Below are 121,896 nucleotides of genomic sequence, written 5' to 3'. Positions count from 1 at the left end.
AAGAGAAAAGTATATCTGCAGGTACTTTCTTGTTTTACTACCTTTCCGGTTTCACTGCTTTTCCGGTTTCACTGCTTTTATTTTTTTCTTTGATTCCTAATCCAACTTTAAAATTCCTTCTTCTTGTAACTAGTTTTAACCACTAATACTGTAAACCAAAACTGACAATCTTCTATGCATGAATAAACAAGTATAGATCTACTTTACATTGCAATCAATCCACTAGCTATAACAGTAGCCATATGTGTCATGCGCTTGTACAAGCACAAATCTCTCTTACAAGATTGACAAAGACTTGGTGATTAAAGTAGCTGACTTTGGACTTGCTAGGGACATTTATGCTGATGACTATTACAGAATGGAGCATAAAACTAGATTACCAATTAAATGGATGCCACCAGAGAGTATCCTTGACAAATACTATGACCAGAGGACTGATGTGGTGTGTAACGTAAAATACATGATGAATCAAGATGCATGGTAGTGTGTTGTGTGACCAGCATGTGTGTATCATGCATGTATAGCTCCATGGCCCCTTCTCCAAAGCAGTATAGCTAGGGTAGGCCATACAGCAACTTCTCTCCAGCCATTCGCAAAATATGGGTGGCCAATTTTTCATTTTTTTTCTTTAACAGTTTATGGGACCAAGGTTTTTCTTCTTTTTGAACACTTTGTTATAGAATGCAAACACGTAGCTCAATTGCCTTGAAATTTGGTGTAAGGTTAATTAACATCATTACAGCCATTTCTTGGCCGCCACCTATATATCATTTTGCAACATTTTTCCACCCAGGCTTTTGTAGGTTGCACCTTTTGGCTGTTTCTGTGATCAAGACACATGGTAGTGTGTCATGCAGCCCAAGAAGCTAGCGCACCACACTGTGAGTATATTAACAGGAAGAAAGAAAATGCAATTTTCACACTTTTGTAGTTCCGTGATCCCCCATCCAATTAGAACCAGTTCTGCAGAGGTGCTTGCCAGGTAGGCTACCCCACATACTAAATTTGAAGGAAATTGCCCCAGCCGTTTCCGAGATATAAGTGGCCAAAATTTCATTTTTATTTCTTCATTTATTTTCTTTGTCTTTTCACACTTTGAAAAATTGCTATGAAACACAAATGTGTTAACTGATCGCCTTGAAACCTGGCACACTCAAAGGGAGTCTAAGGGTGAATCCTAGCACCAAATTGGTGCAAATTTGATTAACAGTTCATGAGTTATGATCGATTATTCGTGTAAAACAAGATAGATTTGTTGTCACACCTACAGAGTAAACCGAGCAGGGGAATAACTTGAAAAGTTGTGTGTACATAGGCTGATTATCATAGCAGTGCCTTTTGGTGGTTAGAACAGCTGCAGACTTACAGCTACAAAGTTAGAAAGCAAAACCAAACAAGTGTAAAATCGTGGGATTGAGATACTTTAATAGAGCAGTCACTGCAGGATAAAAAGGTGCATAAAAATGTCGAAAAAAATGAATAAAAAACTTACCAGAGTTCAAACCAAGGACCTCCATACCTAACACCTGCATCCTTAACCACTGAACCACTGCTATCTTGGCTGATTACTTCCCTTAATTTCTACTTTATAAATGAAAATTCTAGGTTAAATCTACTCAATAAGTAAAACTTAGATAAGTAAAACTTAGATCTACCAATAGAAAATCTAGATTGTTCTAGATGATTAGCAAAAATGTACGTTCTATTAGAGCATTAGCACCATACTATTGTTGTAACACTTTGAGGCTCAGTATAGTAGCTATTTCATCAAATCGGAGCCATTTTCGTATTGATCAGTGGTATATTGGTAGTATTAACTTAGTCTCGCCCCCAGGTGGTCTGTGAGCAGACTACTATGACCGACTCGTGCCAATCATCATCATAATAAGTGCTATGCTAGCAAAACTTGTGATACAACAGGCTGGAAATCATATCCCAGAAAAGGTGCAGGATTTGCTTTGTTTAAAGTTGAGCAACTTCATCTTTTCACATTTGCATGAAACATTGAGATACTTTAATAGAACAGTCACTGCTAAATAAAATATCCTACAATCACACATACCTTCACTTTCATATAAATCACTATAGTGGAAATAAATAAAAATTCTATTTAATATGGCCATCACACATGCATGAACAAACAAATAATGTTTGTGGTAGCTAGCATGTGTCCAAGGACACCCTTATCTAAATTTTTTTTTTTTCATCATCAATAATACTGATGGTTTTCTCTCTTTGTTGGTAGCTGTCAGGGATGAGTAGGTAATTTTCTCTATCACTTGTATGATCATCATTGTTCCTGTAGCAGTTATGATCTGTAGATAAGAAGAAATAATAAGCCTCAAAGCCTTGATTTTGAAAATACAGAAAAGAAGTGAAATCCATTCAAAAACAGCCAAGCTGTAAAAAAAGAGTGCAGCCTTAAAAATCCTGGGTAAAAAAAAGTTGTGAAATCAAAGGTGGCGGCCAAGAAATGGCTGCAATGATGTTAGTGCTACTAAATTTTAACAATGCTGACACAGACATTATTAAAATTTATTAGCATTAACATCATTGCAGCCATTTCTTGGCCACCTTTAATTTCACAACTTTTTTCATCCAGGCTTTTTAAGGCCGCACTCCTTTTTTACAGCTTGGCTGTTTTTGAGTGGATTATTTTTATCCAGACTAAATTACTGACTAACTGATACCACTTCCATAATAGAGTTGACACTGCTGCTTAAAATACTGAGAAAAAAAATATACCAATCCTGAATCCACTTTGGTTTCATGATGTGCAAAGAAAGGTTGGATTTTGGTGCCTAAAAACTGTACTGCAACTGCATTTAGCTAGCCATCATTTTAGTTAATGCCTGAAATTATTCCATTATAACTAACCTCTCTGTTTCTCTTCTGCTACTTGCATGTAGCAATACATTCAGTATGTTATAAAATACTAGGAAGGTGGGCTTTAATTATTTGACCAAAAGAAAGTATATAGTGTAAACACATATGAGAGCTATGATTAAAACAGTTTGGTAGTACTTAAATTTGATGAATCATCATTTCCAGCTATTCACTGAATAAAAACTTAATTACTTTACCATGCAGCTAATTTTGGTGGCAAACTATTTATAGTTCACACTATTTATAGTTCACCAACTTTAGTTCCACCGAATTTCATTCTTTTGTTTACATTAATGCTGTTACCCTGGATATCACTTTGAATGTGAACTGTTACCCAGTCTTACAATGTTTGCAGTACACATATATACTAATACCCAATAATTGTCTACTTGACACTTTCTACACATATGTTTCTTTCTAGTCGGCATTTGGAGTAGTGTGCTGGGAGGTATTCAGTCTGGGGAAAACACCATATACTTCAGTGGACGACCAAAATAAATTAGTGAAATGGCTATACCATGTAAGACCCCAAAGCAAACTTGATAAATGATACTTAAATATTGTTGTTTGAAAGTATATTCATTAAATTTTCCTTCCTGGCTACTTTGAAATTTTGTTAGTTACAAAAAGCATTATTTTACTACAAACCCCCCCCCCCTGCCAGGGTGGAAATCTTTGTAGTTAAAAAAAACTTTTCATTGCAGTTTTCCATTTCAAGCATGTAAGATAATTTAGTCACTATAATTATGTATTCTTTAGGTACCAGATTATGTTGAGTTGTTGGCAGTTGAAGAACAGTAATAGACCAATGTTTTCTACACTAGCAGAACAACTTGAACACCATTATTCTGATGTAATGGAATCTAACCCATTTGATCCCTCCTCACCTTGTCTCAGCCTATTTTAGAAAGTGCTATGTGAATAGTGAAAAGTTAAATAAATTTCATGTAATACACAATTTATTATTCATTCAGCTATGCATAATACTTTTGTTGTTCAAACCTTCAACTTTTGTTTTAAGTTTATGAATTACTATAACAAGCATATCTAATTTTAATGAGTTGTTGAGCCTTATAATTTATGTAACTAATTGATAATGTAATGTAATTTTTACATTTTTGGGTGATTAGCATTAGATGTTACAGTGTGAACTCCTAATGAACTTCAGTGTGCCAATATCAGCTTTGGTATACACGCTCTAAAGCCTATAGTGTATGCACCCAGTCATTAAATGTAATTTTTACCATTTTTACATACAACACTTTTTGTGTTGCTTTTCATTAGCAAATAAATAAATTTAGGCCGATTAGCTTAGATTATCACATATTTTAAATTAATTTTATCAACAATTACAGTAAAAATTATATTTCACGGCTGCAGAGATTGTGCAACATGTACTGAAGCAATTAAGTTATGCTAAAATGGCTCTATTACTTTTGTACAATTATACATTAAACATATTTTTTTCTGTTCAATGAAAAGAATTTGGTTCCTGCAAGTATGTAATACCAGTAACCCCTATAGTGTACAACTTTAAAAAACCCTAGACACATTGGTTTGGAAGTTTATGCATGGGTGCACTATATATATTATCCCAAATGCACACAATCTTATTGTGAAGTATCCGTGGTGCACGTTTTGTTTGTACACATACATATGCATGGTTAGTTAGGTCCATTGGATTCCTCAACAGTATAAAACTCATTGTAGTCCATATACAATTATCAGTGATGTTATCTTTGTAACCCAAAACAGCCAACCTGAAAACAAGGGTGTGCAAATTTAATGGTTGTTAAACAAAGTTAGATACTTTGTGTGTGCTTGTGTAGTAACTTAACATCACAGCTAGCAAGCATGAGAGTGTATTTAAAGGCTATGTATGTACCGTGTCTGTAGGACACCTGCATCACAGCACTAGTATGTATAGAACAGTAGGCATTATATTGTGAACACATGCACAGGAAAATACTGCATGAATGGGTTGTATGTGGTTGTGCCCAGTGTAATAAGTCAGTACCCTTCCAAAGCCCACCCCTGGGACTAAGAGACTACATTGAAAATGAGTATATACAAAGCAATTACACAATAAAAATGGAGATAAAAAACTTGAACAGCAAAAAAAAAACTTACTAATGGTATAGAATTATGGGGAGGAAATGTACAGACATTGAAAGGAGTCTTGTGTGGCAGACTTCCCCCATTCCAAGAGTAGCTCTTCCATCCCCAAGACTAGCTTGGAGTGTAATAGTTTAATTAGGAATGTTAAGATGGTTTTAGAAATCCTCTAATTGGCTTCAAAGTCAGGACCCCCAAAGTATTTCATCCCGAAAGTCTCATGCAATCGGGAGCTAAAAATATATTATATTGCTATGACTAATATGAAATTCATAAAATAAGTAAAAGTTAAAAGGTTCTCCTTATGGAAGTTTTACATCAAAAGAAATTGTATGTATATGTATAATACAGCTAACAAAATATTCTATTGATAATAAAAATTAATTCTATCACTTGTATTATTTATTACAACTACTACAAATCCAGCCACGTAATTACAATCACTCAAAAAAGAAACACTACCTGAAAAAATCTACTGTAGCACAGCATTAGGTAAATACTTCAACACACAACAAACAATATAAAATTATATGCATATGTAGGTATGCATGTATACAACTATACCCAAGTACGTAATTTACCCAAGTATACATAAGAGCCTTTATGTGCTTGTGGTTGTGTGTTCTTTGTACTTGATTATATGTTGTATGCTTCTTTTAGGCTTTCAGTAGCCTGAAACTTTGTAATTCTTTTCCAAATATCTGGAATATCTGTTTGTTCTGAGTTGCTCCAGCTAATAAGATTTTCATAAAACTGACATGTAAACCACATCCAATAAACTGGAGCCTCAACACCTTTAGCTTCTTCAATATTCCATGTGTCCAGAAGAGTGTGATATTCTTTATATGGTACCTGCTTGCGTACTTCATCTTTATCTTTATCCATTATATTCAAATAATAGTCACTTGCCACTAAAGAATTGCACACATCAAGTACAAGTTTGTTGGACTCATACCATGTAATCTTACATACACACTGAGGACGATGAAGAGTAGCTTTGTGTTGTGTTGGATGTTTACTGTTCAGTAAGTCACACTGTTCCTTACAGAAAGGACATTGGGCAGTACAGGTCTTCTCAATCACATTAGTATACAGCATGTTACTAGCATTAAAACAAATTTCATTATGCTTGGCTGATACTGAATTTAAAATCACTTTATGCTTAGCTTCAAGATTTCTAATAAAGTTTTTCTTGAAAGAATTCATACTATCTGGGTCGATATTGACACCCCTTACATCCATGGCCCAATCACTTTTTTTAATCTCAAGTTTTCCATTCAAAGCAGAACAAAATTCATCAAGCCACAATGTGCTATCGCAATTTTCTGATATATCAACTGCTTCTTTAATGTGAAACATCAATGTTTCAACTTCTTTGTTGATTAAACCTGTGAAACGTGACAATTTACTGCTGGGTTCGTAATGTTGTTTAACAAACTGTGGAATCCACCATTTGAAGAAGAGCGCAGTGTCAGATAAATACAACTGGTAAAAATCAAAACATTCCTTTTCTGCTAAATCAATCAAAACTTGAACCTTTATTCCTGTCTTAGTGTTAAAATAAGAGATATCATTTCTTAAATGATGGACAATTCTTATTGGCAATACCTTGACTGTTGCATTAGCTATTGCATCAGTCAATGAATTGGCAAGCATGTTTGCAGCTGCTAGCTCTGCAGCGACTTTGGTATACTTGTTTTCAAAAATTGAATAAAATCTAGACTCTTGGTTCCGCAATGCTATTGTTGGATTAGTGCTATCCTTTATATTGTTAGTCCACATTTTGAACATCTTTGCTGCATAGCTACACACAACAAGTGATATATCAACTTTGAATTCTGCAGTATATGTAAATCCAGACTTACGATCTTCATTGAAGTTATCTATTTGCTGAAGCAAATCTCTTAACAATCCATCAGTTAACGTACGGTGGAAAACCTTGAAAGTCTTTTCCATATTTTCTATCTTCTGCTCCATTTCCAACAAGTAGTTATTAGCCTGATAGTGTGCTTTGTCCACTGAATTGGTCTTCCATTGCCTAATATGTTTTTCCACATCAATCACCATATTGTGACTTAAAATATCATTCCCTCTATCAATCAAAGTACGCTCTTGTACTTTCACTTTAAGCAAACTGGAGTTAAAGTTAAGCTGATTTTCAAGGCTTTGAAAAACCAGTTCATCAATCTTCTCATCAGTATAGTAGTCTATCCAACAAACATTAGTGCTAAATTTCTTTAACCATTGTTCCCAATTTAATTTAAACAGTCTTTTAATTTCTTCAGTGTTTTTAATTTTCTGCAAATTTAACCCATCAATCAATTCTGAAATTTCATCATGTAGTTGCATTTCATAACTTGCAAGCATTTCTTCTTGTTTCCTGTCATGCTGCCTTTGCCGCTTGAGTATACTACAATGATGTTTAACACCATCAATGCACTCGGTGCACAATTCTTTTAGCTTCGTTTTCATATTAAACTGCCATTTTACAAGTATGTCTGAAAGATCATGCCCCTTAATAAACTCAGTCATGCATGCAATAAGTTTGTCTTTCTCTGTATGCAATCTTGCTTTTGAACATTCAATACAACTGGATTCAACTTCCAATATGTCTTCAAATTTACTACTATTGATTTTGTTTTCATTTTCACACTGCAGTTCAACCAACAACTTTTGTATACTCCAACTCCACTTGCCATACTGTGCATCAAACAAACTATATGCATTCACTTCCAAAGTATTTCTGAAATTAAACACAAAATCCTCTTTAAGGATAGCCTTCCATATATTGCTAACTCGTTGTTCAATACCACTAAATCCATAGTTCTTAAATTTTGCTCGTATGAGGTTCACTAGTGCTTTCTTCATATCTTGAGTACATTGACTATATCCCAAATTTATAGGAGCCATAGGAGGGTCACCCTTCCACAAGTTAGAGCAAAAGAAGATATCCGTTTCTTCATTGAACTGAATAACATCACTAAACTTGGAAAACTGATTTTCACACTGTTCTAACTTTGCAGCAGCTTCTGTTAATGTGTTAAGCCTATTATAAATAGTCTGTCGACCTAATTTGGTTGTCTCATTGGCAAACTGTTCAGCTACATTATGGTGTACAAAAAAGCATCCAGGGTGTTTATCTACATCTTTCATTCTAATCAAAGCATGAATAACTGTTTGTAATATATCACTAAGATCTGCTGGTGCCTCTCCATATATGTTGATAATAGTGAAATCAGCTATGCCAACAACAAATGTAGCTAATTCATTGTCACGGTGTTCGGATATGTCTGATTGTAACTCGGAAGCGCGCAATCCCTCTGCATCCACAATCAATAAGAAGTCACATTGTAGTTCATTTTTTAGGGTCTCATCAAGAGATATCAGCTGTGTGAAAACTCCTCTCGTACACCTTCCTGCTCCCACATCAAAGCAAACTCCAAACACTGCATTTAGAAGAGTAGACTTACCTGTGCTTTGAATGCCAATGATTGAAAATACAACAATTCTACTATCCTTAAAAACTTTTGCCAAGTATTTCAATATAGCTTGCAGCCATGTTAAGGGTACATGAGAAACCTCTCCATCCATCAATTCCAGCGCATGTCCCTCAATTAAAATTTCAGCAGCAATCTGTGGTAGACAACTGATGGCTTGTTTCAGTTCTCTTGGAACTGAGGAAAGCTTAGCCTCAATAACAGCTTCATATAATTGTCCAATCTCTCTGAACAAATGTTCTACACCAAAAAATGCATGAATCACCGAGTTTAGTCCATTTAATTTTTCACTGAATTTAGCTTTCTCACTATTGCTACTAAGTTTGGATAGTTCTACTGTAGTATTATGAAACTCCCTTTGCAATTTAGGTAATTCCTTTCTTGAATAATGTTCCAACAAAATCTTTTGCCAGTGAAGGAAAAAGTTTCTGATTCTTCCTTTATATTTCAATAAATTTAACAAGAACACTTGAACAAGTGGTGTTAAATTGCTATGAAGCTGGATTTCTCGAACTGTACTTTTTTCTTCTGTTATGAAACGACTATACTCACCAATTGCTAATTGGCATTGCTTTCTCTTGTAATGCCTGTGGAATTCTTTGTCATGAGCAGCCCATGCATGCCACATTGTGGGCCCTTGCAATGGCAACATTTTCCTCCTTACTTCATTAAGGGATATATCTGAAAACGTGTTCATTACATTACCTGCAAGTTCTCTACCTTTCAAACAATCCTTATCAGTTTCATCTACTTCAAAACCAATTTGACAAGCTGCACTGCTGTACTCAGAAAGACAGGCAAAATAGGTAGAAGATTTTAATTTCTCATTTATACATGATCTTATTTCATCCTGAATAGTTGCTGAATTCTTTCCTTTCAACAATAGTTTTGAAAATGATTTAGTTTGTAAAATAGATGCAAGTTTTTCAGTTTTAAATGCTTTACAATCATACAACACTATTGCTGTTCCTCCAGGTACTGTTGTAAGATTTTGCAGTATCAATTTAGCACTGTCATTATCTAGAGTTTTCTTGCTTAACAATACAAATGTCATAAAACTAATTTTTTTGATGAAGTCTATTTGTCTCGGAAAGTCTTGCGCATCACCACGCAGATTAGTGAATACTATGGCATCAGAAAAATGACTGTCACTCTGATTAGGAAAATAACATCCCAACTCAACAACACCATTTGTTATACATCTCTTAAAGTTCCCCCCATGACAATCACGATGAAAAAATATTACTTCTTTGCCTATAACTTCATTAAGTATTTGGGATTTTGACTTTTTAATATCACCAATTCTTAAAAATGAAATAACTGGGCAGGAATACTCCACAATGGAAACATCCTTTGAAAATGTCTTATTCCCGTCACAAGTACTCTTCCAGGATTTCTTAACCGATCGTAAAGCCCACAATAAGAAAGTTATTGAATTTTTTGAATAATCTGGAAGAAGTAAAGGAACGGCTATTTGACAGGCAAACAATTTCCTTATTAACTCTTGGCGGAGAAAATCATCAGAACAGTGCAGCAGGGCTAGAATGACATCTACAGGATACACTCCATCACTTTGACTGTCATTTTCAATGTTACCACCATTATCATTGTCGTCGTCATCAGTGTCATCGTCTTCATCAGAATCATTGTCTAAATTACTTGTACTACTAGATGCAAAACCAGTAAGGAGACATGACCTACATCTGTGATCACAAGCTAAAATTTTCTGCAAAACAATATAAGGTAGTAGGTGTACGTTTTCAGTGTTGTTTATTTGTCCTAATGTGTCATGACAAAGTTTTAAAGCATCTGATAAACAAAGCATTTTTGGATATTTAGAAAGAATACCTAATTTTTCAAAGAAATCTAGGAACTTGTCTGTACCTGTTGTTGCATTGTCACCTCCATGATGCTCATCATAGAAACTATTTCTTGCTTTTTTATAGTCATTCAGACGTAAAATCATGTTTACTCCTAAGTAATTGCACAAAACACTCTGTCCCTTCCACAAAACTGCTAAATAGTCGTACATCAATGCCCAATCGTACTCTTGCTTTGAGATGTGACAGACACTTATTATCTCTACAATTCTTTCATGTAATTCACCTTTTTCCGAAATTTTTTTCTTGAGGTACTTCACATGGTCTTGTACCACTTTACACATGCTGACAGGGTCACTAATATTTATGTCTTTGTTAGCAAAAGGTTCTATTGCTAAATAAAATATATATGCTTGAATTTTAAGTACATTGCTTTCATCTATTTCAAAAAACATAGAGGTGTGATTCTTAGCATACTCAAAAAAAGCATCTAAATTACAGGAAGACAGCGGGCATCTAAATGAATTTAGCTCAACATCATAGTTTAACGGCAACAACAGAGAATATAGAAAAAGCATATGATAAATTTGTTGAATGTTTTGTAAGTAACTGAAGTACAGATGAACATTTTGCTCAATAAATATAGTAGATTTCCTTTCTACCTCAGCTGAATTGTCTGATATAAAATCAGAACAAGCCTGCTGGATAATGCTTATTAAATTAATAAAACTAATGTCTACATTTGCTGTTTGGTGTAGATGTTGAGCAAAATATTTGACATTCGAGGACTTGACGCTTTCAGTGGAGAAGTCCACTGCATCAATAACACTGTGCAAAATTGGCAATAATTTTGAATCACGCACTTTGTCTGCAATGTGTAGGAAAAACTCTTGAAAATCTTTATGCAGTAAAAAACAATTTATCCATATTTGGGGTGGATGTCTCCTGTCACACAAATCTCGTTTTAGATTCATTAAAGACAGAAGAATTTCAATTAATTTCTGATCACAATCAACTCTTGAGACTTCTAAGGATACATCCGACATGAACTGTTGATAGATCTCTTGCACTTCCTTCTCTTTATATTGTGACACTCTGCATAAAAAAAACATCAGTATGTACAAATGCCTATATATTTGTAAGAAAGCACATCTTAAAGATTACACCACTATGCAACTGTGTATATACCATATATTTGAAGCAGAAAAGTTTCACTTATGTGAAAAAAACAAGCAATTTATGGTAAAACAAACTGCAAATTTTACAGAAACTATATCTAACTCCATTGTTACACCATTAATACAAGTAGAAGGAAAATTAGATATTTTAATTTGCATTAGGGATCAAAGAAAGATAAAGTAGTGAAACAAGGAAATAGCTAAAAAGTAGTGAAACAAGGAAGGCTATACCTGCAGATATACTAGTGGACATTTAATCCCTAAATTTCAGTCTTGGTTATAGATTGAAGTTTAGGGTTAATATTAAATGTCCACTAGTATATCTGCAGGTATATATCGGCAACCTTCCTTGTTTCACTACTTTTTAGCCTATTCCCTTGTTTCTTTTTCTTTCTCTGATCCCTAATCCAACTTAAACCTAATTTTCCTTCTACTTGTTTGTTTATATTTTTTTATCAAATGGTACAGTAGTACCGTTTAAGTTTCAAGTGCCACCCCAAAATTCTGCCTTTAAAAATCATCCTAGAAACATTTTAGATGACGAAAATCACCTTTACGGAATAGTACTAGTCCATACAATATCAAGACACACGGTAGTGTGTCATGCAGCCCAAGAAGCCGGCGCGCCACACCGTGAGTATATTTACAGGAAGAAAGTAAACACGATTTTCACACCTTTGTAGCTCCGTGATTCCTTATCCGATTGAAACCAAAGTTGCTACAGAAGTGCCAGCTAGGTAGGGGAGTCCACATTCCAAATTTGAAGAAAATCACTCCATCCATTTCCGAGATACGAGCGACCAAAGGTTGGGTTTTTTTCTTCGTATTTTTCTTCTACTTCTTTTTGCACACTTTGCAAAATCCGCCATAAAACACGAATGCGTGCTCCAATCGGGCTGACATTTGGCACACTTAAAGGGCTCATTAAGACGAATCTCAGTACCAAGTTTGGTAGGAATCCGATGAACATGCACGGAGTTATGACCAATTATTTGCATAAAATAAGGTCGAAGGTCTGTCATGCCCACAGGATAAACCGCTTGAAGGAATGAGATGAAAATTGCTATGTAGATGGAGTAACTATCGTAGGAGTGCCTTTTGGTGGTTTGAAAGGAATCCAGTTAAAGGCCATCGAGATATAACACAAAACCCAACCTGTGTCACAATTACGCGATCGATTTTTAAGAATAAAAAAACTATTAGTTTTCACGCCTACCAGGCAAATCGCTTAGAGCAGTGAGCTGAAAATCGGTGTGTAGCTGGAATAATTATCATAGAAAGTCCTTGCAGTAGTACAGAAGAATCGGATTACAAACCACTGAGTTATGATTCCAAAGCCAACTACGTGTAGCATATGCGAGATCGAGATACTCTAATAGAACAGTCACCCTAATAGAGCATTCAGCTACGTTTATAACTTACTCCATTATAGAATTACATTACATTGTAAGTTATTCTGTAGGGAGTTCAGCTACAAACAGTTAATCTTATAGACAATTCAGCTACAAGCAAGTCACCCAGTAGAGAATTCAGCTACAAATATGTTGCGGTAGAGATTCAGAACATTATAAGTCACACTGAAGAGAATTCAGCTATAAACAAGTCACCTTGTAGAGAGTTCAGCTACAACAAGTCACTCTGTAGAGAATTCAGCTACAAACAAGTCACTGTGTAAAGGGTTCAGCTACAAAAAAAGCTATCCAGTAGAGAGTTCATCTAGATCAGCTACAAACAAGTTACTTTAAATAATGTTCAGCTACAAGTAAGTCACTCTGTAGAGAGTTCAGCTACAAACAAGTCAATCTGTAGTACAAACAAGTCACTGTGTAGCTGGAGAGTTCAGCAACCAATCAAAAAAACCACTCTGTAAAGAGTTCAGCTATACAAACATGTTATAACTCTATAGAGAAAGTTATAACTCTATATTGATCCAGTAGAGAGATCAGCTACAAGACATCACCTTATAGAGAGTTTAGTTACAAAGAAACCACCATGTAGAGAGTTCAGCTGCAAATATATCACCCTGTAGAGAGTGCAGCTATGAACAGATCACCATGCAGAGAGTTCAGCTAGAAAAAGTCATCCTGTAGAGAGATCAGCTAGAAGGATCACCTTGTAGAGAGTTCAACTACAAACAAATCACCCTGCAGATAGTTCAGCTACAAACAAGAGAGATCAGCTAGAAGAAATTACCTTGTACATACAAAGAAACCATCATATAAAGAGTTCAGCTGCAAACAAATCACCCTGTAGAAAGTTCAGCTACGAAAAGATCACCCTGTAGAGAGATCAGCTAGAAAAAATCACAGAGTTCAGCTACAAAGAAACCACCATGTAGAGAGTTCAACTGCAAACAAATCATCTGTAGAGAGTTCAGCCAGTAACAAGTTCACCCTGTAGCAGTGGCGGATCTAGAATTTTTAAAAGGGGGTTTCTGAATGTTGGTAAAGTTGAATAAGGCATCTGCTGACATTTCTCCAGAAAATTTTGAGATGTTAGAAGATCTGAGATTGGATTTTAGGCTACTTTTAGCTAGCAATTACAATAAATCAATGCTATAAATTGTAAATACTATAGCTAACTATAGGGCAAAGATGGTGAATATAAGCTGTAGCTTTGATTGCTCTATTAGAGTAGTTACATGACTGCTCTATTAGAGTATCTCGATCGTTTTCAATGCAGTGGGAGATGAAAAGTGAAGTGTTGCTGAGTGTTTAATAGCTATAAATGGTGTTAGTTAAGTGCTTCTGCATACATGCTATTGAAATACAGTGGTATATAGTTGTTTAATATGACAAATTGTCAGTATAACAATGTTTATATGTTTAGACTTCCACTGAGCTAAATTTAAAAGGGGGTTTCTGTTGAAACCCCAGAAACCCATCTAGATCTGCCACTGTGTAGAGAGATCAGATAGAAACAAGTCACCCTGTAGAGAGAGCAGCTACAAAGAAACCATCCTGTAGAGAGTTCAATTACAAACAGATATCCCTATAGAGAGTTCAGCTAGAAACAAGTCACCATGTAGAGAGATCAGCTAGAAACAAGTCATCCAGAGATCAGCTAGAAACAAATCACCCTGTAGAGAGATCAGCTAGAAACAAGTCACCCTGTAGAGAGATCAGCTACAAAGAAACCATCCTGTAGAGAGTTCAATTGTAAACAGAAAACCCTATAGAGTGTGCAGCTAGAATCAAGTCACCGTGTAGAGAGATCAGCTAGAAACAAGTCATCCAGAGATCAGCTAGAAATAAGTCATCCTGTAGAGAGATCAGCTAGAAACAAGTCACCCTGTAGAGAGATCAGCTACAAAGAAATCATCTTGTAGAGAGTTCAATCGCAAACAGAAATCCCTATAGAGAAGAGTTCAGCTAGAAACAAGTCACCATGTAGAGAGATCAGCTAGAAACAAGTCATCCAGTGATCAGCTAGAAACAAGTCACCCTGTATAGAGATCAGCTGGAAACAAGTCACCCTGTGGAGAGATCAGCTACAAAGAAACCATCCTGTAGAGGGTTCAATTACAAACAGATAACCCTATAGAGAGTTCAACTAGAAACAAGTCACCGTGTAGAGAGATCAGCTAGAAACAAGTCATTCAGGAATCAGCTAGAAACAAGTCACCCTGTAGAGAGATCAGCTAGAAACAAGTCACCCTGTAGAGAGATCAGCTAGAAACAAGTCACCCTGTAGAGAGATCAGCTACAAAGAAACCATCTTGTAGAGGGTTCAATCGCTAACAGAAATCCCTATAGAGAGTTCAGCTAGAAACAAGTCACCGTGTAGAGAGATCAGCTAGAAACAAGTCATCCAGTGATCAGCTAGAAACAAGTCACCCTGTATAGAGATCAGCTGGAAACAAGTCACCCTGTGGAGAGATCAGCTACAAAGAAACCATCCTGTAGAGGGTTCAATTACAAACAGATAACCCTATAGAGAGTTCAACTAGAAACAAGTCACCGTGTAGATAGAGAGATCAGCTAGAAACAAGTCATTCAGGAATCAGCTAGAAACAAGTCACCCTGTAGAGAGATCAGCTAGAAACAAGTCACCCTGTAGAGAGATCAGCTAGAAACAAGTCACCCTGTAGAGAGATCAGCTACAAAGAAACCATCTTGTAGAGGGTTCAATCACTAACAGAAATCCCTATAGAGAGTTCAGCTAGAAACAAGTCACCGTGTAGAGAGATCAGCTAGAAACAAGTCATCCAGTGATCAGCTAGAAACAAGTCACCCTGTAGAGAGATCAGCTGGAAACAAGTCACCCTGTAGAGAGATCAGCTACAAAGAAACCATCTTGTAGAGGGTTCAATTACAAACAGATAACCCTATAGAGAGTTCAACTAGAAACAAGTCACCGACGTGTAGAGAGATCAGCTAGAAACAAGTCATCCAGGAATCAGCTAGAAACAAGTCACCCTGTAGAGAGATCAGCTGGAAACAAGTCACCCTGTAGAGAGATCAGCTAGAAACAAGTCACCCTATAGAGAGATCAGCTAGAAACAAGTCACCCTGTAGAGAGATCAGCTAGAAACAAGTCACCCTATAGAGAGATCAGCTAGAAACAAGTCACCCTGTAGAGAGATCAGCTAGAAACAAGTCACCCTGTAGAGAGATCAGCTACAAAGAAACCATCCTGTAGAGAGTTCAGCTACAAACAAGTTACCCTACAGTGAGATCAGTTTGAAACAAGAGATTTTAGCTACAACAAATAAACCTGTAAAGAGTTCAGCTATGAACAGATCACCCTGTAGAGAGTTCAGCTAGAAACAAGTTACCCTATAGAAAGATCAGCTAGAAACAAGTCACCCTGTAGAGATTTCAGCAACAAACAGATCATCCTGTAGATAGTTCAGCTAGATACAAGTCACCCTATAGAGAGATCAGCTAGAGGAAGTCACCTTGTAGAGAGATCAGCTAGAAAAAAGTTGCCTTGTAGAGAGTTCAGTAACAAAGAAACCATCCTGTAGAGAGTTTAGCTACAAACAAATCACCCTGTAGAGAGTTCAGCTACAAAAAAATCAACATGTAGAGAGATCAGTTCGAGGAAGTCACCTTGTAGGGAGATCAGCTAGAAACAAGTCACCTTGTAGAGAGTTCAGTGACAAAGAAACCATCCTGTAGAGAGATCAGCTAGAAACAAATCACCCTGTAGAGAGTTCAGCTACAAACAAATCACCCTGTAGATAGATCAGCTAGAAACTAGACACAATATAGGGAATTCAGTTACAAGCAAATCACCCTATAGAGAGTTCGGCTACAAATAAATCAACCTGTAGAGAGATCAGCTCAAGGAAGTCACCTTGTAGAGAGAGATCAGCTAGAAACAAGTCACCTTGCAGAGAGTTCAGTGACAAAGAAACCATCCTGTAGAGAGATCAGCTAGAAACAAATCACCCTGTAGAGAGATCAGCTAGAAACAAGTTGCCTTGTAGAGAGTTCATTGACAAAGAAACCATCCTGTAGAGAGATCAGCTAGAAACAAATCACCCTGTAGAGAGTTCAGCTACAAACAATCAACCTGTAGAGAGTTCAAATCACCCTGTAGATAGATCAGCTAGAAACTAGACACAATAGAGGGAATTCAGTTACAAGCAAATCACCCTGTAGAGAATTCGGCTACAAACAAATCAACCTGTAGAGAGATCATCTAGAGGAGGTAACCTTGTAGAGAGATCAGCTAGAAACAAGTCACTTTGTAGAGAGTTCAGTGACAAAGAAACCATCTTGTAGAGAGATCAGCTACAAACAAAACACCTTGTAGAGACTTCAGCTACAAACAAATCAACCTGTAGAGATTTCAGTTACAAACAAATCACCCATTGTAGAGAGATCAGCTACAACCAAGTCACCCTGTAGAGAGATCAGCTACAAACAAATCACCCTGTAGAGAGATCAGCTACAAATATATCACCTTGTAGAGATTTAAGCTATACAAACAAATCACCCATTGTAGAGAGATCAGCTACAACCAAATCACCCTGTAGAGAGATCAGCTACAACCAAATCACCCTGTAGAGAGATCAGCTAAAAACACATCACCCTGTAGAGAGTTCAGCTACAAATATATCACCTTGTAGAGAGTTAAGCTATACAAACAAATTACCCTGTAGAGAAATCAGCTACAAACAAATCACCTTGCAAAGAGTTCACTTATAAACAAATCTACCTGTAGAGATATCAGTTACAAACAAATCACCCCCTGTAGGGAGATCAGATTACCCTGTAGAGAGTTCAGCTACAAACAAATCACCCTGTGGAAAGTTCAGGTGTAAAAAAATCACCCTGTAGATAGCTTTGATACAAACAAATCACCCTGTAGAGAGTTCAGCAAGATAAAAGTCACCCTACAGAGAGATCAGGTCACCCTATAGAGAGGTCAGCTAGAAGAAGTCACCTTGTAGAGAGTTCAGCTACAAACAGATCATCCTGTAGATAGTTCAGCTATAGATACAAGTCACCCTGTAGTAGCAGAAGTCACCTTGTAGAGACCAGCTACAAAGAAACCATCCTGTAGAGAGTTCAGCTACAAACAAATCACCCTGTAGAGAGTTCATCTATGAACAGATCACCTGTAGATAGTTCAGCTATACAAGTCACCCTGTAGAGAGATCAGCTAGAAGAAGTCACCGTCTAGAGAGATCAGCTAGAAGCAAGTCACCTTGTAGAGAGTTCAGCTACAAAGAAACCATCCTGTAGAGAGTTCAGCTACAAACAAATCACCCTGTAGAGTGTTCAGCTAGATAAAAGTCACCGTACAGAGAGATCAGGTCACCCTATAGAGAGATCAGCCAGAAGAAGTCACCTTGTAGAGAGTTCAGCTACAAAGAACACACTCTGTAGAGAGTTCAGCCAGAAACATGTTACTCTATAGAGAGATCAGCTAGAAACAAGTCACCCTGTAGAGATTTCAGTTACAAAACAGATCATCCTGTAGATAGTTCAGCTAGATACAAGTTACATTGTAGAGAGATCAGCTAGAGGAAGTCATCTTGTAGAGAGATAAGCTAAAACAAGTCACCTTGTAGAGAGTTCAGCTCCAAAGAACCCACTCTGTTGGTTCAGCTACAAACAAGTTACCCTATAATTATAAAGATTAGCTAGAAAGAAGCCTGTAGAAAGCTCGGCTACAATCAAATTACCTTGCAGAGAGTTCAGCTACAAACAAACCACTTTATAGAGAGATGAACTAGAAATAAGTCACCTTGTAGAGAAGTCAGCTACAAAGAAACCATCCTGTAGTTCAGCTACATTTCAAGTCACCCAGTAGAGAGATCAGGTGCAAAGAAATTATCCTGTGGGGAATAATTGGCATTTAATAAATATATGTATATAATTTGTATAATTACTATATAGTAGAATCAAAAATAGTTGAAGTATTAAAAATCGTGTTTAAGTTCTTTTCTTCTTCCTGTGGTAAATAAAAAAAACAGATGTGTTAAAAAAGCCCCAAAGCCAGCTATAGGCCGGCTTTGCAATATACAAATACAAAAAGAAGTGATATCTAATCAAAAACAGCCAAGCTGTAAAAAAAGGTGCGGCCCCCAAAAAGGCCATGGTGAAAAAAGATGTGAAATCCAAGATGGCGGCCAAGAAATGGCTGTGATGGTAGGTTAATGGCAAAAATTTTAATTACGACAATTCAGGTGAATTTGTGTTGCCTCGGCACCAAATTCACCTGAATTGTCGTAATTAAAATTTTTGCCATTAACCTACCATCACAGCCATTTCTTGGCCGCCACCTTGGATTTCACATCTTTTTTCACCATGGCCTTTTTGGGGGCCGCACCTTTTTTTACAGCTTGGCTGTTTTTGATTAGATATAATATATAACAAAACACTTACAGGTGGCCGGATATAGTATTTTTAAAAATCACCCTGCATGCCTGACTGCCCAACCACAGTTGCGAGGCTAGAGGCCAAATGAAGCGGCGTACGGCCACCATTTTATGCCACAATAACAAACTCACCAGTGGGATGTGCTTTTTGGGGTTCTGACGACTCTGCACCTTGTCTTTTCTTTTATCTTCAATCAGGCTGCTTGTCTTCTTCTTCCTCCAACAAGTCCATATTGAAGTGTTAATTTTCCATATCAACAGTTTCTTTCAGCAGCATATTAAGATACCACAGAATTATTTCAGAGCTGCATTTCAGAAGCGCTTCAGTCCCAGCACTACTATAGAAGAGATATACTAGCTAGATATCTGCAATTTTGCAATTGGGATCCCATTCACGACAGGTTCGTGACCACGCCCATCAAATAAAGATGAGGTAGACTAATAGCGATAGAGTATAGAGACCACATGTACCTCTTAACAATCTAGCAGTAGCTAGCTGTGCTACAACAAAAAAACTAAACAAACTAAAAATTGTTAATTTAAAAATGAAGTAGGGATCTACACAATAAAAAGTAGTGAAACAAGAGATGAATGATGCATGCTATTACAGCATAGCTCAATGGGAAAGGCCCTACTTTGGCACATTAACAATTTTTAAAATACTACCCAACAATCAATTATGTTACAGAAAGGGAGGTGGCCATTACACTTTGTTTTCAGCTATGCTCCATCCATTACACAGCATTACAAACAAAGAGCAGTACAAGAAGTCTCTGCAATCAATCCAGTCACTATGAAAAATACGGGCGATTAGCCAACACAGCCACAGGGAAGCTCCATCATGCTATCACAAATCGACACCTTGTATTGACAGCGAAAAGAACTGGAACACAAAGGAGGGCAAAGGCAAGTCCATGATGCATGTATTGTATGTACTGCGGTTGGCGAAAAAACACATCTTGGGATGAAGCAACATCAAACAGTGAAGAAATCAAGCCCATAGCCTAATCCATTGTCGAGTTATGCTTGGCTGGAGGCATCAGTTAGTTAGAGAGTTAGTTAGTTAGTTAGTTAGTTAGTTAGTTAGTCAGTCAGTCAGTCAGTCAGTCAGTCAACATAAAACCCATTAAATAGAAAATTTTAAAATTCCATAAAAAATTTTTGGAAGGATTTGGGATAGGTCCAAAGACATTTTTGGGGCTTGGCTGGCTGTGCCTAACCAATGTTGCCAAGCTGTGATGAAGGGAAATTGTGTTTAGGGTGATATTCTTGGCTGGAAAGCCCAGTTCTTAGCACCGTACTGTATGATAATTGTACAAGCATAAACACTTAAGTAAAGTAACAATAACCAACATGGAGAGGGCTTTTCTACATTAAGTGTTTACACAACTTTGTAGGATTGCAAGGAACCTAAATGTCCTTACTTCTAGAAAATTAATGACTATGGAATGCTCAGAGTGATAGATCTACAAATCAATCGCACATAAACATCCAGGCGCTATTTCTGGATGCAGTTCACCTTTTAACTGGGTTGTTAGGTAATATAGTACCTATCAACAAGGATAATCGTCACTGAAGATATGGAGGGCTCCAATGGCCTTCATGGAAAACGCCTCATTCCAGTGTAACACTGAAACAAGAGCAATTATCCTGGAGGAGTATCATACAGTACTAGGCAAATAGCCTGTGGGCGATTAATCACCCAAGCCAATACAAGACCAACCACTAATTTATAATATATAGCAGCAACTAACATTGCGACTACGTTTGTTAACATGAATGGGCAAGTCCTACGGGTATCATGGAAAAGTTCAATTAAATGATTTTACAAGTATTTTTAAGCTGCTGCATTGCTTTACAGACTGTTTACGGCATTTACTAAACATCTGTAGGGATAATAGAGTGGTTATCCCGTGTTACTTGAAAAGTGGGCATGGTCCATATTGAAAATGCAGTGAACATTAGCGGTATTGCTCCCACATCAAGGCCACAGTATATTTACAATGTCCATTAAATGTATCATGGACAACCACCAGGGTTTATAAGATATGTACCCTGAAATTTGCCTTTAAAGTTAGGCGGAACAGGTTGGGGGGGGGGGGGGGGGGGGGTAGGGCATGTACCAAAAGGTAAGGGGGCAGTGCCCCCAAAATTGGCTTGAAACTTTGCAGCAGTTGCAGTTGCAGCATAAATGCACAACAATTAGGTATCAATACATAGGGAAGAGGAGGCGGTAAGGGGGCAGTGCCCCCAAAATTGGCTTGAAACTTTGCAGCAGTTGCAGTTGCAGCATAAATGCACAACAATTAGGTGTCAATACATAGGGAAGAGGAGGCTACTAATGTACTAGACATCTGACTGACTTACATATGCAGATGCACAACATATGGCTTTAGCGAATCATGTGATGCATCCAATGGAGCCCACAATTGATTGCTATACTTTGCGCACACAGTTTAAGCTCACATGAAGAATTGGTTAGCTTTTGGAAGATGTGACCAGTCAGTTGGGGTGTTGTTTCCAATGGATGATCACCAAGGTACCTGTACTGTGATTGATTCCATGGCTAAATCACAAGACCTACTGATATTTTCTGATTGCTTGACAGTAACTACAATGGATTCAGAAGTCATAGATGAAGTAAGCAGTGATGTGCTATGTACAGTATGTAGTCACATCTTTTTTCACCATAGCCTTTTTGAAGGCCGCACTCTATTTTATAGCTTGGCTGTTTTGGACTAGATTTCACTTCTTTTTTTATTATTATATTATATGTTATAATTATAGGACTCACATCAGTGAGTACGTTACAATAGAAAGGCAATTAAAAAAAACTACATACTACAAAATAAGCTACATAAATTTACAATGTTATTTGATGTAAGAGATCCTTAAAAGTGTCTACATTTTTACAAATTATAATTTCTTCAGGTAGAGTGTTCCACAATCGAATCATACTGGGGAAGAAACTGTACTTATAAGCGTCCACAGTTGAGCATATCTCAATGAATTTAAAATCTCTGCTCCGGGTATACCTTGATCTATATGTTACATAACTACTGTAGGTAGTGTGATGCCAACATGATTGTAAATAATTTTATGTAACATCTGTAATCTGAGGAATTTAAAGTTGGCTTCTATCATATTCCAGTTAGTTTTGTATTTGTATACCCCAAAGCAGCCTATAACCGGCTTTGGGGCTTTTTTTTAACCAATCTGTTTTTCTTTACCACAGGAAGAAGAAAAGATGAAGCATATTTTAAATACTTCAATTAATTCTGATTTTATCAGTAAATGTACAAGCTTGCACACAGTATGCAATAGCTAGCTAGGTATGCATACCATATCAGGCAAATCACTCAGGCCCATCATACAACTACTACCTAAAGGTAAATAATATAGCTGCAGCCATAGGTGACCTCCCTTGTTCACTACTTTTTATTTCTATAACCCTTAATCAAAATTAATGTTATATCTTGTTTACTTTTTGTAACATATTTCATGACTGGTGAACCCATGCATGCTGCATCAAAAGAGACAATATCATAAAATTAATCGTGCACCTCAATGTTTGCCTCAACTATCCAAGAGCAATGTGGTCACTTTGCTTCATTTTCAGCTATGCTTTGCCTGTTACAATACAAATCAATAGAAACAACTTTTTAATCAATCTGATTACTTAAAAAGTAGGGAGTGTGGCACAAAATCTACAGGCAATTCCTGTTACAAACATGACAACCAACACAAGAAGCCATTGTCACTATCAATAAATAGGACATAAAGGAGGATTAAGGTAAGTTCATGATGAATGTATTGTATACAGTTGCTGCTACAGTAAGCGAAAATGTACAGCTTGGGTTTAAGCACCGTCAAACAATAAAGAAATCAAACCCATAGTGCTAACCATATTCACATTGTTCTTCACTAAATACATAAAAACCTCTAAAAGATTGTTCTAGTCGCTGTGAACACACATTTTGGCTGTACTGCCAAGTCATTGTGAAGGAATGGTTTCATCAACTTTTTCTCCCAATCCCTCAACTGCCATACTGCATAACCACACACACACACGCACACGCACACCCACGCACACGCACACACACACACACACACACAAACACACACAATGTACCTGTCATCAAACTTGCTTTTGTATACAATTTCTTCCCAGTACAATAAGGGGTAAAACTGTAGAGGAGTTGCATCAGTAGCTGTATACATGAACATAGACACATACATAAAATGAGAGAAACAATAACACCATAGGAATTACATAAGTACTTAATTTGCTATGACTAGTAAAGTGCCTACTATCACCAAAATTATTACAGAAATAATTTGTAATATTACAGAAGAGTTTTAGCATTCCTAACATCAAATCTGTTGATAGTAACAAGAAACCCCTTACACAAGACTGAACTTTAAATTTCCAAATTCTAGTTTTGGCTTGCCTGCCTGCCCCACCCACCTTCCCTCCTATTTGCCTGGCGTGCCTGCCTGCCCATAGTCAAAAGCCAGAGACATTGTATAGCCACCTTTTTATGCCACAGTACCTAATTCATGCCTTTTGCAAGTCTTTTCCTTCTGTACCTTACCTTTCCTTTATCCTCAATCAGGGGCGGTGGAGCAGGCCAAAGAGTGAGAGGGCCAGGCCAGCTGTAAGTTGAAGACCCAAAAAAAGGTCACTCACTACCTGCTGACAATAGCTACTCTCCACCAATTATATCTCCTTATTTATAACTACAAATACGTAACTAAGTAGCTTGCTACACTGCTTCTCTGAATACTGTGATTGCTCTATTAGAGTATCCAGATCCTGACTGTCCTATTAGAGTATCTCAACCTTTTCTTGCAAACAGTGTCCCATAAAAGTGGGGGAGGGGGGGGGGGGCATGGCTCCCCTGCCCCCCATCTCCACCGCCTACGTCCTCAATCATGCTGGTTGTCATCTGAGTATAGTTAGATGCCACAAAAATTATTTGAAGTGCCTACGAGGCATTAGACAGACACCCAGTATATACCCACAACTAATTCACCACTTAAAACAGAACATCCTCTTATGTGATCTAGCTGCACTAATAGCAATTGAGCATGATATGATGGCCATACCCTCAAAATCTATTAATAATAGTGTGCAGTGGCCATGCCCCTTAATGATTCAGCTGCACTTATAAGCATTGCATTTATGATAAAAGCATGGTGTATAGTAACCACACCTCTTAACATAATACAAAGATCAGAAACTCACTTGAGATACTCTAATAAAACATTCACCCTAATACAACAGTCATGTTCGATACCATAATAGAATAGTCATACAAGTATATCATAGATATAATATATGCTATACGAGGAAACCCAAACCATTGATCTGTGATAGCATTCCAATGTAGGGATTTTCACACAGAGCTGTTTCACTGTTTTTATAGCTAGGATCACTACAGGTATTTCTTTTTTTGAATTAATATATATATAACTTGCTAATACACTAAGTAATGTAAGCAATGCAGCACAGTACAATTGCTAGAAGTACTTTATATGATTAAATCCATTTAAAAATGAAGTAGGTATCTATGCAACAAAAAAGTAGTGAAACAAGAGATGAACGATGGTTTTACAGCATAGCTCAGTGGGAAAGTCCTTACTTTGGCATTGAGCAAAATAATTGTTATAGATAATGTGATCCCTACTTATTTTCAGTGAAACTCCCAATTTGGCTATGAACAAGTTATAACTACATAGAGATTAACAATCATGTCCCATGTTTTACTACTTTTAAAAACCAAGTGTTCACCCACAGCCAGCTGGCATGGGCACATGCCTTGTTTTCTAAAATTACTTCCAAAAATTGGGGGTGTGTATATATGTATGCTTGTTTGTTTCTACGCCTGTCCACACCCGCAACTGTGCAGCAAAGAAGAAGCAACCTGTCTAAGTGTTCTATAGAACCTGTATTAAACTTACAGGTACATGTACTCCATGTATGTTTTCCACATGTGCCTTATACGTTCCGTCAGCTTTATAATCGACTTAAACAGTATCAGAGGAGGTTATCATGGTAGACAAACACTTATATATATATATATAGCAACCTGTTTAGCTACAAAATCTAAGCACTGTTACCACACCCCTTAGTAATTTATCATGTGGAATTACTTAATTCAAGACTTGTCAAATAGTAAAACCAAGATGCCTCACTAAAGCAGTCATCCAAGTACAACAATCACAAGGGCTAGTAGCCAGGATGTTTTGAAGGGGGTTCCAACATCAGTATTGAGTTATCAGAAGCAGGGGTCTGGGGACGTAGCCCCCGGCCGTTGAGAGACTTTCAGTATCAAAACTCAACAAATTGCTATATTTTATGCGAAAAATTACATTAATTATAATGCATATAAGTGCCCCTGGGATGAGGCTAGTACTAGACAAAGCTACCTAGTGGAAACAAACAGCTGCAGCATAACACAGAGACACATATGTACGTATAGGCATCTGTAAGAGTGATAGGTATCCCACTGGTATAGGAACCATGAAACCATTGATACAAATAACAATCATAACATTATAACTACAAATATGCATAGCATGGATTCATTTTGCATTCCCAAGTGATAAATTACTGGAGTTCTATATCTTTATACACTGCAAACCAAAGCCATAGCAGTATAAGGTCATGCTCAGTTTTAACATTAGAATGTCTGGAAAACTCCACTAATGAAGTTCCTTAACATATGGATATTTACAGGCATGTTCTATTGGAGTATAGATGACTGCTCTATTAGAGTATATACATGACTGCTGCTCTATTAGAGTATATCGATCTTTTTAACAAGTTTTCAAGAGGGCTTACGTTACCTCTGTAAATCCTTCCCTGAGAGATGAATGCAAGCTTTATCAATTGTTGTACTGTGCCATAAACTATTACTCACTCATTTTGTCCTGCCACACTAAATGGTGTGTTAGGGTCCTGCTGTAAACTCAGAAGTCTAAATTTTACAGGGGGGGTTCCTGAACCCCTGGGAACCCCCCTCCCTATGCCCCTGAATTAGGTAAATTGCTATGCATTTTGATAAAACAGTCACAACTCACAGCATATCATAGCATAACTCAAACAAACCACTTTAAACACAAACCACACTACAAAACTGTTTTTATACATGTAGTTTGTCTAAGGTGTTTTCAAAAAAAAGCTTGTGATGTCTTCTCTTCATTCCTGTACATGAAAGGGACAAGCCTCCTTCAACTTAAAGGGAAATGCAATTTCTTGTAGCTTACAAGACTTGTGCTGCTCACACACTACATACACACGTACCACACACACATACATGAATATACACCATACAAACCTTCCTGAAATCCCCAGTAGATCATTTCAACATTTGAATGTGCACCTGCACACCTTCTTCCTTTACCACAATTCTTTGTAACACATCTTTTCATGGCAAAGGATGTAGAATTGAGTAGTAACTGAACTTTAGGGAGTGGTCGAACCCGCCAGAGAGAACTGCTTTCACCTTCGGCACTGTAGTACACTGCAGCCACTTTACCAGCATTGACATGTTCATCTGGTTTACAACACTGTAACCACAGTAAACGATATGACCAATTGTAATCCACATAGCAAGCTGCACAAACGTGCCCAACTTGACTCAAGTAAGGACTGTTGACATCACAAACCTTATCTGATGATATAAATAACATTGCATAAAAATTACAATAGTAACGAAGCTGCTGTGCCATTAAGTACATAGGTAAACTTGAGTTATTATTGCTATGCCAGCATAATTTGTGGCATAATAAATAGATAGATAAAAGCACCAAGCATAATGCTAGCATTATATACTAGCATAATACTGCAATAACAGGTAGAATTTCAGGCATAATGGGTAATAGAATGTTGCAGAATCTCCACTACAATAAAGCATCACCTATATCAAGACACATTATAGCGTCGTGCAGCCAAGTACAGCCAGTTCAGGCACACGACAGACAAGTGTGTATTATACAGGAACCAAGCACCATACATACGCAAGGAAATTTTGATGTCAAAAAAAATGACAAATTTGACGAATCGGTTTAATTCGTCAAATTTAAATTCGTCAAATGCCTATAAGCGCCTTTAAAGGTACAGGTTTTGTCTAAGATTTTTTGATTTTTGTCAACATTATAATCTGCTAAAGTGTGAATTAGTCAAATTTTTCTTACTTCAAAATTTCCTTGCGTACGGTAAATGCTGTTTTCACGCATCCGTATCTCAATAGTGTTTAAACCAAAACTAACTATTTTTGCTGTACAGACTCCCTCAGGATAGGACACCACCCATTCCAATTTGAGTTAAATCTACCCAACCATCACTAAGATACGTGCTTTCATGTGAAAAAAGGATGCAGCTCCCCAAAAAAATAATCCAGGGTGAAAAAGCTGTGAAATCAAAGGTGGTGGCCCAGAAATGGTTGCAATGGTGTTAATATTTTTAACGGATTGGCTATTTGTATGACACGGTGCCGTATGATTTTTCTTTCTTTCTTCTTTTTTTTTTGCTTTTCATATGGTAATCATCCATCTTAACTCTAGAATCAATCTATAGAATCAAACACACTAGTTGTATGAAGGTAAGTTCTCAAGGCAAGCTAGGATTAGAAGGCAAGAAGCGTCTGTCCCAGCAAAGCTGGGTCAACCTTAGCTTGCCTCAAACTCAACAACAACTTACTTTCATACAGACAGTGAAAGACATCATTATGCTTGACAGGCAAATCAAACATTAACATTAGGATTGGGTTCAGCTCTGGGTGTATATAGCTAGCTAATACAAGTAGACAAAATTTTTGGAATTTTCAACTGGCCATAGCACATTGATAAAAAGTACTGAAACACGCTGGAGACATGCATGATATTAAATCACAGTAAAACAATAAGAAGTGTTATATCCCTACCGTGCATGTGTACTTGTTTGTTTGTTAACTTTTTTTGTAAAATAAAATGGTGGCTGGTGAATCCATGCATACCGCATCAAGAGAAAAAATGGAGCCGCACGCCCCAGCTATTAGAAAAGTAAAGTATCCATTACGCTTTGTTGTCAGCTATGTTCAACCCATTACACAGCATTATGAATCAAGAATTGTTCAAAAAGCACTTCTGCAATCAAAGTAGCCACTATGAAAAATACAGATGATTTCCGTTACGAAGGGAAGCCATCATGTGCTACCGCCAAATCGACACCTTTCGCTGTCAGCAAAGATGAATGGAGGACACTGGTAAGTCCATAAAGAATGCATTGCACGTACTGCAGTATGCCAAAAGGCACATAACCGGCTGAAGCAACATTGAACAGTGAAAAAAATCAAGCCCGTAGCCTTAGCCGTTCATAGCAACTTGTTGAAGGCGTTTTGGGTCGATCTGAAGGAGACTTGTTTAGGTTTAACCAATACTGCTTCATTGTTGTCAGGGAAAAGTGATGCTGGTTTTTGGGTGATGTTTTTTTCATGGGCCACACCTAAAGGCACCTTTGTGGTCCCTACTATACAGTACTATCATACTGTGTGATATATGGCTTTTCTGGCCAAAATTATCACCTTAAAATCAGCCTCACAATACTTCATGGCGCCTTGGCAGTATTTGTGAGGTATAACCAAGCCAAAAAGTGCCTTCAGTACGACCTGAAATGCTTCAAAAAAGTTGCTACAATTTTTTTTTTATATAGTAGAATTTTCTACTGACTGACTGACCAACTGCCTGACTGACCAACTGCCTGACTGACCGACTGTCTGACCAACTGTCTGATGCCTTCAGACAAGTGTAACTCTATAACCACTAAGGCTACAGGCTTGATTTTTCACTATTCAATGTCACTTCATTCCTACTGGTGCCTTTTCGCATACCGCAATATGTAGAATGTATACTTCATGGACTTACCCGTGTCCTCCTTTGTGTCCCAGATGGCGTAAGGTGTCAATTCGTGGTAGCACTGCATGACACTTTCCTATGTTTGATGGGAATTGTCCAAGTTTTCCATTGTGACTGGGTTGATTGCAGGGGTCCTTCTCCTAGAGTTCTTTGTTTGCAATGCTGTGTAATGGGCTGAACATAGCTGAAAACGAAGTATAATAGCCACTTCACTATTTCAGTGATTAATAGTTGGGGCATGCATCCAGATTCCTGGCACCTAATGCAGTATGCTTGGGTTCATCAGTTATAATAACGTTACAAAAAAGTGTTACAAATGAAGAATAGTATGAGAAGCATCTCTGCAATCAATCCAGTCACTATGGAAAATATGGGTGATAAATATAATAGCTACAGCCGCAAGGAAGCCAGCAGTATCGCACTATTGTGTTGTCAGCAAAAAGAACTGGGATACAAAGGCCATGATGAGTGTATTGTATGTACTGTAGTTGGCGAAAACACACATCTCAAGATGAAGTGACATCAAACAGTAAAGAAATCTTTATCTACTGTTAAGTTAAGCTTGCCTGGAGGCATCAGTTAGTCAATTAGTTGGTCACTCAGGCAGTAGAAAATTCAGCTGAATAAAAAATTTCATATAAACTTGTTGGAAGGGCTTGGGGTTGGTCTGAAGACATTTTTAGGCTTGGTTATGCCTAACCAATACTGCCAAGCTGTCATGAAGGCTGGTTTTTGGGTGATATTTTTAGGCAAGAAAGTCCAAATCTCCATGATCCCCAGTATACAGTACTACCATACTGTATGATATAGGTAACAGTATTCAAATTAGCTAAAGTTATATACCTTCCAGATCTGGAATTAAAAGAGGAGTACCATCCAGTAATAATTGAAAATCTTGCAGAAAACAAGTAAAATGAATCTTATCCTTGCAAATTTGATTAATTTCCTTTAAAAGTAAGCCACCTGAAGACTCGCTACTTTGAAGAATTGTCTCGACGTGGCCAAGCAAAAGTAAAGAAGTTTTCCAAATAATTTGGAGGCCATCTTGCTTCATCTCCCATTTAATGTACTGAAATTCTGATACTGATAGGTTTAAAAATCGTGATAGTGCATATTTCAATGTCATCATTACTTCAAAGCTTATGGAATTAATGCCTAAAAACAGTGTAACGACTACAGCTGCACACTCCACATTCAATGAAGGAAGACCTTCAGATTCTAAGCAGACTGGTTCATAGTCCTGGGTTGCTAACAACAGATCTTCTAACACTTTAGCAGAGGAGTTTTCAACATCTCTTCTCACATTATGTATGAAATGTTGAATGATAGAAATATCTAAAGAGTGAAGCTTATTCTCATTGACAAAACAGTCTATCATCTTTAGAAGGGATTTTTCTTTAAAGTTCTCTAAAACTATTGCATTGGATTGCAACAGAAAAGGCTCCACAAAACCGCTGCCAATGTTGATAATATTTAGTAGCAGAAATAAAAATCTCTCCTGGCAAGGTGATATTCTTTCTGCAATAAATGGCTTCTTTTGAGCAAATTGTAAAAGGAATGGATCTACAATTTCCATGACCACATGAATTTGATGTTGATCACACTGGCATTCTACTTGGGTGAGCAGAAAATGGCCCAGTTTGATTTTATTGTTATATGCATGTTTTAAGCTTTGTTGCACTTCTGCAAAGTATTGTTCTTGAAACTCCCAGTACAAAATAACAGAGCCATCATCTTTTCCACAAAAATTAAATTTGATTTCATCCAAAGCTTTTAAAAAGGAATCCTTAACACTCATTTTCAGCTGTGGACTACCACAACTGGCATTGGGTATTTTAACTATTACATAGCCCTTGTCAGATTCTGTTGAATTTATTGAAGGCACCATGTTCTCAATTGCTGCTTCCTCCTCATAGTGAAGCACTAGTTCTTTCAAAGTAGCCATAACGTTGGTAAACGCCATTTCCAGATCTAGCACACAGTTTATCTTGTGCAACAGTGAAACATCATTTGGTAAAATAAGTGGTGGATCAGATTTTACCAAGCAATTAAACAGTTGCAAAAATGTCAAAGTATCATTAAACAATAATTTATCCTTATTTTCTTGGGTAAGGAGAGAAGTACCATCACCATCATCTTTTAGTTTTGAATTACACAGATAAAATGCAACATGCTGTAATGCTAACTTAATGGCATTTTGATCAACAGCATTAATAATGGTTGTTTCAATCTTTATTAAAAGAATGTTCAGATCTTCACAATCCATGCTAATTTTTCTAGACACCTTGAGTGCAGGAATGTTGAACACATTTTCAAGAACATATCTATGACCTTCACTTCCGGGTTCATCAACACTTTTCTTTAAACCTTTAATAAAATACTCCAGACCTCTCTTTCCTTTGCTAGGTAAAATATCTGTAATTAAAGTACTAACACGATCTTTAGGATCAGTGGAGAGTAATGTCAAAGCATGCTTTTCATTGGAAGTAAGTGCATCTTGTTCAATCAAATATGGTAGTAACAGGGTAAGATCAATGTGTTGGCGTAAGAGGGTAATATGTTTCACAAGTTCATCTGCTGTTTTAGGTACTGCCAACTGTTCATCATCTAGTGGCAACTTGTCCTCTGCCATTGCTACATGAAAATACACAAAACTGACTATCTAGTGTAAAACCACAATGAAATACAATGTATGTAGTGAAGACATGAATATACTAAGATTAAATGTACGTAGTGGCTATTCATTTGGTTCTGGACGCCAATTTCACCAGGCTATTCGTCCGGTTCAGATCGAGTGCAACAGTGTCACCCATAACTCGAGTATCAAACACACTAGTTGTATGAAGGTAAGGTTTTGGGTGAGTTCGAGGCGAGCTAGGGTTGGAGCAAGCAAAGCAAACGTCCCGGCAAAGCCGGGCCAATCTTAGCTCGCCTCGAACTCACCCAAAAACTTACCTTCATACATACAGTGAAAGTCATCATTGTGCTTAACAGGCAAACGTCACGTTAGCATTAGGGTCGGGTTCAGCTTTGGTTTCTTCCTCACTGGGTATACTTCTGATATAGGTTTCTTCTTGAATAACGTATATAAGGTAGGAACTAAGGGAGGCGGGTATCTGGGAGCCACATAATACAGTAGTTACGATCCTTGTCTCACACACTGGAGGTGCCGGGTTAGATTCCTGGACAGGTCATGATTTTATTATTTTCGTTTGAGGACCCTATTTTGTCTAAGTTTTTATTCAAGTGAAACGGATCACGTGGACCGAGCCAGACGAATAGCTTGGTAAAATTGGCATCCGGAACCGGATAAATAGCCTCTACCTTAAATGTACTATGGTTCTTATCTGGAGCACATCGAATTCTATGGACAATGAAACATATAAACAACAAAATTCAAACATAGCTGCTATATGTAATAAGTAAGTAAATTTTAGCAATTCCTTACTGGGACATATAATATGGAGATGCTCACTTGCATGAGTAGATCAAGTGGCCAGCACCACAAGGTGAAGCCATGGATATGAAGTTGAATGGCATAATGGAAAATGGTATAGTAGCACAGGATAGGCTCTTTTCATTTGCTATAGTGAGATTTAGATTCTTATGATCCCTTTTTGACTCAACAGCCTTCCTATTAAAGCTGCTTTGCTGCCCCTACCCAAGACCATGATGGAATAGCAGCCCATTCTGTGTATTCTCATTGCACGCAAATGTACACAATGATATACATTATATGCCATGCCTTGAATATTGCTCGTAATGTCATTAGTGTATGGAGTTGCATGTTCCCTCGACTATAGGATCTGATGTGCTCTTATTTCCACTGAATTTGCTTATTTAAGTTTCCAAAAGAATTCACCGATGCTGAAACAGATACGTGAGAATCTTTAATCAGATCATATGATGAGCCTTAGAGTCCACTAAATAAACATTAAAGTTACAGTCAGTACACCAGAAACATTAAAACTCGTGCTCTAGAAATCTACATAGACCTACCTTTTACTTACTAAGTGGCTCAGATAAAAATGAAGCACTATTGTGCAAAACCCTTGGAGAACATTGAATAAACATATGGATGTACTATCTCCAGATCCGTAGTACCAGGTGACAACACCCATTTTCTACATAGCAGGACCACGATTACTATGATCACATCGATTAGCACACAACCAGGTATAAAAATACAATTTGTACCTAATGAACAACTTACAGTAGCGTTGGCTCCAATTTGCACAAAACAAGCAGCAGCATAACTTAGTCTTTCTGTGACAACATCTTAGTCCCGTTAGGCACCACTAGCCATTTTTACTCCCATATAGAGGTATTACCGATCACGTGATCCATGAAGGCTTGTTATTTTAAAGAGCCATGCAAGAAGCTTCCAGTCTAAATCCGAGGGACCCACAAAAAGCCTGGCCTGAAATGTTGTAGATCGCTGGACTATAGTTAACGACAATTAAGATCTTATGGAAATCTTGAAATGTCACTTGAAATTTAAAAAATTTTGAAATCTCGTCACTAGTTTTACCGAGTTTGTTGATCCTTCGTCTGAATCAGTGGAGTATTGCTAGATGTAATACACTACTATGGTTGATTAGAATTTATTGCTATCACTATTGTACATCGAGAGTTCATCAAGAAGCAAGGAAGGCCAAGACGAACAGCAGATAACACCATAACTTTTGAATACAGCACTTGCGGAACAATCCACACGTTTCATTTGTTAAACTCATCAAGAGAAGCCTAATAGCACCTTGTTTTAACCTATGAATAAAGTACACAGCAGTTAAAGTGGTAGCTAACAACAATCGCACAGCATCCGGTGCACAAGACAACTAGCTAGCTAGCTACAGTAACCCTCGGCGCCCCGAAGGTTAACAATAATAGCATCTATTTGTGGTCATAAACTCCAAAAATTTATTACTTGTAATTATAGCCATGGATTGCTCATGCTATCTATGCAAACAGAGTCAAATGATGTAGTAAAGCTGTACCATTACATACGTATAGGATTTGCCATTTTCAGATAGAGTTAAATGATGTAGTAAAGCTGTACCATTACATACGTATAGGATTTGCCATTTTCAGATAGAGTCAAATGATGTAGTAAAGCTGTACCATTACATATGTATAGGATTTGCCATTTTCAGATGGCCAAAACTTTTTTTTTTCCCTTTTGAAACCTCAGCTTGGTAAAATAGGCTGTTAAAAAAACCTTGTCATTCTTTGTCCAATGCAAAATACATGTATTTTACACTACATACAAAAACACTGATTTACAACCTTCAACTGGCAAAATCTCTACAGCACACCGTAGCTACAACAAAAGAAAGCCCTTGAATTGTTTAATACAATGTTAACCATAATAGCATGATAACGTTACCATAGTGGCAGCTATTCACATGCTGATGATATCATAATACACTCTCCATGCAACAACCTAGCTATTGGAAATTTTAATTACTTTGGTGAGAAAATCCCAAGTTTACAAGTTGCTACCCTTAGCCAATTCACTAAATTTGCAGGGGCGGATCCAGGCTTTTTAAAAGGGGAGTTCCACTCTGGAATTGCAACTTCAGCCTAGCTATAAGTCGAATACCAAAAAAAAAAGTCATCACCTGCTGACAATAGCTGCCCCTAACAATAGATACCCTCACCAACTATATTTCCTTATTTATAACTTCACACATAGCCTGCTACACTGCTCCTCTTAAGAATACTGTGACTGCTTTATTAGAGTACAGTGGTCCCTCGATTATCCGGCCATTGATTAACCGAACTTTCGGTTATCCGAACTGTAACGATGACTGCTCTATTAGAGTATTTTATATAAGGTGTGCGTTCTATTAGAGTAATTGAGCAAGGCTCTGTATATAAATGAATGGGCTTTGATTATCCGAACTTTTCGATTATCTGAACACACCCAGGGCCCAACGAGTTTGGATAATCGAGGGACCACTGTATCTCGATCTTGACTGCTCTATTAGAGTATCTTGAGTAAGAGAGGCTCTTTCAAAAGGGGGGTTTCATGGAACTCTTTGAACCCCCCTGGATCCACCCCAGATTTGGTATCATTCAAGATAAGACTCCAACTGTACTAATTGTTTTAATAACAGGTTAGTTTACGCCATGCAGAAAGCAACCATGTATCACAAAATGTACATGTAGAGAACACCCATAAAAACAAGTGTTCTTTGGCATGTTTTACAACTTACAAGTACACAAAAAATTTCAACTAGAGTAGGGACCATTGATAAAAAGTACTGAAACAAGCTGGAGTAGTGCACGATATTAAATCAAAGCCATGGAAACTATAAGAAGTGCTATATCCCTACTGTGCTCTTCCTTGGTAACTTTTGTAAAATATACAACTGGTGAACACACGCAATTATCGCATCTGAAAAGTGAAGTAACGCTTCGTTGTCAGTTATTAGGGTAGCTAGTTGATAATACTAAAATTTTTTAAATAGTTTTTAAGGTTATTTATGGCTATAGTACGTTCGCGTTGAGCTGAATCCTGAGTTGTTGATTAAGAAGCCATACAAGATCAAAGGCTTTAAACATAGTGTCCAGTGTACCGTCAGCGAGTGCGGAGCGAAACCCTTTTGGGAAGACATTAAACAGCCAAACGAAGTATCTACTTATGAAACTATGGGAGTACTTTAAGCAAGAAGCGAAGAAATGTAAAATTTCTATCAACATCACGGAGAGAATCTCGAAGGCCACCGGTATTGTATCATGCCTTCTTTGCTGGGTTTTGGCATACATTACGCCACGCAGGGATTTCAAGGACATCCATTAGAATGGAGCACCGCAAGAAAGGCGATTTATTTACGCCAAGAAAAAGGTACAAAATGCACTTTGCACAAGCCCGCTCAATTCTGTAATCGTCAGGTACAAATGTTCACGAGTCCTTGTTGATACAGACAGTTTTAACCCAGATACTATCAGACAAGATCCATTCATTGTACGGAAGGGAGGAAATCTATCGCTCTCAAAGATTTTGGTAAGTTAAATTTTGAAACCTGGAACTTTGTCACTTACTCCGTCTTAGGCCAAACTTAAGAATGATGGTGTTTTCTCTGGGGGTAGAACATTGCTTTAAAGAGTGTTGAGTGATATGGGATTTAAGTACAAGACGATTAATGACAAGAGGTTAGCATTGAAACTGTTTGTGCTTTAATTCCACTACACATATGTGCAGGGTATGCTATGAGCAGTCCTGCACAGTCCATCAGTATCATAAATATTAAAGACGAACGAGGTGCAACAGAACTGAAGGAAGACCAGTTGTGTATTTGGATGAGACTTGGGTAATGAAGAACTTCTAGAGCAATTCCTCATCCAAATCGGCAGTGATAGTGAAGATGGTGATGGTGGTATTAATGAATTGTCCACTAGCAGCAGCGGGTCCAAGTCTTCTTCTGGGCTTACTTCATCTGATGTACGATTGTTTGATATTTGCAGCATTGGTGTTATAACTTGATTTTGTTCCCCAGGAGTCATCAGGTAGCTGGGATTAAACTCTGTGAAGTACATAAAAATACAGATGAAGTACGTGTAAGTGTGTGCACTTTAATAAAAAAATATCATTGCTTTATTGTGCTATCCGAAGTTGAACATACCATCCCTTGTATAAATTATTTAATCAGTGCAGGAGTGTTTGGAAGTCACTACAGGTACTATCAGCCCAAATTCATACAAACAGTATTATTTCATTTGTTGAAACTTTTAGAGTTTTTTGGGAATGTAACTTCAAAAACAAAATGCTGGCTGGAAAAACTGTGTACATGTGTGGCGAAGTGATGAGAAAAGTATTAAAATGACAAATTGACTAAATGGGAACAGAAGACGATAGTCAGCTGTGGTGAATGTGAAGTAAAATACATGTTGTTTGGCTCACTTGCAGGAACACCAATGCTACATAATGGATTTTGAGCTGTTATAATTTGGTTATTTTCTCTTTTGAGGCTGAAGAAGTTTTTACCTGAATATAAGCAGGCCACTTATCTTCTAAATACAGTGCAACAGTGGCCCCAGCTCTTCTACTTATGCAACTCTGTTTTACACACACAAAATCTGTTTTATTTTTCTTGTAAAAGTGTATTACAACCTCTTACATAAGGGATGGTGAAATCATGCGTGTTTAGGGTGGGTATGTGACGTCTGGCTTCGCCACAAACATGTGTCAACATGACCATCAAAGGGCCGCGCTTTAGAGGCTTCCCCATTGAAAATGTATGGCGAAACTTTACAGTGCCATAACGGGAGTGTCTTACATTCGAATGAAGCGCTTTTAATATATTTTTAGCGGATTGAGAAGCGCTACGTATCGAGCTATACAGGAGCCCCATGCGATGTAGCAATCGTAAGTTATTAATCGTTTTTGAGGGTTCAGCTCAACGCGAACGTACTGATAGTGTATAGTGTATTACACTAGCCATAAATGTGACCAGATTTGCGAAAAGGGGTCTTCCACACACATCCAATTTATCAACTTCGACGATTCATAACTTAAGATTGCATGGAAACAGCTATTGCCTTGAAATTTGGTCAGTGGTAAGTACCAACTTAGCTTAATGAATGGAAAAAATTTCAAGTTAATAAGTTTCTTGAACATTAAGTTATGGTCTAAGTTCATAGAATTGGGTGTGTGTGGAAGACCCATTTTCACAAATCCGGTCACAAAAATGGATGGCTAGTGCATTACACTGTCCGCCATTTTTGTCTCAAGGCCACCCAGGGAGAAATCATGTGCAAGACTTGCAAGTCTTCCAGCAAGATTCTTGCACGAAAATGTCCCTTTTCTTGCAAGATATTCTTGCAAGGTTCTTGCAAGATTCTTACGTCTTGCATGATTCTTGCAAGAAACTTACAATGTCCCTTTTCTTGCAAGTTTCTTGTCACTTGTAGGTGGATCCAGAGGGGTTCAAAGAGTTCCATGGAACCCCCTTTGTGAAAGAGCCTCTCTTACTCGAGATACTCTAATAGAGCAGTCAAGATCGAGATAGCGAGCATCTTAAGAGCTTAAGAGGAGCTAGCAGTGTAGCAGGCCACCGGGCTACGTGTGGAGTTATAAATAAGTAAATATAGTTGGTGAGGGCATCTATGGTGAGGGGTAGCTATTGTCAGTAGGTGATGACCTTTTTTGTCTTCCACTTACAGCCAGGGCCGCCCAGAGAAATCAAGGGGCCCACGGCAAAGAGTTAAAGTGGGGCCCCAGGGGCAAGGAGGTTCCATTCTGAATCACAACTTCACCCAAGCTATAAGTTAAAGACCAAAAAAAAAAAAAAAGGTCATTACATGCTGACAATAGCTACCCCTCACCAACCATATCTCCTTATTTATAAGCTTGCTACACTACTCCTCTGAAGAATACTGTAACTGCTCTATTAGAGTATATCGATCTTTTAAACAGGTATACAAGGGGCCCTTCCTGGGGCCCCTTTCAGGCTGGGGCCCGGGGGGCAAAATGCCCCAGTCCCCCCCCCCCCCCCCCCCCTCCGGGCGGCCCTGTTTAGGCTGAAGCTACAATTCCAGAGTGGAACCTCCCTTTTAAAAAATCTGGATCCACCGCCTCTGAGTCTTGGAAGAATCTTACAACTCATTTCTCCCTGGGCAGCAACCACCATGCAATAACTGGCAATAAGCGCATCAATACATGCGACATGACCTACCCCCTGGTTTCGGGTTTCAAACACTGAATTTGTTAAAGATGGTTGTTTTGAAAGAAGCATTTGGAGAGAATATAATTGATCATTACTACACAAAGTGGTCGCAGAGTTCCGATTTTACATACATTCATCCAGGTATATCTAAAGTAGTGTGGATTATTACTAAATCTTTGTAGGGTCTAAGATTCTTAGAGGAAGCAGGGATGATAACCCTACTGCTGCTAGCAGCTTGGAATACGGCGAAGTTGAGAATGTTCGTGATATACCTGGGTCTGAATATCATTTTATTGGCTACAAATTATTCAGTACCGCTGAAATATCTGCCATAGTCAAGCAACTATTCAGTAACTTGAAGTCAAGAAGAGATTCGATTTGCAACCGAATGTACCCATATGTTCCAGTATACAAATGCCTATTAAACATATCCGTGTATTACAGCAAAAAAATGAGAGAGAAACCGTATGTTTGGTACAGTTACGTAGACCATCTGATAGCCATGCTGCGCGAGATGTATGGCTACAAGTTAGAGGTAGAAGAGATGCTGTATGAAGATGGTATGGTAGCAAAGAACGGCCCAGTAAAGTATGTCTATTGGACCTTAAAGTCCACTACTAGTCAAGACAGCAATGTAATGGTGCCTCCTCTTCAATGAATATGGTAGTATAGTTACAATAAGATTTTTCTTATCGATTTCCATATTTTGATGAGGTGTATGGTATCCAATCTGTGATGTTACCTGAATGTACATTTCATGGACTCCATGATCTCTTGTCTTCAGACTTCATCAAGTTATTTCTTTTACTTTGTGGTATGGATGTACCACTAGTGACATTGCCTAGTACAATTTTACCAGCCAATTTGAAGTTAGTTGCAGCGCCTGAGGTAAAGTGTGTGTATATCAGAATTGACGAGTTAACAGCAGACAAAGACAAAGAAATACAGGAGTTAAAACACAAGGTAGAACAGTTACAGACTTTGTTATTGCAAGAACAAAGCAAGTAAAAGAAATTTATTTGTACATGACATGTAACACAATAATCTAAAGCTGTGTACAAACAACTCTAGAGACAACTGCGCCAATCTTAATATGCACCCATGTGTATTTGATAGGATTTTGGGTATGTTTACTTGTGAATGTGTAAACTTTTCTCCAAAGACCAGTTTAGTAATTACCGTGTTTGGTGTTTGTTTCCTATAACAGGACACTCATGAACCAGCTGAAAAATCTTGTTGCTCCTTGTAGCAGCTGCTGTTGACACACTTGACAAGTTAGTTGTGGTAAGCCTTGTTCTACAAATTAATACAAGTTTAACCAAAGGTTAAACAGGGTTAACTTGGAAGTGTCTCTAGGGTGATGGTTGTTTACTGGGAACCACTGGTTGCTACGGATGCAAATGTGCATGCTATGCATAAGGCCCATAGGAAGGTGGAGACAAACAACAAATGGTTTTTCACTAAGTAGGTAAGCCTGGACATTAAACCAGTCAAGCTGGTCTCACAGGCACTCAGTTGCAGCATTTTGCACAGCAACAGTGAAAGTAGCCCCAATGTGTTTAGCTCCAGTGCTATCATTGTTGATAAACTAAACAGTATTCTGACACAGACTAAGCAACCCAACTTCAGGGAAAAACAACCAGTAGTAGCTCTCAGCCATGTTGACAACTTGAGTAGTGGATAAACCTCTAGTGGGCTGTACTGAGATGACTTCAGCAGAACTCAGTGTGCATGGTGGGCTCATACAGCTTCATCCAGAACCCTTTGCCAGCAGGATCAGCTAGTGTGTTAGCTCAAACTTGTCAGCAGCCACTATCTAGATTAGATAGCTAGCTATTAACAGGCACATTCATTAAAAGGGTAGGCCATGAGTGGTAGCGAGGTGTTCACATCTCTATCAACTGAAGTACTGAATCCAATGCTAGGGCGTAGCTTTTGGAGACTGTGCAAATTGGAATTGGCAGGCACCAGCTGTGAAAATGAAGGGGCTTGTGCTTAGAATGTGTGTGGGAAAATGTGCAACCTTTATATTTAAAACTGTTCATTAGCCAACAACGATTATTGATAAAACTCAGATTACAAACCCTCTCCTTTCCACAGTAGTCTCCGGAGTGCAAGCCCCTTTTTGAGGTGAGCTAATAGCTAGAGGCAGGGGGGTCAAAGGGGGCTCTTGACCCCCCCTCCAAAAATTTTTTGTATACCAAGGTCAAGATACTCTAATAGAGCAGTCATTCTAATAAAGCAGTCACAGTATTAGAGCAGTGTGTAGTGAGCTATGTAAGGATTCTTATGTACTTTATCAGCTACAAATGCATAGTTGGTGAGGTGGGCAGCTATTGTCAGCTGGTTATGACCTTTTTTTGGTCTTACCTTACCAAACCAGACAATGTAGTACCTCAGTTCATTTTGACCCCACCTTTCCATAAGCCTGGATCTGCCCCTGCTAATAGCAGCTACTATCTAGTACTCCTGTCTTTGGGAAACTTAGTTAATTAAATTAGCCAGTTTGTTTCCACAGAGTAAATTGAATGGTTAACTAAACATCATCCTATTGGTAAAAAAGGAGTGGAGAGAAGGTGTTAAATAGCTGCCACATAGAACTGGTGGTTTACTCTGCTGCAGTCTAATCTCAGGGACGTAGGGAGGGGGGGTTCAGGAACCGCTCTGTAAAATTTAGACTTTTGAGTTTACAGTGGGACCCTAACACACCATTTAGTGTGGCAGGACAAAATGAGTGAGTAATAGTGTATGGTGCAGCACAACAATTGATAAAGCCAAGAGTTCATAATATAAAAAGAGAGGAGAGTGTCCTAGCCTGTACAAACGCAAATCTCAAAGTTATGATGCAATACCTATAGTCACTTTCACTGTGTTAGTTGGTCAGGTCTCTACTCAGCATTAAGTTTCAATGACTGTTGTAGTTGTGGCTTCAATAAGCAACCTACTGATGACATTGTCAACATTCCTTAACACTTCATGTGTTGACATGATATCCTAAAGTAATCAAAGTTTTACTGTATTACTTTGAGATTCGCTTTTATACAGGCTACACTGAAGTGGGACACTCTCCTCTCTTTTTATATTATGAACTCTTGATAAAGCTTGCATTCATCTCTCGGAAGGATTTACAGCCCTCTTGAAAACTTGTTAAAAAGATGGATATACTATAATAGAGCAGTCACGTATACTCTAATAAAACATGCATGTAAATATATGTTAAGCCGGTTAAGGAACTTCTATAATTCATTAGTGAAGTTTTTCACACATTCTACATGTAACATTAAATGCAAAACTGAGCATGAATATAGCTTTGGTGCGCAGTGTTTAAAGATATAGAACTCCAGTAATTTATCACTTGGGCATGCAAGATGAATCCATGCTAGCTACATTTTGATTGTAAGTCATTCCATTTGTTATCAGTGGATTCATGGTTCCTATACCAGTAAGATAAATATCACTTACAAGTGTCTATGTGTTATGCTGTCTGTTTCCACTAAGTAGCTGTATAGCTTCATCCCAGGGGCACTTATATGTATTATACTTAATGTACTATTTTTTCCATAAAATTTAGCAATTTGCTGAGTTTTGATTCATTAAAATATTGAAAGTCTCTCAGTGGCTGGCTGGGGGCACAGCCCCCAGACCCCTGCTTCTGGTAACTTAGTACTGCTGTTGGAACCCCCCTTCAAAAAATCCTGGCTACGCCCCTGAATCTGGTGTAGCCAGACCCTCGCAGAGCTGCTGGCACTTGTGCAAATTGCAATAGATGCAATACCAATCAGATTGCAGCATTTTTCAAAATCAATAAGGCCTCTATCATATTCAAGGTGGCATCTTACCATTCTTGCTAACAACATTTAGTTTTATTTATGATCATGAGTGAGGTCAGGAACTGAACAGGATATGGCAATCATGAATACTGATAATTGGGGTGAGCCTGAACGAGCCCCACACTTCCAGGGCTTTCGTAGGATCGTTAATGTACAAAAAAGCTACAGCATAATTTACTGATCAGCTACGTACGTGCAGTGATAATGGTATGTAGTGTATTGATACACAAAGATCACCTGATATGATTTTGAGTGTATAGCAAATTAAATTGTAAATTGAACAGGTCAGTACCATTTAGTGGTTTTTCTTCATTAGCTATTGACAATCATGAAGAAAGACGAGCAGCTTAGAAGAAGAAATCAGCATGAGAGATCTAGAAGATAAGAGAAACAGCACAACAAAAGGAATTAGATTACATAAAAGAAGACAAAAGGACATAACTAAACGTGCTGCAGTGGCTAGCAAACAAATAGATGCTATATTTCAAGCAAGTAGAGAATTCTGATATTTCAAACAATCCAAATATTGAAGAATCAACACCATCACCCTGCCATCCCAATAATATTAAAGAATAATTAATTATTGACTTTATATCATTTAAAAGCAACATAACTATATATACTGACAATTTAAAACAAAATCATAAATCATAACCAATTCAACCCACTCAGGCTCACCCCACGATGTTATTAACATCTGTCTAGTACAAATTGCAGCTGCACAAGTGCTGGTCTTGATACAGCTGCAACCCCTGGTGCTGATAGAGTAATCTTAGCACACCAGGAAGAGACTTCTCTATGTCATGCAGGGGTCATCCTGCTTCATCGTGTAGGAGGAGAGAGCTAGCCCACACGGGAGGAGGTCTCGGTGAAGTGTAAATGTAGGGATGAATCCTACAGAGTGGTGTAGCACTCAGGGTTATCTGTCAATCCCTAGTGGTACACAGAGGTAATTTCTTCGGGAACAAACAAACAACAAAAAAATTGAAATGTCCCTGCAGAGGGTTCTTCCATATGGGAACAGTATGGTATGGTAGGAGTGTTTCCTACATAGTACAAGGGTGTTTGTGCTTTATTGTTGGAGAGGACTCCTCCGCAAGGTTGATGTAGGTGTATCCTATAGAGTGGTACAGAACTCATACAGTCAGGGCTATCTGTCAATCCCTAGTGGTGCAGGGAAATAATTTCTTTGTTTAATTTAAAAAAAAATTGTACTGTGTGTTTTGAACTTAAATCATTAAATCTGTCAAATGTCAATAAGCACCTCAAAAGCCAGTGATGTGGAGTCTATGCAATTGCTAGCTTTTTAACATTGAGACTGGTGAGTGTGAATTTGTCAAATTTTATTTACACCTGGTATATGGTAAATTTGATTTGCTGCTTTCAGTGTATTTATGTACAAGTTACATCATGAAATCCATGCAGCAGTACTATATTACTGCATGCAGTGTACACCAGCCATAAAAATTGTGTTGTCCATGTGCATGGACATGAAAAATTTTCAGAAACTAGGGGGGGGAATTGTAAATTTAAACAAGTAGAATAGGGAAGAGTAATTGCAAACATTAGAATAGCACATGCATTATAACTTTACAGAAATAAGTACTAAGTTCATTAAATTAAAGATTTATACAATTACTGGAAGGCAATACTGTTTTCTTACACAAATTCTATCCCCCAAAGCTTCAGAGCTGCCCTTAATTTTTGATCGCGGACACACACCCTTTTCGACAAAGGGTTATGCTATTTCTGATAGCTTACGAGGCTTGTTACGTCGATTCTTGACTGATAAATGGCTGTAGCAGCCCTTGGGAAAGTGCCCAGAATGCGGTTTCAGTGATGGGCTATGGGCCACACCCCCTTCACTGACACGAGTTGAAGAACTCTAAAACGTTCAGAAACAAATTTCAGTGAGCAGCATTTATGTTTAATGTTTACACTGTTGATATCTAGCCAGTCATTGCTATTTAAAAAAAAAAAACTTAGAGAAAATCGTGACACAAAAAGGTATAAGAAATGAAGAAAAAAAGTGTGATGTTACCAAGGCTTGAACCCACACATCCAAGATTGGAGTACCCACACTCTACCACTGTACCACCAGTGCTTGCTGGCTCATCCTTTGTTTTTGTACTATTTAAATGTTACAAATATAATACTATATAGTCTAACCCATACCAGTGAAGAAGAAACCAAAGCTGAACCCAACCCTAACCCTAACGCTAACCTGATGTTTGCCTGTTAAACATAACAATGACTTTCACTGTCTGTATGAAGGTAAGTTTTTGGGTGAGTTCGAGGCGAGCTAGGGTTGGCCCAGCTTTGCTGGGATGCTCGCTTTGCTCGAACTCATCCAAAAACTTACCTTCATACAACTAGTGTGTTTGATACTTGAGTTATAGGTGACACTTCCTAATGTTTATACAACCAACGACTGGCTAAATAAATATTTGCACCGTGACTGGTGACCAGCTAAATATACACTTTGTTAATCGCTTAATCTTTAGTTTAATACATCTTGATGCATTTTAGTCCCATGCATTGCTTCAAATGGCATTTTTAAACTGCTGTACTTTTGCTTTTATGGCTTTGCGGGTGAATGGCGTCTCAAAGCCATGACTCTTGCTCTATATTTCACAATCTCCTTAGAAAGCAAAGATTTTAATACCACACAGACCTGGGTAGGAATGATTTTAAAATATGCCATACGTTTTTAGTGCTGATATCTACTTCCTGTGGGCTGTAGACGCGCGAAACAAGGAGATTTGGGACAATTTTGGAAATTTTAAAAAATTTCCAAAACCCTTTCCCTTGTGTTTTATACTTCCAGGTCAGTCTTTACAACACTAGAGGAAGGTCTGGAAGGTTTTTGAAACACATCCAAAGCCTGGAAGGCTGCTATTGGTGTGCATTCTATTAGAGAGTTTCTCCCCAATCCCTATTATGAACATGGTTCATGATAGTCAGGGCAGGGATGTAAGGCATTGAGCTTGATACAGAATATCTATGCAATGGCGGCTTCCAAGTCACAAACTAGCTGACTCATTGGAAACCTAAAAGAATGCACTGAATCACCAATCTCTCAGAAAATGTGGAAACACTTCACAGAGCTTCTACAGTTGCCACCAAAGTGTTGTGAAAAGGCTGCCCCCCTCCTATGAAGGCTCTATGCCTTGCATGCTTTCCCGATCACCTCGTTCATTATTTGAAGCCATGAAGTTTAGGCTGATATCTTATAGTGGTAATTTACTATTCAGATCCTTAGGCATGACCAAAGGTAAATAACATTGTCTCCAGTTTTGTCAAGGTACCTTATAGAGAGCAGAATCATAACCTAGTTGCTCTGCATGTGTGTTGTCAGCATATATGTTGTAAGCAGTTATTTCATATGCAAACCACACAATTGCTTATGGTAATGAACATTAGAGATGGGATAATACAGGATTTGAAACTATCACTGCATTGTCCCTAAAATATCCCAATACAGTGAAATATTGTAATTGTAATTTTTTAACAGGGGATCCACTCAGTATCTGAATACTGATTTTCAGTGGAGCCCTGTAAAGATTAAAAGTAAAATACAATATAGCTAAATACAAAACACAAATACACTAAACAATTGCAATAATAAATACAACAGGCATAACACACATACAAAACATAACGAATAATAGAGGCAACACAAGACCTGACTCTGGAGACCACACTGGACTTTACACATCTCCAATGTGGTCTCCAGAGTCAGGTCTCGTGTTGCCTCTATTATCATTATGGGTCACTGCCATCAGCGGTGCTTTGTCTTCTGTATACTGCTTTTGTGTTGCCGTTACTTGATTATAAGTGAACAAAGCAACATGAGATATTTGAACTTGTGGACCACAAGGTACCTTGTATGTTAGGTGATGATATTACCATCACATGCCAGATAGTTTGTGTAGGGGTATAACAGACAGATTACCACTATGATGAATTCACTTAACCACATTCTGTGAGTTAAGTAAGGGTCTTCTTCTAAATTATCCGGCTGTAGCTGCTGTTGTGGCTGCCCCTGTTCTACAGCTATGTCCCTACGTGATCCTTTGCTAGTAATAGTGCTGCAGCAAGTGCTACCTGGGTAGCTTCAATAAATTTAGTTCTTTTTGTAGGGTATTGTAACAAGGCAGAGACTGGACAAAGATCATCTGTATTGCCCGAAATAACCCGTAATATATTATAAGCAAAGATATAACTTTTGGCATGTCAGCATTGTCTACTGGATGTCACAGAGTGAGGGCATGTAGCTGGCCGGTGGTCCGAACATTGCTACTGCCAATGGTACTGGAATCATGGCTCAAGCAATAAGTCCAATTGAGCTTAAGCCAGTATTGGTCTTTAAGTGTGGTACAGTCCCAAGATCCTGAAGCATTGCTTGATGAGGAGTAGAAAAGATTACTGTATTACAGTATTACTCTAATTATAGTATCAAGAGTTCATACTTCTATATTATGAACTCTTGATAGTATCTATGCTCTAATATATTCCAGTGAAGCAATCACTGACTGTTCTATTAGAGTATTGGAGCTATGTACATAATAGTGTTGATACAACTGATATATTGTGATATGAAATGTTTCAATTACAGCAAGTATTGTATTGATATCTGTATCACTGTCTTGGGTATCGCAATATGGTGATGTATCAACCTATACAAAGGTAATTGTGGCATCTAAGTGCAATCAGCTATGGTGATTGCCTATGTGGGTGAATGGATGAGTGCTTCATGGGATAAGAGCCCCTTTTAGTGGGGAGAATGCTAGACCTTCTGTCTACCTTATATGAGTATATGTAGGTCTCCACTAAATGGCGGTACAACCCTGAGCATGACCTTTGTTGGCTTGAAGTCATATGTGACACCACATGATAACCAAATTACCAAAGGTCCATTAAGTTAGCATTCCAAAGTCTACGGCACATCATCCCATTCTCCCAACTTCTATAATATCACTCCCTGTCATTTGAAGATACTGGGGACAAGTTAAGCTATTGTAATCTCATACTACCCTTTTTATTTATTTATTTTTAATTTACTGGACAGACAGACAGACAATGTCTGATGCGTCCAGGGGGCCAGCCCAAAAGAATACATTACAATCATATACGTCATATCTATACAAAGATATTTGCTATAAAAATTCAATCAAGAGTCGAGTTAATTATTGTTTGCAGCTTGGATGTAAACAGGGGTAGTGTTACTTTCAATTAAGTCACAAGGTAAATCATTCCAATCTCAAATTGTTCTTGGGAAAAAGCTATATTTGTAATAATCACAATTTTGGTAATAGGTATAATGAAGTGTAGAAGGTGGTACTCTTGTATTAAGGTAGTGCCCCCCCCCCCCCCCCCGGCCTTCATTAAGGACCTGGCATTTATTGAATGCAGCTTTTATACAAGGAAATACAGTAATTGGCAGGTCATGCAGATATTATAGCCTACGAAACTGTAGGCTCTAATATTTATGATTTCAGCTGCAGCTGACTGCTTTATTAGAGTACATATGACTGTTCCATTAGAGTATCTTGACCTTAATTATATAGATGGCAGGAGCCAAACTCCTTCTGAAATAAAGTGAGGGGGATGCCATTTCCCTTCCGTTTCCTACTACACCTATTACTGCTTGTAGAATATTTAGGAGTCTACAGCCATATTAATGCTCTTTTAAAGAGATGATGTGATTTATATTTGTTTGAATATGTACCAAAACACTGACCCATCACATTCGTGAAATACAAGACAAATTAGACTACCAAGCAACATGTTACTAGTGTGCATGCACACACATGTACTGCATGTATAGATGCTTAGTGATAGCAGCTAGGACCCTAATTCTGAACATACACAACACACTGGATACACATGCTACTACACAATAAAGCTTACAGTCTCCAGAAGCTGTGTAAAACACCCCTATTTCTGCTCTCAGTTAACCAGTACTGGGATACCTGTGTACCACTCAAGCCATGTACGCAGACAAATTCTCCTAAGGCAGGACTAGTAACTCACAGGAGAACTGTCAACCCAAAGATCCACAACGACTCCAACACCACTTAGTGAGACAAGAGCAGTGTGCATTTGATTCCCCAGTTTACATAGGTCACCAGGCCCTCATTATACAGCTGGGTAGACTGGAACAATGTGTGTAAAGTTTCTAAACAACAGCAACAGTGAATGGGAATCATGCCTGCAACCTTATAATTACCAGGCTGGTACACTAGTGCCACATGCACGCACACACGCACGCACGCACGGACGCACGCACACACACACACACAAAGCAGAAGTAAAGCCTTCAGCAGCTGTGTAAAACACAGCTATTGCTTCTCAGTGAACCAGCACTGGGATGCCTGTGCACCATTCAGGCATTCAAGAATTATGCACGCAAATCTTCCTGGGATAGGACTAGTAACCCGCAGGAAGACTATCCTGGTCTAATGGAAAGAGGTCATAGAACCCAAAGTTCCATGACTCCTACATTGCTAAGTAAGACAGGATAGTTGAACAAGTTAAAACCAGGTACCCATTAATGTTACTGCTGGGTGAGCTACTTCCTCAACCTTACATAACCAAGCATCAAACTGGGAACCTTTTGATTACCAGGTTGATGCTCTAGCCACCTAGCTACGTTGCCTCACATGCACACATACACATACGCATGTATGCATGCGCACATGCATCACACACCAACCAAAGCCTCCAACAGACTCCAATTGCTGCCCAGTGAATTGACACCACTAAGGTACTAGGAATAGGTACTAGGAATAGGTACAGGCACATCCTCCTGGGGCAAGACTAGTACTCTACAAGAGGACTGTGCTATCTCTCTGGGTAGAGTTCATGAAACCAGAATCTCCATAAAGACCCAAACACCAGTAATAAGTGAAACATGGACATTGCTAGTAGCATATCAGTAAAGTTTCTTGCTCCAGGAAACAGTAACAACAGTAACAACAGTAACTTGGCATCAGAACTCAGAACAGTACTCTAACCTTTTGGCTGAGCTACACACATGAGCACCTGTGCTTTTAACTATCTATCTCCTAGGATGATTTCAGGTAAAAACAACTAGGGTTATAGGTGAACCAGCCCAGCCTTATAGCCTTTCCAGACATCCAAGCTTGATAACTCATAACTTCCCAATACTTTGATATATCAAATTTTGCCATACTGTTTGAGCTATGCACCAGCTACAAGCTGACAAAGTTTAAAGTTGCTACCATATTCACAAAACAAGTAATGTGCTATCAAGTCATTTCAATTGAATAGGCTGTAAGACATCAAGGTGCCTTGCAAACATGTAAATGTGTGGCAAAATCTCTTAAAAGTCTTTCCATAAGAAACAGTGGAGGGTCCCAGGCTTCCACAGTTTAGATGATGCATGCATGCATGTGTTCCACAGAAAGTGCTGGTCTCTAGTAATGTAAATATTCCATCTGTCAATTGGCAAATGAAATGGACCCAGGAACAAATAAGAATAGAGATTGAATCTCCATAGTCACGCTCATGCAAACACACCATTTCAATCTCAAGTTCCATATGTGGCCGTCAGCATTCTGCTGCTGCCTATATAGGACAACAAGAAATTGCTGACATAGAATATACATACTGATGAATACAATCTTTATGTTCATAGTTCAGTACCCATTTCTGCTGACTATAATAGCCACAGATCATATGAATTTCATTAAAACTGCTATTCATGACTCACATGTCTAGTTAGCTATACAGTCCTGATATGAAAGTGTGAAACAGATGATGCAAGTCCTGAAAATATAAATTCCGGGAGCTTTTGGTTTGTTACATGAGGTTGCACAGTAGATCTATACTCGATTTCTCTGTTGACTAAGATAGCTTTCTGTAGCTATCATCAGCACCATTAGGCCACTATTTGGTGATTTTCTGTTTTTCATCAAAAAATTCCAAATATAGAGTGCGGACAGGCGGCATTACCCATTATCCCTAGTAGCTACTTACCACAATATAGCTAGCCAGACTTATTTTCATACCTCCAGGGCCTGATACTCTCTACATAATAGGCAATTTGCTAACTCAAAATAACTAGTTTGGCAACTATGATGTAGCTACACATTATAGTTGTCCTTTGTCACGTGATCAGTTCCACTTGGGGCCAGATCAACTTCTTAGCTACTTGTAAACTTCAATGTACCAATCTTTCACATTCTCTTGGGTACAACGCATAAGGTAGCTACTGTATGAGTACAGCAATCTTGAAAATTGAACTGCACATCCTCAATATTTGGTTAATCAGATGAAATAATGGTTAAATCTTCAACATGATAATGGGGAAATACGTGCGGCAGTAAAAATACATGCGGGCGCTGATGAAAAATAGAAAATCATTAAAATTTTAATAGTGGCCTTAACATAAGAAAAGTCAAGTACTATAGTTGCACGTACGGTTATATATTGTGCACTATGTGCAGGACCCTTTCACCAACGCTAATTGATGCACACTACGTACTGAATTGCAAAATGGGCAGATATTTATTGTATAACTAACCAGTAGGTAATCGCACGCTAATCTGTAGCCAGCTAGCTACGGTATCCCCCAGCGGATCGGCAAGTAATGAAGAAGCTTCACAGGATCACTCTTAACGATGATCCCAAAGGGTAGTTACCCATTACGCATGCGTGCTATGACCTTTGTGTTGATACATCTAACGTGACGTCAGGTGACGATTTGATGTGGGTATCGGCACAGGCGAGCTAATGTTAGGCGAGGATTAGTGCACGCAGTTTAAGATGAGTGCAGGACGCTATCAAATGCTTACAGTATTCACCATCGAGGGTTTTCTTTTCCTTTACTGCAATGGTAAGTAGCGGGTACTGAGCTACATCATAATGAATGCATATCCGGAATGTATTCAATCATAGATAGTATATATACGTAATATATAATATGTATGATTCAATACACTAATGCCTTTCTTTGACAAAAGCAGGACGCTATAGACCTCTATATTATACGTAGCTGAGTCTCAGTCTGAATGATAATCATATCAGAGTCTCCTCCCACGCACACAGCCTCACACTGACAGGCACACGCACATGCACACACACACACACCGACTGAGACAGAATAGATTCGGTATGCAAGGCATGTTTTTACGAATAGGATGTAAAGGATATTTGCTGCGGATGATAGTAACTATACATTTTGTGTTCTGTATATAGTAGTGGTTTAAACCTGTAGTTTAACTCCAATGTTGGAAGCCAAATCAAGGATGTGGAACCAGCTTCTATTAGGATTTCATCCAGGCCAGCTCTCATTTGTGTAGTGAGCTTCATCAGATACCCTCTCCATTAAATTAATGCCGCTGGCTCATACAAACTGGAGAGACTTGTTCTCTTTGTCAGTCGCATCATCCAACTTGCCATCATGTGTTGACGGCAATGAAAAATTAAAAATTCTCCCATTCCAAAACAACACTTGATAGAGCAGCGGCAATTGCTATCACCGCATCTTAGAGAATATTCTTTGCTCACAGCAACTCAACTTGGACTAAATAACTTATTTTTAATTGTAGTTTTTTTTTTGTTTTGTATTCATCCTTACTTTGACTTTGGTCTTTCTAGTCGCATGTGACTGAAAAATCGTATGTATTTATTAACACTTCATCTCATTTGATGGCTTCAAAAAAGCTATAATGAAGTGGATACTGAGGGTATGTGTGGTGAAGTGCCAGTGGAGGGGTAGAAGGGTAGTCTCACCAGCCAGCCTGTATGTTTTCTTTTGTCATTAGGTTGGGAAAAAAGACCAAATACAAAGCGACAAAATGAAATGACAAAAGAAAAACTACTGGCCGAGACTAGCAGAAGGGAGTGTGCTTGCACAGTCATCATGTGCATGCTCCAGCTGGGGAGGGGGAGGCATGCTACCCAAGGAAACTTTTGAAAAGTAACTATCAATGAGATTGAATTCGGAAGCAATTTTTTACTTGATTGCAATTTTTTAGATCTGGAAGCAACCTTAGAGAAATTGAAAACTATAATATAATAGCTACAAGATTGGATTTGGAAGCAATTTTAGATTGAATAATGCATAGCTATACTTGTGTGTGTAGCTTAGTGTTTGTCCCAGTAATTAAACAATGATTTCTACAGGCTGTCCCGAGTGAAAATTGTATGGGTTTTGGACCCTTTTACTGACGTTAGTCTTGATACAAATGTTTAATGTTTGCTTATGTGTTTTGCAGTTTATGCCCAGCAAAATAGCAATACAGCCAGGTAAGATATAAGAGTAGAGTACACTGTACATCTGTATGGATGACTGTTAGTCAATGCACATAATATGCATAAATGGGGACCAAATACAATGTATGTGTGGACTTGTAGAGAATGGATTGTTACCAATGGGTATACGTATAGCATATGGAATTTTGGAGGCTGTAAAAATAACTGGTATCAGTCAGTTATATCAGTCAGTTAATAATAGCTGATATCTGGAGTGGCCAAGAATCAATCTTAATACAACTAACTATAATTACCAAAGTTTAAATCCATGTAAGAACACCTTGGCTATAAAACAGGTGCACCCATGAAAATGAAAGTAAAAGTAACTGGCAACCAAAACAGCTGATATCTGAAGCGGCCAAGAATAAATGTTGATGTGCAATTAACATAAATTTAACATTGAACCTTTATCATTCAGCTGTGTTTTACATTCACTCTTGCTGCATCCTAAATAATTTCTTTTAACGCTGATTGGCTGGTAATTTGGCCGCCTCTTTTAATAGTCAATGTATATAGAGCAAAAAAAGGCTGCCAAATTACCAGCCAACTATATAGTTAATTTAGGATGCAGCAAAAGTGAATGTAGAACAAACACAGCTGAATTGCAATTAGTTTTCATTCTTGGCCGTTTCAGATATCAGCTATTTCAGTTGCCAGTTACTTTTACAGTGTACTTTCATGGGTGCACCCATTTTATAGCCAAGGTGTTCTTACATGGATTATAATAATAAACTTTGGCAATTATAGTTAGTTGTATTAAGATTGATTCTTTGCCACTCCAGATAGCGATCAGCTCTTTAAGTTACCAGTTATTTTTACTTTCATGAGGTCTTTCTCTAGTTATTACATTGGGTTAAAGGTACTTGTAGTTTCTTGGATGCACCTTTTTTTACAGCAAAGGTATTTTGGGGGTGGATAAAGAATTACATAGGCATGCATTGTGTCGGTTTAATTGTATATTGTGTAGGTATCTAAATTATTTAAACTCCTTCATGTTTTCATGCACCTTTTCATATGTACAGTTTCCCACAAGCACTGGCAATGGGCTGGCATTAAACAAATATATGAATACGGCTTGTTTACTGCATTTCTCACTGTTTCTTTGTTACAGCCAGTTGTAAAGATACAACCAGGGTCTAGAGTTAAACTTAAGACTGGATAAAAGCCTATGCTGTTATGGCTGGCAAAAAAATTAAACAGCCCATTGGTGCTAGTCTTGTCAAGGTCTCATCTAATAATTACTTCTCAAAATAATACCCTAATAGAACAATCAGGTATAATATACAAGAACAGCTTCCAGTATTACTTGTTGTACACTGATATGTTGTTTCTTTCTCTGTCAATGAGTGTATGTTTTATTACTAATATTTCCCACCACTTGAAATTTATGTCCACACAAAAATTCAGGCTCGTCAAATATTATTGAGGAAAGTACAGTGTACTGTACAATATCACTACATTACTGTTAAACTATAATTTGATACTTTTCATTGTGTAGGTGTGTACCGTTTCCACATTCCAACTTGTATTGTGGCCAATATATTGATGCTGATAAGATAGTCCATGTTGATACTAATTTCTTCAATTACACTGAGTTGAACAATGTATTAGAAGATGTAATAGTTATGATTGATGATCCATCAGTTAAGACACCATGTAGGTGGCAAGTGCCCTATATGATCTGTCAGTCCATGTACCCACAATGTGACAACAGAGCTCAAGCTGTTGTGCCTGTTTGTATGGATAATTGTTTGAACTACACGCAGCTCTGTGGAACATGGTTTATAGATCTACAAATGATAGCAAATGTTGTCGTGGATCCATTAGTACAGCTGTTTGTTTTAAATTGTTCTGATCAATTTCAACATTTTCAATCTATTACAGTTGATACAGGGCCTAACAACTGCTATAATTTCTACTGTGAGTTCGGAATATGCATTGCCTTACTGTTGTACCATGCACATAATTAACACACGCGCGGCGCGTGCGCGCACACTACATGCGTGTGTATGTGCGTACATGCGTGTGTGTGTGCGTGCATGCGTGCGTGCGTGCGCACATGCACAAACACACACACAAACTATGAATACACACTCTGATTATCATTTAGAAACATGATAAACATTTAATGCAAGCAACTTAATCTTAAATAGTTCCTTATTTGCTAATATAATAGGTTACCTACCACTAGAAGCACTGGGATTATAAACTCAATTGAACAAATGGATATCCTGTTTCAGAAGTGACAGTTTAATCATAGTAGATCAAGACTCATTGGTAGTGAGTCACGCAGCCAAGAAAGTAAAAAGGTGCATGCCTCAAATAAATCACTACAATTCATGTGATGTTCACCATTTTTAATACTTTAGCTCATGAACATGTAACAAAATTTCAACTCGATATCACCAAGTTCTGAGGAAGTTGGGCAATTCTTTTCTGTCGTACATACCCAGCTGGTTAGCCATTGTTTTCCTCTCCCAGAATTTTTTATCATGAAGCCACATGATTATACTTACTATACTCACTATTTGTCTCCTATTGCTTTTAACGTACTACTATGACACTAGTATAAGTAGTAGCAGGAATTTTGGCAGACTTTCCACAAAGTTGGTAATTTGAAATCCTACCACAAACAGTTGTTCTAAATGAGGCTACCTGGACATGGCTGGCATATAAATACACTGTAAAAGTTTCAAGAAAAATATGACAATGTAATGATAAAAATTCTTCTCAACATGGATACTCTAATAGAGCAGTGAATAGAACAGTAAACTACGCTAATAAGCAGTCAACTATTCTAAAAAATATCAGGTTTCCATGCTTTTGTAAGTAGTTGCATAGTTACACAATGAAAATAGTCTAAATTTTCCTGGACTCCCAAGAATGACAATCATGTCTGTTGCTACTATACAACTTTCATTACATGTCAAAATTGCACTGTTTACCTTACTTCACCACCTCTGCTTCAGAGGCTCTAACTTGGGAACTTCATGCATTAGGAATGAGATTTGTTATCAACTTGACAGTGCCCATTGATGATGATGAGATACGTCCTTCAGCTGCAAGTGTGTATATATATATATATATTATAACTATAGCAATGTTTGCATACAGTTACATCACTGACTGAATACATATCACTACCCAAACGTATGCAAGTTAATAATTGCAACTTCTGTATCCAAAGTACATTGTAGGTGATATGGATAGGTTCACATGGTATACAAAAGTTCTGTAACTTAACTTTTTTCTCCATGCAAAAACAGCTTGGCTATAAAAAAAAAGGTGCGTCCATGAAAATAAAAGCACCTAACAACCAAAAGAGCTGATATCTGGAATGAATGGTAATATAACAAACAAAATTTTAATATTGGACCCTTATCACTGATGTATCTTTCTACATTAAGCCTTGCTGCCTTAATTAATTCCTAATTAGTTAGTAATTTGGCCGCCCTTACCATAATCAGTGTAGGGAGAGAAAAAAGGTGGCCAAATTACTAGCCAATTGGAAGACTGAATGTAGAGCACGAGTCAATATTAAAACTTTATTTATTATATTACCATCCATTCTTGGCCATTCCAGATATCAGTTCTTTCAGTTGCTAGGTGCTTTTACTTTTGTGGACATGCCCTTTTTTACAGCTAAGCTGGGTTTTTTTGCATGGAGAAATCTTTTTTGTTACAAGACACAGGAGCACTGAAACAGTGCTTGTATATGCTCCGCTACAATTTACCCCTGTATGTTTATACCACATGGCTGGAATCCTAATAAATTCAATTAATTAGTGTTTCCAGTTGAAAAGAAATGATGTGCTCCCTATCAAAAGATTTATTCCAAATAATATATTATTTAAGATAGTTACAAACTATTTGAATTACCTGTGCCAAATTATATATTTATCAGCACTTGTGGAAACAGCATCAAATTTGTACTACCATGAACTCCTACGAATTTAGTTTCTTCCAAACAAATTACCCCCTTGTGATTGCTCCTCTACCCTGTTTTATGAACATTCTTTAATCAATGACTTGAAATTACTTAATATATTGTATATATACTCAATAATGATAAGTGGATTATTAGAGTTTTCTAGTTGTGTATATAGTGCACATTTATACTGTACATTTTTACTCTATAGTGGCACCGATATTTTTGCCAGTTCCTGGGATAATTGCATTAAACAACACTGTAGCTAAAGTGATCAAGTTCACTCAGCCAGACACATACACTCCTCTTTGTTCTCAGTTGGAACTGGAGTATCTTGTACTTTGTATAGCCTATGGTGTTCCTGAACCACAAGTTGACATTTATAGAGAGTATGTAAATAAAAGTTCTACTAAGTTGGAGTGGTTAGTTCAGGCAAAGAGTTACGTTGTGGCTGAACTGCTGCCAGATGATCTGAGTGGAAAAGTTGCAATGCTGCGATGCCAAGCCTCCAATATTGTGGCCACGTGGAATATGAGGATCAACTTAACATTCACATGTAAGTACAGTATGTATTACTGCAATAGTGACTGTTCAGTTAGAGTATTTAGACATAGCATACAGATTGTGTATCATTGTGTGTACAATATAGGTTGCAATGATGACAAAGGCAATCGGCACTCTCTAGGACAATCTTTTATGACCACCGATTGTCATAGATGTTTCTGTAATAACATGGGAAACATTTCTTGTGACCAACCACAGTGTGACCGTGATGAACCAGGTATATAGATATGTTGTAAATGCTACAATATTGCTATATATCACATACTTATGTATAGGCATTTCAACAGGGATTATTGTGGTAATAGTGGTTGTTATCATACTGGTCGTTGTGGTGATGGTTGTAATTTTGTTTGGTTTACTGCAATCAACGAAGGGAAATTACAGACGAGCACTAACTATGTTCAGGTTAGTTAATACCAAAACTAAATGAGTTGACAATGCTATTTACTTTTATTAATACTAATGAAATCAAGACACTTGATAGATTATATCTTGAGACCAAAAAAGCTCACTCAGATGTAAATAATAAGAAGGAAAGAAAACATGGCTTTTATGGATACTTAATTCCATGATCCTTTCTCCAAATTACATAAGTTCTTCAGTGGAAGTAGGGCAAGCCACACTACAAATTTGAGCAAAAATTTCCAGCCATTCTTAATACACACCATCACATTTTCTTGTATGTCAGGGCCTAGATTTCTATTTGCACACTTTGCAACAAACTCATTATAAAATACAAATCTATATTAATTGCCTTGAAATATGGTGCATGTAATTAAGGCCACTATGTATATATCATGGGTTCTTTATTTTATGTAGAGTATCTTCGCTAGCTGTTAATCCAGCAGCATGCAGTAAAAATACCAGTGTAGACAGTGGTCAGAATCTGTTAAGAGCGGTGAGCACACTCAGCACTGGAGTTAGTATTGATGATAAACCACATACTGATAGTATTCCAATACCTGCCACTTCAGGTATCACTATGTATGCAAACAGAGGTTTATTTTGCTGTCAAGTTATGTACACACTCCTTCAGGGGTTGTAGCTTAGTATTACATTCAATATGCATGCCAGCAATGATGCACCGTAAATTAGGAAAATGTCAACATTGAAAATAGTTGTCTTGAATTTTTATTTTGTTGAACAACAAAAATATCTATTAACAGAACTTGAGAAGAAAAATAGTGTAAGAAAGCTGAGTACCATGTATGAACAAAAAGCTAATAAAAAAATTATTATGTGAATCTCAGAACACCTGAAGTTCAAGTAAACATTTGCCAGTGATAAAGCTCTTCAGATACTTACTGTACTGCAGTTCAATGAGATTAGTAGTATCATGGCCCCCCCTTGTGAGTACATAGGTGCATAGTTGTGGATTATTGTATGATAGTACTAATATTTATTTACACACCTGACAAAAAAAAATTACAGCAAACTTTTCATGTTTTATGGTAGAAATCCTAAAATGTTGTAACTAGCTTGCTACAAGCATTATTTTACCATTAACAGAGTATTCATATGCTGGCACACCCAAGACAATTCTGCGCAGCTTACTGCCTAAGGAATTTGATGCAACACCAGAATTAATAACTAAAGTTATGATTAGTCACCAACTGGAAGACTTCATTAAAGCACAAGATCGCCTAACTATTATTAACACACTTGGTGAAGGTAAGTTTAGTACAATCAAGAGTCCATAATAAGAGAGGGACTCTCTTATTATGGACTCTTGGTACAATGTAATATGTGTGTGCCCCACCTGTTAAACTTTTCCTGATTACACCTCTGATGTGTTAAGCTGACTAAGTCAGAGGAATAAGCCAGACTGTAAGCCAGGGGGCTTGAGGACAGAAGTATATTTTTCTACTAAAGTGTACATGTATCAGTAGCCAGAGGGATGCCTCAGGAAATGGTGATTTTAGTTGAGGCAATTTACATGGAATACATGACTGCTCTATTAGAGTATTTCAGAGCTTTTGTGAGCTCGCTTGGCCAGATTGTATACACTTCATATGGCATCTATCAATTAGAAGTGCCTACTGGGAGAGGCACCTCACTTTCTAATCAATAAGCGCCATGCAAAATCTAGGGTCTGGCCATGGGAGACTTGTGAGAATACCTTTCAATAAAGTGCTCAAGTGACCCCTGAGCCCTCACCTTACACTGATTCTGCTAGTGAATGTATACATCCAAGAAAACCTCTGAACCCACAATATTTGGTATGTTTCATTGTAATATGCTCCAAAATTGTTTCAAGTTTAACTGTTATGCCAACTGTTGTATTTACAGGTGCTTTTGGTAAGGTACTATATGGACTACTTAAGAATGAAAATGATGAACCTGACATTGAAGTGGCAGTGAAAACAATGAAAGGTAGTGTCTATATGTATCAATAATGTCTTTCCAGAACTTACATAAGATGTTTTGTAGACTGCCTTAGCATGGAAGGGCTCAACCAATTCATTGGTGAAAGTGTCATTATGAAACATGTGAAACACAGAAATGTTCTAGGACTAGTTGGAGTGTCAATTGGAGTAGAAGAAGATAAAGCAGTACCATATATTATCATACCATTTATGGCAAATGGAGACTTGAAGGGATACCTGAAAGACAAACGATTAGCAGCTGGAAGAGATGTAAAGGCATTGTTCAAAGTAATCAATATACGTGATGTTATAGTTATGTTGTTCAAACAAGGTGCCATGATCTAGCTCTCGAACTACAAATATGCACTTAAATGAACTGGGGAATTAGCTTAAATAGTAGAGCACCTGCCTAGCATGCAGGAGGTACAGGGACTAATGCCCAGACTCCCCAAATGTTTTATACATAATATACTATTACATACAACTTTTATCAATGTACAACCTATTTATCCTGATGTTCACTGCATGTTGTCAGACAGAATTCTACCAAATGTTTTTTATACATAATTACTATCAATTCCTGGTGTTCACTGTTGTCTGACTTCAGACAGGATTCTAACAATGCTATCAATTTTATTAAGCACAGTAGAAATTACTATTTTATGTGCAATTACTAATTCCTGTAGGAAATCAACTATTTGACATTGGTCAGAATTTGCTGTGATATTTCTTGTGGAATGGAGTACCTTGCTTCTATCAAATTTGTACATCGTGACTTAGCAGCAAGAAACTGCATGTAAGTATACCACACAAGCTGTGAAAAACAGATGCGGCCTACGTTTAAAAGAAATTTATTAGCATGCATTAACATCATTGAATGAACCATTTCTTGGCTGTAACCTTTGATTTCACAACACCCAGACTATTGAAAACTGCACCCTTTTTTTAAAAATTTATTTATTTATTAAGGCTTTACAGCACAAGTGCTGAAGGTCTGTAAGACACCTGGTCCTACAGCCTGTTTAAAGTTGTTACAGAAAGTGTGTTTCAAAAGATGGAGAAAGGAGAAAAAATCCATGACTGGACCTAGGCAGCCTCAAACCTGCAGCCATCTGATTAACGCTCGAACGCTTACAGGAGTCTGCCAGGCGGTCAGGATGTTTTCTCCTTGTCAATTTCATGTATATGTATCCAAGGCACTCTAGAGAGTGACTTATTATCTCTTTTCCCACAGTTTGGCTGTTTTTGTGTGGATTTTGCTTCTTTTTGTACTCTATATGGCCCCAAAGCCAGCCCTATGCTTGGGGTTTATGTCTACTTCTTATCTACCCATATTTCTTTTTATCTACAAACACAATTATGATTATTGATTATTGAAGACAGAAGTTACAATTGTATTGTTTTATTGGACTTTTTGGTAATATACTTTAATAGAGCGCACACTTTTTGATGAATTCAAATAGAATGTTCCATTTATAGTAGGTCTATGAAATCAAGAGTTCATAATATAATATTTATATGAACTCGATAAACATTTGCTGTCAAGTAGATTTTAGCTAGAGTTTTTGTAAATTAAGTGAGGTGATCAGCCGTGATAGCAGTGACTTGATTTGGGTGGGTGTTCAGTATGGAGGTCCCTGGTTTTAACTGGTTTTTGTTTTGTTTTATTTTTGACATTTTTCATTACTACACGATGACTGTTCTATTAGAGTATCTCAACACAATTTACAGTAGTTGCTTTATAACTCTGTAGCTGTTAATTCTTCATTCTTGTAACCATCAAAAGGCACTGCTACAATGACCAGCCTATCTACACACAATTCCCATAAGTGGTTTACCCCGTAGCCGTGACAGAAGTTCAATGCTCATAGCACCATGAACTCTTATCAGATTTCTTGCAAACTTAGTATGTGAATTCACTTTTATACGCTCTTTATCTGTGCCAAATTTCAAGGTAATCAAATTACACATTTGTTTTAAAACAAGTATGCAAAAAAATAATTTATACCCCACAGACCCTTTAAGAAGAAGAAAAATGAAGAAAAAATCACACATTTGGCTGTTCATATATCACAAATGGCTGGAGCAAATTTAATCTGCTGCAGGTTCGAGGCTACCTAGGTCCAGTCATGGATTTTTTCTCCTTTCTCCAACTTTTCAAACACACCTTAAGTAGCTAAAGTCTTTGAGCAGGCTGTAGGACCAGGTGTCCTACAGAACTTCAGCACTTGTGCTGTAAAGCATTAATAAATAAACTAGTGTCCATTTGGTTCTACTTGGGGTACTTTGAGATAATGAGTTACTCTCTAAAATTCCTATGGATATAGTTACATGAAAATAACAAGGAGAAAACATCCTGACCACCTGGTAGACTCCTGTAAGTGTTTGAGCGTAAATCGGATGGCTGCAGGTTCGAGGCTACCTAGGTCCAGTCATGGATTTTTTCTCCTTTCTCCAACTTTTCAAACACACCTTAAGTAGCTAAAGTCTTTGAGCAGGCTGTAGGACCAGGTGTCCTACAGACCTTCAGCACTTGTGCTGTAAAGCATTAATAATAATAAATAAATAATCAAATTTGCTGTGTGGCCTACCCTACCTGGTGGACAGCTATAATGCAAAAATGGAGAACAACCATGGAGTTATGCAGGCATGAAAATCATGTTTTCTGTCTTCCTGTCAGGATGTGACAAGCCAGCTTTCTTGGCTGCATGACATACTACTGTGTGTCTTGATGTGAAATAGAAATTTTTCATGTTGCATTGATAATTACATACATACATGTGCATACATACATGTGCACGTGAGTGAGTGTGTATGTACATGCATACATGGATGCGTGGATGTGAATACATGCATGGCCATAACACCATCATTGGAACAAATATCAGCTATACAAACATGCTTGGAGTATTACATTCTGAAATGTTACTATGAATCACAGTGATAAGAATTGAGGCCTTTAGCCTATGAGAATAGCATTGACTAGTGATACAGCAAAACACTTACCTGATTAACCTGACCTGGAATTTTGGGTGGAAAGCTGATATTTAATACTTTAAGGCATTGATACCAATACTATTTGTACCAAATAAATGTGACTGGATTTTGGAAAAACGATCCAAATCGCACATGAGAAGTTTCAAGATAAACGGTTTTAAAGAGTTCAAGCCATCATAATTTTCCAAAGACGGTGAGCGTGTGTATGAAATTTACACAAGAGGTGCATCAATTTATTACCTTTCATCCAGTACATGTAGCTGCTTGTAGAGTTTCCCACCAGAAAATCTGAGCAGTTGGATGAGCAAAGTAGCATTACAAGTGCTCACAAAAGAGGGACTGCATGGTGGGGTGGGCAAGAGGTAGACTGTACAATGGAGGCAAACCACGATTCATGAGATTACAGGGCTGTGCTGGCTCCTTAGTGGCTGATATGCAGCAAAATCAACACAGAAAACATTGGCCAACTATATCAGGCCATCCACCAGTACACCACTAATTCTTGTCAAGCCAGATCACAAAGCCAGAAACTGCCATTCAAGCTCACCACACCACCTAGGACACATCTCCTAAAACCAGCCTCAAGTTGTGTGAGTAATGCTGAAGGTCAAAACCAATAAATATGGTAGTGTAGCTATCCATTGGTGATGTTAGTTTGAGTTTGCCTGATGTGAGATTTGGATTGGTTTTGTAAAATCTGGTCACAAATAGAGAACTGAGTCATCATGTAAACAACTATGTCACCTTGTTGAAAATGTACATTGAAGAGACATCTACCAATTTATAGTGATACAGAAATAGAAAACAATGCTGACCTTTTAAAAATACAATACTAGTCTGATATAGTGATTATTTCTGGATGACTAATTTTGACCTGAAGAGTGCAAATGCAGCCCTGTGGTAAAGAATTTTCATACAACACACACACACACACACACACACACACACACACACACACACACACACACACACACACACACACACACACACACACACACACACACAAAGAAATAGTAGTTCTGCCGGAGTGCCAGTGATTCACAGTTTCCAGTGTTCTGGGCTATTTTGTTCCTCCTATAAATCAGGCTGCACAAGTTGCATATGTCTTATAGTACATAATTATAACCTCTAAATCTAAACTTTTTTGACAAGATGATGAAATTACTATAATTGTATACCAATCACAATACACTTCAACAGGGTTGACAAAGACTTGGTGATCAAAGTGGCAGATTTTGGGCTTGCAAGAGATATATATGCTGATGACTACTACAGAATGGGACACAAGTCCAAAGTCCCTATTAAATGGATGTCACCAGAGAGTATACATGATAGATATTATGATCAGAAGACTGATGTGGTGTGTGTGTTGTGTTTGTGTGCGTGCGTGCGTGTGTGTGTGTGCGTGTGTGTGCATGCGTGCGTGTGTGTGTGTGTGTGCATGCGTGCGTGTGTGTGCATGCGTGCGTGTGTGTGCATGCGTGCGTGCGTGTGTGTGTGTGCATGCGTGTGTGTGCGTGCGTGTGTGTATTACTGATAGTGTTTATTTAAAGTACACTGTATACTATATATACATGTACCTATTCAATGCATACAGGCTTTTTGCAGTATGTTCAAAAGCTCAACCTATACAAAAATGCAAATATTTTTAACCCAGTCACCAACCAGCTTGAGTTACTGAAGATTTATCTTGAATTGCTACATAAAAAACATGTTCTTATAATTTCTAGTGGGCATTTGGAGTAGTTTGCTGGGAGGTATTCAGTCTTGGAAGAGTCCCTTATGCTGGAGTGGACAAACAGGAGCTGCCTGAGTACATTGAATCTGGGAAAAGACTCAGAAAACCAGCTCTCTGCAGTGATGAAATGTAAGTGTATATCTTTTAGCATTATGAATTTGTTGAACAGTTGTACCTATTACAAAGTTATTATTCTACACATATTAGCTACAGTGTACTTTATATTCCCAAAGGATTTTTTACCTACAAATACTACTAATGATCAGCAAAATTAGTGAAAATTTTCAAGCATAAGAGTCTTAGATAGTAGGGCTGTGTAAAACCTACATCTCAATAAGTGACAACCGCTTTATCTCAATAATTGATATTATCTCGATAATGCTGTGACATCATACATAAGCTGTTTTGTAAACACAGTTTTACAAATAAAGTCAAGCAGTGTTTGTTAATTCAGACATTTTATCACTTCCCCAACTAGTTTGACACCTTTTCCATTTGATTGTGATCGATTTACAATAGATTGCAAAGATTTACTATTATATAACTCAATAAGCAAATTTGTTTTTTACGACAAGTGATTTAGGTCTTTTTATCTAAATTATCTCCCAGCTCTAATATAGTTAATTTCAACATGAAGTGAATCTTTTACTGGCACACATGATAGAATTGTCAACATCTCTATATGTAATCCATCATAGTATTCTCTAATCAACAATATATTCATGTATATAACAATCACAGCGAAATAACTATTTACTATACCTACACAGCAGGGTAATTACCTCCTGTGAGTGAATTTTCACTCCATTTTTACTCCACCTTACCAGATAGCTATGGTTTTTACCCCCTCCAATATTTATTAGTTGATTTAAAGTAAAATGATGATCATGTATAGATAAGTTATAAGCTTATCAGATAATACATTTCTGTCTGCTTTACATCTACTTCAGGTACCAGGTTATGTCAAGTTGTTGGCAGTTGAAGAACAGTGATAGACCAGTGTTTTCTGCACTAGAAGAACAACTTGAACAACATTATTCTGATGTAATGGAATCTAATCCATCTGATCCATCCTCTCCTTACCACAACCTGTTTGATGAGACTGCTTTTATAAATTGGAAGCCTGAATGAATCTGTTATCAATTTAATTTTTATATTGTGTCTATTAAGTGTGTGTATGTGTTAGGGGGTTCAAATGAGCTCCTTTTCATTGCCAGAAGTTTTAAAAATAATACCAAAGTTTCAGATTTGAAGCTATGGTAAGTACTGTTGGCTCTTGTAGTCAGACCAACCACCAGGCATTATGTGCAAAAGTGAAGTGATGCACAGTTCAAGATTTAATTTCATTGCTGCTATCACCATCAGATAATACTAAAACTTGACCTTAGGGTAACAAGTCATGTTACATGTATTATAGTAATGACACTTTCATTAGAGGCATGCATTCAGATGTCACAAAATTGCTTGAAGAGCTCACACTAATGTAGGAGGGAATGTACTACAGAAAAGTACAGAAATCATGCCCCTTAACACTCTAGGTGCACCAAATATGATTTTTTTCACTACACAATGTGCCATAATGATCTAGCTGATTGGTTATCTACAAGAAAAACCAGAGTACAGTAGCTACATGCACTCATGATTTATACCAACTAGTTTAATTTAGCAGAAAACAAGGTACTGCAACCACCGTGACAACCTGTAATTTCATTTAATATCAGCAGCAAGACCAAGATACTATGGTCACCCTAATACGACTACATACCATGTACAATATTTGCAAAACAACACACAGAAGTAAACAGAACTAGTGTATTGAAAATCCGCACAAAAACAGCCAAGCTGTGAAAAAAGGTGCAGCCTTAAAAAGTCTGGGTGAATAAAGTTGTGAAATCAAAGGTGGTGGCCAACAAATGGCTGCAATGATGTTATAATGCTAATAAAATTTTAACAGCCATTATAAAATATTATTAGCATTAACATCATTGCAGCCATTTGTTGGCCGCCACCTTTGATTTCACAACTTTATTCACCCAGGCTTTTTAAGGCCGCACCTTTTTTCACAGCTTGGCTGTTTTTGTGCAGATATCACTTCTTTTTGTAATTGCAAGTTCTAAAGCCAGCCTATGGTTGACCTTGATAATTCCTTTTAACTTTTTTTCCCTTTACTACAGGAATCATCGAAGACTGCATGGCTATATGAAGAACTGAAATAAGATGAATTTTGAAGGTGCGTATACCCCAATGATAGCTGGGCAGATTTGACTCTCAAACTAGGAATGGGAGATGCCCTACCCTGAGGAAGCTTCCACTGCAGAAATGGTTAATTATACTGTCCAAGCACTATGGAGCTACGGATACACAAAAACTTTTTTATTTAGATTTTTTATTATTATTACCAGGGTTACCAGCACCCCTTGCCACCACCCTGACATCACAGGACTATATGACACTACTCCTTCTGAAGAGGAGAGCAAGGAGAGCAAGTCTTCTGTAAAATACAGTACTGAGCAGCATGACCCATACGACTGACTCCTTAATGTTGAAAATACAAGTGGGATAAAAGAACCCATCTATTTGAACGGCTTAATTATTGACAGTGTCGAATCCCATAAAGGACTAGGCATTATCTTAGACCACCAACTTAAGTTCCACTCACACACCACAGAGGTTGCTGCAAAAGCCAACCATTTACTGGGATTGATCAGGATATCTTTCGATTATCTAGATTCTGATATGTTGATTAAATTATTTACAGCTTTGGTATGCCCTACGCTTGAATATAGCAATGCAGTATGGGGGCCTTTCTTTGTTCTCGGTTCTCGATCAAAGAAAAATAGAAAAAGTCCAACGCAGGGCTACACGTTTGCTACCATCAGTTAGAGACAAGCCCTATGAGGAGAGACTTTCAATACTTCAGTTACCATCTTTGACTCATAGGCGTCAGAGGTGACATGATACTTCTACACAAGATTCTCAATAACTATTTTAATTCAGATTTTTCCACTTTATATACAGTACCTACTCCAATGCCAGGGGACACCAGTTCAAACTGTTTAAGTATCATTCAAGATTAAACTGTAGATCAAAATATTTTTTAATAGGTTAATTAATGATTGGAACACTTTGCCTACAATTGTAGTTAACACTAATTCTGTAAATAGTTTAAATCCTTATTAGATAATTACTTAGATTTACTTTTGTATAAATTGTTAATTGTACTGTTATGTGCTGATCTGGTATACAGGCGGTGCCTTTACCAGTACTTTAATCATAATCATCTCAATTTCGGTTTTCGTTGTTCATACTTCCGTTTTTCTCATGTTCAAAACATGGATAAACTATGGTGAGGATACTTGGGTACTAGGTGCAACTACCTTAACTTGGACATAAAAAAAATGCCTTCAGATGTTTGCTTACCTCCCCAGAATGCTGAAGCATAAACATCTACACGAGCTCCTTCCTCATTATTAGCAGTTGCATATCGAAGGCCGGGTCTCACCTGTAAAGAGGCTGCAACGGATGTATGAAAACGGCATTTTCTGGTTCCATAAAACGAGTATGTTGCCCGCCCACACTGGCTGAACTTGGCCACATGACATGGCTACTTTCATAATTTTTGTAGAATGTTCTAGATTTTCCATTGGTATAGATTTATGAAATTATGAACTAGCCTATCATTTATAAAGTGGAAATAAAGTGAGGTGATCAGCAGTGATAGCAGCGGCTCAGTGGTTAAGGATTTGGGTGTTCAGTATGGAGGTCCCTGGTTCGAACACTGGTCAGTAACTATTTTTTCCCGACAATTATTATGCACCTTTATCACCCCGCGGTGATCGTTCTATTAGAGTATTTTGACATGGCGATTTACAGTTGTTTGGTTTTTGCCTTGTAACTCTGTAGCTGTCAATGAAATTTCTTTTAAACCACAAAAGATTTGAGTTATGATGGTTAACCTATATGCATACCAATTTTAAAGTTACTCCCATAAGTGGTTTTACCCTGTAGGCATGACAACAAGTCGGCCTTTTTTTAATGCAAATAACTGTCCATAGCTCTATTATCACTATTAGTAAGATTTGAAATAAACTTGGTACGTGATTGTGCCGCAATACATTCTTAAAGTGTACCAAACCTCGATAGCTTAAGACAATTGAACTACACATTTGCATATTATAATGGTTTTTGTAAAGTGTGCAAAAAGAATAATCTAAGCCCTCCGAGCCCCCTAAACAAAGAAGAAAAAAAACAAAGAAATTAAGCCAAATTTTGAAGGCTTATATTTCACGATCGTGTTAAGCAATCTTGCTCAAATTTGGTATGAGGGGGAGGGCATTTGCAGTATAAAAATAATTCCAATTCGAGAAGGGAACATGGAGCTACGCATGCATGAAAACCGCGTTTTGTTTCTTCCTGTAAATATACTCACGGTGTGGTGCGCTGGCTTTCTTGGCCGCACAACACACTACCATGTGTCTTGACTAAAAGTATACAAAGTAGTGAACCAAAAGATATATTAATGATGGTATAGTTACCTACTTTGGCATTGAACAAATCATGATAACAGCAAATAGGATTCTCTCACATAACTGTGTTGTACTATACCACCATTCATATACCTCCTGATTCACTACTTTAATTGATTTTATACACTATACTATTCAATTATGCAAAGTGTGCCTTGTGAGTTAGAGTGTCTTCAAGTTGAAAATCATTATTTCATAATAAAGATATCAATGGAGACACATGAAGTCGACAGTCAATTGCTTTATCCCAGACAGTATTGCATGATACACTATCTTGTTATAACTGCATACCAGAAGATTGGAATTTATATGGTGGTATATCTCTTTGTGTACAAAGCATTTTTTCAAGAACATGGAACATGTCCTTTATAATAGTGTACAACAACATAGATGTCAAACATTGTATATAAAATCATGTATTTTGGTACATAACAATTAATGTGATTACTCTTTGGTCATGGAGTAAGATTGTGAGTGATATATAAAAGTGACATGGGATTGTGTTAAATATAATTTGGGATAACAATAATGGCATTTATGCTGTTCCCATGCAAGCATCTATGCAGTTATATATATAAAGAAGGTGGAATACTATTGCACCCGTGCAAAAATGCACTTGTTACTATATATGACCATTGTGTACATTTTTGTATGAATACTGTAGTGACACACTGATAAGAGAGTATCAGCACAGCTTAATTGTATCCTTCAAAGAAAAAGTGGTTGTTCAATTATGAGAATCCTATTTTATCTAAGACTTTTATTAGTATGCCATAAACGTATGAAACGATCTCAAACTCAAGGTTAGCCTGTGTGGATATTAAAGGGAATTTCCGTAGTCTAATTATAATGAATCGCCACCAAACCCAGATCAAAAGATTTGCAGATTAAGTGGTACCAATCCAAAAGGAATCCAGCAAAGAATGACAGGATAGTGCCCAAAACTTGAGAGTTATAATATAAATTCTGTAGTTTACTGGTTTGTACCAAATTGTAAACTGTAATAACTTTGTTGTTGTTGAGTTATTGTCATTTACACATATTCAACATAGTCTGGCTCCTTAGTATATAATGAGTAGTGGTTTAGATATAGTAGTTTATGTGATTTGGTGACTTGGCCATTTCCCAATGGACACTGAGAATTTGGCCATTAATTGATCACATAGCTATGTTCTATACCATATGCATATTTTGTACCGTACGCGTATGGTATATATCATACACGTATGGTACAGCAATCTGTACCATATGAGTATAGCTAACCTGGTAAGCGTATAATATCAAGCAGAAGGTTTTTGCACTGCCATACCTATTGACTATGCCGGATGGCACTCTGCTTTCATTTCCTTTCGGGGAGGGGGAAGGGCTAGTCTTGCTTAGCGGTTTCTGTTCAGTGAAGATCGAGATACTCTAATAGAGCAGTCATATTTTGATCTGATTGTTCTATTCTCTAGAGCTGAGATGTATTTTGCTTTACTGCGATTAAGATATAATCTGCTTTACTGCGATTAAGATATAATCTGCTTTACTGCATGATGCATACCTGTATTATGCAATTTAAAATAAAAGAATATTGATGGCATGATACAAGTTATGTATGCATCTTATTTTGTTAGGACAATATACAACATAACTGCAGGGGTCTAGACTCAGGGGTAGCATGCACTGATACCCACAGGGTGGACAGTACAGGAGCCCTGGCAAGATTACACTTATAAGTGAACATTTGAGCACTATACACAAGATCTAATTTTTTTTATAATAACAATAACACAGTAAACAATGACTGGAATTCATTGTCCCAATCTATTGCTGATTCTCCTTCTTTAAAACACTGTTGGACAGTCATTACATCTATTTGATTTTGTGTAATAATTGATATAGCTAAGTACATACTTTATGGGTGTACAGGACAAGCGCAAGCCTTTATCCTTAAAAATACAAATAAGACTGCGCCAAAACCTTGCCACATGCAGACTCAGTACAATACAAGCATACTTTACATACGATGACATATTATTAATTTTTATGAATTTTGTGGTTGCTACTTCTGCCAAATCATAGAATAAGCACTGATACTGCTGAATGAATGAATTGGACCAGACATTTGCTTGAGACCATCTGCAGCATTCTACTACAGTCATCAAGTGACTTGATCATGTATTTGTAAAGCTATATAGCTGACTTTGAATTAATGCTTTACAGAATTGTGCACAAAGTTTAGTTACAACAACATAATTGCAATATTAAATAATAATACTTTCAGACCTGTGGGTCTACCAGTGTCACCAGTGACTAGCATTGGTAGCTGGACATATAAATTACTAGTAGGTTAAATTTTAAGGAGTATATAGGAAGAATCCTATAGTTAAATAATGAAATACTGAGTTCATATAAAACAGGAATCATGGAGCATTAATTTGGAGCAGGGAGAGAAGTAATACTAAGTACAAAATAATTTTTCAATATAAATTTATTTGATGGGACTGATAGATCAATTATTGGTGTACTATTCCATAGTCTGCAATTGCAATTGCAATTGCTACACATATATTGCTTCCTATTGGATTCATGATCCATTGTTTAATTGATACAATGAAATTTCAACAATCAGGCCATTATTACATAATGCTACTCTTTAATAATCCTAAGGCTGCAGCACATGTTGCTGTAGACCTTCAGTGCTGGTCACTGTAAAGTGTTAATAATAATAATAATAATAATAAATACCTGTAATAGAGTTAATGATATAAAGTAATGATGTGACATGATGTAATACGATGTAATTTATGCATACCTGTAATATAAATATTGCGTACTGTATAAAGTTGTAAGAGTTAATTGTTATTGTGTGCTTTTAGTTATTGATTAATAATATTATATACAGTGGTCTGTGCTGCCTATACATGGTTTGCCCAAGAGCCTACGCTTCCCTACAATTAGAACAATACCCACACATGTGTCTTTACAAATACATAACATTGAGGGAAGTAGCAAAGAGATTTAATGTTGATACAATAACATTGAGGGAGGTAGCAAAGAGATTTAACTGTAGAGAAAGCAATGTTCCAGTTTGCGAATTAATGTAAATCTGGCTGTAGCTTAGTATTATTAGACATGTTACTCTAAGACTGATGTGTATAGTAATTAAGAAGAAGAGTATAGCAGATATATAAAGATGTTAAGACAGTAAGGGGCCATGTTGCACAACTGATGACACTTACGAAGTTCATTTCTTAAGTTGTTAGCTTTGCACAAGCAGTATATGTATAATTCAGTTAGAACTTACTAGCTACCATGCACGTTGTAATTGCTCTCCTTGCTTATTTACCCAAATGTGTTGTAAATTGTCACACTTATAATTGAGTATAAAAGACCATCTGCATGCATCTGATAGCTATAAAGTAGCATACACAGTACCATTCATGAAGTTCTGCAGACAACGTGTGATCATGTACATAAGATTTAGGTACATAAGTAGGACTATAGTGGGAAATGCATGGGCGTGGCAAGGAGTAAAATGTATGTGTGTGCTGATGAATAAATTTATAGTTACAGCTAAGCAAATTATTATGTTGAGTTCTAAGTTTACTCAACTAGAAATGCTTGTAAAGGTAGATCATTGTAGCTAGGTGATCAGATGGCAAGGCTAGAAGACACTGAGAAGAGGCATAATATGCATATGGTACATACCATACATGTATGCCTATACCGTACGCGTATGGTACAGAAAATCGTACTGTATGCATATGGTATGTACCATATGCGTATGGCACAAAATACCCATATGGTATAGAACAGCTACAGCTGCTTTGTGAGTTTGTTTGTGCTAAACAAGCATAAGAAAAAATTAAGAATTTTAAGTTCAATTAGGGATCATAGAAAAAAGTAACAAGGTTACCTACACCTGAAGATATACTGTACCGCCCAAATGTAACGTTGTCTCGCTAGAGTGCAAGTAATTAAAAAACTTGCTAATTAAAGGGCGTGGCACTCATTTTACTCGTGAGTATTCATTCCGTTTTGTTTGGGATGAATACTCGTGAGTGAAATGGGTTCCATGCCCTTTAATTAGTGAGTTTTTAATCGCACTCTTGCAAGACAACATTACATTTGAGCAGTACTGTACTAATGGACATTAAATCCCTATACCCATGACTGAATTAGGGATTGGCAGGTATAGGTGACCTCCCTTGTTTCACTACTCCTTTTTACCTAAAATTCTTATTTTATCCTTACATACACTTGTTTGTTTACCTTTTTTGTAACATTATCGATTATGACTGGTGAACACACGCATACCACATTAAGAATGGAAGGAATGGCACCAGGCTTATTATTGTTTAAGAAGTAAGTCCATTCAGTATGTACTGAGGACCAGTCAGGCTGAAGCAACGTCAAACAGTGAATAAAATCAAGCCTGTATCCTTAGCTGCTATCGAGTTATGCTGGGATAGTCAGGCAGGCAGGCAGGCAGGCAGGCAGGCAGGCAGGCAGGCAGGCAGGCAGGCAGGCAGGCAGGCAGGCAGGCAGGCAGGCAGGCAGGCAGGCAGGCAGGCAGGCAGGCAGGCAGGCAGGCAGGCAGGCAGGCAGGCAGGCAGGCAGGCAGGCAGGCAGGCAGGCAGGCAGGCAGGCAGGCAGGCAGGCAGGCAGGCAGGCAGGCAGGCAGGCAGGCAGGCAGGCAGGCAGGCAGTAGAAAATTCCACGAAATAAATAAGTAGCAACTTTTTGGAAATGTTTCAGGTCACACTGAAGGCACATTTGGGCTTGGTTATACCTAACCAATACTGCCAAGGCACCATGAAGGTATTGTGAGGCTGGTTTTAGGGTGATATTTTTGGCCAAAAAAGCACAAACCTCTAATCAGTACTATTGTAACCTCACTACACAATAAAGCATTTATTTCTGGTTCAACAATGCAGTCTTTGTTCTCCTTTTTGAAGTAGTTGTAATCAAATCAAACCAGTAAGCTTTGAGATAATTATAAGTAAAATCAATGTTACCCATTTAACCACCTGATTATTATCTGGTAGTTGTGAGAACCTCAAAATGATACCAGACCGCATAATATGGTTTGTAATAGAAATGTTAAACTTTTGTCATTATGTAATGTGTGCATTATACACATAACTAGTTAGTTATATACATTCCAAGGTGGTCTTTTTATACACACAAGTTACCTTTCAAACAGACTATATTGTAATCATTTAATGTTCTGCTATTCACACAGAAATGTTCAGTTCAATAATGAAGTAGTGTTGGAGTTACTAGTTTGATTTCTTTGATCTTCATGGAAAAACAAAGGATACATGTATATACTACAAGAGGGTGAAGCCAGCTACTACATATTATTAAATAACCCGAGTAGAGTGTTTGCTAGGGAATTACCCTATGGTATGATTTAATTACAGCTTGATACCCAGATTGCTTCAAATCAGAAGCTTGTGCATTATTGTGATGAGAAATTCAAGTGTTTATTTGATAAATGGTAACTCAGTCATCATGCCATTGAAATATACAATTCTCCACTTTGACTTGTTTTACGGCATATTCATGAAAAACAGACTGATCAGGTCTGAACAACAACTTTTAAAGTAGGTAGCTTCATATGACCCGTGTACAGAAATAATGTAAACGTATCAAGACTCACCTGTTAAAGCATGATTATATGATCAAGAGCTATAACATCAAAGATGATTTCTCAGCCTACAAGGATAATACAGTATAAAATATGTCATTATTAGACCAAGGAGGTTTTAGTTACCATATCAAAAGTAATTTTTGGATATTATTTCTCACGTACCTGTCATAATGCCTTGCAGAAATATCGCACCAACGGTTTTGTGGGTTTAAATCCAGCCAAACGCGATAAAACCTGTGTAGCTGTATTAAATGTCACGTAACCGATGTGCGCAAACGTTACTATGGCAATAAAATAGTAACCTAAATTATACGGGAATTCAGTAGAGAGAAGAATGTCGTTGCATATGCATCGACCATCTCATTCCCCGAGCGAGCGAAGCGTTCCTCACACGAGGGTGGAGGACGAACGCCAGATAGAGGAATGCTACGTGAGTGGCGAGGTATTGGGAAAAGGAAGTTTTGGCGTGGTACGAGAAGCTGTGCATAAGAAAACTGGCCAGAAATTTGCCATTAAAGTTATTCACAAAGAAAAGGTAAGCCTGTTTTGGTGGTACTCGCGTATGTCTAGGTGTAGAGTGCTTGTTTGTAAGCAACAACGAGGTTTTTCTCACCTATCGTGTAGACTTTTTTGTCGTGAGTTGGCGACTGCTTTGTTCAACCGACAGTGTTCAAAAATGTGCAGTTAAATGCATAAACACTGTTTGCTCGCCAACTACAATTTCTTCCTTTAATTGTTATCTAATTTTGTCACATTGGTGTAAAGTGTTGCGAGGTTACGAATGTAGATACTTGTCAATACTGTTCTAATGGGAAAATTGTACTATTTTTCACTGTAGCCGGGAAGTGTTGCTATCATGCTATTGGAAAGAGAGGTGGAAATTTTAAAGCACCTTCAGCATCCTCACATTATTCAATTAATTGAAGTTTTTGATTCATCAAAGGTAAACTTTTGTTTCAGTAATTTTGTTACGTTTTAAGCTGTTTACTTGGTATATGCGTCCTTTATAAAGTGTTTGTTAATGTATCGTTGCAGAGAATGTTCTTAGTGCTAGAACTGTGTAAGGGAGGAGAGCTACTTACTCTGTTAAAAGCTAAAGGGCACTTCACAGAGCAGGTACACTAATGTGTAATATTTTGTCGTAAAGGGTTTGCATCATTTTAAAAGTGTTTGCAGTGGCCTTTCGGTATATTGCTGTAAAGCGGATAACATTCTGTTTGTCACGTCACAGTATTCTTATCATGCATGTAGTTTGTAGTGTTGCACTGTGGAAGTAAAAAGAATTGCGTCCTTTTTATTGTCCCGCTTTGTGGAAGATGCAAGCATACCATAGTTAATCAGTTACATACTTGTTTACTCAAAGGACAGCTAGTAAGTTAGTTGAAAGTACATCAAGATGGCTCTTTATGTCACTAAGATGCTTTGAGGTTGCGTTTTACTAGTCGTTACAATCAGTTACAATCGGCTGCGGCTGAATCACTACAAGAAATCGTTCAACATCATCAGCTGCAAGAACCCTGCCAGTGCTTGCGAACATATGTTCATTCGATGCCGCACAAAGACAACAAATCCGGATTCTGTACATGGATTCCCATGTCGGCTTTCATTTGTTACCACATGATTTGTACTGATGTGCAATGGCTTCACACTCAGAAGTACCGTTTTATCCTTTTATTCTTCTGCTCTTTTTTCTCTATGCATGTACCTTTCAATGTATGAATGTACTATTTCTACAGCTGGAATTATCTTGTTGCACCTGTTCTTACAATAGTTGTACCCTACTTCCATGTCTATTTTGAAGCTTTCTGACTGCTGCAGCCGCAGCCTTCAGTGTTGCTAATCAGCTGGCTTTTATTAACTGGGCTCTGCTCCTAATTTGTTAACAAGATCAGTGGGAAGCACACACTTTACCTGTAAATGATACATTTAACCTAATGTATTTATAAAGGGTTTTGTTTAATGATGTTTGTGTTTTGGTGCAGCAAACTCGTCAGGTGATGGAGCAGTTGATCGATGCAGTGGTGTACATGCACGATCGAGGTGAGTATTTAGTACAGTGAGTATTACACATATTGCTATTGTGTAGATATGGTACACCGAGATCTAAAGCTTGAAAATATTCTACTGACTACTGCAGACTTTGGACCAGGCTTTAGCATAAAGGTTACTGATTTTGGCCTCTCTAACATGAGGGGCGTAGCTGGGTGTGATGAACAAATGATGGATAGTCGATGTGGCACCTTATTTTACATGGGTAATGGAATGGTATATGTTTGTAGTGTATTTGTTTGATTGCTGACAGCTCCTGAGGTTTTAAAGAACAAAGCTGAGTATAGTAAACTATGTGATATTTGGAGTATTGGAGTCATCATGTACACACTGTAAGTATAGAATTAATAGAATACGTGTCTTCACATGTTCCATGAAAGGCTGTGTGGCCATGTTCCTTTTCGAGATGACAGGCCTGCCGTGCTAGAGGATATGATTTGCAAAGGAGAATTGAAGTTTACTGAAATTATATGGCTGGATATACATGAGACAGGTAGGCTGAATACCTGTACTAACAGCCTAGGCATCATTGTCATTACAGGCAAACAGTTAATACGGGACATGATGCAGGTTGACCCTGCTGCTAGAGTCACAGCAAGACAAGTCAGGGATGATGGCTGGATAACGGTAACTTAACTTGCACTACAGTAGGGTCACCATATAGCTTTAACAAATTTAAAACCAAAAATGCTTCTAGAAATTGTGTATGTATTATTAGAGTAACTCCTGAATTGCAATTACATTGTTTAACAACTGATACATTTTCAGGGTGATCCTGCAAAGGGAGGGAGGATTGATGTGCTCCAGCTGATGGCAGAACTCAGGTGTGTGGACTCTGAATTGTCAGACAACGAAGAGCCTTCCAGCAGTGACCAACCTTCTATCAGTGACCAGCCATCTACCAGTCAACAGCAAAATACACTGGAAATTCCTAACGGGCTGCCTTCCATTCAGGAGTCGGTCAGTGACAAGACTGTTGGTAGCAAACCACCTCGATCACCTAGTGGTACATCCCGTCCACCTAGTGGTACATCCCGTCCACTTAGTCGTTCCCCTAATAGTGCAAGTGGCAAGTCAAAAGCACCGGCACCTCCCAGATCATTAGCTGCTGCCAAACAGCAAGCTGGAACCCGCAGGTCATCTGATTCTTCAGTTGTCAAAAAGCCACTTGGCCCTAAACTACGTCCTGGTAGCGTTAGCACCAGTAAAATGCAAAGCAGATCTTCATCAACGAGTTCTAAAAAACCACCCCATAGTTAGTGACGGTATTAAAGTGTTTATTCAAAATTAAGAGTATAACTCGCTGTTGTAATTAGCTGATCAGTCTAACTGATTAAACCCAAGAACTGCATCACTTATTTATGTATGTGTTGCCAATATTTAGTGCATTATTTATTGATACCCTGTAATTTAGGTTGTGTGTGTTGTAATAACATGTCAGTTAATAAAATGTTGTTAAGTGGAAATCATTATAATAACCTGTATACTAAATATCATCAATATTCTGAATACTTTGCTAATAAATTATCATACAATGTTCGTATCAGAGCAAGTCAACATAAAACAGTTCAGTTACTAAGCTTTTGCCTTTGCTAGTGTTTCCAGCTGGCCAATGCAGTAATCAACACTCTCGTCCTGTAGGGAACAAAACAAACCGCCAAATCACAATGACCACATAAAATATTATTAGGGGAGAATTTTTTTTTTACAATTGTTGTGGAACACAGTGAACCTACATACCCTTTGGACCCTGACATGCTTATTGGTGGAGGAGGAATACTATTAAATGTGACGAAGAATGTGAAACGTTGAGATAAAAGCAATGTTATCTACATAATAATTAAACACTTTTTGTATGAACATGCAGTGATAAAAGGTAAAATGTCAAAATTTCCACTTAACAGTATATAGTTCAGACACATGGTGTCAGAGATCACCTTTTCATCCTACGATATTCTTCCTAACACCAATGTTGCACTAGTTCACAAGTACCACTTAAACAATGATGGCCTACCTTGACCAGTGTACAATCTTCTATTCAACATAAGGACCTGACGCAAAGTATATGGTAACAAACAGCCAGACTTCAGCAAACCACAAGCCTCATATATGAGCCCAAATTTTGCAAAGCAGTCAGTTTTCACTGGTGAAATTGTACAAGACACAGTTGATATTTTTCAGTATAATATTTTGATCCAAGAGTACTACTTTCAACAAGAAATGTACAATGGAAAACATCCTTAAACCCAACTAACATATACAAAATAGAGAGATAAAAACTCACCATACAGAAATGATGTGTAAACAATAACTTTTTTTGTCAGAGAACATGCTAACTGGGTGAACAATAAATCCTTATACCTATAGTTAGCATGTCACATGTGCATTGTGAAATGTACCATATAGGGGGAAAGTTTCAATGGGTGAAACTTTCGTGGATTCCGGAAAGTTTCCCCGTGAATGCACATGGAAATTTCTGCAGCAGCCCAGCTTCTTTTTGTGAGCCACACCTACTTATTGGGATTGTCTGTAGCTAGTCATATGTGGAATCACATCCATTTAGTAAGTGTGTTGCTGCAGTCTGAAGACATGTGCATTGCTGTGTGTATGCCCAACCACGCCCACTTTATCAATCATCAGGTGCCAGTGTATGTATGCACCGTATTCGTCATGAGCCACGCCCACTTATCAACATATGCACGGCTAAGCATTTGAGCGGGTGCCACCATACTTTAGTCCACCGCAAAAGTTTAACCATGAATAAGTTTGTTTGCCCTCTACCGGGAAACTTTCGCCCATCGAAACTTTCCCCCTATACGGTACACTGTTAGTATTGAGTGCTATAGGCATGGCAATAAAGTACAATATAGTTGGCCTCTTTGTTTAGAATTGCTGCTAAGAATTTACCAACTCCTAACAGTTAGCAATTTGATGACAGTTGTCATAATATCACTACATTTACACACTACCTCCTTGCCGACCACTCCTTTCCTAACTTCAGCTTCTAGCCAGTCCACAAGTTGTTCCTTCTCAAACCTCTTCTGAAGTTCTTCCATTTCAACATGATAGTCCTAACATACAAATGCACTAATGTGTACATCTACTGTGACTGTCAGACAGTTAATACAAAGTGAAGTCAAAATGCAAGTGTGTAATCACGATTATAAGCTTTAAATAATTCACCCCTCCAGTATAAAGCAGTTTGGACATATTTAACACCCTCACAAACTTATGATACAGTAGGTACAGACAGAAACACAAACACTTTTCAATGTCTCTGTTTGTCTGTTTTTTGTTTTAAGAAACAATGTGCATCAGTATGGTGAGTGACTACAAACAGAACACATACTACTACACAATTCATCACTAACCAATATCTTCTTCACTTTATTACGCATCACAGATTGACGCCTACGAAACTCAGTCTCCAATACCATAGCATTGTTCTCCTAATACCAGCAAGTAAGTGTGATACTAAGTGATGAGTTAACTTACATGATGGATCTCATACAGTTCATGCCGTGTATTGAGTGCAGGCTCCACACTGCATTGGCTTTCAATGGAATCTTCTAACTCCTTAATTTCTTCATTGAGGCCTGTATACAACCTTTGTCGCTCCTTTTCAACTTCTGCATCCAAATAGTTGGCTACTGGCTTTCCAAGCCTCCGCATCATCATATAAATCACAATGGCAAATGACACCCCTGCTACAGTCTATGTACAAACAAGAAATTATAACTGCAAAACTACCAGAAACATTCAACATTTTCACAAGTGTACGGAAATTTAGGGATCATAGAAATGAACAGATACCTGCAGGACATTTAATTCCTACTTTAGTCATATATGGAACATAGCCATGACCGAAGAAGGGATTAAACTACAGCTGCAGGTGTGGATGACCTCTCTTGTTTTATTTCTATGATATCTACTCAAATACAATATTTCTAATACTTCCTTGCATTTGTTTGTTTACTTTTTGCAACATAATTAATGAGTGGTGAACTAACACATACTGCATCAAAGAAAAAAATGCTGCCATCAGACGTAGCTATCAATTCAGTGACTTAACTCCAGCATTACAAAACGAAGAGTGGTATGAAAAGTGCCTCTGCAATCAATTCAGTCACTACAGAAATTACAGATGATACTCGTGATAGCCAGCTCCACTGAAGCCACCATGTATACATTACAACATCTGGTAGTGGAGGAAGAATGGCAGGACAAAGGTAAGTTTGTGATACAGCTGCAGCTGGTGAAAAGGCATGTCTTGGGCCAAAGCAACATCAAAGAGTGAAGAAATCAAGGTCATATCCATAACCATAGTCAAGTTACGCTTGGCTGGAGACATCAATTAGTTGGTTAGTCAGTCAGTAAAGAATTTTTACAACAAAGTCTGTTGGAAGGATTTGAAATCGTTCTGCAGGCTTGACCAATACTGTCAAGCTGTCATGAAGAGGAAAAAAAAGAGGCTGGTTTTAGAGTGGTATTTTTTGCCAGAATAGTCCATAACCGTCATGATCCCTACTAAGGCTGGAACGAAGGTCAAATTTTAACCTCCGAAGCTTCTTGCAAGAAAGCTACTGAAGCTTCAACACTTCGTTAATTATGCCATATTAGTAATTCATGATCAAAATTTACACCCATATGGTCTCACACTTTGTTGCAGCTGCATGCAGGTTGCAGTACAGCTGTTTAGATTGCATATACAGTGAAACCTGTGTATTACAAACACCTTAGGCCAATCAATAGTGTTCTGATTATCAAGGTGTTCTGATTTTCCAGGTCAGTTTACATGTTAAGGGATAATTTGGGATGTGTCCAAATTGCACAGGTGGCCTTATTTTCAAGTGTCCTGATTAACAAGTTACCAAAATGTATCAACATTAGTTGCATACTTCCAGACATGCCAATATCCATGATTATGATGCTTTGAAGGAGTAAAACCACCTTTGAAGGTTCTGAAATTTCCAAAGCCTTGTTCAGTAATTAGTCTGTTTAATAAAGAGGATTTCTCTTTCCAGATTTTACGTATCAAGCCAGACCGTCCTCATTATAAAGATAATTTATTTAGAGAATTTGTTAAGAGACTGTACTTTGTTAAAGGACTGCTTTAAGTCTTACACCTATACACAATGCTAATAGCAAGAGTTCATAATATATATATTTACCTAAATATATATATTATGAACTCTTGCTAATAGGCATCAGTTACTTAGAACATTCTGAACAATTTTAAACTCATCGGAATTACATGTTAAGGGGGGGGGTATTAAATCAATGGTACCAACAGCCTAATAGCATACTGAATAATTAGCTGTAGTTAGTAATTTACAAGCAAAATTTTACAAAGAAATGTCAATTTGTAAAAATCATGAAGGAATTTTACCTCTTGTTTACTGTAGATGAAAAAACACATTGGCATATAGCAAATGTAGATATATCAATACAGTATTTTGGAGGATTTTGCCACCAAATTCACTAAACTCTCACAATCACACTTTACAGTATGGCAAACAATCATACCTCTGCATTAATTACATAAATTTCTTTGGACAATGCAACAGCCGTTAATCCTAATCCCAGCACCCATGGTCCAGTATAACCAGTCTTCTCCCTCAAGATAGCAGAGAATGGCCCTGGTGCTGCCTCTGGTGTTGGTGCTAGTATAGAAACAATTAATACACTAGTATGAAGGGTTTCAGTTGCGTTCGTGGTGCTCTCTAATTAGAATATAGTGTGGTTTCTACCTTTATTATCTGCCTTCAGTACTGCTGAAGTGGACAATACTCTAGCGCTGAAGAAACAACAACAAAGAATTCATTACATACATTCTATAAGCACCCCGTACTACGCTTACCTTTCGGACAACAAACCCTGTCTTAACATCGACACCCCTACAAATGGAACAGTAGAAACTACTTTCTAATACATATATAATTTGCATAAACTGTTTATGGTGTACGTATCAAAAATATGTAACTCAAGCTTTTGTGGCGGAAGCAGCTACTATTAGCCTTTGTGCAAAATATATACATCTTGTATCTGTATACTCTTTGCATCATTATAAGCCCTTACCATTTCGACACTGTGAAGCAAGTATCGAACAAGCCATGGCAAACGCCAATCGCCTCCGCTATAAGACTAATAATTTTATTACGCGCGTTCTCTCAAATTTGAGGCGTCAGGATTGGAGGAACAGAAGATGGTAAGAAAATCCGTTCAATCCTGTCCATCGGTCTTTTCACTCTGCATGATTTGTGTTTGGGTATATTATAGCACTTATTTCTTTATTGTTCGTTTGGTATAGGTGAACGTTCCGAAGACGAGAAAGACGTTCTGTAAAAGTAAAGAATGTAGCAGGCATACGCTGCACAAAGTTAGCCAGTATAAAGCTGGAAAGGCCAGAATTTTCGCAATGGGTTAGTGTTTTTTTGTTTATACCACTGTCGTGCAGATACAGTAATGCATTTGCTTTTCACGTGTGGTTGGCATTAATTAGAGTGTGTATTGTAATTACTTTGTTTGCGTAGGTAAGAGGAGATATGATCGCAAACAGAGAGGTTATGGTGGTCAGACCAAGCCTATATTTCACAAGAAGGTGAATTATTCATACACTAGTATGCAATGAAATCTTAGGTCTTTAATTAATTCTGTGCACTAGTTATAGCAATGTAGCCGGCAATGGTGCCAGGTCAACAAATCTATTACCTATCTAGTGTCACAAGTTATGCTTTGTAGTGACCTCCGTTCCACATAAACCGCTTTCATGAACCCTAAAGCATATGTGACCGGATTTGTGAAAAGTGGTCTTCCACACACATCTGTAACTTAGTGTTCAAGTAAGTATTAGCCTGAAATTTTCACCGTCTATTTAGCTATGTTGTTGCTCACATCTGACCAAATTTCAAGTCAATACATCTCTTTCCAACCTGGAGTTATGAATCGTCAAAGTTGGTAAATTGGATGTGTGTGGAAGACCCCTGTTCACAAATCCGGTCACATATGTCGCTTCTATAGTTAAGATGTTAGATACTTTGGGTATGGTCTTGGCCAATATACCTTACCTTCCTAGAATTTAAGTATATAGGACTACTGTGAGTGGACAGGCACACAAGCATGCAGACACATTTTTAAACCAGGCACACTCCCACAGCTAGAGTTTAGCTCGTTTTCTAGTGTATGTCCATACCCACACGAACAAAACTTTGTACACTAAAATTAGCCTATGTGTGAGAAATGGATATTTATTTTGCGTAAGAAAGTGTTATAGACACTATAAGAAGATACTTCTGTGTAGTATGTACTATAAGTCAACTTGTCAATTTCAGGACACTAGTTACATGATCATAGCCAAGCATGGGTACTTTAGTAAAATGAAGTCGCTTTGGTGCATGACCGGAACAACAGTATCAAGCACATTAGTTGTATGAAGAAGGAAGGTTTTGAAACATCAAATGAACTTTCTTTAGAAAAAAAGGTTGATGGAAGGTTCTCTTTCATATTGGTAAACAGGATTATAATTTAGCTGTCATCTAACTCTAAACAGTATGGAAGTATTTTCTAATCTCATTCGGTACAGTAACAGTATTGTTAAATACCTTTTACGATACATAAATGGATATTGCCCAGCACACATTTACCAAATTTTGTCTTCATACAAAATAAGAAATCACCTCTAGAAAATTGCACTTTTCTGAATTTTACTTTATTCCTAGACATTTCAAATGGCTTTTCACTGCTTTTAAAATGGTTATAATTCTGCAACTCCTTACGCTATTTTTGTGCCTGCAAGCCCTGCTGGGCACAAGACTTTTAAAATAGTTAAGCAGGCATCTTTACTTCTTTGATGCTAACAGTTATACAGTGATTAAATTCAGTTGACTGCTGTGCTGTGGTATCACTGGTTTGTGTACATTGCTAAAAGGGTTCCTACTATATTAGTTTGTTATTCCAGGCCAAGACCACAAAGAAGATAGTATTGAAAATGGAGTGTACCTCATGTCACAAGAAGAAGCAGTTACCTATCAAACGTTGTAAACATTTTGAACTGGGAGGAGACAAGAAGAGAAAGGTAAATATGGATACATATCTGTTATAACAGCTTGGCAGTATTGGCTAGACATAACTAAGCCTTCAGAGCAATCCAAACCCTTCCAACAAGTTTCTATGAAATTTTATTTTTTGATTTTATTTATTTGAATTTTTTCACTGACTAATGTTTCCAGCCAAGCATAACTTGTCAGGAGTGTATATTAAATTCAATATCAGTTTTTACATCCAATTAAGTACAACCCCTTCCCCTTAAGTAAGTAAATAAATAGGATTCCCCTTGAAGTCAGCTGTTTTAGCATGATTCACCTCACCATAGACAAAGTTTACCAATGTAATGAGTGTAAAGTCAGCAAGTTTATTGGGAATACCAAGAAGACTCCTGACTTAACCCTTGTTCCCAAATGATAAAAAGTTAGCTAGCTAGCTGGTTACATGTATGCATTGTAAAAGTACATTCAATTAGGGTTGGGAGGTATTTAGGTATTAGTAGTTAATAAAGGTATTTTTCAGATACCGAAGTGGTTTTCTAAAAATACCGAATACTGAATTTGATGTAGTAATAATAATTGTTGATGGTTTAGTGGTGACCATACGTACATGAAGTCAAGTCCCATGTTTACACTGTGGACAAGCACAGAGCTTTGTGTGTTGAAACACAATGGTTTTTTTACTTTTTGGGATACTTCAAACTTACTTTGTGTTGTTTCATTTGTATAAAAGACTAATAGCACAATGAAGTATTCATTTATTTACCAGTTAGGCACTGGAGGGCGAACACAGAAGGCAGAACTTGTACGAGGTGTTTACCACTAACCTAGGAGCCTAAGCGAAAATCTTTGGGTAAAGTGAAATGGGACTATCTTATAAGCATTTACAATGAGCCTTTTCCACAATTATGTTAGAAGAAAACAAATTTTAAGCCAAAGTTTGTTGTGGCAGTGCCACATTGCACACTGAACTGAACTTTCATATTTGTACTCATTTAGGTGATATTGAACTTTGAAAAATTCCATTCCAGCAGTCCATCCACTATTTATATACTCCCCATAACTTGTCTATGGATAAGGTTACTGGCTTGATTTCTTCACTGTTTGACATTGCTTCAGCCCGAGACGTGCCTTTTCACCAATCGCAGCAGCTACATTGCACGCATCATGGACCTACCTTGTTCTCCTTTGTGTCCCATTTTTTTCTCCACTACTGCATAGGTGTTGATCAGCATAGCTTCACTGCTTAATTTTCTATGGTGTGACTGGTTTGATTGCAGTGGCTCTTCTCGTACTGTTCTTCATTTGTAATGCTGTGTAATGGGTGGAACATAGTTGAATGTAAAATTACAGTTGAGCGTAGCAATCGCAAAGTGACTTTTGCTTCATTTCTAGCCGTTATATTGACAGGAATTAAATGTCAGATAGTATTATTATATAGCTACTGATGTAGATGACCTCCATTGTTTTTTAACTTGTTACAATAGTAAAGATAAAACAACGTTGCTTAGTGATATTTTTCTGGTTTCAAGATGCAATAACCACAATTTTGTCCATGTCTATGAGACAGCTCAGCCAGACAGGAAAGTTGAAGGTATAGTTGATAGTCAACAAGGTGACTGCTCATGTTTACTCACTGAAGAAGTATATGTGATACAATGTATATGACTTACACTATTGTGTATATTAAATCATGAACATAACTTAGTTTGGGATGGGACAACTAGAGTACAGGTGAATAGGATAGTGAAGAGTTAAACACCTTGTGATCTTTATACTATATCAATGACCTGTAATTGTACTCTGTTGTTGTCACTGTGGCCCAAAAGTATTTGCCAAACGATTGAGTAATCTTTTTTTTTCCTGTTACAAAGTGCAGTCTTACTCCTTGATACACTCTTAGAGACTTTGTAAAACTTTTGGTTCACTTTATTTAGCACCAATTGTGTTGCAAAGTACATTTTAAAGTCGTTATTTTACTAATCTAGAAGCCATTCTATGTGCATCGCTACACACAAGGTGTTTTTTATATCAACTCCTACATACAAGTCCCACACTGTGTGATATATTGATATTTATTGTATTAGAACTGATTAGATAGCAGGCTTTGTAAGTGACAAACCAATTCTTAGAAGGAAAGAAATGAGGTGCAGACTATATGGCACTGTGATGTGACATGGAGTCATGGACAGTGATGAGATGATATGGGTTAAGTTAGGGCATAAATAGAGCCATCAGCTAACTATTACTAAGGGAAAAGTTGAAGAATCCACGTTTCATCAGCTTATATCTGTCATACAGTATGAAAGTTGTAGCTTTATCATGTAGTAATGATTGTCTATAACTGGTAAAGCTGTGCGTGGAGATTAAACATTTGTCCCAATTTTCCTTGTTGGGTTTGCCATTGTAACAGCCCCCCCCTACTGGCTTCTCGTTTAATCATACTTGTATGGAGTGTGTAATTGTATACAATAATTACTTGGTTAATTACTTTTAAAGTGGCTATTAGGCTAGTTTTAAAATAAACATGACTTGTTTACAGAATTACCCACTGGCTGTACTTTTACCAACTGTCAGTTTAAAAATTACTCATTGATATAAGGCATGTTGTTTATATCATCCGTAAGTGTGGTCATCAAGGTGCGACAATACTGTATGTTGCAATACTATCCCATCTGATCGTTGTTTGTAAACTTGTCATTTCTTATGGGTTCAGGGAGTTGCATGACACATACTTCAAGAATTCTGTAAAATTCCTACATGAAATGATATAGCAACCAAACACACACTAGTTTTTGTTTATTTAAGTGGATTGGGTGGGCTGTTGTTTAACATGAGATCACGAACCCCGTGATAGACTTAGAAATGTACACACACAAATGCTTGACATGCCATGAATATAGACTGTTCTCTGTCTCTACCTTTACTCTATAATTTCCACCCCCTTAAAGATGAGGTGTGGAGGCTGATTTTATAAGCTTATAAATATTTGTATGTCTTTACCATATAAACGTGTGTTACTATCACTACCAGGATAAACATAATCAGAATAGTGGGTGTTGAGTGATGTGATATAAGTAGTGTATGTTATTCATGAATAATAGTGTTCTTTTTGTTTGTGTATAGGGACAGATGATCCAGTTCTAATTGACGCCCAAAACTGTTCATACTGCACTAATACACTATTACATGTATGATGTTTCTTTTGGATGAGAATGATGAATTGTATTTATACTTGTTGGCATATATAGGCCTAAGAGGGTGGTAATTATTTGAATGATATTTGATAGTGGTAGATTAACAAATAGTGACAGATGCTTTATAAACTTCACACGTTTTATGTCTGGAATGAAGTATAGTAAGTCTGCAGACTCCACATGGCCACTTGGGAGTCACTATTCATTGTTTTGTTTATGGTATTGTCACCATCTGTTGCCACATATTCATTATTGTGGAAAGAAGCAGCAACAATCACTACACTGATTATGTTTGATGTTATTGAGGGATTTTACAGTGATAGACTAGGTAAATGATGTATCATAGCTGAGAGTACTGAAGTGTACACTGTTTTAATATTCTCCCACTAGTTTTATAGTTGTGTTAGCAAAGGTCTTTAATTGAAAAAAAGTCATGTACAGATATTGTGGGTAATGAAATTAAAATACTATAAAAATTACAAAAATAAAATTTGTAGCATCCTGTGATTTGAGGAACAACACGTCCATATCGTTACACATTCTAAACATATTGCTGATTCAGTTTATTGTATTTTGATCTATGTCCTGCTTTGATCAGTAGCACTAGTACGACTGCCAGTACTAGTGCAACCATTCCAATCACTGCACATATCACTACAGTCTTATTCATCTGATCTGTGGACTGATGATCACTTGAACCTTGTACTGTGAATGCCAGTCCAGCTACAAGAAAATGTAAAGAATTATATATCAGCAAGGTGGGAGTACTATGTCAATACTTTACCTGAACGACTTCTAATGGTTTTGACTACTGGTTCCATTGGTGGTGATGAAATGCGTAACATTCTTGAGTCGTTATAGATTCTTGATGGGTTCTCTAATAAGGTGGCTTTAGTAATGCACTCATAGATGCCATGGTGATGATGTGTGCTGGAAAGATTGAGATTTGCAGTGATGAGCATGTTTGTCATGTCCACACTTGTAGTAGTCGGTTGGTATCGAGTTGGTGTGTGCTTGGTATGGTGAGTAAACCATATAGTCGTCGTGTTGATAACCGAGGTGTATAATACCTGCACTGTGCAAGAGATAGTATTGTCCTTGGCTTCTTCGCTACTATATTTAGTAGATGAGTAGTCAATAATTTTGATTGGTCCTATATTTAGGAAAAAAACATAAAGCAGTTGGTCACAATATATTCTAAGTGGTTACTCACGTTCTTTGAATTCTGTTACTATTGTTTTATTTGATTGGTGAGCAAAGGAAACAGCAATGCAATGGTAAGTGCCACTGTCTTTCCTTGTGACACTACTAATTCTCAGCTTTGCTGTAGTTTGTTGTCCTTCAGTGACAAGTTCTATGCGTGGATCATATCCTGCCACAATGTATGTGGAGGTTTCAAAGTTCACAAATGCAATAGTTATGGGTATTTCAACTGTTGATTTCTTCTTAACAATCAAGCATGAAGCTGTAAAATCAGCTCCTTCAATCATGTACTTTGGGCTTTCAATTTTGAGGACTTGAAATGGTTCTGCAGATTAAAAAAAAAATAACACAGATTGTTTCTTGAACATACATTAAATGAAAAGATCATACCTTCCATTTTAATGTCAAAAGTAATGTTAATGTCTTTTTCAATTTTTTCCCATTCATTTTCAGCAGTGAAAGTGTATTTACCAGCATCCACTTCGGGAATGGGAGGATTGAATTGTAACTGTAGCTCATAGTTTAATTCTTCAACTTGTTCAACAATATTTACCCTGCTTACAACATCTCTCTCAAGTTTTTTGCTGTTCATCGACCACTGCATTTTTGGCTTTAGTGATGATGACACGATACAAGTCAATAACTTTTGAGACAAGTCATGATAAACCAATGAAGATGGTGGCTGTTTTGTGAACTTGAGCTGTTGGTAACCTGTAACATACAAAACATACATATGAAAGGAGGAAAATGTATTATGAAAATTAACTTAAGACGGTTAGCTAACAAATTGCTATGACTCACTGTGGCCTTACCTTCAGGATAAACATAAGATATACAGAAAACAGTGTTGTCATTGGAGTAAATAAACTTTCCAGTTGCCAGTAGAGATGATACATTATGATAAAAACTTGTCGAGTTTGAGTTAATCGAGACCACTGATTGATTAAAGTCAACTTTTTTCCAAGAAGAATGTTGGTTGTCTGGAGTGTCACATTCCATCAATACCTGTTGAGGCTTTGTGAGGCGAATAGTTTTAATGATAACTTGTTCTTGACCATTTGCTCCTGCAATGAACAAAGGAAATGTCAAATGGCTATAATACTATTTATTATTTATTGTGGGATAGAACCTCAAAGGCCTATTTTGTATTGCTATGGAACTAAATTGTCTGCTAGTCTGATTTTTGATTTTGTTATACAGGTGTGCCTAAGGCTGAATGATATCAAACAATCTTCCTCTTCTCATGGGGCTGATCACAAGTACCATAGGATATCCTACAGGATGTGATTTTCTTTACCTTTGTTTTTTCTACATTGATGATTTACAGACATACCTTTTGTAAGTAATGAGGTGGTTACTGTTTCCGCTGTTCCTTTGATGCTGGTAGCTTTACATGTGTAATGCCCGAAATGCAAATCCTGAATTTTGTCGAAGACTAGAGTTGACTTGATCATGGTGTCTGTTTTGCTGTCCTTAATTAAGATGCCATTTGCAGCTGCTTTCATTGGTAATGGACCATCAAACCATTCCATTTTGATATCACCAGGTAATTGTTTGTCACCACATTTGAAGTGGCAGTGTATTCTGATAGAATCATTGATGGATGGAAACTGCACTGGAGTGATCGTCAGTTCTGCAAAGCAAAAATTAACTGTGAAGAAACTGCAGCAATTTATGGGGACATTAGCTACTCACGTTGGTTTGCACATATCAGTGGCAATCCAAAAAACATTAAATTAACAATGATCATTACTGAGGATTTCATTGCATCAGTGGTTACAATACAGCTGGAGAGAAACATCAATTAAATCAACTGAAAATGACAAACATCAAGTAATAAATTACTTGTGCAATAACTCAGTAGTCATGGCCATGTATGCTTGGTAGAGAAAGATACACAATGCACATTTCACACTATTTCCATGCATTTGTACTCTCTCAACTTGTTCAGTGAACATTGCACAGTTACATTGAAGCAATTACATACTGTATCTAGCAGTATGCACATGCACGTTTTGATTTAAGAGCACTTAAGTAGCTAAACATCAGAAAAAATGCCTTTCGGCAACACATCGATGTTTGCAAGCAACTACATAGCTATACACTACAAGGCTAATCAGTTTCTATCCCACAATATTTGTAATAGCTACAGTCACAATTGCGGCGGCTTACTTGTCAGTAGTACACCAGATCAAATCTTCATGCAGCACTGAACTTTCAAGTGTCACTTGAACTGATCTGGTTGAAACCTTTATACCTGAACAACTTCCTGTTTTCTATGGCTTTACATCATTTGTAGGGTTTACTGAAGTCTTCTTAGAAGACTTCACACAGAAAATATGATCTGAGGACAAAGGTTAGAATAGGTCAATGCATGAGTGCCTCAGAAACAGAAGAATTAAGTAACAACAATAGACCAAATAATTTATTATACAGCTGCTACCCTTTATCTATTAAACACCTAAATTACATGCATATAATGATAGCAAGGCTTGAATTGAAGGCTTAAAATTCTGTTGACAATGATATCAAATGTAGCAATCTTCCTAACTATCTCCTCTGACCTATAAATGATACTATTATAGTGACCTACATGTGTACTATGGCTGAACCATTATAGTATGCAGAAAGCAATGAACAAGTAAACTCACTCTGATTGTATAATGTACTTCATCAATGGGATAGCACAGCATGTATTGTAATAGAAGTACAAGATGTTTGTATATTTGTTATTAAGCTATAATACAGTGGCTGAGTGCTACTGAACATGATATGTGTTGCTCCCCCAAAAGTATGACTACATATCTCAACGATGAATCCGTAAACATCTTTGGAAAAATAATCGTGGATGATTAAATAATAAACACACAAATCAAATTACAAACTCATATTGATAGCAAAGGTGTACACTAATTGTGTCTACACCAACACACACATAGAAGGCATTGCAAATATGCACCGCATAAATATATTTATTTGCATTACTGAAATCAGTCACTACTATATAATACACACATGCACTAGCTACCTGTGGATATGTTCAGTTGTGGAAATGAACAGTATATAGAATTACAGTAGAAGCTATCAAACACGTGTGTTCTATATACATGCAAGCATTTGTATGCATGTATTCACTATAATTATGGATATAATCAGTGCACTGCCATATTTGTATCATAAAATGTGTGCCCATTTAAGCAGGAACACTTTTGATCAGATATGAATCACTTCCCAATGATCATTTATACATACACATACTCATTCTCCATGGTTACGTATTGCTTCACCTGGCTTCGTTGTGGTGTGGTAGTATCAGCCAATGGATGAATGTGAAACAAAGGGCTCTGTTGCATCTGATATCTGGCTATATTATCCTTTAATTTGCATGTTAATTAACAATGACAGAATCCAGTATAGTGCTTCATGAGTCACCATATATGATATTCAGTGTAACATGATACACCATAAGTACAAAGAAAGTGCATATTGCACCACATAGCTAATATTCACAATGACACAAATAAGACTTCCCATGCAAGAGGTTAACCTGCCCTTTAGTTATGTAAACTGTACATTAAGATGTTACCATGGACACAATGTACTAATTGTGATCACTTATGCATATGTTAATATCTTAAATTCAATTCCATGCATTTATGTTAGCTATATGGACTTCAGCTATACCATGACACATGCAGCTATTGTGGGTATAGTGGTTACAGTACAAACATTGTCACATGTTTATATCAACCTGACACACCCATAGCCTTTGTATAACTCTACATGGGTGTATACCATGCATATTCAAGGTTTGACTGTTTACAGTTTCAATGAATCATGTGGGAATTTGTGGTGATGCAAAATGTGTGGGAGGATGGAAAACTTTTGGAGGCTCTATAGTCATACGTTCCCATGAAACTTACAGGAAGAGTGTTTAAAAAGGCAAAAGTTGTCTTCATAATTTTATTCTAGACATTGTGATATAAATGGGTCACATGTATGGCACAAAATAATGTGTCTGATATATATATATATATATATATATATATGGCTACTAATACCATTCAGCAAGCCAAAACCACAAGGCCGAGATTAATATAGCTGCTCAAATTAAATGTTCTGAGTGGTCTATTAAGTATAGATATTATTAAGAATGAATGTTTATAGTAGCTATAATTGAAGGGTCTTTAATTTTAATTGTTTCCTTGCCAATAGATAGTTAAGTTAAGTGGCCTCTCCTGTAAAGCTGTAGTGTTTCACCATAAGCTTATTTCACATACTGAATGTAACTTGAGTGGGCAATGAGAGCATGACATACAAAATTATGATTCATGACCAACCATGGGATTTCCTGAGGCATTTGGTCGTAATGGATAACCCTGATAATATTATGATCATAAATTCGCAGTTGAACACTTTTAGTGGGACTTAAAACAGGATATCCCATCCATATATGTATATGTGGTGTAAAGCCATGACTCATGAAATCTGAAATCAGTACAGAAAGTAGAAATAGATGTAGATGAATAGCTAGCTCCCTATATGGGCTTAAGACATTGCAACATGGAGATAATTGTCATGAAACCATGAATAAAACATCTCATGTTTATTAAAAAAAAAAATCCTGAAGCAAGCTGTCCATTACTACATGTAATTCATCATGGAGATCACAATTACAGGAGTCCTTTTCAGTCTATCTGTTGACTTTTAGAGATGACAGTTAAGACTCAGGTTCTATGTGACTTTTCTGAGGAGGCACATGGCACAAAATGATGGTAATGTGTAGGTTAGTAGGTCAGTTGTAGCTTCAGAAACTTCTTATAAGACACATTAAACGTGATCGGATTTGCAAAAGGGGTCTTCCACACACATCCAATTCTATGAACCCGAAAGACCATAACTCAAGTGTTCAAACATTAAATAAAATTTCTCAATCAACTAAGCCATGTTGGTGCTCACTACTGACCAAATTTCAAGTCAAAAGCCATTTCCAATCTTTGGTAAGTTGTATGGATGTGTGTGTGGAAGACCCTTTTCACAAATCCGGTCACAACCTTAATGATGTATATAGCTAACTAGTACTAAGAGATTTGTTTTAGTCTAGATGGAAATAGAGGTTTCACTTTAAGCCATGTGACTACAGGTTTCTGCAAACAATATTGTGGATGGATAATTATAAGTTACTACTGTCCAAGTTTATGGCTGATTTCTAGTGGCTGTTCTCTTAGTGTTCAGATAGCTATGGTTTTGAAGGTATATTGTAAGTAGTAAATTATTTGGCTGCAAAAGTAAAATTAAAGCTGTCAGTAATATGCAGGTAACAAAATACAGGTAGAGATCATGGCAAAATGACTTTAAGAATATTACTAGAAGTAAAATCCAAATAATTATTACAGCTACTTCAAACTTCACAGCACCTATATAGTTGCTGAATCACATATACTGGTTCAAGTTTCCATCAAAAAAGTCTGTCACACCTCTTGTTTGGTAGCCGGCTGTACGCATGATATATTTCATGCACAAATAAGTCACGAGAAGATAATTTGGCGGTGTACATTGTCTATTAGAGGAGACATTATGATCACCACTATGACAGCTTAAAATAAAATACTTGTAGGAATCTAAACTAGATGGTGGACATCATTGTTACTATATCACAAACTATTCATCAACTTCATATCTGTTTCAGCACATGATCTAAAGTTGATACACATATAGACACTTGCTAACCAACCCAGACAACTGAGCTACGTACACATGCTTATAACCATGCACACACACTACATACTTACAGACTGCACATATTGTAAATTTTGAATTAATGGGTTTACCTATACGATACACTACACCCTACATTGCATGCCAAGTTTGCTTGCAAAATTATGCTACTGATGATACTACATTGAAAAGACTTCTGGGAGTCTTCACATTTTATACGTCGACTAAATGGTTTTCTTGTCAGCCTTATTAGGTGACGGTTTCACCTAAATCCAGACTCTTGATAATTCACCAGCAGCACAATACATTATTTATTTGATGTTCATTCATATAGTTGTAAACAATACAAGATGAATCACATATATTTTGTACTACATAATATACTATTAACTATTTATATATACGACAAATAGCTAACTATGAGCAAATATAAACATTAATTTTATGTCATTGCAATGATCACTTTTTCTCAGCAGATGGTTCGGACTGGCTAGTTACAGTTGATTTGTACTTGTTGAACAATGAGTATAACACTCTCATAGTACTCTTGAGATCACCATGAACTACATCTGTGTAAAAATGAACAACATATTATATAAATGCCAAAGTCACAAGACAAGAGCAATCATTAAGGAAATCTATGTTCACTACCACTTGCCTTCTGGCTTAGCCTTGGCTGGTTTGATGTTAGCTTCATCCATTAGTTGAAATGCCAACCTCATGTTATGAATCTGATAAGTGCAGTTCATGACTTATTACAAGTTGACATAATCAGTTAACAACACACACACACACACACATAGCATGTAAGTGCATAACACATGTTATATTGGTTACTAAGCAAACACAATAGTTTTGCATCCATCCTGCTGTTATTATCCATAGAACAACAGTTAGACACATGATAGTATACTTTGCTAAGTGTACTGTATCCTAATCCACTACCCACTGTAGGAAACAATATGGTAAATTACATATCCAGTATCACATTGGCATGTCTGCTAGTTTTAAATGTAACAGTAACTGATTGCTAAAGGAATATGTGTAACAAAGGAAAGTGAAAAGAGACAGCTAGTCCATCTACCAACCAAGGGAAAATTAGATGTTTCTTCATTCATCCATACAGATGTTAAGTTATAGATGGCATGCATGTATAAAACAGAACATAGCACTGATACCACATGTAGTTCTATAGAAAGATGGCCTTGGTGCTTACCTGCTGATCAAATCCAACAGGTGAGGAGTAGTATTCTGATAGTGGGATAAAATAGTTATCCAACAAACCCATCAATATAATGAGAACAACTCCATCGTAAAACTGTATAGTAAATGTCGCAATGAATAAGTGCTCCATGTACAAAAGAAACTCAAAAATTACCCTCACACATAAACTGCAATATACCAATGGTGACTGGTGATGCCACTCCATTAAATTTGAAAATATAATTAAGTAGCTTCAATTTCAATATGAGCTAACTACTGCATGCACACAAACTTACAAACCACTACCTTGGTAGTTTTATGGCATAGCTGATGGCACTAAACAACATTCTATAGGGATGCTACTACAATAGGTGCCACGTTGTCTGATTCAATTCTCAAGCAGGAATTCAAAATAAATATTGCAGAATGTTTTGTTATGCTCATAGAGTATAGTGACCCATACATTTTAAAACTGGCCATACCTGAGTCTCAAAGTCCTTTATCTCAATCCCAACATGTTGAAGATGTTTGTTGACAAACACACAGAGGGACTACAAGGTGGAATAGGAGTAATTACAACTATAGACGTCAATTGAGTTCCCTTATAGTGGAAAGATTGTAAACTTCGCTATTGAGTAAACCAATACTAGAATCTTCTGATACTCAATATTGTACACTGATATACAAGCATAGCACTGCAATTTAATACAAATAGTTTCACACCAATCCTACACTTTGTTGAGTCAGCCTGATAGCTAGGGCTTGTCCTAAACTTAATACAATAAGTAATACTACTATCAATTACTGGGTATCACCATTAGTGATGAGACAAGGCGTAGCCCTCGGAGCATTCAACCTTCAAATTTATACCTTAAAAACTATGGGAACCTCGTGTCAATAGAAAGTATTTGTGATTTGATTAAATCATCAGAATTTGGTATATTTGGGTGTTGTTGCCTCCCTTGTACAAAACAACTAGTTTCATTATGGAAGGCTGCTGCGTTTTTTCACACTTTTGCCCAAAAAAGGAATGTTACTTACCTGCTTAACAGTCTCCAACTTCTGAGGTGCCTGATCAAACAATTTGTCGAACACATCCTTCTCCTCCAACACAGAAGGATGTAACAAAGGTGACCTATAATGTATCCATTCCAGGTAACTTCAGTATCATGTTTACACCAATTTTACTTAACCTTTTAGCTAACAAGAACTATAGATGAAATAACATACTCTCTACCTGTTGTCATCTTACTCTTAGTGATATGCTAAATGCAGTTACTAGAGTGTTAAATCTCCAAGGAAACACATGCTAATTCCATGACATAAAAATTTAATACTTCATTACACAATGATTAAGTAGAACAAAAAGGTACACTGGTTAAGCACCATAGCAACATACTAATTGATATGAGTTTTCCATGAATTTTTGATTCATGAATAAATACCTAGTATAGGGTAATTAGTACTCATGTACACAGACCAACGCATGGTTTAGCTCCACGAATTTGAAGATGGTAATAAAAAATGTAACATTATATGATTGTGTTGCTACTGCAGTAGACTGCTTCACCAAATACGTTACAATATAAACTAAACCACCGTCTATCCAAACTTTACTGTTGTTTTTGTGAGAATTAACGAGTGGGATTTGTTTCCATATGGATACACGTGTGTTTATATGGTAAAATACAAATTTAGCACCCCATATTATTTGAAATACAGACTTATCAATTGTCTCGTGTTTCAAATGATATTCCAACAACCTACATAACATGTGTAAGTATTTCTACATAGCTGAAACTAATCTTGTAACTAACATGTCCAATAAGCTGATAATGATACGATTATCCAGTTATATTATACCAAGAGTATTATGCACTCTTGATTATACTAGCAATGCTAACATACATGTGAATCTAAAATGTGCAAGTTTTTAAAAATGCGTACATACACCAGAGTCAATTATTACTGCCTGACATAGGCCATTTGTCAGGCAAATGTCATGTATGGCTAACCATAATGGAACCTGCCTGACAAAATGTCAGATCAAAATAGAAGGAAATTGTAGTTTTTATAGTGAAGCATTGTCAATAATGGCAAATGCAATTTGACAACAACGAGTGTATTATTATAGGTTGAGTCACTCTATTCTATCAATGTATCGTAAGGATTTCCCTATTATGATGAATTGTGGAAAACAATAGCATATCAATGTCAGGTAATGCTTTAGGTTGCCTGACATTTTCACCGGGATTTGGAAAAAAATATAATTGTCTCTGACATACACAGCATACAAACCACTTTTCAGATACAACCAAATATGTATTGAGTCACCCAGCATGTGGTATGCATGTAATGTATAGGATAGGCAGTGCTTTGTCGGTCATGAAATTTAATAATTTCCAGACATTTTCCCCTAAAACTACACTAGTGCACAGTAGTTGAAAGTTAACAATCTGTTATCGGCAATTTGATTTCAGAGGGAACAAATGGATAATTTCACGCTAGTAAAAGTATAGTTTGTAGGGTGTGAATTGTACCTCTATATTTGGTAAATAGAAGTCATTTGTAAATTTGCGGGGCTATTAAAGTTAGGTGTTCAGTGAAAACAAAAATCACATAAGACAAGATGGCAGTACTCTGCCAGTAGGATGGCAATACTCTGCCAGTAGGATGGCAGTACTCTGCCAGTAGGATGGCAAGAGTGATGCCCCGATGAGTAGGAGGATGTGGCAGTAGCCTTTTAAATACAAGCCAAATTGAGAATAACTATATGCGTGAAGACTTGTGCTGTTGATGTCTGCATCACGGGCCTGGAATTATGCATAAACTCTAATACTTTTAGCAGGAGTCTACCCATCCTCTTAGGGGTACACTCACCTAAATAGTCTTGCAAATGAGTTGATTTCACATCCCCTGGTTAGTCTTCATGGGGAGTTGGAGGACTTTAGATGAGCAATGAAGGCCAAGAAGGTGTGTGTGCATGCACTACATGCGTGCGTGTGCGTATGTGTTTATCTTGTTTGTATATACATGTAGTATCAGGAGCCCATACATGTATATAGGCTCTTGATAGTATAACAACACATAGCACTGGTCTTGTGCCCAGACCTCACCCACTGCATTATGTAGGCTCTGGTGACTTATGCTATATTTTGGGCTCTCCGTCAAATTGTTTATGCATGTGCGAGTGTCCATGGTTTCAGTCAGCCATCTTTGTTGTTTTAATCTATAAAAGTGTGTTGTAGCTGAATCAGAGTGTCTGATTGGTCAGAAAAGGAAAAAATGGTATCACGGATTTCATGACCGTAGTCACAAATTTTTATGGATCCGACTGAAAGAGCCAATCAAAGTTCAGTATAACCATTCAAATCTTGATTTGATTGGCTTTTTTTCATGTGACAGTATTGACTTTGATGACAACGGTTGTGCAAATCACGATATAGGGCCCAAAACCTTCAGGATTTTCAGACCCTACCTAACACAGTGGGTGGGGCCTTGACACAAGATGTGCAATGATAATAGCATTTCGTCAGTAATTTTGGCACTTTCTACAATCTGTGCCTTATTATGGTCTGCATGCTTGCACCTCAGTTACATACATGTATGTACATGTAAAGTCATCTTCACCGTTTATTGTTGACACAAGTGTACCTTGTTGTGACTGCACAAAGTATCAGTCAAGGTTCTTTCCTAACTCCCATGTGTAGGAGGCAGCTGTTAATAGACTTAAATGGATATAGCCATGTGTGTACAATGTGTTTTCACAGTAGACAAAAAGGTAGTTAAGGTAGCAGTGGTTGATATACTATTGTTCCAAGGTAAATTTGATAACCACTAAAATGTCAGGTGTCCAGTTACATACGAGCATCTCTTCTATTCATTGCTATGTGGGACTTGTGGGCGTCAAATGTGACAGTGGAATACAATCTATTCAGAAATGCTCCCTATCCGCTATTCAATGGAAGAAATACGTAAAACATTCTACAACACAATCTACTTCATCTCTGAGAGTAGTATACACATTTATATATGAATGCACACCTGTTAAACTTGACACTGGTTGTCCCAGGAGGCCAGGACAATAGGAAGACCTTATATGACCTAGTAAATTAATCCTAGGAGTCTGTCATGTATAACCGAAAATTACTCAAGCATAAAGACATTAATTAGAAAGCTACTCAAAGCAGCAATAAAAATTATTGTTGTGTACATGCTACAAGTTGATCCACTGTGGCACTGCCAATTCTGTCACGTACCATGTGTATGTATGTATAAGGTAGTCAACTGGTGAGTGGTTAACCTCCCTAGTTACTTACGTTGGTCCAGTATCCTCTCCAGTAATTGATTCTTGGTACAGTTTAGTTTCCAATTTCTTTTCCAGCTGTTTGAAATATATACGTCTGATCTGCACATTGGGAGGCAGCTCGTGACGACATCCAAAGTGTCGCGCCATGGCCACCAACAGATGCAAAATGGCTACTGCATCTTTAGAGAATATGGCTAGAAAGTTAACAATAGACAAGATGAACAAGTTACCAAGCGTGGACATAATACAGTTTCTCCACACCATCTTATGGAAAATAAGTAAGAGATTTGGCTGACAATGAAACAGTATCTTACAAGCAGGTGGAAAGGGACATTTATGTAATTACACCTGTGTTTGATTTACAGGTTATTCACCTCATACAAGAACTTTTCCCATTTACAAAGTATGCTGTAATGGAAATTTGATCACTAGATGTACCCCCTCAACCCAAGAGTAAGGAAATCCAATGTCCAATTCCTACTTGCTTGGGGTTCTCCTACTTTGCCAGGAAGAAGACAGGTGGGAGACAACATGAATATGTATAAAGTGTTGTTAATTTACTTGTAGCCAAAACACTGCAGACTTACCATCTACTGACCACTTAGTTTCACCATCAGGGGGAATTCCCAAATGTGTGTGAATCACCTTCAGCACTACAGTCAAACGATGTTTCTAGGAAGAGACAAACCATCCATCACTATGACACATAATAAACACTTTACAGGAGTTTAACACAACATTGATTCAGCAAAAGTAAACTAGTACATAGTTGATATATATATATATATATATAGCACCGCTCGGAGAACAATCAATGTCACAAACTTTATTCCGCAATACAAAGGAACTAAGGAAGTACTGATTGCAAAACAGGACACCATTGCTAAGTTGAATAAGTTAGTAGGAAGACCAAAGTACATACCCCTATAGCTTCCTGCTTCCACAATGGCCTACAGTTATCCTAATACGTTTCCTTCACGATACAGAAGGAATTATCATTGCATAGAGCAGAAATAATGAAAAGTTGAAACAAGGAAAACATATGTAACACCTGATTCTATAGTACACACTCATAGCCTGGAATGCTTTACAAGCAATACTACCGGCATGAGCCATTTAAATAAAGGTAAATTTCCTTGTTTCATTAATTTACTGATACCTATATATGTATGTATGATATCATACTAAGGTACAGTGAAACCTGTCTATTCTAGTCATCATAGGGACAATATTTTCTGACCTCAATAAGGAGGTGGCTACATTAAGCAGGTCACTTTGTACACAGTTGGCACATGTGTGGATTTTTATAATGGCCAGTTTAAACAGGTGACCTCTTTATGCAGCGACCTGATTAGACAGGTTTCATTGTAACCTTGAAATTAAAAAAAATAAAATAAAAAGGTAACAACTTTTGTAGCAGCACATGTCAAAACCACCTTTACGTCCACTGATAAAACACACATCTGGTCATATAAAAGACAGCACAAGTTACAATTAAACTCGTTAGGACCCAACAGGAGATTTTAACCAGTTGTTTATAGGGATTTGTTCAAAACACCTTCATATGCTAGATAAATTTATGCAGAAGTGTGAATTAACCGATGATTAATTAACCCAGTATTCTACTTGTAACCACTTTCGCAACATACTTTGTGTGTTACAGGAAACAGCACAAATAAATTGAGACCAACACTCACATTCCCAGAATTGCTTTGTTATTCATAACATGCTTGTTATTCATAACAATGATGATATGCATGCTATACAATGATGCTATAACTAACTGGACTTTCAAGTGAGGTTGTTTATGTCACCAGTATCTCTTGTACATTTTCTTGTTCTAAAAGTGATCACAGATTCATCTACTTTATACATCCTATAAATGCTGAAAGTTTGGTGCGACTTAAGATCAGTGAATTTACTATGTAGTAAATAATAATTAATAGCTAACTGGTGAATAAGGTTTGGCAAATTCAATTCGAGAAGGACTACTAGTAAGTCAAGTGTATGTAACAGTATGGTGTGTCATATTTTGTGCAAGCACTGTGTATGTGCTGTGAAAATGTGCTAATGTATGTGCAGTATGTGTTATTTAGATACATTATGCTGTCCAGTGTCTTGATATTATCCCTTGTAATCACCAAACTTTAGTACAGTATACTACCATTTGCATCAAACACATTCAGCACAGTTTTACAAATAAATTTGTTTTCTTGTGACATTGTAGTGGAGAAAATGCTGTGTCACAGCTTTTGAGTGGCATGGTAATGGCATCCCATGACTTAAAAAGAATTTCATTTGCAGTCATGGGGCCCAGTCAGTTATCAATTACATCATTCAGCAAACTTTAAGTTAGTGTGGAGGGTCGAGGTTATTTGCTGCAAATTTGAGGGCAGATTTTGGATCAATATCACTACTACTCCAGTATGATGAAGTTTGTTAAATTATTATATCTGATCGTGACATGTCACACAGACACCACTACACATGTACAAATACAAAATACATACTCACACACATACATGCACACGCACGCATGCGTACACGCACGCACACACTGATTAATCACCTGTAGAGTTGGAGCAGATGTTAATGAAGTTACTTCTAGTGGGTCTCCAGTCAGAACCTCTGTAAAACACATAGAATTGATCATTGGACCATTTAAATAATACAGTAAGTGTGGCTTGACATGTCTATCATGAAAACATATATAGGTTAGTTGTATCTGACACAGTTGTCAAAACATGCACATCAATTTGCTTTGTAAGTAACAATGTTTTCCCTTAGCACCTTAATAGAGTATCCAATAGACATGTGTCATGTTTGTGTGCATATACTCTAGTCAACAAACACAGCTGTGTGTAGTCACAGTAATACAATGTTCAGCAATTGGCAGTATACCCAGTACAGGCAAACAGTATGGCCTAAATAAGTAGGCAGCTGCAATAGAGGAGTACTCTGTAAATATATTTCACTGAGGGAATTTAAAGTTAGCTTTTTTAAAGATAAGGAGATGGCATCTATGCAGGTGGCAGGTTCCAGTATCAAAAATCATTACACTTTATGGCAGACACTTAGTACCAACTGACCGAGCATTTCAGACAATATCTGGCCATCGTAGATGTCTTCTTGAATGTGTCTTACTATAATGCGACGATCTTCAAGAATGTCATTAATCCATTTTAACAGTACCTAAATAAAACAATGCAATATGGGAGAGGTAAATGGACATGTAATGTAACACACACACACACACGCACGCGCGCACACAACAAATGCGTGCACACACACATGCACGCATGCATGCACAACACGCTCACGCACGCACGCATGCACACACACAACGCATGCACACACACAACACACACACACACAAACTTTCAAGGCATGCCGACATAATTCAGTTTTAAAAAAATCCTTAAAACATTTTGGGTCACTTAAGTGCACACTTGGGCCTTACGGAAAGGTGAGACTGGTTTTTGGTTGATATTTCATGGTGGGAAAGCACAATCCATGGGTTTGATAGTTGATCATAAAAATTTAACGTTGTACCTATAGCTACAATCTAAGAAATAAATTCAAAGCACCACATCCTCCTTTCACAAACCGCACATCCCTTGTGGTATGTACCAAACTACAAATACAGTTTAGAAACACTTGTTGTACTAATATACATGTAGCATAGAAAGTTTGACACTATGACAAGGCAGGTGGGGCTTTGATGTTTTTGATGTCTACTGTTCTCAAGTGCAACGTACAGATTACAAGTCCTGCAGGATAATTTGTGTATACACTAAATTTACACATTGATCTATAGATGTCATTACCCTCACAGACATATGCTGTTTATGAATAATTCCTTTTGATGTCTGACAACTTAACTCTAGTAACTTGATTAGAAAATCCACAGTCTAATTAACACTAAAGTATTTGTAAATTTTACTACATATCTAAGAGTGCTTTTGTTCTTACTAATTTATCTTGTGGGCAGTCTCATTAGCCAAGGAAATCTGACTACCACAATAGTTTTTGAAGTCTTGCCAGTTTATCACTGGTGTGTGGATTCACTGGATTGGTAATCACTGGGGTGTGGATTGGTAAACTACCAAAACCGAATTCAAACCTATGTAGTTTATGCATACAGTGAAGTTTCACATCAGAGAATTGTTAAGCACAGCTTTGTTATAGCTATGATCACATCAGCTTACAATATACTGGCAAGATTACAAAAAACACTGTTACATGAGAAAATAGATGGATGTGTATGCATCGTAGTGTGTGTGTGTGTGCGCGTGTGTGTACACGTGTGTGTACACGTGTATGCGTGTGTGTACACGTGTATACGTGTCTACACCCATAAAAACCTTGATGAAGAAAAAGACCATCATACCAATTAAGGTTACTGTGAGTTCTTTGTGCCAGATTAAAAGTGGATACACTACTGAACTCATAGCCAATACTAAAGTTTCACATAGTAATCATGACGACAAGAGTCTAAGAAAAGTTGCATAGCTTTTCTCTGCTAAATGGTTCATAGCAACATAAAGAATTGTAATTATACAATTAGACTACTAAAGGCTTAATGTGGCAATTGTATTCTCCTATTTAATAACAGATTGTCTGTCCTACAGTATATATGAGCACACTCCTCCAGAGATTCTCGTCATGGTACTGCAGACTTAATCATGCGAGGATCAAAGTGTTGATGTGCAGTTTATATATTTTCTATGAGTGCTACATAAATAATAAAGCACGGCTGTTGATCATGCAATGCAAAGCAAACCTATCTGTTTGTTCTATAACTACAGCAGATTGTACAGACTCCTGCTGATGATTGACATCACAAAATGAAAGCAGTTTGAGCTCATGAGATAAATGATCTACACAAGATATTCAGAAAATGCTTTTTCACATACTCATGGCAGTACTTATATTAGCTTCATCACATGCTGTCCTGTACAACAATGCTTCAACTACAAAACTGTGAGGACATAGGCTTTAAACATCCTTACAAGCCATTATACTTGAGTGGCTTGCACATAGCTTCCATCTAAGATGAGGTCCTCCAAGGCCCAACTTCTTAATTGGAAGAAATCCATACAACAGCAACCTTGTTGTAAAGGACACATTGTATACTATATATTGCTTGGCTAAATGCCACACCTTCAATAGTAGTCACACCTGAGTGGTGCCACAATCGATTTTGAAAATAAGGGCTTACCATCATTTTTAAGCATCAAGTAGTGGTCAAGTTTGAATAGTCAACACATCGATTTTTTGAACTAAAGTATTATTAAACGCCATGGCATTTGGTAAGTAAATATGGTACTTATCCATGGCTCTATTTGAGTATGCTCAGACAAAAGCAAAGATGTAGCAGTAGCTTATACCAAGATTTATTGTATATGAAGTACTCTGGTTTATGCATTCACAACATGACACTAAAGAAGTGTCATAAAATCATAACCACAAACATGCCCATGAGCAGTGTCTCTACACCAAAATAAGTCACATAACAGTACACCTATGATAAAACTAGTGATGTGGACTAGTATAATTTCAACTGGAACACTTGTCACATTTGAATGGTATTAGTAAGTGTACACAACTATACATGGTTTTCTCGCTGTATGATTAACAAAATTAAAATGAACAGATCACCCATACACTCCTTTAATTCACTACATAGAACCAACTGATTAACAACAACCTAAGAAATGTTTGCATATCTCAGTACACTACACAACACTACATGTGGGGTGCTTTCTCTAGTGGTATACAATCACTGGACTGGATTAGTGGACTCATGTTTTTTTTTTAGCAAATTATCTGACAACTGGCTGTACAGTAGCTATTCCATGCTTAATGTAAAATATGCAAGTGGAGCTGGTCTCCTTGGCCAAACCACTTTTTTTCGCCCACACACAATACAGTGTATAAAGTGGCCTCGTCACACCAAACAAAGATATAAGGGTCATTCCGTGTCAAATCAACAAGGAATTTAGGGTCACCTCTCGGATTTTGACGAAACTTGGTGTGTTTGTAGTACCTATGGTGCTTATCACTCATGCAAATTTTTAGCTCCATACATTCCATAGTTTCTGATTTATGACCACAAATACTTTGAATATTTCATGAAAATTTGGTTCATCTCTTGTTACAAAATCAATTGTAACCTTGCACTGTGTAAATATTTGTAAACACAATTTTCAGTGATGGAAGACTGTTGATTGACCTTTCCACTGATCCCTAAATTATGGGATATCTACTTAATTATGGTTCAAAAGTACTTCATTGAAAACTTTAATCCCTTATATTTTGAAAAATGCTGTTTGAAATTTTTCGAATTCTTTTGTGAATAATGATTGGGTCATAGTCTATGTTTGATAAAATTTTTGTGGTGGGACCACAATGGGCTCAAGAGATATAATGAATTATGTTGTGGTATGCGGTGGAATTTGCCGTCTATTATTGCTGTATTGGAGTGTACACCTCCAATAACCACTCGCAACAAGGCCATGCCAAGTTTGTCTTACAGAGTGAAGGTGTCTAGGTGCATTGCAATCTGTATTAATGACCACCTGTATTGAAAGGCCATCTATGTGCTGCAGTTAAGTTATACTTCATTAATGTATAACACCAAAGCATCAACCCTTTCTAGCAAATCCAAAAATGGTCCTTATTAGACAGGTTGACTATAAATTACAGATCTGACCACCATGTGTCCATGAACATCATGTAAATGTACTATCTCTTCACAAATACCTTCTTTATTAAGTTGAATACCACTGTAGTGGACTTAGCCATATTTAAGTTGCGTATGTGGCTACATAGATACATACAACAGAACTCCTCAGAAGGGATACCTGGATATCTTGATAACCAGGACACCTGTTTATACACTGTACTCCCACTCTAGTGGTGCACATACATTTAGACCAAGATACTTCTGTGGCTTCTGTAATATGAGCACTTTATTATGTTCCTAGCAATGGAGGGGTTTTATCATACATGCATTAATTGTGCCTCAATATGTGAAATTAATTACTACATTACTTTACATTCATGACCACTTTGAAGATCAAGTCTTAAACTCATGCACATACTCACATAGGACATGCTGACCACATACTTAACATTTGCCTGTACTGATCTTCAAAGCGTCAACCCAAAATACTTTGAAAAACCATTTTAGTAATTACAGTACTATAAATCACACATTGAGGTGCAAGCAAGTGTTAATAATATAAAAACTCTTGGTACAAGTAATGCATCTACTGTATATAGTGCAACTATTCTATTCCCTGGACCATTGATGAAGTGTTCATTTTTGAGAAACCACAGACTTGTCTTGGGCCCAAAGTGTACGTACAATTATAAAGTAAGATCATGAGGCTATTAAGGTGCCCAGGGAATAGAATAGTTGCACTTTTTGAGGAGGTCTATTGTACCTATGCAGCCATGTATGTAACTTGAATAGTGTAGAGTGGGATATGTATGTGAGTGCACTACGGCAAGATTTTACTTAATAAATAAGGTATAACTGAAGAGATGGTACAACAGTAATGTGTTTATGGACGCAAGATAATCTCATTTATAGTCAACCTGTCTAATAAGGATCATTTTTGGATTTGCTAGAAAGGGTTGATGCTTTGGTGCTATACATTAAAGAAGTATAACTTAACTGCAGCGCATAGATGGCCTTTCAATACAGGTGGTCACTAATACAGGTTGCAATATACCTAGACACCTTCACTCTGTAAGACAAACTTGGCATGGCCTTGTTGCGAGTGGATATTGGAGGTGTACACTCCAATACAGCAATAATAGACTGCAAATTCCACCGCATACCACAACATAATTCATTATATCTCTTGAGCCCATTGTGGTCCCACCACAAAAATTTTATCAAACATAGACTATGATCCAATCATTATTCACAAAAGAATTCGAAAAATTTCAAACACCATTTTTCAAAATATAAAGGATTAAAGTTTTCAATGAAGCACTTTTGAACCATAATTAAGTAGATATCCCATAATTTAGGGATCACTGGAAAGGTCAATCAACAGTCTTCCATCACTGAAAAGTGTGTTTAAAAATATTTACACAGTACAAAGTTGCAGTTGATTTTGTAACTAGAGATGGACCAAATTTCATGAAATATTCAAAGTATTTGTGGTCATAAATCAGAAACTATGGAATGTATGGAGCTAAAAATTTGCATGAGTGATAAGCACCATAGGTACTACAAACACACCAAGTTTCGTCAAAATCCGAGAGGTGACCCTAAATTCCTTGTTGGTTTGACATGGAATGACCCATAAATGTCAACTTTTGTCCAGCTTTAGCTTTGGAACAGCAAGATACAGTTGTTTCAACTATTTCTGACTTCGATTGTGGGATTAATCATGGTTGTCTCTGAACATCGTGATGTTATATGTAATTGATGCAAATGTATATTTGTAAATTCAAAATGGTGGCACACACTGTTGTGGAAGAACACGATTCAGAAAACAAGCCTATAGTTCTGAGACAGTTCATTGTATGAATAAATCTTACTACATAGTTTATAAAAGCTTACCTATTAGAACTCGTTGAAATTCTATAAATTCATTATGCTGTTATATTAAACTGTAACTGCCTATGGCCTTAACTGTGTTGAACAGCTATACACAATTTTACTATGTATTGTTTAAATAAATAATTCATACAAAGTTTGTGCATATACAATGTTATGTAAGTTATAACATCGTGATAGTTATCATAATCATGATATGTTGCATCCTACAATTGTGAAAGTAGCAAAATGTCACTGTTGACCATACCAAAAGTTTGATTTTTAATGGATAAATTTTGCTATATAATAACAATGTCTCTTTTTGCAAGAGTACGTAGTAATTAACAAACAACTACTAAGCTGGTGATTGTGCACAGTCCTTGAAAATGAACGGGAAGTAGTTCCACCTGCATACTCTACATACTCTACATTTGGTGGAGAAATAGCTACAACCAATAGTTAAAATAGTTGCTTGTAAAAGAATGAAAAAAACTGAGTCCAATAGTCCAGTGATTGCATACACCTATTATCTCCCAAGCCCCTCTCCTTACTATAATCAAGTCTTTAACTTGTTGGTCCTGGAGAGCTTTTGGTTGTAGTGCTATTTTCTCCTCACCAATACTTAGCACATAGTCCACCTCCTCTTCAAAAATTAATTCCTCTGTTTGAATGGCTTGAGCTCCCTCCAAATCCAACCTAGCAACTAAACCAGGCACACTGTTGTAACACCAAGCACTTCAACTGTTACTGATGCCTTGTACACACATTACACATGAGCAGTGAAGCACGTAATCCACTATTGCAAAGTGTTATGTGGAAAATGTTATCATAATACATACAGAAATTCCATTGACAAGGCCCTAGATGCTAATATTAACTACTACTCTACACTACTGTATCTACCAATTCTTTTTATAGTGTTTGTATTTGTCATAATATGTCTAGTATGTGTGTTTTAATTTTCTGCCATGCAGAAACAAACTATTTCAAGTAATCAGAATTACCTTCTGATTTCTTCTTGCTACGTAGTAGTCCTCCTCCTTGTTTCTTCTTGTCTGCTTCTTTCGACATCGCTCTAGTTCGGTCTGCTCGTCTCGCAAGAGAAATTCTTTACATTGAATTTTGTGCCACAACAATCACTTTGTTGTATTCTAAATAATGCCCCTTGGATTAGTCGTCATTGCTCACCACCACTCGAGTGTAACACCAGGTCCGTGTATGGTGTAACTGTGTCTGTGTGTTGTTGTTTGTTTTTTCTATATGATTTGTAAAACTGGGGTAGTATTGTTTCAGTCTGTGGCCTATGGGAAAAACTTTAATAGTTATTCAATTCCTGTGTTGTAGTCCTACCACATGCCAGGGTACAACACTAAAGGAGGCGAGTGGAGTTAATGGAGGGTCCCTGACTCCCCGTGTACAGTTGTTGTATACTTTGTGTATATGTGGATGTCAGACTTTGCATGGCGATGTGTGTCAGTGCACAACACAAACACACACACACACGCTACATCTCAAACAGAATATCTTATTACCGTATTGATCATTTAGTTTTGTTAACAATAGTTGCGCACATACCTTTTTGGTGCCACACAGCAGGATAGTATCCTACAGTGAAGAACACAGAAACAAGACTACTTGAAATAGTAAATAGAGTATAGGGTCTAATTTACAGTGCCACCACATATGTACATAAGTATTTGCTATGTGTGTTCTTTATATTCTGGTAGATAGACACCCAGGGATTCATCTGGTTTGTTACACTAATAAACTATTCTATTAGATATAGTAAATCTTAGTCTTGCATAGCCAGCCCCTTACATTGGATTCCAACCGAATTTGAAAAGGAAAAGGGGCTGGCTATACGAGACTATGCATTAAAATGTTTTTGATGTAATATACTTTATTTTAATTTATTGTATAATATTGATTAGGCCAGGACTGGACCCCGTATTAATAATAATTCCTCTTGACTCATATTGGAGGGTTACTTATAACATTTGTACTACAGTGATAGGCTAGCAGTAGTGATGTGGAATGCTATATCCAGTGGACTACAGGCAGTGCAGGACAAGCTTGATAATGTTATTGATGATGTCACCAGTTCCCATGAAACCAGCCAATCAGAGAATTCTAAACCTGATTCCACTGAGCCACACCCTCCAGCAGTGAGTGTGGCTGATAGCAGCAACGAAGAGGTGTGTGTATATCCACACACAATGTAATGTGTTGTATTTCAACAGTTTTCCCAACTGCAACAACAACAACTGGAGGAATCTGAGAAACAGAATATGACCGTCAACCAAGAATATCCCAAGTTATTAGCAGAGAAACAGGTAAAATAGGACACGTGAGGTTCTTTACTAAATAGTGTTACAATACTGGCAGTAGCTTATCATTACTGTGTTGTGTTCTAGGATGAAATTGATACTCTCAAGATGAAATTGAGTGCTGCTGCTTCTGGTAAGTGCACAGTCTCCATCTTCCTTCATCACTTGTTCCTTGCCTCATCTTGTCTCTGTGGCAAGTGTGTGTGTGTGTGTTTGTGTTTACGTAGCTGCTATGACTACTGATGGTGAAGATGTGATTGGCAGTGTGGCTGAACTGCAGGAGCAACTCAGTGCCAAGGATAAGACCAACGAGGTGTGTATAACTTCTGCTCTAGCACACATAATACAGACCTTGTATTTGATCATGGTGGCAATGGCTGTGTATTGTATTAATTTATTTTAACAGTTTGCCCAGCTGCAGCAGTCATTGGAGGAGGCTGAGAAACAGAACGTGACCATCAATCAAGAGTATCGCAAGTTATTGACAGAGAAACAGGTAGAGTAGTAGTAGTATTAAAAATATAAAGCTTTCTTCCAGTAGTACGAGTTTTGCATAGCTATCATTACTCTTTTGTATTGTAGGATGAAATTGAGAATCTCAAGACAAAGTTAAGTGCTGGTAAGTACTTATAGTCTTTGTCAGTCTCTGTTGTGTCATCTCATCTAATCACTGTGTATAAATAGCAGCTGCTGCTACGACTACTGATGGTGAAGATCTGGTTGGATTAAAGGTCACTGTGGCTAAACTGCAGGAGCAACTCAGTACCAATGATAAGACCAAAGAGGTAGATTGTGACATGTATTGTAGATGATCATGCTATGCAAATATGTACTTTTATTTCAACAGTTTGTCCAACTACAGCAGTCATTGGAGGAGGCTGAGAAACAGAACATGACCATCAATCAAGAGTATCGCAAGTTATTGACAGAGAAACAGGTAGAGTAGTACAGGATTATTTTGTTAGCAAGTGCATTTTGAAGTTGCTGCAAGCATGAATAGAAAATTTGCTAATTTGTATTGTAGGATGAAATCGAGGCTCTTAAAACCAAATTGAGTGCTACAGAATGTGGTAAGTACAGAGACCATAATTATGTCCCTTCTTTTCTACATCTCTCTTATCCCTCTTATCTCTCTTATCTCTCATCTTTGTTCATAGCATGTATGTAAGTAAGTATGTGTTTCGTGTACTATAGCTGAAACTACTGATAGTGAAGATGTGGTTGGGTTAAAGGCCACTGTGACCGAACTTCAGGAGCAAATCAATACCAAAGATAAGACCATAGAGGTGCACAGACACATACATTACAGTGATGCATGTGTGCTGTCTATAGGAACTCAATGCCAAGGCAGAACTGAAGTTCAACAAACTCAAGATGCAGGCAAAAGGGAAGATAGCCAGTTTACAAGCAGAACTAGACAAGTACAAAATGGACCAATCTACTGCAACAGATTCAGCGAACGTGGTTAGTGATTGGTACATTTTTGTATGCTCTCTTATGAAAACAAACTGATCTGTTTTTTGTTTTTTTGTGACAGTGATTCATGTGGTTGTTTCTGTTTGTAGAGTTTGAATGAGTCATTGGCCAGTTCACCAGATTATAGCAGTGAGGGATCACCTCAAGCCATTGCACTACAGCAAACAGTACTAGAATTACAGCAGGAAAAAGTGAGTGATGAGCTGTAGAGGAGGTCTAGATCACAATAACGTCATTGTTTGTTTTGCTGCTTTTTTGTGCATTATTATGGATTTATTGGATAAGACAAAAGCCCAACATACGTAGGCTACTGTGGGGTCTCCATCCTTTTCGCAAGAAATGATTTGCAGTTAATCTACTAGTCATGAATAAATCTTTTGAACTACATGAGGTCAAAAAGTTTTTTTATATCCCAAAGCATCAGTTGTTCTAATGTAAAGGTACTTACAAGGCGTACATAACCAGACACACATGTATCTTGTAGTTGACTTCTAATTGTGCTTAACTTTACTATTAGGAAGCTAATGCATGCCTGTATGCAATGTCTTTGGCCTTCAGTCCCAGCTAGCACCTACCCCTTAAGTGGAATTTCTACACTGCAGTATGATTACTTAGACCACATATTCTGCAATTCTGCCTGCTATAGTAATTGTTCTGTTATGTATCTTTGAAGGAGCTTTTAGTTTCCCAAGTGACTCAGTTGGAGGAGCAGACAATTCGTCTTAAGGAACAAGCCAATAAAAGTAAAAAGGAGCACTCGTCTATCAATGAAGAATTGTTGAGGACCAAACAGCAACTAGAAATTAACCAGTCACAGCTCAGTGATGCTCACTCAGAACTTGACATCATCAAAGGAGAACTATTATCACAGAAACAAGTGGTGGAGTCTTTTCAACAAGAAGCGGGTTTAAGACTTGATGCTAGGTTAAAAGAACAGCAGTCCAATTTGGAAGAGGAATTTCAGCTCTCACTAGCTAAATTACAAGAGGAGAAAGGGAAAATAGAGAGTGAGCTAAGAAATGAAATTGAGCAAGTTTCCTCTGAAAAAAGAAATTTTGAGGTATGTACATACGTACATGTGTACACTGCTATCGCAACAATGAATGTTTTATTCATGTATTATAACAAATACACTGATAAATGCATTACACATACACACACTACTCGTATGCATGCACACATATACAAGCACGTGCACTTCATGTTGCACTATGTTGGTTGTCCACTGAATCATTCAATTGCCGTAGGTGTGCTGTCTTCAAGCACTCATATATCTTGCTCCCTACAAAGAGCTCCTACCATGCACTGTTGGCAATCTCATACACCTTCAGTATACACATTTACACTGAGGGCCTTAAACATCAAGGGTTTCAAATATAGTATAGCGGCGTAGCCCCAAAAATTGGTAATATTGTGCATTTTTTCATAAAACCATGAAACTTTCCACACAAATAGTACTCCTCATGACATGCATTTTTAGATATAGTGCCATCGCTAAGTTGACCTTTGGTGATGTTTACAGCCATTTTTGTACAGAATATTGATCATTTTTTGTCTTTAACTCCCTGAGGCACTAATTAACTTGTTAAAAATGATACCAAACAAAAGATCTTGCTGATAGAAACAACTTGGTTTTTATTTGAAGTCAATAGGTGATTTCATTACAAAGTTGCGATCATTTTTACTAGCTGCAAAATCTGATAAACTTACCTGCCCTTGAGGTGTGAATTACCTGTGGGCAGATAATTATGCATAAATTTATCAAACTCTGCAGCTTATAAAAATGCTCATAACTTAGGAATGAATTCTCCTGTTGACTTCAAATAAAAGCTAAGTTGTTTCTATCTTAAAAGATCTTTATTTTGGTACCATGTTTTAACAAGTAATTACTGCCTCAGGGAGTTTAAGACAAAAATGATCAATTTTCTGTACAAAAATGGCCGTAAAGGTCATCAAAGGTCAAATCAGCAATGGCACTATATCTAAAAAATACATACATTGAGGACTACTATTTATGTGGAAAGTTTCATAGCTTTATGAAAAAAGTGCACGATTTTTTGGTTATGCCGCTATACTAATACACTGTCTCTCACTTGTAATGGCCCACCAAAGGTCACTTTGGCACAGTCATTGACTTTGGAGTCATCCTGTAGTCTGTCTTCATTGTTACTTAGGTGCACCACTCAGCACTGTGCAGGCTTGAAATTGATGGTCTTAGGGTCTCCCTATAATAGACAAGTTGCCTCTGATGTAATATGCTGTTCCCACACAATACACCAACAATGATAATGGTTTAGTCAGACAGTATGTCTCTTATGGGGTAACTGGCACTTTCCCTATGAGTTAGGAGATGTAGTGATCCCTAGACCTCTCCTGGAAGACAATGTAGTACACCAAATTCCATAGATGCTTTTCTCCACTAATGATGAAAAAGTTGGACACAGAAGTGGACTCCACTTCTGTATCCAATTTTCCATCGGGTAATTTCTGGGTGGTATATACTATTTGCTGCCTTTTGTTCTAGCCACCAAGAACTTTGTCTTGCTAAAACTAACAGACGGTAATGTCCTTCCTGTCAATTTCTTTAGCTGCATCATATGGTGTGGCATAGCTAACATACACACACACACGCACACACACACACACACACACACACACACACACACACACACACACACACACACACACACACACACACGCACACACATGCTTGCCATGTCTCATCTGTCCACTGCCACTTTGGTTATATGGTCCTCCAAACTGAAGGAAGCAAGACTGGCGGGTTGGCTCTTGACAAGTTCTTGCTGGTCCCCTGCATCTGTGCACTGCTAAATGTCTCTTCAAAACATTCTTCTCCACTATCGCACCTAACTTCCCTCATTTCTAAAGATGTTTGCTGCTCGTGGTGGGTGGATTGATAATTAATAGCTCTGTCATTGTATGCCGTATACCTTCCTCCACTATTTACTACTATTTATGGCAGTATTATACTGAATATTGATGATGTTTGGTCCATATCCCTTCATCTTTGTCCACATCTTGGACTTGTCTTCTTCACCTAACCAAAAGAGGACTCTCTTGGGTGTTTGTTGGTCTGGCATTTTAGCTACAGTGTAGATGTCGAAGCCATTCAAGGCATTGTTTCAACTACAACACACTTGTCATGCACATACGACAGACAGACAGACAGACACACTATACAGTGTACTGGTGGCTTGACTGTCAAATGGATGTACTATCATTGTTTTCTCTTATGCATCTATAACCCCAGCTACCCCACTACCACACCTTTGTCCTGAAATATTGGTTATCATCAATTATGAAACATTCTTAACCACACTACTTCTTATGCAATGGAGGCAATGCCACACTCAACTCGTCTCCACCTGATCATAAATCTATAATTATGTGAAAAAACTTCAAATCTTGTCTTACCAATAAAACTTAGCTCCATGTGGTGGACAAAGTTGAGCCAGCCACTTATTGTGTGGAAAGACACCAGTCAAAATTACTTCCAATTATACATCCTATGACTGGAAATAGATCAGCCAAGGATGTTAACATACCCTTCCTACAGCAAACTTCCTCATTAGTGTACTATGGCAATCTGTTGAATCCTGAAAATACCTGAACTACTCTATGAATAATGATGTAAGTCCATATGTCTACTGAGCCACTCTCTTCCTTGTAGAGACAATAAACTGTCACAGAGGATGGATGTTCAGAAGGCTTCAAAAATTCTTGGAACATCCTAGCAACTAACACTACATTTACATCCCACCACAGCCCTACATAGGTATCAACACTGTTTCGATTGTACCATCACCTACACGAGTAACTTCTGTTTTATTTCATTCCTAGTGAATTGTTTTAGCTAGACTGATTAGGAAGTACAATAGTACATAATGGTTACTTGACCTTCACTGTGGACTCTACAATTGCAATAATATTATGTTTTGTACAACTTATTGAATATGTGCAGCTGTACCCATTTGTGATATTATGTTTGTAGGCTCAACTTAAACAGCATCTCTGTGAACATGAAGCAAAGGATGCACATTACCAACACTTAGCACAAGAACAGGAAGACCTGAAGTTGCAGCTCCAGGAAATAACTCAAGAGAAGGAAACCAACTCATCACAACTGAATGATGTCATCGCTCAGAAGGAAGAAATAGAGCGACAATTAGCTGACCTAAGGGCACGCAATGATGCAAGCAAAGATGAGAATGATGGTGGTAGTACTAGTCCTGAGATTATCCCATCCAACTACAGCTTCGGTTCTTCAGATATTCAAGTACGTAATGTGTACACACAATGTACTGTACTTGATGTTGTCCTCCTGTAGGTGATCAGTAGTAATGGTAGTAATGGTGAGGACAATACTACTATGGGGCATGATACAGGAGGTGGCTCCAGTAATGTGCTCTTTCATATGGAAGGATCCCATGAGGCATCACCAGAGAAAAAGGTACCATTCTGTTCAGCATTTGAAGTCTTGTATTTATTGACATATGATTTATTCTAGGATGAGTTTGAAATATTGTCTGCTTCTACTATTAATGCTGAATTACAAGCACCAGACAAGGCTGATATGTACAATGAACTATCTAAACAGCACTCTGTAGTGACTGCTCAATTAGCTACCCTTCAGTCACAACTGGCTGACAGAGAAACAGAGTATAGTACTCAACTACAAGAAGCAGAACAACATACTCAAGAAGCAATGTCCAAACTGCATGATCTCCAGGAGGCTAACGTACAACTGCAGAAGCAGGTAGGCGCACACAAAGAAGAACTGAACACGGTCCAAGCATATCTTCAAGAAAAGGATGCAGAACTCAAGGAACTGTCAGCAGAAAAGCAAAAAGAATTAACTGCTTGTCAGTCGAGCTATGACAATGCTATAGATCAAATCAAGACATTGCAGGAACAAATAACAGAGAAAGATATGACACTGCATGGTTTGGAGAAAGATCTTCTGCTATTGCAGGAAACTCTGGAACAAACCCAGACGGCTTCTTCTGGGAAAGATGAAGAGATTGAGAAGTTGAAAGGAGAACTACAGAGTGGTGCTATTACTGTTAGTAGACTGGAACAAGAATTAGTAGCTCTAAGTGAGTCATCTGAGCAACACCAAACCACCAGAGAGGATGAGGTTAAGAACTTACAAGAGGAATTGGAGAAGAAAGCTTCAACAGAACAAGATATTAACAAACAAATCGTATCCCTACAGGAAGCTTGTGAACACCACCAAACAATGTTGAAGTCTAAGGAAGAAGAATTAAAGACTGTGAAGGAACAGTGCCAACATAAGGATGCCATTGTAGAAGAAGCACAGCAAACTATTCTGTCATTACAAAATTCTATTAAAGAAGATCAGTCACAACTAACAACTAAGGATGATGAGGTTAAGAGGTTACAAAGAGAGTTGGAGGCAAGGGGTGAGTCATTAGCTATTGCTCAGAAGAGTTTGGAAACATCGAAAGTTGAGCACGAAGTTTTGAGAGGACAGGCGACTGAGGCGTCTCGGGATAAGGAGTCTCTAGTACAGCAACTGAAGGAGAACATCAGCAGTTTGGAAAAGAAATTATCCAACTCAGAGGAACAAGTACAAAGTCAGTGCTACTATTTACATTAGATCTCACTGTACATACATTATGTAGATTTTGTCACTGTTTGTACAATTGTTACAGTAAATGTTTACAGCACTACAGAGCACTGTTACACAGTCGCAGTCATTCATTGGTGATCTACAGTCTCAACTGCAGCAGTGGGAACAAAGAGGTGCAGAGATGCAAAAGAAGGTGGAGTCAAGTCAGGCAGAGAGCTTGCAGCTCAAGTCACAATTTGAGTCAGCAGTAAACTTGAAGGAAAGAAAGCTACAAGACCGCGAAGCACAGCTTGCTAATGTTAATCATCAGGTATGTAATAAGACTGCCTTATGTACACATCACATGTGCACTATATGAAGTACTTACTGATCTTAATCTCTACATTATTGTTGATCATAATGTTTTGCTGTATACAGTCACCAAGGGGTACATACAGAATGAAAACAGAAAGAGTGGCATGCATAATGTATTTTGTTTAGAGTAGGGATGAGCAATTGTGACATTTTGCTACTTTCATGATTGTAGGATGCATCATATCACAATTATGATAACTATTATAACTCACATACGATCGTGTATGCACAACTTTGTATGAATTATTTATTTTAACAAAAGAAGGTGAAATTGTGTACAACTAGTACTGTTCAATGCAATTAGGGCCATGGGCAGTTACAGTTTACTACAAACATACATATAGTATCCTTAGAAATTCAAAAATTCTAACGGATAAGCTTTTTAACTACATAGGAAGATTTATTCCCACAATGAACTGTCTCAGAAGTGTAAGCTTGTTTTCCAGATCGAGTTCTTCTACAACAATTGTGCTACTGTTTTGAATTTACTAATGCATGTGATGTCACAACATCACAATTGTATATCTACATCACGATGTTCATAGACTAGGGCTGGGAGAATATCTCAGATTATATTGATTCTGGGATTAATTGTGATTGTTTCTAAACATCGTGATGTTGATATGTGTATTATAAACAAATCATGATGTTGTGACATCACATGCAAATGTGTATTAGTTAATTCAAAATGGTGGCACTCACTGTTGTGGAAGAACTCAATCTGGAAAACAAGCCAGATCCTACACTTCTGAGACAGTTCATTGTGTCAACAAATCTCACTAGTTAAAAAGTATCTCCCAGCACTAGTTTAGAGATTAAGTGGGTTGTTTAGAGGTGAAGTGGGTTGTTAGTTACTGTGGTACGTACATGCCATATTCCATTTAAAGCTCACACCCCTTATAGTACAATCAGATCAGTTAAAGTGTTCTACAGGTGTCACAATTAGAAGAGGAATTGTCATCGGTGAAGATTCAGTTGTCAAGGGAGACACAACATAGTGGTGACCTGTCCTACCAGTTGACTAGTTGTCAGAAGGAAGTGGGACAGCTTCAGGTAAAAGTGTCATCACTTGAAGATGAATACAATGTTCTAGCTTCAAGGGAAGCTGAGCTAAAGTAAGTATGCATGTGCCATATACGTATATGGATGGTACCAGTATGTATATTTATTTTGGCACACCGCTATTCACATGCACACATGTGCAACATACAGAGTACACACATACATGCACGGACACACGCACACACTCACTCGCGTTAGCGACATGCTGTCAGTACGAATGTACATAATCGACCTCACTTGTTGTTAATACAGGTCAGCTGTTAGTAGTTTGGAACACACTGTTAGTTCACTGAGAGCTGAGAAGGACACTATTTCTTCTGATCAACAGTTGTTGTTGCTGGGGCAACATCAGTATGAAACTCGTTCCCTAGAACTAACCAATCAGATTGCAGCTATGGCACATGAGCGAGAAACCATGGAAGCAAAACTCAGACTGATATCAAAACAGCTGGATGAAAAACAACAATTGTATGAGAAATTGCAAGACAAGTCACATTTCTGGGAAACTGAAAAACAAGTATAATATTATTATTATAAATAATTAGTTTGTATTTGTGCCATTTAGAATTTAATTCAGGAAAGAAATCAACTTAAACAACAATGCAGCAGCATGGAAAATAAATGGTATGGTAATGGAGTATAAACAGGATAGATTTAAAATAGTGATAATACATAATACTCCCCCTTGTGTGGTAAACACTGTACCATCAAGTTTGTGAATCAGTTATGTAATGTTGGTCACTGGTGTATTGTTGGCAGTGTATGTGTGTGTTCTATTAGAGAGTTTGGTTGTTATTGTGTTCATTGTGGTACAATTGTCAGTGTATTTAATGGTTGTATTCTCAAGTTAACGATTTCTTATCTATGGGATTTCTACAGTAGTGAATTATCATGAATACAGTTGCCAAGTTACTAAAACTAAATCATAGAGTACACACTTCACACCAATCTGAGTAAGACAACTAGTCAGCTATAAATTAATTTGTATTTAAAACTAACTAGTCAGCTATAAATTAATTTGTATTTAAAACTTGTTTAACTCTTGATTGTAGAATAGTTGTTCATATACCAAAGGGCTTTCCCTTACGGTTCTTTTAGAAAGGGTTGCTGTTGCACTGACTACAATTTCTTGATGAAAAGGTCTAAAGTGAGACTCGTGTGGGTGTGTGTTATATTAGAGAATTTTTAGTTAGTGAATTGCATATCTCTAACATTGTTTTGTTACCACAGTGTGGAGATGGCCAGTGAAGTAGCTGATCTTCAACTGGAAATGAAACAAGCAACAAAAGAACAAGAGTTGCTGCAATCACAAGTTGATACTGACTCAAAGGTTGAAGAGCTGCAAGGCCAATTACAAGAGCTACATAAGAAGTGAGTTATTGGTTGAGATTAATATTTTTTGTTACATTGTTTATTGGTTGTGATATTATTAGTGAGGTAGTTACAAACTATGCACCACAGGTATCAAATGATGTATGTAAACATTAGAAAAATTTCCTGTACAAGAAATTTATTTGTCTACTTTAGCAAATGCCATTATCAACTAACTTACTCCATTGTCAGACCTGTTGTATTCTGACCAATATTTCTCCTGTATATGTGTATCATATATTGGTATTACATTGTGTTTACAGGTTGGATGAGCAAGCAAAGACTTATCAAATTGAATTGGAATCAGTTAGGGTTAGTAGACACTCTGTGTGTGTATGTGTGCGCGCGCGCGCGCGTGTGTGTGTGTGCAGGTCCAGAGCCCACGGTCCAGCATTGGCCGGACCACTTTTCATCTAGCTACTTGAATTTGAAAAAGATTGAGATACTCTAATAGAGCAGTCATTGCAATAAACTCTAATAGAACAGTCATTGTGATACTCTAGTGTAAAGCATTCAGTCCACTGCTCTAATTACACTGCTTGACCTAAGCCATTATAGCCATGTTAACTGTCTTGCACTTTTCAAAAGTTCCAGTGAATGGCATTACATTATAATTGCTCCCAAACCTCTACT

General features: G+C 37.4%; 8 protein-coding genes and 2 long non-coding RNA genes across 16 annotated transcripts in view; 5 read left to right on the top strand and 5 right to left on the bottom strand.

Moving 5' to 3' along the window:
* Nucleotides 1-5,474: 5,474 nt before the first annotated feature.
* On the bottom strand, nt 5,475-51,413 carry LOC136260668 (interferon-induced very large GTPase 1-like). 2 transcript variants are annotated; one of them, XM_066054490.1, is made up of 5 exons: nt 51,286-51,413; nt 30,077-31,867; nt 26,677-27,012; nt 23,466-23,544; nt 5,475-11,413 (listed from the first exon to the last, which is right to left on the bottom strand). In XM_066054490.1, the coding sequence occupies exons 2-5, from the start codon at nt 31,863-31,865 to the stop codon at nt 5,638-5,640; spliced, it is 7,980 nt and encodes a 2,659-aa protein (XP_065910562.1). In that variant the 5' UTR covers nt 31,866-31,867; nt 51,286-51,413; the 3' UTR covers nt 5,475-5,637. The 2 variants fall into 2 exon arrangements, with proteins under 2 accessions (XP_065910562.1, XP_065910563.1); XM_066054491.1 differs by lacking the exon at nt 51,286-51,413 and adding an exon at nt 32,709-33,412.
* LOC136260908 (uncharacterized) lies at nt 35,785-37,362 on the top strand. Of its 6 annotated transcripts, none has more exons than XR_010703757.1 (7): nt 35,785-36,083; nt 36,131-36,242; nt 36,291-36,391; nt 36,441-36,680; nt 36,736-36,790; nt 36,894-36,915; nt 36,972-37,362. It is a non-coding gene; the product is annotated as an uncharacterized lncRNA (long non-coding RNA). The 6 variants fall into 6 exon arrangements; XR_010703755.1 differs by having other exon boundaries at nt 36,889-36,915; XR_010703754.1 differs by having other exon boundaries at nt 36,852-36,915.
* A 42-nt stretch (nt 51,414-51,455) lies between the features above and the next one.
* LOC136260631 (uncharacterized) lies at nt 51,456-66,087 on the top strand. Its single transcript, XM_066054439.1, has 14 exons — nt 51,456-51,597; nt 52,982-53,012; nt 54,517-54,938; nt 57,158-57,502; nt 57,596-57,727; nt 57,786-57,915; nt 58,330-58,484; nt 59,020-59,181; nt 59,800-59,883; nt 59,941-60,164; nt 60,563-60,672; nt 64,074-64,233; nt 64,604-64,740; nt 65,562-66,087. The coding sequence occupies exons 1-14, from the start codon at nt 51,528-51,530 to the stop codon at nt 65,740-65,742; spliced, it is 2,343 nt and encodes a 780-aa protein (XP_065910511.1). The 5' UTR covers nt 51,456-51,527; the 3' UTR covers nt 65,743-66,087.
* An 8,128-nt stretch (nt 66,088-74,215) lies between these two features.
* Nucleotides 74,216-75,060, bottom strand: LOC136259891 (uncharacterized). Its single transcript, XR_010703383.1, has 3 exons — nt 74,941-75,060; nt 74,788-74,843; nt 74,216-74,423 (listed from the first exon to the last, which is right to left on the bottom strand). It is a non-coding gene; the product is annotated as an uncharacterized lncRNA (long non-coding RNA).
* Nucleotides 75,061-75,063: 3 nt separating this feature from the next.
* Nucleotides 75,064-78,375, top strand: LOC136259888 (serine/threonine-protein kinase 33-like). The gene is made up of 9 exons (XM_066053444.1): nt 75,064-75,313; nt 75,617-75,721; nt 75,814-75,894; nt 76,761-76,818; nt 76,865-77,032; nt 77,081-77,159; nt 77,208-77,320; nt 77,369-77,454; nt 77,596-78,375. Exons 1-9 carry the CDS (start codon nt 75,113-75,115, stop codon nt 78,085-78,087), a joined length of 1,383 nt encoding a protein of 460 aa, XP_065909516.1. The 5' UTR covers nt 75,064-75,112; the 3' UTR covers nt 78,088-78,375.
* On the bottom strand, nt 78,319-83,044 carry LOC136259889 (ATP synthase F(0) complex subunit B1, mitochondrial-like). The gene is made up of 8 exons (XM_066053445.1): nt 82,906-83,044; nt 82,688-82,724; nt 82,578-82,624; nt 82,354-82,490; nt 80,323-80,541; nt 80,199-80,276; nt 79,797-79,898; nt 78,319-78,462 (listed from the first exon to the last, which is right to left on the bottom strand). Exons 1-8 carry the CDS (start codon nt 82,940-82,942, stop codon nt 78,403-78,405), a joined length of 717 nt encoding a protein of 238 aa, XP_065909517.1. The 5' UTR covers nt 82,943-83,044; the 3' UTR covers nt 78,319-78,402.
* Nucleotides 82,983-88,103, top strand: LOC136259890 (uncharacterized). The gene is made up of 5 exons (XM_066053446.1): nt 82,983-83,035; nt 83,138-83,249; nt 83,361-83,428; nt 84,785-84,901; nt 87,996-88,103. Exons 1-5 carry the CDS (start codon nt 83,033-83,035, stop codon nt 88,014-88,016), a joined length of 321 nt encoding a protein of 106 aa, XP_065909518.1. The 5' UTR covers nt 82,983-83,032; the 3' UTR covers nt 88,017-88,103.
* A 366-nt stretch (nt 88,104-88,469) lies between these two features.
* Nucleotides 88,470-91,480, bottom strand: LOC136260838 (contactin-6-like). Its single transcript, XM_066054717.1, has 8 exons — nt 91,442-91,480; nt 90,965-91,056; nt 90,603-90,902; nt 90,082-90,333; nt 89,660-89,980; nt 89,280-89,594; nt 88,851-89,219; nt 88,470-88,789 (listed from the first exon to the last, which is right to left on the bottom strand). Exons 2-8 carry the CDS (start codon nt 91,032-91,034, stop codon nt 88,608-88,610), a joined length of 1,809 nt encoding a protein of 602 aa, XP_065910789.1. The 5' UTR covers nt 91,035-91,056; nt 91,442-91,480; the 3' UTR covers nt 88,470-88,607.
* A 3,812-nt stretch (nt 91,481-95,292) lies between these two features.
* Nucleotides 95,293-110,212, bottom strand: LOC136259872 (beta-parvin-like). The gene is made up of 11 exons (XM_066053427.1): nt 110,064-110,212; nt 109,611-109,762; nt 103,589-103,691; nt 103,069-103,127; nt 101,087-101,171; nt 100,510-100,693; nt 97,232-97,325; nt 96,673-96,741; nt 96,204-96,305; nt 95,646-95,718; nt 95,293-95,556 (listed from the first exon to the last, which is right to left on the bottom strand). Exons 1-11 carry the CDS (start codon nt 110,128-110,130, stop codon nt 95,447-95,449), a joined length of 1,098 nt encoding a protein of 365 aa, XP_065909499.1. The 5' UTR covers nt 110,131-110,212; the 3' UTR covers nt 95,293-95,446.
* Nucleotides 110,194-121,896, top strand: part of LOC136259870 (putative leucine-rich repeat-containing protein DDB_G0290503) — a 14,037-nt gene continuing 2,334 nt past the window's right edge. The window contains exons 1-23 of the mRNA XM_066053424.1: nt 110,194-110,269; nt 111,068-111,254; nt 111,300-111,392; nt 111,474-111,519; nt 111,614-111,699; nt 111,793-111,882; nt 111,969-112,005; nt 112,071-112,171; nt 112,234-112,323; nt 112,411-112,456; nt 112,581-112,672; nt 112,719-112,850; nt 112,952-113,053; nt 113,536-113,922; nt 116,875-117,159; nt 117,211-117,333; nt 117,391-118,480; nt 118,572-118,786; nt 119,764-119,945; nt 120,145-120,409; nt 120,458-120,516; nt 121,123-121,263; nt 121,527-121,575. Coding sequence (XP_065909496.1) covers nt 111,087-111,254; nt 111,300-111,392; nt 111,474-111,519; nt 111,614-111,699; nt 111,793-111,882; nt 111,969-112,005; nt 112,071-112,171; nt 112,234-112,323; nt 112,411-112,456; nt 112,581-112,672; nt 112,719-112,850; nt 112,952-113,053; nt 113,536-113,922; nt 116,875-117,159; nt 117,211-117,333; nt 117,391-118,480; nt 118,572-118,786; nt 119,764-119,945; nt 120,145-120,409; nt 120,458-120,516; nt 121,123-121,263; nt 121,527-121,575 — 3,879 coding nt within the window. The 5' untranslated portion in view covers nt 110,194-110,269; nt 111,068-111,086. The remainder of the gene's footprint in view (nt 110,270-111,067; nt 111,255-111,299; nt 111,393-111,473; nt 111,520-111,613; nt 111,700-111,792; nt 111,883-111,968; nt 112,006-112,070; nt 112,172-112,233; nt 112,324-112,410; nt 112,457-112,580; nt 112,673-112,718; nt 112,851-112,951; nt 113,054-113,535; nt 113,923-116,874; nt 117,160-117,210; nt 117,334-117,390; nt 118,481-118,571; nt 118,787-119,763; nt 119,946-120,144; nt 120,410-120,457; nt 120,517-121,122; nt 121,264-121,526; nt 121,576-121,896) is intronic.

The sequence above is a fragment of the Dysidea avara genome, chromosome 7, assembly GCF_963678975.1.
Source record: "Dysidea avara chromosome 7, odDysAvar1.4, whole genome shotgun sequence".
In the NCBI taxonomy this organism is placed as follows: domain Eukaryota; kingdom Metazoa; phylum Porifera; class Demospongiae; order Dictyoceratida; family Dysideidae; genus Dysidea; species Dysidea avara.
The sequence above is the reverse complement of the archived record's forward strand: the minus strand, read 5'-3'. Positions and strand labels throughout refer to the sequence as shown.

Excerpts from the sequence above, each read along its gene's own strand:
- LOC136260668 (XM_066054490.1), bottom strand. The coding sequence starts at position 31,865 with ATGGCAGAGGACAAGTTGCCACTAGATGATGAACAGTTGGCAGTACCT. Across the intron at positions 23,545-26,676 it reads CTACTGGGGATTTCAGGAAG|CTACTGATGCAACTCCTCTA; the intron begins GTTTGTATGGTG and ends TCATGTATACAG. Across the intron at positions 11,414-23,465 it reads AAAAGCAAGTTTGATGACAG|AGTGTCACAATATAAAGAGA; the intron begins GTACATTGTGTG and ends TTTTTTATGCAG.
- LOC136260631 (XM_066054439.1), top strand. The coding sequence starts at position 51,528 with ATGAGTGCAGGACGCTATCAAATGCTTACAGTATTCACCATCGAGGGT. Across the intron at positions 57,916-58,329 it reads CGAGCACTAACTATGTTCAG|AGTATCTTCGCTAGCTGTTA; the intron begins GTTAGTTAATAC and ends TATTTTATGTAG. Across the intron at positions 64,741-65,561 it reads GCTCTCTGCAGTGATGAAAT|GTACCAGGTTATGTCAAGTT; the intron begins GTAAGTGTATAT and ends CATCTACTTCAG.
- LOC136259888 (XM_066053444.1), top strand. The coding sequence starts at position 75,113 with ATGTCGTTGCATATGCATCGACCATCTCATTCCCCGAGCGAGCGAAGC. Across the intron at positions 75,314-75,616 it reads AAGTTATTCACAAAGAAAAG|CCGGGAAGTGTTGCTATCAT; the intron begins GTAAGCCTGTTT and ends TTTTCACTGTAG. Across the intron at positions 75,722-75,813 it reads AAGTTTTTGATTCATCAAAG|AGAATGTTCTTAGTGCTAGA; the intron begins GTAAACTTTTGT and ends GTATCGTTGCAG.
- LOC136259889 (XM_066053445.1), bottom strand. The coding sequence starts at position 82,942 with ATGGCTTGTTCGATACTTGCTTCACAGTGTCGAAATG. Across the intron at positions 79,899-80,198 it reads ATAAAGTGAAGAAGATATTG|GACTATCATGTTGAAATGGA; the intron begins GTTAGTGATGAA and ends TTTGTATGTTAG. Across the intron at positions 78,463-79,796 it reads AAGGAGTGGTCGGCAAGGAG|GACGAGAGTGTTGATTACTG; the intron begins GTAGTGTGTAAA and ends TGTTCCCTACAG.
- LOC136259890 (XM_066053446.1), top strand. Across the intron at positions 83,250-83,360 it reads GGCCAGAATTTTCGCAATGG|GTAAGAGGAGATATGATCGC; the intron begins GTTAGTGTTTTT and ends TTGTTTGCGTAG. Across the intron at positions 83,429-84,784 it reads AGCCTATATTTCACAAGAAG|GCCAAGACCACAAAGAAGAT; the intron begins GTGAATTATTCA and ends TTGTTATTCCAG.
- LOC136260838 (XM_066054717.1), bottom strand. The coding sequence starts at position 91,034 with ATGAAATCCTCAGTAATGATCATTGTTAATTTAATGTTTTTTGGATTG. Across the intron at positions 89,981-90,081 it reads ATCTTATGTTTATCCTGAAG|GTTACCAACAGCTCAAGTTC; the intron begins GTAAGGCCACAG and ends TGTATGTTACAG. Across the intron at positions 88,790-88,850 it reads AACCATTAGAAGTCGTTCAG|CTGGACTGGCATTCACAGTA; the intron begins GTAAAGTATTGA and ends ATTTTCTTGTAG.
- LOC136259872 (XM_066053427.1), bottom strand. The coding sequence starts at position 110,130 with ATGTCGAAAGAAGCAGACAAGAAGAAACAAGGAGGAGGACTACTACGT. Across the intron at positions 103,692-109,610 it reads AAGTTAAAGACTTGATTATA|GTACTGTTAAAATGGATTAA; the intron begins GTAAGGAGAGGG and ends TGTTTTATTTAG. Across the intron at positions 96,742-97,231 it reads AGTTGGAGACTGTTAAGCAG|TCCCTCTGTGTGTTTGTCAA; the intron begins GTAAGTAACATT and ends TCCACCTTGTAG.